The following is a 144179-nucleotide window of genomic DNA, read 5'->3' as shown; positions in this document are numbered from 1 at the left end:
TTAAAGGTATCATTCCTGAATCTTTTGGCTTCCATAATTGTTTCTGAGAATTCAGCACTCCTTCTAACTCTTGCTTCTTTGAAGGTAAACTGTATTTTTGCCTCAGGCTGCTCTTAATGATTTCTCTTTGCCTTTGATTTTCTTTGTTTCCCTATGATGTGTCTATGTGTGGCTTTCTTTTTATGGTTTTTCTTATGATTCTTGGGGCTCTTGAATTTTGGGGTTGATGTCTAGAGTTGAAATATTCCCAGCTATTATCTCATTAAATGTTGCTTCTGTCCCATTCTCTTTTACTTCTTTTAAGACTCCAGTTGAATATGGTAAATATTTCATTCCATTCTTTTTCTTGTTTTTCTTTTCTCTCTTTTTGTAAGCTTTCTGAGGTTTTTTTTTTTTCCAGACTTATCTTCATGTATACTAATTCTTTCAGAACTATAACTTGTTCATAAATTTATTGATTAATTTTAGGTTTAAATTCTACTTTTTAGTATTAGAATTTCTATTTGATTCTTTTTTGACACTGCTATTTTGTTGTTGTTGTTCTCTAGAGTTCTTTCTCTGCTAAATTGTTCAAGCTTCACTTTTTTCTACTTGAACTTGATAAGCCCAGTAGCTCTACGACCTGTGCCTGAAATGCTGGTGGGTCTGTTTCTGTAGTCTGTTGTATTTTACTTTTCTTGTTCATGGTGTTTTATCATCTTGTATACCTGGTTATTTTTTACTGTATCTTGAAAATTGTATTTTGAGTTATTTTTAAAACTAATTTGAAGACTATGGTGATGTTCTCTCTCTGTCTCTAAAGGGACTTTTTTTTTAATGAATTTTATTTTTATATTCCCCATACAATTGCAACCCCCTTATTTTGACCCCAATCCCTCCCCTCCCCGACCCCCACCCCCCCATAGAGTGTCTCTGGTTCATAGTTGTTTGTTGATTTTGATTTTCACTTTCTTATAGCTATTCATTTTCCTGGTCCTTTATTTAAGTTTTCTAGATTCCTGCTATGAGTGAGACCATCCGGTATTTTTCTTTTTCTTTCTGGCTTATTTCGCTGAGCATGATCCCTTCCAGTGCCATCCATGTTGCTGCAAATTGCATGTGTTTATCTCTTTTGAATGCTGAGTAATATTCCATGGTGTATATGTACCACATCTTCTTGATCCAGTCATCTATTTTTGGGCATTTGGGTTGTTTCCAAAACTTAGCTATTGTAAACAGTGCTGCTATAAACATAGGGGTGCAGGTGCTCTTTGGAATTGATGTTTCTGTGTCCTTTGGGTAAATACCTAGGAGTGGAATTGCTGGATCATATGGAAGCTCTATGTTTAGTAGGTCCAGAAATCTCCACACAGCTCTCCATAGTGGTTGGACCAGTTTGCACTCCCACCAACAGTGCAGAAGAGTTCCTTTTTCTCCACACCCTCGCCAACATTTGTTGTTTCTAGTTTTTTTAACATGTGCCATTCTCACTGATGTGAGATGGTATCTCATGGTAGTTTTGATTTGCATTTCCCTGATGACAAGTGATGTTGAACATTTTTTCATATGCCTGTTGGCCATTTGCATTTCCTCTTCAGAGAAGTTTCTTTTTAGCTCTTCTGCCCATTTTTTGACTGGATTATTTTCTTTGTTGTTGTTGAGTCTCATCAGCTCTTTGTAGATTTTTGTGATCAGTCCTTTATCATTAGTGTTGTGTGCAAAAATGTTCTCCCAGTTGGTGGGGTTTCTCTTTGTTTTTGTTATTGTCTCTTTTGCTGTGCAGAAGCTCTTTAATTTGATGTAGCCCCAGCTGTTTATCTTTGCCTTCACTATCACTGCTTTGGGTGATGTGTCTGTAAAGATGTCTTTGATGTGCAAATCCCGTAGTGTTTTGCCTATATTTCCTTCTATGTATTTTATGGTTTCAGGTCTTATGTCTAGGTCTTTAATCCATTTTGAGTTGATTTTTGTGTATGGTGTGAGGTAGTGGTCAAGCTTCATTCTTTTGCATGTAGCAATGCAGTTTTCCCAGCACCATTTATTGAACAAACTTTCTTTGCTCCTTTGTCAAAGATTAGTTGACCATAAATCTGTGGGTTTATTTCTGGATTTTCTATTTGATTCCATTGGTCTGTGTGTCTGTTCATGTTCCAATACCATGCAGTTTTGATGATTATGGCTTTGTAGTATAGTTTGAAGTCTGGGAGTGTGATGCCTCCATTCCCTTCTTTTTTTTCAGGAGAGCTTTGGCTATTTGGGGTTTTTGGTGATTCCATGTGAATTTCATCAATAATTGTTCTATTTCTTTGAAGAATGACATTGAAATTTTCATTGAAATAGCATTGAATCTGTATATTGCTTTTGGTAGGATGGCCATTTTAATAATGTTTATTCTTCCAATACATGAGCAGGGGATGTCTTTCCATTTCTTTGTGTCTTCTTCTATTTCTTTTAACAGTGTTTTGTAGTTTTCTTTGTATAGGTCCTTTACCTCTTTTGTTAGATTTATTCCCAAGTATTTGATTTTTTTTGTTTTGATAATAAAAGGGATTTTTTTAAAATTTCTTCTTCTTCTTCAGATTTATTGTTTGTGTATAGGAAGGCTACTGACTTTTGCATGTTGATTTTGTATCCTGCCACTTTACTGAACTGATTGATGAGTTGAATTAGTTTTTCTGTGGAGTTTTTGGGGTTCTCTATGTATATTATCATATCATCTGCAAATAGTGATAGTTTGACTTCTTCTTTTCCTATTTGGATTCCTTGTATGTCTTTCTTTTGTCTTATTGCTCTGGCTAGGACTTCCAGTATTATATTGAAAAGCAGTGATGAGAGTGGACATCCTTGTCTTGTTCCAGATCTTAATGGAATTGCTTTCAGCTTTTCACCATTGAGAATGATACTGGCTGTTGGCTTGTCATATATGGCCTTTATGATGTTGAGGTATGTTCCTTGTATCCCAAGAATTTCAAAGCTTTTATCATGAATGAGTGTTGCATTTTGTCGAAAGCTTTCTCAGCATCTATTGATATTATCATATGGTTTTTATATTTCTTTTTGTTGATGTGTTGGGTAACGTTGATTGATTTTCGGATGTTAAACCATCCTTGTGTCCCTGGAATGAATCCTACTTGGTCGTGGCGAATTATCTTATGGATACATTGTAGGATTCTGATAGCTAAAATTTTATTGAGGATTTTTGCATCAGTGTTCATTAGGGAGATTGGCCTATAGTTTTCCTTTTTTGTGTTGTCCTTGTTCGGTTTTGGTATTAGTGTAATGTTGGCTTCATAGAATGTGTTTGGTATTGTCTAAAGGGACTTTTTTAAAAAAAAGATTTATTTATTTATGCATATAAGATCTGGGGTACAGGCCAGAGGTCTTGCGAGGGGGGTGAGAGGATTCACCAGAGACAGGGGGGAACAGAACAGGCAGACTAACCGAAATACACTACTGAGGGGAGTAGGTGGGGCAAAACAGGAGAGGTCTGCTTCACCATGTGGGTTGCTCCCTGGTGGGCCGGGGATCATACTCATGTGGCAGAGGCTTTGGATTGCTTCATAGTGCGGTGCTTAACCCCTTGCACCACCAGGGAGGCCCTATAAAGAGAATTTTTATTGCTTCTGCTAGGTACATAGAGGCAACAAGGGTTATACTAACACAGGGTTATACTAACACAGTTTCACAACCTGAGATTTTCTGGGCTACAGGACTGTTGTATATGCAAGGACTGGTTCATTTTCAATTCACCCTTGTTTCTAGTGTCTGACTTTTAGTTCCACCTCAAGGTATAGGACATGTACTCCTGCTGGGGCACAGACTCCAAATCTGTCTTCCTAGCCCAGAGGTACTACATAGCCTCTGTCCTACATGTCCTACATGTTCCTGATAAGCAAATAGCCTTTGGAGAAAAAAGTGAGGGTATCATGCTCATCTTAGCAGCTTTTCATCTTCTCCAGGGTCTCAGCCTAGTACTTCCTTACTATTTCCCCTCCTTCTATTTACCACTTTATTACTTTTCAAGGAAGCAGAAACATAGTAGAAACAATTAGAGTTGGAGGTTTGGTGTTGGTCCTCCAATGATTTGTCATATGGTTAAGATTAAGTTCTGGGTATCCTATGCACGGCATGGTGACTCTTCTGTAACTTTTGACTCTCAATTTTATGGAAGCAAATTAAAATTGGCCCCTTTGTCTCTTTAAGGAAAATTTAAAGGAAAAGTAAATCACTTAGTCCTGAAAGAACTTTTGTGTTATTCTCCAAAATGAGTTAGTTTATTCTGATCAAGACAGCAAACCTGCAACCTTATAAACTAAACAAAAAAATTTGTTACCTACTCAGATGTAGTCAAGAGATTAAACAAGATTAAATTGGACCATGTTTTGTGTCAATCATAGGTGATATATTTTCTTTTGGACTCTCCTCCTACGCAATATCTACTTTAAACAATTCTCTTGCTGTCTCTTTTTATGAGATGATTATGCAAAGAAATACAAATCTTTCAAATCTGTATGAAAGTTAAAGATTGTAAGCCATGTTTTAGATAACTATGGAACGTTTAAAACATGACTGATGGGGCCTCCCCGGTGGCGCAGCTATTGAGTGCTGGGTTGAGAAGCTGCCCGCAGCCTCTGCAATGCCGGTCTGATCCCCGGCCACTGGGCGAGGGTCCCACAAGGTGCGCAAACCTCTCCTGCCGCCCACTGCTCCCCTCAGCAGTGTATTTCGTCAGTCTGCCTGTTCTGTTCCCCGCTCTGGCTCTGGTGAATTCTCTCACCCTCCTGCACTTCTGAGTGTACCCAGTGCTTGTATAAATAAATAAATAAATATTTAAAAAAATAAAATAAAACATGACTGATGTAAAATAGTATTGTTAATGTGTAACCAGGACAGACTAAGTTATGCTGCAAAAATAAATAATCTCAATTTTTTAATTGGCTTACCAATTAAAGTTTATTTCTCACTCACACGAAGGTGCCGTGCCTCTGCTGGGCATTTCCCTCCCAAGCATGCCTGGCATCCAGGCCAGTTCCACTTTTTGGTTATACCATCTTGACACCTGACCTCTGCTGTTGTGGCAGAAGGAGAGAGAGGCATCAAGGACTAAAAGGTGTTCTTTTCTCTCCTCTATCCCAGAAGAGACACACGTCATTTCCATTCACAGTGCATTTGTCACAACTAGTCACACAAACTCACCTAACTGCAAAGAAGCTGGGAAATGTAGGGCAGTGCATGGATATTTGGTAACTATTAAATTATAATAAATTACGTCACTTCAGATGTGACTGAACTTAAAATGAACTCCTTGAAATATTTCCAAGACTTAGTCCCTAAGAGATAGGGAAACCATGATGTGATTGCCAACATGTGAAGAAGCAGATCCTCTGCTGTCTCCCCTCTGCAGTGGCTGACTTTTTAAAAGGTCCTGTCAGCTTCAAAACATAAAACACAGAATGGAACTTCGTTTATTCTTGGATAGTTGCCTTACATTTAAAATGAAGGAATTGGGGACCTCCCTGGTGGCGCAGCGGTTGAGCCCTGGGTTGCGAAGCTGCCCGCAGCCTCTGCAGCACCTGTTCGATCCCAGGACGCCAGGCGAGGGTCCCACATGGTGCGCAGACCTCTCCTGCCATGCCCGCTGCTCCACTCAGCAGTGTACTTCGGTCCTTCTGCCTGTTCTGCTCTCCGCTCTGGCTCTGGTGAATTCTCTCACCCTCCCGCGCTTCTGACTGTACCCAATGCTTGTATAAATAAATAAATAAATAAATAAATAAATCTTTAAAAAAATAATAATAAAAAAATAAAATGAAGGAATTGTGTTAAATGTCTGTTATTTAAGAGCCCTTGAAATTACTGTTAACAACCAAAAATTGTTATATTTTTATTTCAACTTGAAATAATTTTTTCAGAATTCTGTTTTGTTTTGTTTGTTTTTTAAACTAAATAATAAAGATTTATTAAAGATTTATTTAGTTATGCTTACAAGAGCTGGGGTAGAGGCCAGAGATGTGGGGGGTGAGAGGACTCACCAGAGACAGAGTGGGGAACAGAACAGGCAGACTAACTGAAACACACTGCTGAGGGGAGCAGTGGGCGAGCCAGGAGAGGTCTGCTACACCATGTGGGTTGCTCCCTGGGGATCAAACTCGTGCTGCAGTGGTTGTGTATTGCTTCATAGTGTGGTACTTAACCCCTTGAGCCACCAGGGAGGCCCAGAATTCTGTTTTTTTAACCAAAATTTCAACTAGAAATCCTGCTCCTTCAGGAAAAGAGAGGTCTGGCTTTTGTCCTGTCTCTGAGAGGTAACCTCTTTATTCTTAGATTTTTTTCCAAGTGACAAAAGGCTTTTATTATTCATGGCAGGCCCCTTGGGCCACAACTGAGAGTTCCACTAACAACTAATGAAAGGAAAATAAATGTGATGCATCAATACAAGAGAATATTATTCAGTCATAAAAAGGAATAAAGGATAGATTTGTGGGCCTCCCCTGGAGGTGCAGTGGTTGAGCGCTGGGCTGCGAAGCTGCCTGCAGCCTCTGCAGCGCCCATTAGATCCCCGGCCGCCAGCGAGGGTCCCACATGGAGTGGCAGACCTCTCCTGTCTTGCCTGCTGCTCTCCTCAGCAATGTATTTCGTCAGTCTGACTGTTCTATTCTCCGCTCTGGCTCTGGTGAATTCTATCACTCTCCTGCGCTTCTGACTGTACCCAATACTAGTATAAATAAATAAATAAATCTTTAAAAAAAAAAAAAGATAGATTTGTGCTAGAAAATGGAGGAAACTTTGAAACATTATGCTAAGTAGGAGAGCCAGATAGAAAAGGCACATATTGTATGATTTCAAAATCCAGATTAGTCATGATTCTCCAGAGAAGAACTGGCTCACATGATTGTAGGGGCTGGCAAGTTCAAAGTCAGCCAGCAAGCTAGAGATCCAGGGAAGAGTTGTTGCTGGATTCAGGCTGCAGGCAGTCTGCAGGCAGATTACCCTTTCCCTCTAGTGACCCCAGGCTATTTTTATGAAGCCTTTCAATTGATTGGATGAATGACTTCTAAAAGGTACAGGGTTTCTTTGATGGGGGGGGTGATGAAAATATTCTGGAATTAAATAGTAGTGATGACTACACAGTTCTGTGCATGTATGAAAGGCACTGAAATGTACACTTGAAGAGAGTGATTTTATAGTATTTTATATCTCAATAAATGCTCACTCTAAAAATTCTAGTAGGGGGTTTTATGACTATGGATAAACTGTTTCTAAAATTTATTAGAAAAGGAAAGGAAATTAAAGAGCTTCTGCACAGCAAAAGAGACAATAACCAAAATAAAGAGAAACCCCACCGAACGGGAGAAAAAAAATTTTTTTTAAGATTTATTTATTTATTTATACAAGCACTGGGTACAGTCAGAAATGTGGGAGGATGAGAGAATTCACCAGAGCCAGAGCAGGGAACAGAACAGGTAGAGTGATGAAATACACTGCCGAGGGGAGCAGCGGGCAGGCAGGAGAGGTCTGTCGCGCCATGTGGGACCCTCGCCGGTGGCCAGGGATTGAACCAGTGCTGCAGAGGTTGCGGGCAGCTTTGCAGCCCAGCGCTCAACCACTGCACCACCAGGGGAGGCCCTGGGAGAAAATTTTTGCACACAACATTAATGATAAAGGACTGATCACAAAAATTTACAAAGAGCTGATGAGACTCAACAACAACAAAGAAAATAATCCAGTCAAAAAATGGGTAGAAGAGCTATAAAGAAACTTCTCCAAAGAGGAAATACAAATGGCCAACAGGCATATGAAAAAATGTTCAACATCACTTGCAATCAGGGAAATGCAAATCAAAACTACAATGAGATACCATCTTACACCAGTGAGAATGGCACATATTAAAAAAACTAACAACCACAAATGTTGGCGAGGATGTGGAGAAAAAGGAACTCTTCTGCACTGTTGGTGGGAGTGCAAACTGGTCCAACCACTATGGAAAGCTGTGTGGAGATTCCTCAACCTGCTAAAGATAGAGCTTCCATATGATCTAAGAATTCCACTCCTAGGTATTTACCCAAAGGACACAGAAACATCAATTCCAAAGAGCACCTGCACCCCTATGTTTATAGCAGCACTGTTTACAATAGCTAAGCTATGGAAACAACCCAAATGCCCCAAAATAGATGACTGGATCAAGAAGATGTGGTCCATATACACCATGGAATATTACTCAGCATTCAAAAAAGATAAACACATGCAATTTGCAGCACAATGGATGGAGTTGGAAGGGATCGTGCTCAACGAAATAAGCCAGAATGAAAAAGAAAAATATCGGATGGTCTCACTCATAGCAGTAATCTAGAAAACCTAAATAAGGGACCAGGAAAAAGTATAACTATAAGAAAGAAAAAAATCAAAATCAATAAACAACTATGGGGGGGTGTGGGGAAAGGAGGGATTGGGGTCAAAATATGGGGGTTGCAATTGTAAGGGGAATATAAAAATAAAATTAAAAAAAAAAAGCAAAGGAACCAAAATGGCTAGAACAATTTTGAAATGAAAGAACAAAAAGGAAGAAATCACAATATCTGACCCTAAAACTTACTATAAAGCTACAATATCAGGATAGTTACCATGAATTTAGTCCTGAGTCCTAAGATAAAGAGATTTAATAAAAGGAAAGTTTTCCTAAAGCAAAAAATTATTTATTTTTAATTATTTATATACTGCCCTGTTCCAACAACAAAGGATTTGAGTCCCCTTATAAAAGTAAATACCTATTGAATGAATAAAAGACAAAAGAAAACATAAGCATAAAACAAAGTACAAATGTCAATTAAAAGTAACATGCAAACTGTAAGATCCTCCACACATTCTAGAATTACAAGCAAATATAGCAGTCTTCTAGTAGCCAGCCCCCAGAAAGAAGAAAGTCAGTTTCATGTCCACAGTGTTCATAAGAGATAAAAACTGATGCTCCAAAGAGTATCATTTCCTGCATCTGTGAATTGAGACAAATTTCCTCCATTTAGGAAAACACAACTGTGTGGGGTGTGAAATGTCGACAGCCTTGGAGCCAGTAGCTTCAGCAGTGATGAGACGTAGCATCACTGGCACAAACATCAATAATTTGACACCAGATACTGGCAGCTCTGAAACAGAGATCAGTGTGAGCCGGCAGCCAGCAGGGGTGTGGCCTTCAGTTGGCCTCTGAAGAAAGAGCAAGAACAGAAACTCAAGGCAGCCAAGAGAACAAATTCACAGAACACTTGTGAGATGCCACACAGACATTCCAAGAACTCCAGGAGGAAACCTAGAAGCTTCCAGAATAGGTGGGGGGAGAGAGAAAAATCACTGCTAAATTACTATTCTTCAGTACCTCAGGTCACATAGAGAATATATTTTTTGTTTTCATTAAACCAATGTATATATCTTTTTTTTAAAAATTAAACAGGGCCTCCCCGGTGGTTAAGTCTCAGCGCTATAAAGCTATGGCCAGCCACTGCGGCATGAGTTCCATCCTTGCCAGGGAACTAACCCACATGGCACGGTAGACCTTGCTTGTCTTGCCTGCTGCTCCCCTCAGCAGTGGATTTTAATAAATCCACCTGTTCTGCTCCCCACTCTGTCTCTGGTGAGTCCTCTCACCTCCGACCCCGCCCCCCCCCCGCACCTTTGGCCTACACCCCAGTTCTTGTATGCCTAAATAAATAAAATAAATCTTTACAAAATATTAAACAGAATTATTAGCTTACGATGGATAATTGCTGAATTCTGTACCTTGGATCTATATTCCTAAATGCCTACTACCATTAAGTAACAAGCTTTTTGGCTGTTTCATCTGGTTCTATTTCCATAAATTTGCTATTTCTTTCCCTTCCTTTCTACTTTAGCTATCACCTATTGACATGTTGTTAGGGTAAACAGAGCTTTAGATGTTTTAAATCATCTTCCTTAAATGTACTCACTCATATATACTTACTTCCTCATTCCCATTTTCCCAAATTATCCTAGCATTTTTGTTGAAATAAATATCTATGTTATTATGATTAATTTCTATTATTCCCAGGTGTGATAATATATATTATAACATTTCTTCCTTGAACTTCATGCTTATGTAGTATTAATAATTGCCTTGCTTTTTCTGTTACTCACTTGCTTTATTTTCCATATCAAACTCACTAATTCAACTTCAAACTATACAATATAACCAAAAATTATTTCTTAATACATTCAAATACATCAGGCACTCTGTAAGTTTAGCTTTTGCCTGGCAACAGCTCACTCAGGGCCTCTGTCCTCATTCTCGATTCTGTACTGACCTCGTACCAGACCTGATGTCTGGCTATCACCTTGAAATTCTCCATCACTAAAATCCCAGACAATCTTTTCTTCCTCCATATGTGTTGGATCTTCCGTTTTCTGGACCCCAGTGTCTTGATCTTCCCAGGCTTCTTCCTTTTCCGCATAATTTTTTATTCTTGAATAAAAGTGTCATCATTTTACCCTCTTATTTGAGTGACAATTTGCTGAGGTGCAGAATTTTATTTTATTTTTAAGATTCATTTATTTATGTATACAAGAACTGGGGTACAGGCCAAAGGTATGGAGGGTGAGAGGATTCACCAGAGTGGGGAACAGAACAGGCAGATTGACTGAAGTACACTGTTGAGGGGAGCAGCAGGCAAGTCAGGAGAGTTCTGCTGCGCCATGTGGGTGGCTCCCGGGCTGGGGATCAAACTCGTGCTGCAATGGAGAGCTTCACAGGTTACATCTTAACCCCTTGTGCCACCAGTGAGGCCACTGAGGCACAGAATTTTAGATTGGAAATCACAGTTCTGCAGAATTTTAAAGCACTGGTTTTTGTTGTTATTATTTTTCTTTTTTTTTCTGAGTTCTGAATTGCTTCTTCCTTTGAATTCTTGTTATGGCTTGTTTGCTGATTATGCATTTAGTATTGGTTGTTTTTGTCTCTCTTCATAATGCTTTCTCAAATATCTAGTAATCTTTTGTTGTCCATTCATTTTTTAAAATACAGCACTGAAATACTGATCAGATGATGTAGAGGGCAGGAATGGCCACTGTGCAGGTTTTCTATGATCCAGCAGACCGGGTAAAGGAGGAGTCAGAGTCCTCAGTGGATTTGCAGGTTTTTATTGGGATTACCAGGTACACGGCAGGCAGGGCGCTGGGGGGCCGGGAGGCTGGCAGGCCTCCCAGCCCCCAGCAGGTCTTCACTCTGGGCTCTCCAGCCTTCTCTCAGCTTCTGCTTCTCTTGCTTCTCTCTCGGCTTCTCTTTCGGCTTCTGCTGGCATCCCCGCGACGCCGCCCTTAAAAAGCACAGTCTTAGCCCAGGTGAATCCCATCTACCTATGCCCACACGCTATTCCAGTGCCCGCCATCAGGCATGCATTCAGGACCGCAAGGATCCATCATCTATCCTGATGGGGGGAGGGCAGAAAAGCCTGACATTTTTCCTTACCCTACAGATGATTTGAATATGTGTGCTGAAATTTCAACTGGTGAGATTCACTGTGAAAGAACTGAGTATATATGTTCAAATGTTAGGGCCTCCCTGGTGGTGCACAGCACTGTGAAGCAAACCGCAGCGTCTGCAGCACAAGTGCGATCCCAGGCCAGCCAGGGAGCAACCCACATGGCGCAGCAGACCTCTCCTGTCTCCTCTGCTGCTCTTCTCTCGTCTGCTGCTCCTCTCAGCAGTGAATTTCAGTCCGTCTGCCTGTTCTGTTTGTTCCCTACTCTGTCTCTGGTGAATCCTCTCACCCCCTGCACTCTGGCCTGTACCCCAGTTCTTACATGCATAAATAAATAAAATCTTAAAAAAAATTATTTAAGGCTGTTCACTTTCTCTAATCAAGAAACTGAAGCTTCTGACTGGTCGGTGCATGGGATAGAGCTAGCAGCGTTCTGGCTTTCAGCATTCTTGGTACTGAGAAACTCAAAAGAGAGTGGGTGGAAGGCCCTCGTTCACTATATGGACTTGGTCTTTTTTTTTTTTTTAAGATTTATTTATTTATTTATACAAGCACTGGGTACAGTCAGAAGCGCGGGAGGGTGAGAGAATTCACCAGAGCCAGAGCATAGAGCAGAGCAGGCAGACTGACGAAACACACTGCTGATGGTAGCAGCGGGCGTGGCAGGAGAGGTCTGTTGCACCATGTGGGACCCTCGCTGGTGGCCTGGGATCAAACAGGCACTGCAGAGGCTGCAGGCAGCTTCGCAGCCCAGCACTCAACCCCTGCGCCACCAGGGGAGGCCCTGGACTTGGTCTTAATCTCACTCTTTATATTGTGGTTCTTCTGCTTTGCCTAACACGTTTTGTCCCCACATTGAGACCCATCTTTTTAATTTATCTGTAAATTAAACTTCCAGTCTTCTTTGGACATGGGTGAGAAATTACTATAGTATCTCAGAGAAAATGGAGTCAGATACTTCATAGAAAAAGATATTGGAAAAGGGATTTTTAACAGTTAAACATGGCAGATGGAACAGATGGCACTTATTTCTGTTGCCTCTAGAAACTCTGCTAAAATGAGAATAAAATTTTTGAAATGAATAAACACAGTAAAGGGAGAACATGAACAGCGACACAGCAGTCAGAGTTCTGGCAGGAAACAGATTGGCACACTCAAAGGAGAACTGAATAGACCTTAATGAGAAAACTATTTACAGAGGTGTGGGCAGGATTAAGAGAACCAGTGAGAGCTGGTGCAGGACACAGGGGCTAGCAATATTCGGAAACTATCATCATTCCTTGACCTAAAGGGATAAGCAGAAAGAATGAATACCAGAACCTGGGAAAAGTTCTAAGCATAGGAGAGAATCACCCTATAGGAGTCATGGATATGGTAGAAGTATACTGTCACCATCAAAACTGCGACTTCTTCAGGGAGATAATATGTGGGGGAGGAAAGCAATGGGAATAAAATATTCTTACATCTGTAATTCTATCTCTTCCCACTCTTCAGTCTTTCAGTACCTTCCAGTACCTCCAATTAACTGAATCTAACTAGAAGCCAAAAGTCAAGGGAGCCAAAGTTCATAGAAGTTATTTTCTCATGACACAAAGCAAAGCAGAAAAAGATAGAGACTGGATTGGGAGGAGCAAACACAAATAACGCAAGTGTAGACAAGAGATGTCAACAAATTTTTGAAAGATGAAAATTGGATAAAGGAGTTATTAGAACTATGAAAACTTAACAGCAAAGTGATATGCTAATACTAAAAAAAAAGTTGAAATCACCAGAACAACTTGGAAATATCCAGAATTTGGAGGCTCCAGATATTTCTAAAGACAGAAACTCATTGCATAGCTAAAAAAAAAGAAGGACTGGTTGCAAAATTAAATGGCCTATTCAGATTTCTAGAACTCCATCCTGGAGAAGTGAGTGGTCCCTCTTCCCCATGCCAACGGAAGACTAGGAGTCTAGAAACTTAAAAAATCTAGACATAAAGATACCAAACACTGTTGAAGGCAAAGATAATTAGTGATATAGTATTCAGAGGGGTATCACAATTCTATTGGACATTTTAAAGTTAAACTAGTATTTATTACAGAGAAAATTACTAAAACAACCCACAAGCAAATATGGATAAAAAGTAATTACTATTATACTACCTGACTCAACAGTGAGCAAGATTTATATAACAAGACAATGTAAACATACTATGTGTTGATTTAAGCAACAAAAAAAAGTGATATAAGTATATGGGGAAGATGAAGGAAACTAGGGCATGTTAAATGTGCAAAGTCCTGCCATTCAATAACAGGATCTCAACAGATAACATATAGAGGCATGTTTTATTTATTTATTTGTTTGTTTGTCTGTTTGTTTGTTTATACATGCACTGGGTACAGTCAGAAGCACGGGAGGGTGAGAGAATCCACCAGAGCCAGAGCGGGGAGCAGAGCAGGCAGAAGGACCGAAGTACACTGCTGAGGGGAGCAGCGGGCGGCAGGAGAGGTCTGCGTGCCTTGTGGGACCCTTCTCTGGTGGCCGGGGAGCAGCCGGGGATCGAACTGGCACCGCAGAAGCCAGGGGCAGCTTCGCAACCCAGGGGTCAACCGCTGCGCCACCGGGGAGGCCCTCAACAGATAACATATAAATAACAATGTAAGAACAGTTTTTTGAAATATAGAATTAAAATATACAAGAAATAGCTAAAACAATGAAAAGTTTAGCACAGTGTCAGGGTTTTGCTACTGTCATTAGCCTTCACAGAGTATTAGGTTTTTTCAAGTTACATTTATGTTTCACTTTGATAAAACTTTATTGCAATGGCATTAAAGTACTAATGTTCATCCAAGTTTTGGGACATAAAAATAAAGGGGAGAAAATGCCCAAGAGAAGAAGCATATCATGGAGGACATAATGATTTTCATCAAACTCCTAAGAATTCAAATTATTAGATGCTGACATTAACTTGTAGAGAAAACAGGAATATATTTTATGGTATGCAATAGTATATCCTATGAGCTCTGTACACTTCCAGAAAACACTCCTCAGAAAAGAATTCCAACTGACTGAGAGATTAATCAATTATAAACATAGTAAATGGTGGAGTAGCTTCTATCAAATCAAGATTCCAGTGGATAAAAGGTATAGATTCTGAGAAAAGATGTAAAAATAATAACTTAGGAGTGTGGAGCATTTATAATAGCCAGGATATAATCCAAAATTACTAGGAAAAAAAGAAAATGTAGGAGAGAATTCTGAGGAGATGACAGAAAAGGAACCACCAGGAATTTGTCTCTGGATCTCTACAGTTGCACTGGCAGAAGCTGAACTAGGCAACTATTTTGAAACTCTAGAATCCATTGACTGTTTGCAACTTCCAGTTAAGTCATGACTAATTTCAGTCACTGACAGCTTTTAGTCCAGTAGCAGCTACCTATTACTCATTCTCAACCCCATAATCGGCAACTAGACATGGTTCCTAAAGCAGCTTGCACACAGCTCAGTAGAGCCAGGGTGAGAGAAAAGGACACCGTCTTCCAAATGTAGGATCTACGTCCTGAGAGCAAACTGTTAACTTCTGACCACGGAGATGCAGACAATAAAGGTGGGTGGCCATTGTTTCTACACTACTCCCAGTGTTGGAAGTCCCTCTTTCTCCAGCTTAGGTTACTGCCAGGAAATTTAAAGGTTGTCCCTCCTTTTTCCCTCTCCCTTCATTCTCCCCCTCCCTCTCCCCTTAAGACCAGGACATTAGAGACTAGGACATTAAAAGACCACTGCATATATAGGGAAATTAGAAAATGATTGTATGTGCATCAGGAAAGGCACAGGCTTTGAAAACACCATAGATATTAAATTTATACCCTAAGTTATACCCATGGTATGGAGAGAGTCTACAATATTCCAAAGAAACAAAAGCAAGAACAACAACAAAAAAAAACATGGGAAAGAGAGAGAATCTGATTTCCAAAGTTACAAATTATTAGATTTTTTCCCCAAAGATTTAATTTATTTTCCATGGAAGAACAGGGATATAGGCCAGAGGTATGGGGGGCGGGGGGTGGAGGGGTGGGGAGTGAGAGGATTCACCAGAGACAGGGTGGGGAGCAGAACAGGTGGATCTATTGAAATCCACTACTGAGGGGAGCAGCAGGTAAAACAGGAGAGGTCTGCTGCACCATGTGGGTTAGCTCCCTAGCCAGAATCGAACTCATGCCACAGTGGCTGGTGATAGCCTGATAGCGCTGAGACTTAACCCCTGCACCACTAGGGAGGTCCCAACATTACTAGATTTAAATATCCAGTTAAAAAAAAATCATAAATTATTAAAAAAAAACACACACAGAAAAAGACCAGATGGCAGATATACTAGATAAAAAGTTTAAAACAACTGTCTTAAAGATGGTACAGAAAGTTGAGAAAGTAATGCATAAACAAATGCAATTATTAATAAGGAGAAAAAAATAAGAGGAAAACAAAAAGAAATTCTGGAACTGGGGCCCCCCTGGTGGCCTAGGAGTTAAGTCTCAGAGCCACCACCCCTATGGCCTGGGTTCGATCCCCAGCCAGGGAGCTGCCCCACATATGGTGCAACAGACACCTCCCATCTCGCCCGCTGCTCCTCTTAGCAGTATATTTCAGTAAAACCCATCTGTTCTGTCCTCTACTCTGTTTTCCTCTCACACTCTGCACCTCTGGCCTACACCCCAGTTCTTCGATGCATGAACACATAATTAAATACAATTTTTTTTTAAAAAAAGAGATTCTGGAACTGAAAAGTACAATAACAAAAATTAAAATCTCACTGAAGGGATTCAAAGGCAGATTTGAGCAGGTAAATGAAAGACTCTGTGAACCTTTTCTAAGTTTTTGAAGATTTAGCTTGAAGAGATTGGATTAGGGAAGGATGTTTGCTGTGTTCTGCTGTCAGGGTATGAGAACGGCATGCTTTGTCATCTCATCCTACTCAGTGTATGTGTGACCCTTGTGATAAGTGTGATTTCAGCACTGGACAGCCAACTCTAAATGAGCCCCAGAATGGAAGAAAACTTCTCAAGGAGTGGGCAGCCGGGCTTTCTCACAGTGCACAAAAATTGCCTCATCTCCATAGCCATCCCAACCTCAAAAATGTGCCAGATGGTTTGGGATGGAATCCAGAAATCCTCACTTAAACAAACGCTAAATATTCTTATGCAGGTGTGCCACAGGACACACTTGCGAAAATAACTGGATTGAACTTGATGGAATATCCTAACCTGGCTTTCTGGCTGCCTGAGCGGAACCATCAACCATTGCAAACATTGAAAGGAACCATTGTAAAAGGACTGAAGTGAAGTGCATATTCTCATGAGTCCTCAGTGAACTGAGAACTAGCAAGGATTAAAGAATCAGCAGCAATATTGTACAGAAAGGACATTTCTGATACCCTGTTAAGCTTCTCAGAGAGAGAAACACCCAAGTTTTTCTGAGTTTTGGTAGTAATTCTTCAGCAACACATAGAGTTTGCCTGTCAGTATTAGATGCACAATGTAGCCGCCAGGGGGAGCCCAAGGATATGCACAAACAACCTCCATTCCTGTGGAGGAGGAAATGTGATGCAGATCAAGGACACTTTGGGGCTCTAATTTCAAGGATGGAACAAAGACTACAAGGAGTTAAAAGGTAAACGGCATTTGCTAACATCTGGAATGTCCTTTCCCTCTGGCTCCTATTTAAACTTTGCATTTTAAAAAGCGGTTTTCTGAGGTAGCCTGAGCTGGATTTGCCAAAGTTGTTAAAGGAAAAATCATTCCAACAACACTGTGCTGTCTACCTCAAAGCTTTTAAGAGTCGACCTTACAATTTCTCAACACACACACACACACACAGAGAGAGAGAGAGAGAGAATAAGTATGTGAGGAAAGGGAGGTGTTATTGTGGTAATTATTTCACTATATGTGTATATGTATATTGAATGATCATGTTGCACACCTTAAACTTGCACAATATTATATGTCAATTACATCTCAATAAGTGGAGGCGGGAGGGAGGAAAAATTATGTTTACACTTGTTTTAAAAATGGTAAAGATTACTTTATTCAACTCTTGCAATTGGGGGACAGCTTAGGCTCAACTCTACATACAATAAGGACAAGTCAGGTTTGGTGGCCAAGGAGCAGAGTGAAAGCTCCAATAACTAAGTAGAGAAATTAAGGGTAGGGGAATTCTTGCTAAACCGATTTCACAGGACTCTTGCTGATGGCAGGCCAAGGATTTAGATATTAATGGGTAAGGAATGAAGAACTTGATCAGATCGCAAGGGTTATCAGCTATCAAGGTGAGGGAATCGCGCTAAACTGACTTAGCAGGATTCTTGCTAAAACCATATACACAGACCTGGTAATGGGGCATGCGGTTGGGGGGGGTGGGTTAGGCCTAGAAAAGAAGATTCTAAGCAACCTGAAGGAAAGAGTCTGGTGAAGGAAAGAGTCTGCTAGGATTTATGGAGAAAGAGCTCTACTTTTCCTAATTTCTTTTTCTATTCTTTTTTTCACTCTCTCAAAGGATATGATCAAAGTGTAAGCCTGAGGGTAAAGGATCTGAGAGGCCTACATTTGACCTAGTCTTGATTTTGAAGTACTTCAGTGCTTAGAAGATTAGACTGGAAATTGGGCCAAATTCCCAGCCTGCAAAACAGTAATTAATGTCCTTGTTTTCCCCGGATATGCTATTGCCAGAGTTTCTAGTAGGGTGTCCATGTAGGTAGCTGATAGTGTATTTGGAGTATACAGGATCCAAAATCTTTTTTTTTTATACAAACAACTAACCTTGATATATCACTGAATGTATAGTAAACACATAGATCTGATTTAGAAAATATGTATCTAAATACTAAATCCCTTTAATTTATATTCCTAGGCCTAGAACATCAATTGAATAATTCCCCACATTTAATCTAAGACTTCCTAGAACATGTTCATAAAAAGAACACAAAATTGGGGCCTCCCTGGTGGCACAGGGGTTAAAGTCTCAGTGATATCAAACCAGTAACTGTGGGATGAGTTCAATCCCCCACCAGGGAGCTGATCCACATGGCACAGCAGACTGCTCCTGTCTTACCTGCTATTCCCCTCAGCAGTGTATTTCAGTAGATTTGCCTGTTCTGCTCCCCACTCTGACTCTGGTGAATCCTCTCACACACAGTCCCATCCCGCACCCTGGCCTACACCCCAGTTCTTGTATGCATAAATAAACAAATCTTTAAAAAACACATACACAAAATTTAAGTGACCTCCAGAGCAGTCTGGCCACTAAGACTGTGTGTGCTCTCCCAATCAGGGAGCAAGTACAGAAGACCTAGTCAAGACGAGAGAAACTTACAAAGGAGGCTGCTGCCCTCTTTAAAGATAAAGATTCAGAAATGCTAAGTTGTCCAAGGTAAAACCACTGGGAAGGCAGAACCGGGAGTTTGAGGACTGAATCTAGAATCTTACTATGTTTATCATTTTAAATTACAATGGGCTCATAACACACACTTTGTAACTCACCTATTTTTTTCCAAATGATATGTTTTCCTTCTTCACAACCTTTGAATTCAAGGTTGTTGTTCTTCTATAAAGCTTTTATGCTTCTGGGAAAAGATGGCAGTTTGGAAAAACATGGTTGAATCCATTCCCTCCCAATTCCAACAGAAAAAATGACCAAAGAAATGTAAAGTAAGGAAAGATCCATATCAGCATTGAAGACAGAGAAGCATCCAACTATCAGACTTTGAGGAATTTACTGGATTTAGGGCAGATGGTATTAGATTAAAGACTAAGGTAGGATAGTCAGGTTTAGCAAGTAAAAAATAAGGTGCATGGCCTATATTTTCCTTTGAAATTAGTATACAGCCACAAAACCTTAAATCAGTAGTATACAGATTATTCTGTTAGGGGACATATTTTCATTCTCCAGGTTTGTTTCTACTGATGTATGAGTTGTGTTTGTATCACTGAGAACTATTGTGATGTCCTAGTTCGTTCATAATATCTTTTGTAAGAAAAGCTAGGTTGCCATGAAATTAATGCCTTTCTTCAACTTAGGGTCCTAATGCTTCTGATTTCACTTTCTTGTTGCTGAGATGCAGAAAAAGCTGCAACAGGAGCAAAAACTGAAAGACTCCTTACACTTACTGTCTTCGGTTCAGAGAACTGTTCAGCTAACAAAACAGTCAAACTGACCCTAGATCTGAGGCATAAAGCGGCAGAGGGGACAGGTCAAAACTGGGGAGGGGGGCCTCCCCGGTGGCGCAGCAGTTGAGCGCTGGGTTGCGAAGCTGCCCGCAGCCTCTGCGGCGCCGGTTCTATCCCCGGCTGCTCCCCGGCCACCAGAGGAGGGTCCCACATGGCGGTTCTATCCCCGGCTGCTCCCCGGCCACCAGAGGAGGGTCCCACATGGCGCGCAGACCTCTCCTGCCGCCCGCTGCTCCCCTCAGCAGTGTACTTTGGTCCTTCTGACTGCCCTGCTCCCCGCTCTGGCTCTGGTGAATTCTCTCACCCTCCCGCGCTTCTGACTGTACCCAGTGCTTGTATAAATAAATAAATATTTATTTATTTATTTATTTTTGTTACTTTAAAAGTTTAAGAAATCATTTTTTTATAATAAATTTTATTTTTATATTCCCCATACAATTGCAACCCCCCCATTCTGACCCCAATCCCTCCCCTCCCGCCCCCACCCCCCAAAAAGTGTCTCTGGTTCATAGTTTTTTGTTGATTTTGATTTTCACTTTCTTATAGTTATTCATTTTCCTGGTCCCTTATTTAGGTTTTCTAGATTCCTGCTATGAGTGAGACCATCCAGTATTTTTCTTTTTCTTTTTGGCTTATTTCACTGAGCATGATCCCTTCCAGTGCCATCCATGTTGCTGCAAATTGCATGTGTTTATCTTTTTTGAATGCTGAGTAATATTCCATGGTATATATGTACCACATCTTCTTGATCCAGTCATCTATTTTTGGGCATTTGGGCTGTTTCCAAAGCTTAGCTATTGTAAACAGTGCTGCTATAAACATAGGGGTGCAGGTGCTCTTTGGAATTGATGTTTCTGTGTCCTTTGGGTAAATACCTAGGAGTGGAATTGCTGGATCATATGGAAGCTCTATGTTTAGTAGATCAAGAAATCTCCACACAGCTCTCCATAGTGGTTGGACCAGTTTGCACTCCCACCAACAGTGCAGAAGAGTTCCTTTTTCTCCACAACCTCGCCAACATTTGTTGTTGCTAGTTTTTTTAATATGTGCCATTCTCACTGGTGTAAGATGGTATCTCATTGTAGTTTTGATTTGCATTTCCCTGATTACAAGTGATGTTGAACATTTTTTCATATGCCTGTTGGCCATTTGCATTTCCTCTTCAGAGAAGTTTCTTTTTAGCTCTTCTGCCCATTTTTTGACTGGGTTATTTTCTTTGTTGTTGTTGAGTCTCATCAGCTCTTTGCAGATTTTTGTGATCAGTCCTTTATCATTAGCGTTGGGTGCAAAAATGTTCTCCCAGTCAGTGGGGTTTCTCTTTGTTTTTGTTATTGTCTCTTTTGCTGTGCAGAAGCTCTTTAATTTGATGTAGTCCCAGCTGTTTATCTTTGCCTTCACTATCACTGCTTTGGGTGATGTATCTGTAAAGATGTCTCTGATATGCAAATCACGTAGTGTTTCGCCTATATTTCCTTCTATATATTTTATGGTTTCAGGTCTTATGTCTAGTTCTTTAATCCATTTTGAGTTGATTTTTGTGTATGGTGTGAGGTAGTGGTCAAGCTTCATTCTTTTGCATGTAGCAACCCAGTTTTCCCAGCACCATTTATTGAACAAACTTTCTTTGCTCCAATGCATAGTCTTTGCTCCTTTGTCAAAGATTAGTTGACCATAAATCTGTGGGTTTATTTCTGGATTTTCTATTTGATTCCATTGGTCTGTATGTCTGTTCTTGTTCCAATACCATGCAGTTTTGATGATTATGGCTTTGTAATATAGTTTGAAGTCTGGGAGTGTGATGCCTCCATTCCCTTCTTTCTTTTTCAGGAGAGCTTTGGCAATTCGTGTTTTTTTGTGATTCCATATGAATTTCATCAATAATTGTTCTATTTCTTTGAAGAATGACATTGAAATTTTGATTGGAATAGCATTGAATCTGTATATTGCTTTTGGTAGGATGGCCATTTTAATAATGTTTATTCTTCCAATCCATGAGCAGGGGATGTCTTTCCATTTCTTTGTGTCTTCTTCTATTTCTTTTAACAGTGTTTTATAGTTTTCTTTGTATAGGTCCTTTACCTCTTTTGTTAGATTTATTCCCAAATATTTGATTTTTTTTGTTTCAATAATAAAAGGGGTGTTTTTTTTTATTTCTTCTTCAGATTTATTGTTTGTGTATAGGAAGGCTACTGACTTTTGCGTGTTGATTTTGTATCCTGCCACTTTACTGAACTGATTGATGAGTTGAATTAGTTTTTCTGTGGAGTTTTTGGGGTTCTCTATGTATAATATCATATCATCTGCAAATAGCGATAGTTTGACTTCTTCTTTTCCTATTTGGATTCCTTGGATGTCTTTCTCTTGTCTTATTGCTCTGGTTAGGACTTCCAGTATTATATTGAAAAGCAGTGGTGAGAGTGGGCATCCTTGTCTTGTTCCAGATCTTAATGGAATTGCTTTCAGCTTTTCACCATTGAGAATGATACTGGCTGTTGGCTTCTCATAGATGGCCTTTATGATGTTGAGGTATGTTCCTTGTATCCCAAGAATTTCAAGGGCTTTTATCATGAATGTGTGATGCACTTTGTCGAAAGCTTTCTCAGCATCTATTGATATTATCATATGGTTTTTATATTTCTTTTTGTTGATGTGTTGGATAACGTTGATTGATTTTTGGTTGTTAAACCATCCTTGTGTCCCTGGAATGAATCCTACTTAGTCGTGGTGAATTATCTTATGGATACATTGTTGGATTCTGATAGCTAAAATTTTGTTGAGTATTTTTGCATCAGTGTTCATTAGGGAGATTGGCCTGTAGTTTTCCTTTTTTGTGTTGTCCTTATTCGGTTTTGGTATTAGTGTAATGTTGGCTTCATAGAACGTGTTTGGTATTGTCTCTTCCTTCTCAATTTTTTGGAAGAGTTTGTGAAGGATAGGCACCAATTCATCTCTGAATGTTTGGTAGAATTCGTTTGTAAATCCATCAGGTCCTGGGCTTTTGTTTTTGGGGAGGTTTTTGATTACCATTTCAATTTCGCTGCTTGTAATTGGTCTGTTTAGGTGTTCTATTTCTTCTTTATCTAGCTTTGGGTGATTGTAGAGTTGTAGGAATTTGTCCATCTCCTCTAGATTGTTGAACTTGTTTCCATACAACTCTTCATAGTAGTTACTGATTATTCTTTTTATTTCTGCTGTGTCCGTTGTGATTTCTCCTCTTTCATTTCTGATCCTGTTTATTGGTGCTTTCTCCCTTTTTTCCTTTGTGAGCCTGGCTAGGGGTTTGTCTATTTTATTGATTTTTTCGAAGAACCAGCTCTTGGTTTCATTAATCTTTTGGATTGTTTTTTTAGTTTCAATTTCATTTATTTCTGCTTTGGTTTTTATTATTTCTTTTCTTCTACTGGTTTAAAACAACTGGGGAGGGAAGAGCACCAGGTGATGGGTCAGACATGCTGTGGAGGTGGGAGAACTATGGGGACTACACCTGAGGAGAGAAATCAAATACTGTCCAAAAATGAATGACGATGTAAGAAAATAAAATTAATAAAATAAAAAGTCATCATTCAGCTATTGAATTTGAAAACCTCAATACGTTCAATGACAATTTTTTTTTTAAATTAACCAAATAATACATGGATTTCCTAAGTAATTGAAATGTGCGAATGATTATTTTTTAAAGTGTTTTCTTTTTTACCTTTATAATTTTTCATAAAAATGTCTATTACCTGGGTAAACCTTTTAGTTAAAAAAAAATCTGATTGGTGTTCATGTTTTCCAATAATTATAAAATGAAATTTCCAATAATTATAAAATGGGAGCTCACAAGTCAGATAAGTGAACACTGAGTCTCCACTGTGTGCCAATCCCTGACTAGACACAGTCTGCCCTCTGACAGCCTAGAGGCCATAACCCTTGGTGAGGTTTTTTTGGCTCTCAATTGTGCTGGCTCCCGAACCCTACTTGTCAGCCCATTGGAGATCATCTCTTACGTTAACCAAATTCACAGAAGTCGATGATCAAACTAGGACAATGTATTAGTGCATGCTGATAATTATCATAGTCACAGAGGCCAGAATAGTACACCAAGCTTAACCCCAACATTTTTTCCCTATGGGGTGACCTATATAAGGAACCAAATAGTGATTAGAATGTCATTCACTGAGCCTGGAGTCATACCTGGGGCAGGTATGAGACCTGGATAAATAGGCAGGTAGTACCCTTCTCCTCAATAAATAGGCCTTGCCACTGGAACCACAAATACCAAGTGTGAGACTTTTCTCTCCTCAGGACAATAGTAGTGGAATAGGCATTGTGAAAATTTATCTCAGAGATTTTCCTTTGATAAAAATCTCTCCAGGTTAACAAACCTCCATTTCCTTCAGATAGCACCTTTAACATCCACAGTCATAATTTGCTCAGATCTGGAGCCATTTAATTTCCTTAAAGTAACTTTTGCCTATTTTTTCCTGCCTATTTTGTAGTTAGGCAGTTTAACTCTTAAGTTTATTTCCTTAATTTCCTTTTCTTAAAGGTCATCTTATTTATGTACTCATGTACAACAAAGCTTTATATGTTGAATGCTTTTTTTTTTAATGAAGGGGAAAAAAATCCAACTTTGGGAGGAAAACAATGGAAAGGGTTTTTGCTGATGAAGTTAGGCCCTCTGTAAACTGCTCATGTGCAGTTAATCAAGATCACACTGGAGCAAAACTCCTATGCTCAAATATGAAACCACGTCCCAACCACATGAAGTAGAAGACACCATGCACAACACTCTTTTTTGAGCCAGTTCCTTGGTTGCCAAGTTACCCAGCCAAATTTCCATCGCTGGAACCAAAGTCTACACAATCTAGTCAACATCCTGTTTTCTGAAAAACATGGTGTACCCCTTGTGGATATCCAAAGGACAACTTAAGCACCTTCTTAGGGTGCTGGCAGCAATATTTGAGAGTTCAAAAAAGGGAGGGGCATTGGAATAGTTATCACCCAAAATTAAAAAACAAACAAATCATAGAACTTACAGGACTTCATAACACTTATTTTGAAGTTTTGTATCTTTTGTTTATTGTAATTTCACACCTGGGTGCTTTAGTGTTTAGGGCCTCTAAACTCTTTTTTTTTTTTTTTAACACTTATTTATACAAGAACCAGGGTACAGGCCAGATGCGTGGGAGGGTGAGAGCATTCACCAGAGACAGAGTGGGGAACAGAACAGGCAGACTGACAAAATACATTGCTGAGGGGAGCAGCAGGCGAGACAGGAGAGGTCTGTTCGCCATGTGGGTTGCTCTGAGGCTACCGGGGATCGAACTGGCACTGCAGAGGCTGCAGACAGTTCCACTGGGCTGCGCTCAACTGCCTGCGCCACCAGGGAGGCCCCCTCTAAACTCTTAATCCAACCTTGGTGCTATTAATTCTAATATAAAGTTTGTTTTGCAGCTGGGACTACATCAAATTAAAGAGCTTCTGCACAGCAAAAGAGACAATAACCAAAACAAAGAGAAACCCCACTGACTGGGAAAAAATTTTTGCACACAACATTAATGATAAAGGACTGATCACAAAAATCTACAAAGAGCTGATAAGACTCAACAACAACAAAGAAAATAATCCAGTCAAAAAATGGGCAGAAGAGCTAAAAAGAAACCTCTCCAAAGAGGAAATGCAAATGGCCAATAGGCATATGAAAAATGTTCAACATCACCTGCAATCAGGTCAATGCAAATCAAAACTACAATGAGATACCATCTTACACCAGTGAGAATGGCACATATTAAAAAACTAGCAACAACAAATGTTGGTGAGGTTGTGGAGAAAAGGAACTCTCCTGCACTGCTGGTGGGAGTGCAAACTGGTCCAACCACTATGGAGAGCTGTGTGGAGATTCCTCAACCTACTATAGATAAAGCTTCCATATGATCCAGAAATTCCACTCCTAGGTATTTACCCAAAGGACACAGAAACATCAATTCCAAAGAGCACCTGCACCCCTATGTTTATAGCAGCACTATTCACAATAGCTAAGCTATGGAAACAACACAAATGCCCAAAAATAGATGACTGGATCAAGAAGATGTGGTACATACACCATGGAATATTGCTCAGCAATCAAAAAAGATAAACACATGCAGTTTGCAGCAACATGGATGGAGCTAGAAGGGATCATGCTCAGCGAAATAAGTCAGAAAGAAAAAGAAAAATACCGGATGGTCTCACTCATAGCAGGAATTTAGAAAACCTAAATAAGGGACCAGGAGAGAGACTAATTAATGCAAAGTAAAAATCAAAATCAACAAGCAACTATAAACTAGAGACACACTAGGGCGGGGGGTAGGGGACACGGGGAGAGGAAGGATTAGGGTCAAAATAGGGGGGGTGCAATTGTATGGGGAATATAACCAAAATGAAAATGTATACATTGTGTAAAAATAAAAAATGATGTAAAAATTATATAAAATAAAATATTAAAAAAATAAAGAAAACAAAAAATAGTTTGTTTTGTTTTTTTACAATTTTTAACATTAAAATTGTCCAGTCATCACATTCATTAAGCAATTACATTCAAGTATCCTAAATTTCAACACTGCATATATTCCTGACTCCTTCTAAGAAGCCATGACATTTTTCATATCTCATTTTCATCATAAACCAAAATAGCTCTTAAAGTTAATTATACTTAGAGTCAGAATATTGTGCCAAACACCCAATACCTAGCCATTAATTATTATTTTCTAAATATTGAGAATACAGTATAAATTGTTAAGTACATGTCAAAACCTGGTCCCCGCCCTAAGGCTTACCATATAAATTTCAAAAACAAATCAATTCAGACTACATACTATATCAACTCAAAAGCAAGGTTAAGCTTGAAAGACATGAAGTTCAGGGACCTTTTTGTAAAATCACTAAGAAGTTACTATTATTCTAACCAGAACTTGTTGGCTTGAGAGTAGAATTTTGTTTTGTTTTGGCTTGATTTAATCTTCTAACAATGCTACTACTACCATTCCGGGAAAGAACATTCTCTTGAGACTGCTAGAGTTGTAGTACAATTTCAGTTACTCTTTGTTATCCCAAATGATACAATGAAATAACATATAAAACACTTAGATATCACCTATATTATCCTTAAGCATTTGAACAAACTAAAATATATCAAGCTACAATAATAAGAATCTCAAAGAGTGCAATACAGCAAAGCAACTTTAATCTTTTCCATTAAAAAACAGCATCAGGCCTCCCTGGTGGCGCAAGGGGTTGAGATGCGGCCTATGAGGCTGTCCGCAGCCACCGTGGCACGAGTTCAATCCCCACCTGTGGCGCTGCCCACATGGTGCAGCAGACCTCTCCTGCCTCGTCCACAGCACCCCTCAGCAGTGTATTTCAGTAGATCTGCCTGTTCTGTTCCCCGCTCTGTCTCTGGTGAATCCTCTTACCTCCCTGTACCTCTGGCTTATACCCCAGTTCTTGTATGCATAAATAAATAAACAAAATCTTAAAAATATGTGTGTAGATATATACATATACATATATATATATATATATATATCCATACAGACAAGCACTAAAAGAAAAATGAAAGAAGTTTCATTTGTTGAAATGGTACAACTGCATTATTTTGTTTCACAGTATAATTATAAATTTATTTCAAATTATTGATAATAATGTTATTTGGGTAATAAAAAGAGAAAAAAAAACAATCACCTTTTTCTTCAGAAAAAAGGAGCATTGCAGAGAGTTAGGGCTTGTTGGATATGGGGACTACTGTCAACAACTTTCTTAAGTACCAAAACATTCCTGGCATTTTCCAGAATATAGAAGTAAAAATTCTTAGTACAGTTGTAGCAGAATTTGAAATTATTTTTTGGAATAAAGCGAGGAATGGATAAATAGATGGACATAAAACATTTAAGTACTTCTTGATTAAAATGAGATAATAGACACTCTCTTAAATATGACTTAGGCTGAAATTGTTAATTTTTATGTACACAAGTGAGTAAATTCTAGGAAGACTATTTCAAACTGCTGTAAAAGCCTTCTTGCTTCCAAATGGTATGTCTATAACATGAGGGAAAAAAAGAAGCTAGATACAGAGGTGTACATACTGTATGATTTTACCTGTGTAAAATCTAGGAATTGGCAAGTTTATGATGTCTATCCCTAACAACCTATAAATTATTCCTCATTAAAGAAGAAAGAATGATCTGGATTAAGATAAGATCATCTCAGAAAATCATACACAGACATTAGGAAGATGTTATTTTTTTAATTAGCATATTTGAAATGTAATGAAGCTTTTCTAAGTATTTTGGGTAATCTGACCTTACTAAATTGGGAAAGGTGGGTGGTCATGAATGGCAAGATGTTCATTTAATTAGTTATTACTGTTTTCAGTGGCTGCCTGGGTGATCGTTAAGGTCACTACTGCCACTCCTTTTCAAATGAGTAGATGGATTCTCTTTTCTAAAGAGATATGTTATTATATAATAGACTAATAAAGGAATCATGTAAATCACACGCTGGAAATCTGTGACTGACACAGAGAACAGGAGTGCCCTGTCATCTGAGGTCTTGGCTGAGGGGAAGTAGTCACAAGCTTGAGGGCATCACATTAATATGTCTGACTGGAACTTGACCTACTATTTGCATCTTCATGTTTTGGGTAGCTGTTCTTAGAAGATGTGTTATTTTGGAGGTTTTTACTCAGGCATGTTTAATACAAAAACAGAGAAATTCTTTTTGCTATCGGAAAGAAGAATAGAGGGGTCTCCCTGGTGGCACAAGGGGTTAAGTCAACACTATGAGGCTATCAGCAGCCACTGCAGCAGGAGTTCGATACCCCACCAGGGAGCTACCCACATGGCACGGCAGACCTTTCCTGTCTCGCTTGCTGCTTCCCTCTGTGGTGTATTTCAGTCAATCCGCTTGTTCTTCTTCCCACTCTGTCTCTGGTGAATCCGCTCACCCTCCACACCTCTGGCCTATACCCCAGCTCTTGTATGCATAAATAAATAAATGTTAAAAAAAGAAAGTGGAATAGAGAGAGGAAGCAGAGTAGAAAGAGCATGAACTTGATAGTCATAAATACTAGGAGTCAAGTTCTAGCTCTTCCATTTCCTAAATATGTGATCGTGGGAAAATGATCCAATTTTTCTAAGCTTCAATTACTTCGCCTATGAAATGAAGTCAATAATACCTGCCGAACACTGTTATTGTAAGTTTTAGAAACAATACTCAGCAAAGAATGATGGTGGTGCTTGTTCAGTGTTAGGAGAACTGGATATGAGCCATCCTCAGCGCTCCTGACTGAAGGGCTTTGTTCAAGTTCTGTAGTCTCTCTGACACTCAGGTTTTTCACTTATAAAAAAAAAAATAGCCACCTGTTGATGAATAGCTTCTGTGGTTCAATCAATTTGCAAACAGTCTATTTTTGTTCTTTCTTGTCCTGCTAGGTGGTTTTACTGAATCAAGCACTTTCAAACTATAGGTACTAGAAAAGGAGAGCACAACCTATTTATGGGATCCATGGAACACAAAAGGAAAAATAAATGGCAAAGTAGCACCAAGCACTGGACTCATACCTTTACTTGAGACCCACGACATAAAATTCCTGGTCTGGTCATTCCTCAGAGTAGATGAGATTGGTGATAGGCTTGAGCTTGCTGATTCCACTTAAGTCAGTGATTTCACTGCTCTAACTTTTAGATGTTCATCTTGTTCTTTTTTTTTTTTTAAAGATTTTAAAGATTTATTTATTTATACATACAAGAACTGGGGTACAGGCCAGAGGGGTGGGGGTGGGGTAAGAGGATTCACCAGAGACAGAGTGGGGAGCAGAACAGGTGGACTGACTGAAATATACTGCTGAGGGGAGCAGGGGGCGAGTCAGGAGAGGTCTGCTGCGCTATGTGGGTCACCTCCCTGGCTAGGGATCGAACTCGTGCTGCAGTGGCTACAGATAGCTTCATAGTATTCGTTGAGAGAAGCCAAGACAGAGCAAGTTTCAAGTATATCATCTAAAAATAGCAAAAAGTGACCTCTCTTTTGCCTGAGGGTTACCCTCCTCTAGTGCTCTGGCACCAAAGCAAGGGCAGTTACTCCATCTCTCACCCAGGGGCTGGGGGTGGAGGTCAGGGGAGGAGTAGTTACCTTTATAATGTTTCATTGGCTCAAGATACTAGCTTACCTAGGAAGAAGACAATGACAATACCAGAAACAAAAATGTTTGTGAGCCAGACTGGGTCAAGCAGTACAAAATAATATGATCTATTGTATATTTTAAACTAAAATATTGTTGCTGTCTAAACCAAGAGGAGCACAGCTAGTATTTCTCTATATAAAGGGGGAAAAGAAAATCACAACCTGACACAGATTTTACCTCTGTTTCTCCATACCAACCAAGATAGAGGACCACAAACTGAGCTTGACCTGGCTTCCCAGGACTGTTGTTAGGACTTTATGAAATAACAAAAGTACTCTGTTAAATGCAAAACGCTACATAAATATTAGCTAGGTTATTACAAGAAGGGAGCTGGTATCACTCCAGGTTTGTGTGGCAGACAGCAACAGTAAACTAAGCAGACAGCTGGGCAAATCTTTCAGACACAGGAAGCACATATGACTCTTGAATGCAGGCTGGATTCCCTTTCGCTGAGCTACACCTGCCAGACTGGAAGCCCCTGGTGCCTCAGTCATGAATGGGCATGTCCTGTCCAGAGCCTCAAGGGCCTGGCCCAGTCTGGTCTTTGGCTCCACCCTGCAGTGTTGGCCAAGGGCCAAGTCTGGGCTAACTTCCCCCTCTAGCTTGCCAGTACAGCCTTTCCGGTACCATGAGGCCTTAAGCCAAAGTCTCAAGTTTTGCAAAACACAAGTAGACCAATAATAAGAAGGTGACTTCCTCTATGCTAGGGAATTTCCCTCCCCTCCTCTTACCCCTAAGTCTCTTCTATTTCCACCTCTTCTGTTTCTCACCTGTCCCCTGGCTCCCTTGGAACATTATCCCATTGACCATTCGTCTGAATTGACTCTCGGCTGCTCCCTTCTAAGTGCCAATTCCTAACTAACTCCTTGTGTCAGTGACTGGAACATAATGCATGTTAATAACCACTCACTGAATGAAAACAAATATCAAATTAATGAAAGGGCAAATACATGTCAAATGAAGCCATAGGCCTTTTCCTGGGTCCTGACCTCTCTATCTCTGGCCTGCTTTTCATTTGCTCTTAGGACCAAATGGTAGGGCAGCTTCAGCTTGGTTTCTCAGACTTTACTTCTTTATGCACAAGGAACCAATGTCAGCACATCTATTCTTTCTGTGAGTTTTGAGAGGAAAAAGAAACTGAGAGGTGGACAAACCTCACTCTACTCAACCTCATTCTACTTTTCAGAGGGACAGAACCAAATGTGACAGTAGATTAGCATGTGGAGGGTATGTGTGTTCAGGAGTGGTGGAGAACAATAGTAGATTAATCCTATCAGAAACAGAAGTAAAAGGCTTTAGATTCCAACTCACTGTTCTATCTCCAGATGTCTGATGGATCAGGGAGGGTAGAGCCACGTTTTTCTGTTCAACGGCGGGCACCACTACACTGGTGAAGCATATCAATACCAACTCCTGATGAGCTCAAACAATTAAATATACATGTAGTTGAAATGCTAGGAGATGAGAAAGAAAGCAGAAAAAAGTATTTGAAGAAGTATTGGCTACGATTTTTCTTAATCTAATGGACAGAAATTTGCAGACACAAGACCGTAAATAAAACCCCTAGAAGGCTAAACACCAAAAAGTTCACTCAATGTACATCACAAATTATTGAAAACTGAAGATAAAGAGCAGATCTTGAAAGCAGCAAGTTAAAATAACATATAGGGAAGAAAATTATCTGATCAACACCAGATCTTTCAGTATTTATCATTCACATAGATGATACATCCACCATTCCAATCCTTTGTCTTCTTCCTCTCCTCATGGGACACGCCTTGGAACTATATTTATAAATTTCCTCTTAAGTATTTACCAAATATCACCAACTTTTGTTCACCTCTTATACCTACTGAAATCAGATACCTGAAGGAGCTTAATTTCCACAGAAACCATATAGGCTAGATGAGAATGGAAAAAAACCTTTAAAATGTTGAAAGAAAAAAAACCCACACCATCAATCTAGAATTTTATATCCATGGGTCATATTATTAAAGTGTGAAAGCAAAATAACATTTTCAGATAAAATAGATCTTTAGAGAATTTGTGGCCAACAGACATGAACTATAAGAAACACTAAAGGAAGTTCTTCAGGTTGAAGGGATATATCAGATGGAAACTGAGATCATCAGGAAAGAATAAAGAACACCAGCAATGATAAATATTGAGTAAATCAAGACTATTTTGGTCACACTATTTATCTTAATTTCATTATAGATTACTTATTTAATTTCTTTACAAATTATTTATAGCATTGTCTTGGGAGACTAGTAGTAGAGGAATTAAAATATAAGTTCCAAGTTCTCACAGTCTTCCTACTCAATAAGATAATGTATTTGTTTTATCAGTTGCTTAGAGTCTGGATTTGCGTCTGTTCTCTATGCTAGCCTCTTCCCACCACTGTGGGTGTTTGTTTTGAGAGTAGAATAGGGTAAAGGAAGGAACCCTTAAAAACTAACATAAGGGGGAAATAGAACCTAGGATATATACAGCTGAGAAGGAAGGTCAGTTCAGGGAAGGGGAGAAAGAATAAGATTAAATACTTCACTGGTAAAAGCTAGATTACCAGGAACAGACCTAAGAATCCATTCTAAATTATGGCAGAACTAGGGCAGAAGAAATGTAATATACCTAGTTCCTTTCCTTATTTCTCAACCTTTGCACTCTATACTACTTCATAATTCTGTCTAGAATTATGTAGGACTATCTACATATTTTGAGTAGAATTAAGCTCTTCCAGGTATCTTATCTCCAGTTGGTGCAAGAGGTGAACAAGAGATGGTAAGATATGGGAAATACTTAAAAATGAATTTATAAACATAGTTCCAAGGTGTGTCCCATGAGGAGTGGAGGAAGTCAAAGAATGGGAATGGTGGCTCTATCACCTATGTGAATCATAGATACTGAAAGAGTAGGATAGACAAACTGATCTCAAAGTTCTGAATGGAATCCTGGAATACAGATAGCTATTTTAGAGTTTGGGATACCATAGACACCCAGTTATATACAGGACTCCAATTTCCATCAGAGGTTGGCATTTCGGTTTATTTTAGGGACATTTAAAAAAATGGTTTTCCCTTTACTTCTGTATAAACATCCCTTTCTATGAACTTCATTTTTGTCCTGCCAACAATTTGGTACCTCCTTCAGGGAGGAAAGAGAGCTCAGGGTGACTTATACTGGGTCCAGAATCCGGAAACACAAGTGACACCCATCAAACGATGGGAAGGGAAGGGAGACTGGTTATAAAAATAGGTTTTTCCTTACAGGCCAACTCTCTGAGCATTATGTTGAGGCTTAGACTCTTGAGTGGGCTCTCAAAGGAAGTACTATAATTCATTGATGTCTGCCTTGGGGATGAGATCATTGTTCAAGAGTGCTAGCCCTACGTTGGGTGGTTTGTTGGCAGATGGGAAGCCTGGTCCCTAGTAGATAAGGAACCTCTTGGACTAAAATAGAAAGGAGTCAGGTCTCTCTGTGTCATTGAAACTCAGGACCTGTCTGTCAGGTCTTGGTCAAGTCTTAATCAAAGAATGAGTGTGAGTGTGAGAGCAGAAAAGCCTGTTTATCTTCATTGACGTTTGCTGAGTTCCTCACATAAGTTGGTTGGCCAGTTCAGATAGGTCTGGACATTAGGGTCATTCTTTGACGCCATTCTTGTTACCATCATCTGTCCCAACAGGTAAGGAATGAAAGGAAGGCATGGTATCAGTTGATCTGCACAGATTTTCCCTTCACCAACAGATGTCATGGGGATATGAGTTTTGTCCATGGTACCAGCCCTCATTCTGCCTCTAAAAAAACTAACAGTTATCTTGGGTTTTGGACCCTCATTTTGTTATGCCCAAAGGAATCAGTGAATTCTCTCACCTTCCAACAAAGAGGAAGCCTTCCAAGTTTCTTTCTCTTGAAGGACGGTGGAGTCAAAGGTTAGCCCTCGGCATATGGGAGTGCCTTGAGTTGAAATCTGGTCTTTTGGTCAGGAGACCAGTGGCTTGAGAGGGAGAAAAAAAGAAATTCTGAGTTTGAGTTTCACCTGAGCTTGCATTTGAGCTACCTGCCAGGTAGCCCTGGTGTGGAGAACAGTGTTCAGCTTCAGTAGGTCTGCAGCTAGTGGAGTTTGGGGAGAGATGACCTTCTTACTGCTCGGTGAGACATTTGGAGGGAGTTACTCTCGCATGTGGATGTGGTAGGGAGGCCCTACCATGTGCACCTTTTTTGTGTTACGGAGGGGGAGCAATGCTGAGGTGATGGGCATTGGGTATGGTTTGTCCTTGTGGGTACCTGGGCGGGTCTGAGAGGCCTGTAAGAGACTCCTGTGCAAGGTGGGAAGGACCTCCTTCTCCAGCCCCACTCCCCCATTCCCGGGAAATCGTGTTCCCAGATCAGAAAGAAGCCCGAGTGAATGAGGAGGCTCCAGAGAGAGCCCCACGTGGGGCGCCACAAGGAGGTGCCGGACAGGGCCCTTTCCAAAGCCATGGGGTCGGCTGTGGCAGGAAACGCACCACCCAACCTCGGTGTATCATCTCGGGGAGGAGGAGCCAGGTAGGTCGCCGTCGCTCCGGGAGGGACTGCGGGTCCGGGGCTTCGGGGCCTCCCCGAGGGGAGAGCGGCGACCAGGACCAGGCCCGCGGGGTCCGGGGCCCGGGGCTGTGGGGGTGAGCAGCGGCGCCGGAGCCAACCCCGGGCTCCCGGGGGCGGGGGAGTCGGTGCCCGGCGACGGGCGGGCGGCAGGCGGGCGGCGGGCGGCGGGCGGGCCGTCAGCTGCCCGGCCCGTCGCCTCCCTCCCCGCCCCTCGGCTTCCTGCGGAGGCCGCGGCCGCCATGTTGTTGTGGGGCTGAGGCGGCGCCGCGGAGCCCGAGCGGCCGTGACAGGCTGCGCAACAGGTTCGCAGTCGGCGGCCTGGCGACCCACCCGGCGGCGGCGGCGGCGGCCGAGCCAGGCCTCCCGGCGCCCCCCGCCCGCGCGGCCGGTGCCGAGCCGGGGTCGCGCCGTGACGCGCTGGAGGCGGCGAGGCGCCAGGTGGGTGAAGCCGCCGCCGGGCTGCGGCGGGGCGCGGGCAGGTGCGGGCGCCGCGGCGGGGGCTCCGCGGGCGGCGCGGGGAGGCGGCTGCGCGCCCCGGACGACGCGGCGCGGAGCCCGGCGGCCCCGAGCTAGGCCCCCGGCGGGCTGGGCGGCGCCGGGCGGAAACCTCCGGCCCCGGTTCCTGCCCCCGCGGCGCGGCCGGGGCCGGGCGGACGCCGCGGGCACCGAGTCCCGGCCGCGGCCTCTCCGGGCAGGTGCGGACGCCCCCGGGGCGCGGGGGGCCCCTGGCTTTCGCGGGGCCGGCGGCAGAGAGCCCTTCGGGGGTTAGCACGCTTCCTGGGGGGCCCATTTACTTCGGGCGGACTTGGCGCCCCGCTGGGTGAGGGTCGGCGAGCCGCGTCCCCGAGCCGCGAGGCGGCTGGAGTCGCCCAGGACGGCGGCGGATGCCCGGTGGCCGCTGCTCGCGTTCAGCCAAAGTTGGGAGAGGCTCGATTTTGACTTTAGCGTCTTTGATTTCCAGAATATACGGGAAGACGGAGAGACGTAATCTCTTAGGCCAGAGAAAAGTTTACTGCTGCTGCTTATTTTTTAAAAAGACGCCTGCAGGTGCGTAGTGCATGGGTGACCCGAGGCTGAAAGCGCAGATGGCTTTGCAGGATGTAGAAAGATGCGCTCTTTGCATCTGTTTATTCATCCTGTACTTTGACCATGAATGATTGCCCGTGGCAAGTAGTCTTCATTCGATGCTTGCATTCATTACCGATTTGGAATTTTTGTTGGAGAGAGGCAACCACTTCATGATAGGAATTAAGGTTATCAAGACAAGGGCTGCTTTGCTAAGTGCTCTGCTGTGGTCTTACTAGTATTTACTTGCCTACCCAGAAATAGATGAGGTGTGACTTGAAATTCTGTGTTGTTTTAGTCAGCTTATTTTACGCAGCATGGACTCTGCAGGTTAAGCTTCTTAAACCTCTGAAGAAAATTAATTGCCTCCCTTCTGGCGCTGGTTTGCTGTATGGTTAGTCAGTGATAAAACCTAAACGCAGTCTAGAAACAGCAGGTGAAACCTTTGCTTAAATTACTAATGATGCCCCTCAAATGTTAAAGATAGTAACAACCCTTTGTGCACGCATTTAGGTATTTTTGTGCTTCCGATTCCCTTGTAATTCCTTCTTCCCCCAAACCCCCAGCTTTTATTTTGAGATATAATTGACATATACCCTTTGTAATTCCAAAAATATGTAATGTGGAAGCGATTTTAACAGCTTAATTTAAGGATACAGAATTTCTTGTTTTGAAGAACACGGGAAAATGTGCATTGCTGCTGCTTTACTGTAATATTAATGAGCAGTTGAAAAGCTTGAATTTTTGCCTTTAATGCATATAATTACTCCCTTTGCTCACTTTTATAATGAAAGGTAGAATTGTCTGAGAAAACTTGACCTGTACTAAATTACTGAGCACGGAAGAACTATTGTTAATTCAATATAGCTCAAGGCTAAAATCTTGATCGCTTCTGAATATGAGAAAATGTGTTAGACATGTTCTGGGGATTGAAATTATGGCTTAAAAAATCTGTATAGTCACAAAAATAGAATAGTATATGGAATCAGTATATCCATCAGCCAAACGCATAGCTTTCAAGATTTTCTTTTACCTATCTCTCTCTTTCCTACCTTTATTTTTTAGATGTTTCACTTCATATACCTAGTACATTTCTTTTTTTTTAATATGGAAAATTTCTTACATAACCTTAGAACTTTTATTTTTAATGTATCTTTACCATAGTTTCACAAATTTCCATCTTTCTAGTAAGACAAAAAACTTATATTAACCATCTCTCTCAACTACTTTGTGAAGTATTAACATATATTTACCTTGGTTGTCATTTCTTGCACCCTTACTACATGCTAGGCCCTATGCTGACTTTTTTTTATTTTAAAGATTTATTTATTTATGCATACAAGAGCTGGGGCACAGACCAGAGGTGTGGTGAGGGGGGGAGGGTGAAAGGATTCACCAGAGACAGAGTGGGGAACAGAACAGGCAGATCAACCAAAGTACACTGCTCAGGGGAGCAGTGGGGTGGGCCAGTCAGGAGAGGTCTGCTGTACCATGTGGGATGCTCCCTGGCCGGCCAGGGATCAAACTCATGCTGCAGAAGATGCAGACAGCTTCATAGGTTGTGTCTTAACCCCTTGTGCCACCAGGGAGGCCCCCCCATGCTGACTTTTATATAATCATCTAAAGCTCACAAAGACCCTTTAAGTAGTTGTTTTCCTCACCTCAAAATAGATAAGTGAAATGTTATCTTGACCTGGAGACTAAGGACTCCTCCAGGTCTTTGAGTTAGTCAGAACAAGAGCCAGCTTGCAAACCAACATCCTCATTTCAGCACCTGTGTTCTTCTTCTCTGGTGCCTTCATCTGGGTTCAGAAATTTAAAAACCAAGTTATTTGGGATTTCAATAAATGTTTGTTGAGGAAATGGATGAAGGTACATGTTAGTTCATTAATAAGTAACTAGCATTTCGATATACTATATTTGCTTATAAAGCATTTTATTAACAAATTCATGAAATGATTTAGACTAAACTACTGAAAATGTGATATTTATTACCATTTAACAGTGCATTTGCTTGTTTTTCTTTTTTTTTCCTGATCTTTTCAGTAATTTATGGAAAATTTCATGGAATAACTTTTTTTGAAGAAAGGCCATAAAATAAACGGAGGACTTTCTGGTAAGCTGATGTTAAAGGCAGGATTCCAAGTGTGAAATAGAAAAATAAGAATGTTTAGAATTAATTCTGTAACTGAATCACTCTAAAGACGCAGATGCATCAGAAATGCTCTATTTTTTCTTGAGTTCGTTTGGACTTTGTACCACCCTTTAACTGTAGAGCACAGCGACTGATGTTAGGGTCCTGTTGGGTCAAGTGTGCACATAGGTATTCTTGAGAAGGAGAAACTGAATGGTCTTGAAGGATCTGCTGGCAGAGAGGAAGTGGGGGTGGGGAGCAGGGAGGAGACTAAGCAGAAATAGGGTAATGACTACATCAAGAAATAATGTATTTTTACCATTCTAAGAGGGCAGCATATTTCATTTGCAAATATAAAGTGTTATTTTGAGAGATTCACAGCTATATCAGGACACATATGACTTATTGTGGAGCTATTGACAGTGGTTATGGTAGACATTTAGAGATCTCATTACCAGACCATGGACGTTGTTTTAGTTGAGCAACTGTTTTGTTTTCTAGGTCATTTTCTTCACCAGTGCATGTTCATCTTAGAAAAATTATATGTGATTTAATAAAACTTTCAAGTATAGTAAGAAACTATACAAAGAGAAAAGTGCAGGCTTTCAAGTTAAAAATCTGAACCAACCTGAACACCAAATAGCTGTGTGACCTTGAACAAATTACTTTAATCCTCTGAGCTTCTGTTTCTTCTGTAAAATGGGGCATAATAGCACCCATCTTACAGTGTTGTCATATGTAAAAAGTACATACGACAGTGACTGTTGCTTGGTTAAATCCCTAATAAATTTACCTGTTATTATTTCTCTTTGCTTCAATGAAAGATTTCAACCTAAATTAGCTTAGTCCCTTTTTTTGGTTCTTAATTCTAAACCTTAACCAACAGAACAATCCATATAAGCAACTGTTTTATGTTTTCTAGAGTAGACACTATTCTGCCAACAAGAATCAGCCCCTTTAGTACCATTAATTTGGGGGGGGGGGGCGGAAAGAACAACCTAAAACAGCCCACAGGAAGACAATGTTCTATATGTGCAAAGGAAACTACTGCTTTGGATTATCATTTTAAAGTCTTTGAATCCAGGTGTTTAAATAACTTCTGCTTTTCAGGGAGTGCTTGACTAGTGTGAAATTGATAGTGGAGAGAATGGGGCCTCTGTCAATCTGCAGAGTCCACTTGAGAAGGAACCAGCAGGCTTTGCTCAGACAGGAGTCTGATAACCATTGCCCTTGTTGTTCATTCCAGCTTATATACATTGGCATGGACACTTTGTACTTCCTTTGTGCTTAAGAATGACTGCTTAAATAGAAAAATTAAGTAGGTCAAATTAATAAATTTTGCAACTTATGTAGTAATATAATATGACTATTTTTCTAGTGAGCGTGAAATAATTTTTGGTGACTCCAAGTGAGAAATTCAAGATCAGTGAAATTTGCCAAGAATGGTGAGGACTGGGAATACGTGTGTAGCATTTCTAATCTAGTTTTGTATAAAATATAAAATCATGAATTGTAGAAGAGAAGCCATGCTTATGATGTGAGATTTAATGTCCATTTACTTTCTCACTGGGAACTTTTTAGGCTTGCTTTCTGCTCAAGTTCCAATGAATGCTCATAAGTTGAATTTGTCTTGCTGTAGAGGCAGCATGTATTGGGAGGCTCCCTTGCCCCATCTCCTTTTTTTTTTTTAATTTATTTATTTATGCATACAAGAGCTGGGGGTACAGGCCAGAGGTACAGGGGGGTGAGAGGATTCTCCAGAGACAGAGTGGGGAGCAGAGCAGGCAGACTGACTGAATACACTGCTGAGGGGAGCAGCAGACGAGTCAGGAGAGGTCTGCTGCACCATGTGGGTTGCTCCCCGGCCGGCCAGGGATGGAACTCATGCTGCAGAGGTTGTAGATAGCTTCATAGGTTGCATCTTAACCCCTTACACCACCAGGAAGGCCCTATACCATTTTTTTGGTGATGAATAATAATGTTTCTTGTGGCATACTGGAAAGCTACAGGGAAATTTAAAGAGGAGAATAGTAGTCAACTAATAATCATGTCACCCGAAGAAATAATTCAGTGTTATTATTTAGGTAGAGCTCCTTCTATGAAGGAGCTTTGGAAAAGCTTTGGGGGAAAAAAATATTTCTTTCTGAAAATAGAATTACATACTCTGCTATGTCACCTGATTTTCAGCTTACTAGCATTTATCAAAAATACACTTAAACTTTATTATGTGTTTTTATACAATATAATTTTTTTAAATAATAAATTTTATTTTTATATTCCCCATACAGTTGCAACCCCCCCTACAATATAATTTTTATTCACTGAATAATACTACCTTGCTACTACTGAATGTTAATGTCTGGTATTTATTGAGCATTTACTATATCATCTTTACTTTTGAGGCACTTTACATATTTTTACTCATTTAGTCTTCATCCTTTCTCTTCTTCTCTCTTAGTAGTATTCTATTTATTTTGCAACTGGGAAAATTGAGCAAGAACAGATTTAGAATCTTCCTAGATCCCACAGCTAAAAGTAGTAGATGCAACTTTGTCTACCTCTCTCTATATTCTGTGCTCGTGTCATTATCTACATATAGGTTCTCTAACATTAAGATTTATAATTTCTTTAAAGATTTATTTTTTTATGCATACAAGAGCTCGGGTGTAGACCAGAGTTATGGGATGGGGGTGGGTGGGATGTGTGAGAGGGTTCACCAGAGACCGAGTGGGGAGCAGAACAGGCAGATCTACTGAAATACACTGCTGAGGGGAGCAGCAGGCAAGACAGAAGTCATGTGGGCAGCTCCCTGGCTGGGGATCAAACTTGTGCTGCAGTGGCTGCCCATAGCTTCATAGCGCTGAGACTTAGGCCACCAGGGAGGCCCAAGATTATAATTTTTTTGTTGTCATTTTAAATTGTGCTGCAGTTAACATCCTTGTGATGTCTGTGTTCACAGCTATCATTATTTCCTTAGAATAAATTTCCAGTGGTTGCAGTAGTGGGTCAAAAGGTGTAGTAGATGCTTCCCAAAGCGCATGTAATTGCCAAGTTGTCTTATGAAAAACTTGTTAGTACCAAGTGAAACCAGTTCTACTCCCCACATCCTCAAAACACTGGCTTTAAAAAAATGTCTGGCAATGTGATAAAAGCCTCCTTGCTTTACTTCTTTTTCTGAGTACTAATAAGGTTATACTTTAAAATTTTTTCTTCTTTGAGAAATATTTCTCTTAGCCCTTTTCTCACTTCATTGGCATATTCATCTCTTGCTTATTTCTAAGACATCTTCGTATATTACTATGGGCCTCTCTGGTGGCCTAGGGGTTAAGTCTCAGCCACCTGAGTTTCATCCCTGGCTAGGGACCAGGGATGAAACTCCCTGTGGGTTACCACAGGGAGCAGCAGACCTCTCCTGTCCTGCTGGCTGCTCCCCTTAGCAGTGTATTTCAGTAAATCTGCCATTTTCTGGTGAATCCTCTCACCTCCCCCCGCCCCACCGCCCCACACCTCTTGCCTACATCCCTGTTCTACGCAAAAAGAAATAAAATTTTTTTATAAGTCTGTACATATTAATAACAACTTTTTGCCATAGAGGTGAACAGTTTTTCCAAGTTTGTTTCTTAGCTTTGTGGATTTTTATAAATGGTAATAGACAATATTGATATAGTACCTCCTATGTATAGCAGCGTTCTCTCATTTATTTTTAGCACAAACTTTTTTTTTTTTCTTTTTTGCATAGACGAACTGAGACTTAACCCCTAGGCCACCAGGGAAGTCCCTAACTTATATTTATTAACGCATTCAATTTTTACAATATTCCTATGAAGTAGTGCTATTACTAGCCCCTTTTTGCCTCCCATGAAATCCTCTGACATTGTTCTTTTAATTCCGTTTTTTTTTAAAGATTTATTAATGCATACAAGATCTGGGATGTAGGCCAAAGGTTTGGGGGTGTGTGTGTGTGTATTCACCAGAGACAGAGTGGGGAGCAGAACAGGCAGATGCACTGAAATACACTGCTGAGGGGAGCAGCGGGGAGACAGGAGAGGTCTGCTGTGCTCTGTGGGTCAGCTCCCTGACTGGGATCAAATCCATGCCACAGTAGCTACAGGCTGCCTCATAGTGCTAATGCTTAACCCCCCTGCACCACCAGGGAAGCCCTGTTCTTTTAATTCTTAAGTGGCTTTTCCCCCTGTGTCTTTGCCCATTTCTGTTCCTAATTCCTAGCAAATTCTTTTTTCCTCCTAGCCTGATAGGTGATACCTATTTGTTTAGTAATCATTACTCAATTTAGGAGTCATTTCCTCTGGGATTGCTCATCTAACAATTTTCCAGTCCCTTGAGGCAAAGCTAGGTGCCCATTCTTTTGTCTTGCTTTGTGTCTGTAGCACTTCTGTGGCATTCAAGGTCTTAGTCTTACTCTTCTCTGTATTCCCTGTGCTTGCACATCTTAGACAGCTCCTGCACATCCGATGACTTGGTAAATGTCTGTTGGAATTAAAGGTGCTAGTGGAGATGTTGGCGATACCAAGGAGGAGTCAATCTTCCAAGTATCTAAAATGGAGAACTTACACAGAAGAAGTAATACTGGGGCTGGGCTTTGAAGGCCAGGGGGGAAAGGTGCAGAGGGAAGGGCCCAGAGGATAAAAGTGAGTGAAAACAGATGTGGAAATTTCCGATTCTGGGGACAGAAAGTTATTTAGAGGGATTTCAAGGATATTAACCTTGCCTCTGGAAAGCCTGATGAAATAAATCTTCCTTTCACGCCTTCTCTTGGGTTCAGAATATTTGACTCTTCCTTCTAGTGCTCCTCTATAAAACAGGATTATGTTTTTCTTCTCACTTTCCCCTTTTCCAATTTAATGGGGTTGGTTGGAGGCTCCTGATGTAATCTTGGTAAGATTTTGAAATGCCCAGGAAAGTTTGGTGAATTCGTGGAGTTGACCCCCTGGCAGCCTTTGTTTGGCAGAAGTCAGAGTCTTAGAAAAGAGACCCGACCCTGAAGCTTTTTCTCTTTGGAGACTTCATGTTCCAGCCATAACTTCCCTCAACTCCTTTTCTTTCCAGCTTTTGTTACACTTATCTTCCTCTAGCTTTGAGGAGAGACATTTACCTGTCAATTTCCTGGTTCAATTTTGAGGTGTCTGACTGCTGGTCTCCCAGAATGAGTATACACCTTACATATTAAAATATACTTTGTCAGTGAATATAAATGTTTTTCCAAGCCTTTTCCTCTTTAAATTTAACTTTATTTCTCAATATGACACTAAGTTTTTTTTCCTTATGAAAGTAATACATGCTGATTCAAGAAACTTTGTGAAACAAAAAGCAAGTAGGAGAAAAAAGTCATTTCAAGTCCAGTAAGCAATAACAACCACATATGGTGCTTCCTCCCACCCCATCCTTTCCTTTTATTTGTTTTTACATATTTATTGTTGAACATCTTTTACAACATTGTAGTTTAGGAATGAATTTTTTGTCAGATTGGGATTTTAGGTGTGAGTGTAAGAATCTCACTGAAGCTTCAATTTTTGTGTTTTTTTAGGCTTTTTTTTGGTGGAGATTTTTAAATATTTGTAAGATTGTTATAAGCATAAAAAAATAATATATTAGTATGACCCTCTCATAATTAAGTCTTCATGGTATCAATCAAGTCTGTCTTTTGGTTAGCTGGAGTTGCCACTCTGGGCTGTGCTTGGAGGATAGAGACAGGTCTAGGGCTCTATACCTTTCTTTTTTGAAATAACTAATTTCAAAAAAAATTTTGATGCATTCTGAAGGGGCCTATGAAAATGTTTACATTGAGGCTTCCTTTAAAGTTTAATATATTTTGGGGAGTGGCCCCCAGTGTGAGTCTCAGCACTGTGTAAATTGTTCAGTGATTGTTGACTGCCATTTTTTTTATATACACATTCATATCATAAAATTTAAATCATAAGAGTACAAGGAGTTTCCATGTTATTACATGGTCTAGCTGGACTTGTTAGGTTTATTGAGGTGTCATCCCCATATTATAGTTAGATTTAAGTAGCATTATACTTTTTGGCCGAGTATATTCTCCCATTGTTGTACACACAAGTCATTTCCAGTTGTTTTCTGTAATAACTGTAATTACTATCTTTGGAAATAAAGCATTTCTAACATTTATTGTTTGACAGATTCTCAGAAGTAAAAGCATTGGCTTATAGGATACAAACTTGGTAGAAATCTTGCTGTGCGTTTTCAGATTGCCTTCTGAATAGCTGTACCAGTTTGTGCTCCCATGAGCTGCGTTTGCAAGCACTCATTTCCTCTCACTTTTGGTAGCTCTGAATATTAGCCAAGTTTTGTTTTTGTAAAAAGCAAATTTATAAGCAGAAACAAGACACAACTTCATTTGCATTTTCTTGACTATCAGTGAGGCTAATATTTATTGGTCAGTTTTATCTCCTTTTTGGAAAATTGTCCATTATTTGAGATCTTAGTGTTTTCATTATCTATTTTAATAGCTCTCTATACATTAAACAAAATAGATATTATAATAAATATATTAAATTTAAACATTTATATTAAATATATTTTATATTAAATATGTTTTAATATAACATAAAAGTTAAATATGTTAAATAAAAAATTTAATATTTGTCATATATGTTGTGATTTTTCTCCATTTATTTACCTGTTAATTTTGTTTTCAACAGAAGCGTAAATCAATATGAAGAATCTCTTTATTTTTTCTTTTGTGTTTTCTTGAGTGGCTTCAAACTTAGATATCTTTGTTTCGAAGAGGTGATATTTTACTTGAAGATGAAACATCTATCTGAAATTTTCCCTCTATACTTTTTATTCAAGCCAAATAAATATTTTGCTTTAATATTTAATCCTGATGTGAGACAGAAGAGAGAATAGGCCAAATAACTGGCTCCCCGCAACCTCCCCTTACAGCAGTGCAGGCTGAGTCACAAGCTATTCTTAGGTGTTTTTTCCCCCTTTGTGTGGGTGAATTGTCTTGTTCAGAATTGTTGACTGATTCTTCTAAAACTGGTTTGATTTAAATCTTCAATATATAGTGGAGGACCAGCTACTTCGGCATTAGTTGACCACTGCTCTTCTTTTATGCCCTCTTGGTTTATTGGTTGATTCTTTGTAAGCTGAACTTACCATTTATAAAAGTCCAAAGTTAAAGTTTATATTTAAACACCATAAATGAATATTCAAGTTGCAAATCTAGAACTAAGAATTAAAGTTGTATAGAAAAGCTTTCTTTGAAGCTTTAAAGTCTCAACATGCTGTGAATATTTGGAGCCCTGTGTCCCCCGTTAGAAATAATACTAACCTTTTTCTTAAATATTAAAGTGAGAAAAACTTGTCATTTTTGTTAGCAATTGGTATAACTGTAGTTTGTTGTACCATTCTAGTAAAATCAAGTTAACTAAAGTATTTGAAGGTGATGGTGAAATTATAGTAGTAATAGCTATGATGTAAAGCTCCTTTTCTGTGCCAGGAACGCTACAGATGTAATATCTAAGTCTTAAGACAACCTGGCATTAGGCTCAGTCATCCACATCTATAGTTAGGAAATTGACGCTATGTCATATGTAAGTCTATGTAATTCCCTGGGATTCAAACTCAAGTTGTTCTGTTTTCAGAGTTCAAGTTCTAGTCTATCAGCCCACTGGTCCTCAGTGCAATTGAAAGAACTTGGACATTAGAGTTAAAGGGTTTGTGTTTACTAAAGGATATTTTAGTGCTCACAACATGACTAATTAATTGGTGGGTACTAGATATATGAAGAATGGACATTCACAGGAGCTCAGGCTTAATAGTGGTGAGCAGATATGAAAACAGAAGTTTCAGTACTAGCTAGTATGTGGTTTAGTGGAGATTTGTACATGATGAAATGGGAATGTAACAAAGGTTTTCATAAGTGGACGTAAGTCCGAGTAGGTAGGTAATTCCAAGGTTCGGAGAAAGGGGGAATGGGAGGAAAATGGCATAAAAGTGGAGCCAGAAGAGAAGTAGGTAGAGAATAGACTCTGTGACACCATGTGAAGATTAGATTTTTAAAAAATAACAGCTTTACTAAGATATAATTCATATACTGTCAAATTCATCCTTAAAATGTACAACTCTGTGTTTTTTAGTATATTCACAGAATCGTGCAATCCTCACCACTATCTAATCTCAAAACATTTATCATCCCCAAAAGATCGATGCATATTAGCAACCAGTCTCCATTTCTACCTAACACCCCAGTCTAGACAATAGTGAATCTACTTTGTGTGTCTATGAATTTGCCTGTTCTGGACATTGTATGTAAATGGAACATGTAGTTTGGGGTATGTTTGACTGTCTTCTTTCATTGACCTTAGTGTTTTTTTTTTTTTTTTTAGAAAGATTTTATTTATACAAGAACTGGGGCACAGGTCAGAGGCGCGGGAAGGTGAGAGAATTCACTAGAAAGAGCGGGGAGCAAAACAGGCAGATGGACTGAACACACTGTGAGGGGAGTAGCGGGCGAGGCAGGAGAGGTCTGCCACGCGATGTGGGTTTCTCCCGGGCTGGCCAGGAATTGAACCCGCGCTGCAGAGGCTGCGGACAGCTTCACAGCAAGGCGCTCAACCCGCTGTGCCACCAGGGAGGCCCTCACCATAGTGTTTTTAAGGCGCATTCATGTTGTAACATGTATCAGTAATACGTTCATTTTTATTGCCAAATATTATATTGTATGGCTATGTCACATTTATCCATCAATTTATGGACACTTGGATTGCTTCCACTTTTTGGCTTTTATGAATAATGCTGCAGTGAGCATTTGTGTGCTAGTTTTTGTGTGGGTATATGCTTATATGTTCAGTTTCCCTTGAGTTCATCATACCTAGGGGAGGAATTACTGAGTTATGAGGAGCTGTCAATTTGTTTTCCAAAGCGACTGACCCAGTTTACACTCCCACTAGCAATGTTCATGAGGAGTCCAATTTTAGAGATGAGGTTTTATACTGTTAATGACTGTTACTCAGAATCATAGTGGGAATATGGCTGAAATCATTGGATTGAATACTGTTGCCCCACTGGATTCAAGATACCAGGGAGGCTCTTTTTTTTTTTTTAATAGATTTTTTTTTTAAGATTGATTTATTTATTTATACAAGCACTGGGTACAGTCAGAAGCGCGGGAGGGTGAGAGAATTCACCAGAGCCAGAGCGGGGAGCAGAGCAGGCAGAAGGACCGAAGTACACTGCTGAGGGGAGCAGCGGGCGGCTGGAGAGATCTGCACGCCATGTGGGACCCTCACCCAGTGGCTGGGGATCGAACCTGCGCTGCAGAGGCTGCGGGCAGCTTCGCAACCCAGTGCTTAACTGCTGCGCCACCGGGGAGGCCCAGGGAGGCTCTTTTTTGATGAAAGAAACCAAAATGCAAGTCATTACTTCAATTCTTAGAGGTTATTGTTACTTCATTCCCATAGTCTTTGATTTTTATGTATTAGAATAGGGTTATTTACCGATAATCTAAATTCTTAAGGAATACTAAAATTTAGTGTTTGTAAACTGAAATTAGCCCATTTCTGGAGCTTCCTGAAGTCTCTAGAAATTTGATGGTATTCCTGGCTTTTGAAAAACAAATAGTAAATTTACCATTGACTTCTCTTTATTGAATTACCAAAATCTTAATATTTGACCACTTTTAATTGGCATTTGGTATATGTGGTTCATATGAGATTAAAAAAAAAACAGCAACAAAACTTGGAAATAGAGACGTCAATTAAGTCACCTAAGTCAACTGCTGTTAGCATATTAATATTCTTTAAGCAGGATATATATAGCATATATATACATATACATATTTTTACATGGTTGTTATTGCAGTGTAGATTTTTGTTTATTCGTTGCATGGAAACTTTTTTCTCTTCATAATTTTTGTAAGTTTTAATGGCTATGCTGTTTTTTCCTAGGTTATAAATTGTGATTAACCACATGCCTATTTTCAGATGTTTAGGTTGCTTCAAGTTTGTTGCTGGTATAATAAAACTGTAATGAATATTGTTACTCAGTGAATGAAGGTTGAGCAAATACTCTTAGGCACTGGATTCATTAAGTTTCTTCCCTTCAAGAGCTTTTCTTCTAATCCTTTCATGTGTGTACATCAATTTAAATATTTGCATTCATATTCTAGAATTTTGTATTAAAATACATAATATTATAAACATTATATATCTACTGTATCCTTGAAATTATTACTTGTAAAAAGTGCATTGTATTCTGAGTAAAGATAACTTTGTTTTCTTGTTCCTTTCCTATCTGATAAATTGTCTTATTTGTATTTTTTCTAAAGATTTATTTTTATTTATTTATGGATACAAGAACTGGGGTGTAGGCCAGAGGTGCGGGGGTGGGGTGGGGTGAGAGGATTCACCACAGACAGAGAGGGGAGCACAACAGGGGGATCTTACGAAATACACTGCTGAGGGGAGCAGCAGGTGAGACAGGAGAGGTCTGCTGTGCCATGTGGTTCAACTCCCTGGCCGGGGATCAAACGCATGTCCTAGTGTCAAACGCATGTCCTAGTGGCTGGCGATAGCTTGATAGCACTGAGACTTTAATCCCTGCGCCACCAGGGTGGCCCTATATTTATTCTAATATTGATGACACTGTGATATGCTCCCTTGAATCCTTTACCTGTCTTGGATGAGTAAGCCACAATCCTGTAAGTGGGCCAAGTAGATATTTGTTGTGGATTAATATTGCCAAATTTAGAGGCACATGTTTTGTCTTTATTTTGCCTTAAACCTTCTATCAATACTTCTATGGTCTTTGCCTTTAAAGAAATTGATCCACTTAATTTTTTCCAACAGCTTAAAATTCACAAAAAAATAGAGCAAATAGTAGTTTCCCATATTCTTTTCCACCCAATTCCTCCTGTTATTAACATCTTGACGTTTGTCTGATATATGTAACTATTAATGAGGCAGTATTGCTATGCTATTGTGAACTACAGTATGTACTTTTTCAGTTTTCCTTAGTTTTTAACCCAAAGGCCTTTTCTGTTCCAGGGTCCCTTCTAGGACTCCATAGTGCATTTAGTTGTCATGCCTCCTTAGTTTCCTCTTGGTTGTAAATGGCAGCCTTTCATGATTTTGGTGACTTTGATGGTTTCAAGGGGTGCTTGTAAGATGCTCCCCTATTGGAATTTGTCTGGTATGTATGTGACAAATTGTCATGAATTGGTTAGGCAAAATGACCAAGCATGCCCATGACAATATATAAATTTACCAAAATGAATAGGTTTCTTATATGTCAAAATAAATAAATAATGTCATTTTAACTTTAACTATAAAGTGCCTAGAAATAAATGAGACAAGCATAGGACTCTACTGGAAGACACAAGAATAATTGACTAAATGTTCTTGAAAAAGAAAAGCCAAGAGTGTACAAATGTTCATTCCAAAACTCCGCAAATGATTCTTAATTTTTAGTGGAAAAATTAGCATCTGAGAATAATCAAGAAAATTATGAAAAAACTGACGGTGACTTGATTGGGACTGTATAGTCTAACATTATGGTAATTAGAACTCTAACTCAGGAGCACATAGGAAGACCCACAGAACAGAAATCTACGCTTGTATGTAAACTTTAGTATGTAAGAAAGTAGATGTGTTTTAGATCAATTGGGAAGAGCTGAATTATTTTATAGATGGTCTCAAAAAACTGCTTAAGGTGGTAAGTGGTGATGTCAGTAGAAGAGTGGAGAAAACAGTTTAGGTTCATATTTGTCTATTCACTCCAAAATAAAAATCTAGCTAGATCAAATATATAAATTTTTAAGAAACTGCTATGAGACCTGGTATGGGATAGGCCTTTCTTAGCATAAGAAGTTGGTAGAATGAAAATGCTAATATTAAAAGTCAACAACCTGGGTAGAAAGTGTTGGCAACATGTTACAATTCTGGGGAATTCAAAGAGAGAAGTGTAAAATGGTCATCTAGGAGGGAGGGAGAGTGAATGGACTGGGGAGTGTGGACTTGTCAGGCAACATATTGGACCCACTTGAGTTAGTGGTCAGCGTTTTAAAGTGAGACCAACCAGCAACTTCATTTATCCAGCCGTGGAATAGAGTTGGGTTTAGTCAGGGTTAGAATTTGCCAGATGTGTAGCTTCTAGAGGGAGTGGGAAGTGAAGTTGACATATGATGAATTGCTTCTAATGGTGGACTGTCATAATATAATTTAGATAAGGAGGGATGTAGAACAAAAGGAAAGGGATGTGTGCATATAAGGAAAAATAAGGAACAGAGAAAGGTTGATATGGCCAATAGTTTGCAGGTTCGGTAGAGTTGAATGAATGGAGTTAGGAGCTAGAGAGAGTGGACTTTTGAGATACAGATGCTGGTAAAGGGAGAGTAAGGAGGCTTGAAATGAATCCCAGAGGGCCAGCTATCATAGGTAATACCAGGGCCTAGGATGTGACCTTGAGATGGATATCTAAGATACAATGGTGGAAAGATTTTTGAAATTCAGGAGGTCAAAGATTTAGAGCCAGGATATGGATAGGATCTTTTGTCTATTTGGCATCACCAAGAGTTACTATGGGAATAATGTAGGAGAGGATACAGTGAACCAGATGTTAAAGCTTTCAAGGGATTACTCAGGGACAACAGTGCAGGAGGATGCCAGTGGTCATGTCAGAAGCATGAATGTCAAAACTCCTTTTCTATTTCAACTTTTATTATGAAAAAATGTCATCCATGTGCAAAAGTTGGAATACAGTCATCACTTATTTTATTTTTTGCCTTCATTTACCCATTTACTTTTTGATGTTTTTATATTTTGTGGGTGCTTTAATTCTTTTTGGTATAAAGTGGGCTATAAGTAAATATGCTTCAAATTCCTTTCCCAAAGGTAATTGTGCTGTTTTACATTTGTATCAGTCGGGTATTAATATAATACTTACTTTACAACTATTGTTATAGTTCCTTGCATTGTTTATAGCTCTTCACTGTTTCATGTGAATATGTCACTGCTTATTTTCCCAGACCATGCTTTACTCTGCTTTGGCACATACTGTTGACCTGTGCTGGAAATGTTTTTTCCCTCATTCATTTATTCATTTAACGAATGTTTTGATATGTGAGATATCAGCTGATATGAACACATGGAAACTGGTTTGTATGTGACCTCTTTTTTGGCTCAAAGAGGAAATTTGTGCTTAGGTACTTGGGGCCCCAGGAGATCAGATCATGCTTCCAGGTGTATGTATATCTTTATCTGTCTTTACTGCCTTTCATGTCCTTTGTATCCAGAGCCAGAAATGTCTACTAGCTTCTAATTTTATACTCTAGAGCTATCTACTAATCACTACCTTCTCTGGACCCTACCTACCTTTCATTAGAAAGTCTCCTTTTCTTCTCCCTTTTGGAAATTCAATCTTTCCCTCCTTTTTTGTTCTCCTATCTACAAAGTAAAGCCTTTGACTTGCCTCTTTCCTGCATCCTGTTCTCTTTCCTCCCACTCTTCTTCCCCTTGCCCTTAACCTCCAGCTTCTTGAGTCACCTACACTTCACTTCTCATTAGCTGCTAATCCTCTTCAATTTGACTTTTATAGTCAACTAACTATGGAACAGCACTCAACAAATTACTGAAACTAATGTCGTCTGTGACATTTGGCACCATGACATTGGGCAATTATTACCATCATCTCTTTGAAACTCTTAACTCTGTCTCTGTATCTACCTATGTACTGATTTCACTTTTTCTCAACCACTGTTGTACTATTCTCATTTCCTATAGAGAGATGTTTTCCATGGATAAGGTCATTCATTGACATGAATATAACTATTCCCAACCCCTGATGGCTACCAAATCTGGGTCTCTGAAGAGAGTTGTTATTGTCTCTTGGATATTCTACCTGGAGGTCTTCGTAGGTATGTTATATTAGGAATGCTCACAGTGGAACATTTCATTGTTAAACTCCCAAATCTAATACCAAATCCCAATCCCTGCTTTTTAGAACTTCTGTCTGGGTTAATGTCACCACTCCATAGTCACACAAGATAGAATCTCATTTGTGATGCTTGTCTTTCATCTTACTCGTTTTACTGATCAGAAAATCCTGTCTATTTTCCCTCTGAAATGCCTCTTCTCCATTGCCTAAGTTCAAATTCTCACCACCTGGATTAGCCAGCCAGTCTTTTTATCACTGGTGTTACTTTCTCAAGACACTCAAATCCAGTTCATATCCTAAGCTGTCAGATTTCTCTTCTTCTTCCCATAAAAGGATGTGCTTCTCTTGTTTCTTATATATGCTCTCCTTGGATAATGTCATTCATGGATGTCACTGCAACTATTCTCAGCCCCTGTTAATTTCAACTCTGGATCTGGATCTCTAGCTTGAACGTATACTGCGTTTCAAACATATTCTGGCTCTCCATGACTTGCATGGTGAAGTTCAAAATCAGTAGCATGACCTACTTTGTTCCTTAAGTTGTGTGATTTTGGTCAGTTACTTCCTTTTGACTTATCTCCTGAGTAGCATTAGTTCTATCTTCTGGGGCCTCATAGCGTTGTTCAAATCTTTTTTATTATAGTGACTATTCATGTTTGATAAATGAATGAAAGAATGAATAAATGGCAATAGGCGGAAAACTTGTTAATTCTACATTACTGCAGAGTCTATAAAATGGGTACTGTTACTCTAATCTCTCATAGAGCTGACCTTGCTTTCCAAATGATTTCTCCCAACTAATCAACAAGTTTTGAGAGTTGGCTGTGCTTGTCCAGCACAGGCTGGGAGTGCTGGAGGCACTGGAGAAGGTTTTATAAGCTATACCCTTCAGGAACCTGAGTGTTTTCCTTTGGAATGCTAGACTCCTAGTCAAATTTATTTAAACTAATCAACATTTACCAGCATGATTGGAAGTATAATTGAAATACCCAAGCCTTACTCATCACCCCAATATAAAGCCTTCAGAATTCAATATGGAAAATAAACCTTTAGTTCTAGAAATATGTATAAAAGAATAAAAACCAAGTTACAGAAGGGTTTTGTTGCAAAGGACAATTTGCTCTAAAATCCACTCTCTAATGCCTGAAGGGTTTCAAGGAAATAGTTTGGAGCCTATTCTGCTGTCTTACTAGTTTCTTTCCTGTGGATTCCATTCAGCATTGCTTCTCTTCATGCTTCCCTTGCTTTGTTTTCTCCCCCTTCCGTCCCCCACCACTCATTTGCCCAATTAATTTGTTCAAGTATTTTATTGAGCAATTCTCTGGGAGATGTGGCTTAAACACTCAGCATACAAAGAGGTAAATAAAAATGGTTTTGGCCCAGAACAAATGCAACGGACAACATGTGATACATGTGAAATTGAAATACAGCATAAGTTACTGTGAAGTTATGGGTTTTTTTTTTTTTTTATTTCCTTTTTTTAAGATTTATTTATTTATTTATTTATACAAGCACTGGGTACAGTCAGAAGCATGGAAGGGTGAGAGAATTCACTAGAGCCAGAGAGGGGAATAGAACAGGCAGACTGAAGAGGAGCTGAGGGGAGCAGCGGGCGTGGCAGGAGAGGTCTGTCGCACCATGGGATCAAACTGGCACTGCAGAGGCTACGGGCAGCTTCGCAGCCTAGCGCTCAACTGCTGCCACCAGTGGAGGCCCTATGAGGGATGTTTTGAACATACCTAGGAGGCAGTGACTTACTAGCTGGAAGGATGGAAGTCTTTCAAAGAAAGGTGACATTTGAGTTTGGGGTTGAATGAGAGGAAACTGGCAAATGTGATGAAAGGAGCAACTCTTTACAAAGGGATGGGGAATGTTTCAAGAAAAGGTAGGTGTACTTAAGACATCTGATCAAGGGGAGGTATCTAGAGATGAATGTGTTCAAGCAGTGAGATTGTGAAAATTATATTTCAAACTAAGAAGCATGGGCTTTAATTTATAATCAGTGGAGCAATTTAAACAGGAGTAGAGTGTTAATGGGTAATTTGGGAAAAAAATTGGCGCTCCATGGAAGGGTCTCGAGGTATGAAGGCCACTAGGAGGTTCATGCCCCAAAGTACATGACTATCTGATCACAGTCTCCTGTGATGGGCTTGGGAATCTGTGGAATTAGTAAAAGCCCCAGGTAGTATAATCAGGAAGGGTGGGAAGCTTTTAAAAACAGCAGTGGACATAAGAGATGTTTCTAGGACCAGGTTTGCTGCTGACTCACTATGTGCGCTCGTACAAGTCTCATAGTTTTTCTATCTTGAAAATTGAGGGTTTAGGACTAAATAATTACTGTAATTCTTTCTTTCTATAATCCCTGCTTCTAAACAAACATAAACTTCAGCCCTAATTGAGCTACTTTTTTCTTTAATGGTTGCAGCCTCCCACCCCACCCAACCCCCCCCCCCCCCCCCCCCCCGCACACCCTCTCACTCTTTTTAGGTTTTATTGACCCTTTGTAGAAAAAGGATTTTCCTACTCCTATGCAAGCATTTCTTCTTCTCTGTCTTAGTGTGAATATGCTTTCCACACTCTCCAAATGCATTTGAATTATTTCTTTGTCTGAGGCCTACTAGCTACCACACTTATTTTCTTGGCTTCTAAAAAGGTAACAATGGCAGTTTTTCATTAACTTATAATGAGCAGGAAAATCTTCACATGAATATTCTAAACCATATGTAATTAACACAATGTTCAAATTACATGATAATTGCAAACTGCCAAGATTGCCCATCATTGCATGCTAGCTAGTTACATATTTTGGAGATGCTGACTTCCAGCACATGTCTGAAACAAACATCAGAGATGCTGATCGCCCTCTTCTTCCTCTCAAAGAGCTTATATCGAGAGGTAAGAAATAATTAGCACTCCCTTATTTATGTGTGTGACTGATGTGGGCCTGTGTATTGGAAGACATCTCTGGCTTATTTTTCTTCTCCTTTACAAATGTATGAACATTGCTGGAACTTGTACTCCACTTACATTTTTTTTAAGATTTATTTATTTATACAAGCACTGGGTACAGTCAGAAACACGGGAGGATGAGAGAATTCACCAGAGACAGAGCAGGGAGCAGAACAGGCAGAAGGACCGAAGTGCACTGCTGAGGGGAGCAGTGGGCACGGCAGGAGAGGTCTGCACGCCATGTGGGACCCTCGGCCGGCCGGGGATCGAACCGGCATTGCAGAGGCTGCGGGCAGCTTCGCAACCCAGCGTTCAACTGCTGCGCAACCAGGGAGGCCCTCCACTTATCATTAATTATGGTACACATTCAAGAGTAGAAGAGACAGATAAAGCCCATGGGAAATACATGGGCTTAAGACAGGTTTAGACTCATCCTGGGCATCACTTAGTGAATTTGGACAGGTAATTTAACCGTTCAGTTTTCTCACCTATGAAATGAGTACATTATCGTCTGCCTTGGGAAATTATGAGGGTTTATTAGTATTATCAAAGTGTCTAGCAGTATCTGGCATCTGGTAGACTAGTGTACAAGTTCCTTGTATGTATTAGATTCTCAGTGTTATCAAGCATGACACATAGGAGATGACTGATAAAGGTATGTCGTGAATAATAATAAATTGTGATTACATAAAGTAAAAGTTGATTTTTTTAAATGTAAAATAAAGTCATGTATCTGCATTTTTAAAAAAGATTATTTTTATGCATACAAGAGCTGAGGTACAGGCCAGAGGTGCGGGGTGGGGGTGGGGGAGGAAAGAGGGATGGTGAGCAAGAGGATTCACCAGAGACAGAGTGGGGAACAGAACAGGCAGACTGACTGAAATACACTGCTGAGGGGAGCAGCGGGTGAGTCAGGAGAGGTCTGCTGCGTCATGTGGTTCACCTCCTTGGCTGGGGATCCAACTCATGCTGCAGTGGGTGCGGAGAGCTTCATAGGTTGCGTCTTAACCCCTTGTGCCACCAGGGAAGCCCAGTATCTGCATTTTTTTACATTTTCAATTGCTAATTTTTTGTATGTACTACTTTGATTGTATAATTGGTAAGCATGAGGTAGTTATTCTACAACAGCACAGAGAGAATTTATATAAATGTTAACAGACATGAAATGGTATGTTTTAAAAACTTAATGGTTCCAACAAATTATACTACCATATTCAGATCATACCACAGCCAATCAGATGTTTTTTATATATATAGAAAAATGTTGCATATGCTACCTGCACTGATGGATGGCTAAATCCTGTGTGCCAGGTGAAGAAGATTCTATAATGCCTTCAGTGTCAATGAAAGAATATATACTTTCCCTTCCCATTAAATCATTTGATGCACTCCTTGGTTTTATTGCAGGTCTAGAACTGTGATTATTAGCATTTATTATGTGGCATTCTGTTGCATTCACAGAATATAGGATGACTAGCCAGATTATGGCTTAGTGACTTTGAAATCCTATTCCTTATTTGCTTTTATTAAGTCTCTGCTGTCTCTGCTAGTCAGCTAGCTTTGGTAATTCTGCTGGTATGCAGTTGTTAAATACATTATGTATAATGGTTTTGGGGTATTTTCTCCCACATTTTAAAATTGTTTGCCTCACCAACAGAAATCTAGTAAAATCAGATGCCTCTGCTACTGCATATCTGTAGGTAGTTTCTTTGAAGATTCAGAACTTATTTTGGTTTTACATTAATTATGATCATTTGAAATTGGGGAAGTAAAAATGTACATGTTTGTAGAATTTATATTTGAGGAAGTGGTAGTCATAGTGTAATTTTGTGATACTTCCTTCTGTGTTCACTATTTTTTTTAGTTGGTAACACCAAAATTCCCCCAAGTTTCACAAACTATAATTCTGAGTCATCACTTTGAATCCTTTTACTCCATAATCCTTCATATTGGATTCTATTTATTTTGAACCCGCCATTGTTTCTCTTCTTCATCCCATTGCCTTTATTCCTGCAGCCATTGGCTAGGTCAGTTGCTTGATATCTTTCTCAGCTTTTCTCTTCCTCCCTCCATTAGATTTGTTTTTGCCACATCTTAGTGAGTTAAGTCTGTATTCCCTTCCTTACAGTCATAAAAATCTTTGTCAGCACACATTGAAGTCCAAGCTTCTTAACATTATAATTACTTTTTTATTCATCCTTTAAGATTAACCACAAAAGGAGTTCTTGATCACTCCACCATAGTTGAGATATTGTTTTTCTATATAGTAAACAACTTCAATATCTGGAGTTTACCTTCTGAGAAAGGATTGAAGGAAATCAACTTGTACATGAGGGGAAGACTATGAGTAATAGCAGATTTAAAACTCCACTGTAGGGCCTTCCCTGGTGGCACAGCGGTTGAGCGCTGGGCTGCAAAGCTTCCCGCAGCCTCTGCAGCACCAGTTTGATCCCCGGCCACCGGCGAGGGTCCCACATGGCATGCAGACCTCTCCTACCCCGCCCACTGCTCCCCTCAGCAGTGTATTTCCTCAGTCTCTGTTCTGTTCCCTGCTCTGGCTCTGGTGAATTCTCTCACCCTCCTGCGCTTCTGACTGTACCCAGTGCTTGTATAAATAATAAATAAATAAATCTTTTAAAAATAAATAAAATAAAACTGCACTGTAGTAAAGCTTAATATCTAAAGAATGTACACTCTGGGAGGGAAAATGGCATATAGTGGTAACACAGAAAAGCTGGGAGTGAGAAGAGTACCACTGGCAGTGCCATTCAAAGCATTACCAAGGGTCCCCCGTCCCCATTGCCAGCCCTTACCCTGCCATGTAGCTGGATGCATCTGACTGTCCATGCCTGGTGCAACACCATGCATTTGCATCACGGCTACCTCCCTTTGCTCACCACACAATGATTGGGTCAAAATTCAGGTAAGATTCACTTTATAAGAGAAAAGCAGCTGTTTGTTTTCCTGGCTGTTAATTTTCCGTGGTAAATTGGGTGTCTCCAGCAGGTTTTTGTAGGTGGTGACTCCTTTGGGAGCCTGTCACTGGTGCAGTTGTGTTCTCCCTTGAGCACACTGAGCTCACTCCAGGTACCTGGTCGCACTCCTGGCAGCAGCCAGCTGCTCTGGTGGCAGCTACCAGTGTGCAGCTCTTATGTCTTCTTTGCTCAGATGACTTGTGCAAACATTTTCCCTTGGGCTTCTAAAAGTACTAATATTTAAATGATTTAGATAAATAGATGAATTACTTTTTGAGTGGTCTTTTAGAATGTAGTATTTTCCTGTAGTGTTATAATCCATGGTTTTAATTAGTAAGTGCTTTGCTCTAAAGTTGCTGTGTCTTCTGTCTCTAACTGATCCTCCTTTCAAGATTAATGGCACAAATTTTGAACTGTGAATTTTCGCATAGTAAAATAAAGAATTCACGGCTCAAAATTATGTTGTACCCTCCTTGGATGTTTGCAAATTAGCCATTTATTGAATACCCTCTGTGAGTCAGTCAGTGTACTAGATTATGTTTAAGATTTTAAAACCACTAATGCAGAGTGCATGTCCAGCACATTTAGTTATGTTTAAGTAAACCTACATTTTAACATTTACTTTTAGACCCAGGTTTAAAAACCTGTACAATTTGCTTAAATAGCCATGTTGCATTTACTTTGGATATTTTCTTGTTTGGGGATTCTTTTTTGAAAAAGAGTATCATGGGTTTTCATGTGACTGTTGTATACTTAATTTATGCAGTTGGTTTTCTCTGAAATAAATTCTTACCTATACTCTCTCCCAGACTAATTTCTACATGAATATTAGCCCATGCCAAGTTTTTTTTTTCTCCTTTAATCCAGTGTTTGCTATTTAAATATGGGGATGTTTTTCTTTTAAATGGGTCTCTTTTAAAGAGAGCATGATTACCCAACAAAATCTCCTACCCTTCCCCAAATGCAAATTCTGCCTGTTCAGCAGCAGCAGAAGCTCTGCATTGTTTTCTATTGGAAGTGTGAGCCAAAGGGGACAGACATTCCCGCTGCTTGGCGGGTGCGCTAAGCTGTGATCTGCCCTTGTTGTATTATTAATGGCACGATGTTTTCATGTTGCAGATGGCTGAAAGCTAGCAAGGAAAATTCAGGACCATGATGGCTCAGTTTCCCACCACAATGAATGGTAAGCAGCTTTGTGCATGTGGCAAAATAAAGAGGTTATGGGTGTGGTTTTTTTTTGGGGGGGGTAGAGATATTTGTTTATTTTTCCCTTAAGCTTATAAATGCAAAACTTAAAGTATCATTGTTGTATATGTTTGATAGTTTATTTCAGAACACTGCCTGTATCTTCTGTTAGCATATTATGCAGTAAATCCCAGAACTCAGTATAAGCCTGTTCTGCAGTATCATCTGGAATGTGTGCTTGCCTTGGAGCAGTTAAAAATAACCTAAAAGTATATGGTGTTTGATGTATAAAACTAGAGTACAAAGCCAGAGTGCTGTTCTGTGAAGAATTTTAAAGGTGTTTTTGATAGCATGAGGTGATTGCAAACTGATTAAGACAATATTCACTTAGTAATATATATAAAACTAGTTTAAGTATCCATTTATAAAAGATTATGTATGCCTGCACACTGGGCATTGTTCAGTGTGAAATGTTTTCAACATTTTCAACATTTTAAAAGAAAATAGGTAATTTCAATAATAAAAATTTTAGAGCTTTTTATCTGATTCTGGTTTTAATTTTTTTTCCCAGATAAGAATTAACCACCTTTCATAATACTAGCTTACTGTGTATGTTATTTAGAATTGAGAGAATGCATTATATTTTTAAATCTGTAAAGAAATCTAAGATGTGGAATTTAAATTTCCTGTATTGTAAAAAAATGGTAGGTTCTTAATTTTGAGATAAATTGTATTAGTTAACTATAAGGAAACAGTATCTAATTAAAAATTCTTTAACATTTAAATTGGAAGCAGTTAGTATTAAAGAATATGGGGTGAGGGGGAAGAGGGAAGAATCCACAGTGATTTCACCACCTCTACAAAGCAATTCTGTTCTAATGTTCCCACCTAGTATTATCTTTTGTTTTTTTTTCAAGGTTTTAGTTTAAAGGCCAAATCAGTATATATATGTTATGTATCTAAAGTCTTAAGACTTGGATTGACTTTCTGAAATTTAGAAAAGTTTTAGGAAAAAAAAATATTTGAATAAAAAGTAAAAAATCTAAGGTGTGGGATTCTGTTGTTTAAAGAGGGACTGGAGATAGTTTTTTTATTTGCTTTTTCAGAACTCTGATTTAAGAGTTAATGTGAAAAAAATTTTTTTTGCTTTTATTGTGGAAGCAGTATGGGATTATGAAGATTATTGGAAGATTATTGGATGCCGTTATTTAAATTAAATAATATTTTTCCATAATGTATTAAACATAAGTGTAAAATCAGGGTAGTGTAGTAGTAACATACTCTACCAAAATATGAGCATTCCTATGCCCCATGCAGTGGAGTTTGCATTAAACACATAGTTTATGATATAGACTTCAGCCACCAAATTAAGACATTTTATAAACAAAGTGAACATAAAAGAAAGCAGAAGTAGTCCCAATCTTTCTTTTCTGTCTCTTTCCTTAAGCACTTATGTATCTGTTTTGTAGCTCTTTGCATTAGAGCTAAAGAAATAATGCTAGGTGGAAGCAAACAAAATGTTTGATAACAAAAAATTATTACTTGAATAATTCTCAAAAATATAGGCAAATAACAGGAGTATCTTGGGAAGAGAGGTAGCAATTTTTTAAGGCTTCTGAAGAATTGATTGCAGTGTAGACTGTTACCCTCCTACTTAGGTTATAAGATAGTTGAAGATAACTTAGGTTACAAGATAGTTGAAGATTAGAGATAATCTTGTTTGCAGCTAATATAAGTCCAAGTCAGCGTTTAAGGTCTTTTTGAACTAGGCATCCATGTGAAAACTTTCAAAAGCAGCACTTGCTCTTCTAGTAAATTCTCAGTTACAGATCGTGTTAAATTTCTTCTTGATGTCCAACATTGTTGGGCTTTGACTTTTAGACCAAGCTATTTATCTAAATTCTTCTGACATATTCCTCAGATTTGCTATCTCTGTTTCATTATCCCCAGACTAACTAGGCATTCTAGATTTCTTTGAATTTCTAGTATACTTTGAATACTCAATTCATCAGTTACACTGTCAAGTTCCTATAGCCAAATGTGGTGAATGGCTACTGTACTGGACATGCAGATTCAAGAACATATACATCATTTCAGACAGTTCTGTTGGACAGTAGTCTTTTCTTAGTGTCTGTGACATTTCACTTCCCATGTCCTTACCAGAGCTGGGAAAGATCAGCACATCATATTTACTACTTGTAACTCTACTTCTGCTGTCTTCTGCACCAGCAGAAGCATCCTTGCCACAGCCATCTTTAATAATGGTAGGCTTGTTGTTTGCTTTCAAAAATTTGACGAAATTATTAATACAGAGAGCCCAGTAATAATGAGCCATCAGGTAAGCTACTTCAGAACGGTAAGCTACTTCAAATACTGTTTCTTCATTTTTAACTCTAGTCCTAAAACTTTTCTTTAAAGGGGGATGTTTAGAGATTTTAAAAAATATAGTTATTTGTGGCTAAGAATTATTTGTAAAATCCATTTTTGTGTTTAAAATTATATGGTGGACCTATTTTCAGTGATACACATTCCTGGAAACAACTTTGTAAGGCAGATTTTTAATGCAAATTTGCATGTGTATATATACCTAAGCATATATGATCCCTTATTTGTAGAAATTGAGTAAGCTGAAAAGATTGTCTCGAGTCAAGTGTAGTTGCTTGTTAGCCATGTCGAATATGTAGAGCTTTAAAAGGCCTCCTTCAAGCACTAACCAGTTATGAAGGATGGACAACAAATGCATTTGTAAGCAACTTTTGTGTTTCCCAAGTCCTGATCTCACCACTCCTCTTTTTCTCAACTCCCTCTTTTATTCATCCAGACATTTACTCACCAGTCATTAAATGTTGGCTCTCTGCTGGTCTCCTGCTGGTTCTGGGCATAGAAAGATACACACACAAAGCTCCTGTCTGCCAGGGGCTCATTTTCTGGTAGAAGAGATGGGTAGAGAACAATCACACACCTTTCTGAGTGCTCTGTAGAAGCATGGGGAAGTCTCTTGTAAATCCAGAGGAGGAAGTAATTAATTTGACTTGCAGGTATCAGGGTCCTCCTGGAGGAAGTAACAGCTGCTCTGGATCTTGAAAGAGAAAGTTTGAAATGGAAAAAGAAGATACGGATAGTGGGCCAAGTAAATAGGAACACTGGTCATCTTGTGAGAAAGAGTGTGTTATTTATATGGGATTTATGAGGATTGACATTTTGGAGATAGGGCATCATCCCTTCTTTTTATCTTTGCTTTTTATTTTATATTATTTATTCTCATTAAAATTTAAATACATTTATAGTGGAGTCACTTTCTCCCCAACTTATATGCTATTATCATCATTGTTCAAAAAAACTGTTAAGGTACATTATTCCAGGGGAAGATTTGGTTCCTTTAACATGAAAAGAGACCCATGTTTTTATATTCAAATAATCAGTTTAGAGTCAGCTCTCTTTTATTTTGCTTCGTAGCATTTTTAAATAATCAAAATAACACCGCTAAACTACAATATCGGAGTTGATTTGGGGGGCTTTCTGGTATGGTAGCTAACAGCACAAACATAGGCAAGTCACTTCACCTCCTGTGGTTTGGTTTTTCTCATCTGTAATACTTCTGAAACAGAGCCCACAGAGTTATAAAAATTAAATGTGATGTTAATATACTTAACTTGATTCCTGGCATATAGTAATACTCAGTAAATAGTAGTTGCTGCTTCTACTACATAATGCTACCTATTACTCTGCTAATGTTGTTAGACTTTGGAAATAAATGATAGAGAAGGTTGCTTACAAATATTAATAAATGATAGAAAGGTATAGTTGGTCAAGAGTTGAGAGAGTAGTCAGATAGAAAGGGTTGGGAAAGATCTCTATCTCTGTGGGAAAATGTGAGGAAGGTGAGAATATATATGTATCATCCTTAGGAGAAAAGAATTTGTGAGATGGCTGGATCATTCACTGTGACAGCCATCAGGTGCTGTCTTTGGGCCCCTCTGTATGCTTCCAGAGTTGCTGCAAAGATAGAGGTGGAGCAGAACATTTAGCAGAGGGATAGAATGAAGAGACCGTGTGCAACTTTTGTTTGTAAGGACAGTGGTTCTCCACTCTGGCTGCACATTAAAATTACCTAGAGAGCTTTCTAGAAATTATGAAGCCTATACCATATCCCTCAGAGACTCTGATTTAATTGGTCTGCTGGAATAGCTCCCCTTGGCCCTTCTCCCCCACACTCCAAACTCCCCTGGTGATTTAGCCAGGGTGGAAAGACTCTGGTCTAGGACTCAGCTGCTCAGGTATTGCCTGCAACATGCTTGGGACTTTGAAAGCACCTTTCCATACACCATTATTAGAATGACTTATAGGTAAGGAAATAAAGGTGAGAAGGGTTAAAAACCTACCTAAATCACAAAACTAATTAACACAGTGACAGGAGCAGAACCTCCTCTCAGTTCTTTATATTCCACTGCTGTTTAACTGTGAGAGAAAGTGGGTAAAGCTGTATCTGGGGGTGGCAGGAAGTTGAGAGACCAGGTCTCCTTTTCAGAGCAAATGGCAAAGATGATAAAATTACTTTTTTTTGTAGTTTGAGAAAACTTCAAACATTTCAGGTTTAGTAAACCATTTTCTGCTTTAAGATCACATCCGCTGTATAGATGGACTGATGTTTCTAGTAGAACTCTATCGTAAAGAAGGCTGGAATCCAGGCAGGGACATAGGGCTGACAGCAAATCAAAGGATTTCTGTGGTTTTACCAGTGCATTTTGAGTAGTTTTCCACAGAATTCAGTCTCAGACTCTTTAGATGCAAACACTGCTCTAAGTAAACTGGGGAATTTGTTGCAGAAATCAGAAGTTTAATGAAGTGCCAAAAGACAAGTGAGGGCTAGCATGTCAGTTTTGAGTAGCTGGGCATCGCAGACACAAGGGGAGCTTGTACTTACTCATAAGCTGTTTCCTGTGGGCATCAGCCTGGTGCCCACCAGAAAGACTGGGGACGTGCAAGAAGAGACCATGTCAGTGTCACGGGCGGCTGTAAGGGGATCGGCAGAGAGTACCATGCATTTTCTTGCAGTCTTTTTTTTTCTAGTAAGCAAGAGCTGTATGCCACTGGGAGAGAGTCCACAAAGACCCACCCCAGGGACTGAGGCAGAGATATTTTGCTGCTAGGGTAAGGGCAGAAGAAAAACCTGTACCACTGAGGGAGGGTGAGGAAGTCTTGGTCCTAAGAACTTATACCAATAACAAGTAGAGGTATTGCTCCTCCACTGCTGGGCAAGCAGCTGGATAGTCTTTGCCAAGACCAGCCAGACTCAGGGAGGGGTTGAATGTCACAAGGTGGAGGGGTAGGAACACAGAGACATCCACACCCCCAGGACCCAGGCACCTGGGGCCTGCCTAAGACTTGAATGTGGATTGGACATCTGGTAGGGGATGCAGGCTCAGCAGTCAGTTGCGTTTAAGGTGCTCCCAAGAGTTTGGGAGAGCCACAACAGGCATTTTCCTTGGGGATGAAGGCTCTGGGACAGTTCTGAGAGAGAAGGCTGGCAATGCCTCTCTCCTGTACATCTTCTGGTTTAAGGTGTTTCCCCCTCACATTCTGGGTTGTGGGTCTCCTCCTCCACAAAATCTGGGTGTTCCATATAATCACAACTTCACTGTTTTCTAGTGATCCAGAAGGGTTAGGTACAAGCGGGAAAGGGACATTTTTGTAAACCCTTACCAGAAGGTGCTTTGAATCATCTACGTTCCTTTTTAGCTAAATTGCCATCTGGAGGGTATCTAACCACGCCTGCCCGCAGTTGCTATTAGGAGAAAGAAAGATGCATCTGTCCAAGAATGGTCAGGACAGATCCTGAATTTTCATAGTAGGTCAATATGTCCCCTATGACCTACAGTCCTGATCATTAGCCAGGAAGCAGCCAAGAATTAATGCTGATCCCTTTCTGGGACAGCCTCATTCAGTGGCCAAACTATCTTATTTTAATGAGTGTGGATTAGGAGGAGGTGGTAGAAATAGAGCCAGACATCAGTGCATTGTTGAGTAACTGTTATGATAAGTGATATGTCAAGGTCAGAGTACAAATGGTCCAGAAAGCTGAAGACATGATATGCTAGTTTCAGAGGCCACAGAAGATAGGAACTTCATGGACTGTTTGGTAAGCTGAAAGTGTCAGCAGTTTGAGGCACCACCAGTAGTGTCTGTGTGTGTGTGGGGGGGGGGGGGCGCGGCGGTCAAAGATTTGATGTAATTAGTTTGCCAAGAGCCAAAGGGGACACTGCTTCATGCAGTGAGACCTGCACACGCATACACACGCACACACATTACAAGTAGTATGCAGTCAGAAACATAGCATTAGACTTAATCAGTACCTTGAATTCACTCTAAATCAAAGAATGGGCTTTTACCATGGTTATCTACAAAAATGACCCAGACCATTCAATTAGCAATTAAAATTTGTTTTCAGTTAGCAGCCCCCAAAGGGTGTCTTTAATCTGTCGTTTGTAATTTTCCAAATGGTAAAGCAAACAGCTGGGCCACTGGCAACAGCCCAAGAATCTGAGTCCTGCCCACTGAACAGAATGCCCGTGTTTGCTTTTAGTTCTGCGTATCTCTGAGGCCAAACGGCTCTGAGACGGAACAGGTCACAGCTGCGCGTGGACAACCACTGGCTTCAGCTTCTCTGAACCAGTAGTGGACAGGCCTAAGCACCCGGAGGGAGCTGGGTGAGCGGTTGCTCTGGGTGCTGTGCTTCAGATAGCGGAGTAGGAGCTGTGTGTTCCCTCAGCGGGACAGCTGGCACTTTTTCATGTAAAGTGTAGATGCTCTTGGGGCCTGGCTGTCAGTTTTCTTGAAGAAAACATTTTCACTTGACAGGTAAGCCTTGTGGGGTACTGCTTACCTAATTAGTTCTAAAACTCAAGGTGACCCATCCAAAAATAGGACTGTAAGACTGGAGAGTCAACGGAGGCCTCCCAAGTCAAGCATTTGGGCCTTAAAGCTAGAAGCAGGTTTCTTCCCTGTGCCAGAGGCTCCAGTTGGTGACATACTCAGTCACAAAGGCTTATTCTGTCTCGAAAACCAGAGTCCATGTTAGTTGGGGTTTACCAGCCAGTCGTGCTGGTTGGGATATTTAGTTTAACTAGCAGCAGTATACCAGTGCTCATTTATTTGTACCATGGTCATGTAAATTGTTAGTATAATGGAAATTGGGTGACATGTATATGGGAGCTCAGTACTCTCTTTGCAGCTTCTCCATAAATCTAAAATTACTCTGAATAAAGAAGGCTATTTTAAAAGTTACCAGAGTCTCCTATAATTCCAGGGCAAAGGTGAGGTCGTTGAGGATGGTATTTAAAACCCTTCAGAATGAAATCCATCTACCTATTTCTTGCCACTTTCTCACCCCCACATGGTGCTTTAGTTCCTGGTCTATCCAGGGCACCTTTCACGTCCTGCACATGCCCTGGCTTCTCTGCTGGGCCTTTCTCTGAAATGCCCTTCAGCTGGCAGAATTCAAGCCAGGCTTCAGGGCTCTGCCTCAGTCCGCCACATCTCTCCTGCTTTCTCATTCTCAGTGCGTCTCACTCGGCTTTTTGTGTGTGTTTCTGCATAGGGTTGATTCTAAACAGGTTACCCTAAACACTTATGTTTGTTTTCAAGGATTCCCACCCTTGAGGATGAGGAGATTTTATTGTTGTTTTATTTCTGGAATGTAGCTTGTGCCCATTTCCGGTGGGTGCTGTGCAGTGGTGGTTCCATGGATGTTGTTTGGGCTTCTGAGGGCAGAGTCTCAGGGCTGTGTGGTGCTGTGTGTGGTGACAGTGGAGCTTTGCCCTCCGTCCCTCAGGTGTCGGGTACTGCCATTAAATGAATACTCGTGATCAAATTTGTATTTTAGGATTGTATTTGGAGCATTCTCATATAAACACTAATTTCTTTGTCTTATATTTTAGGAGGGCCAAATATGTGGGCTATTACCTCTGAAGAACGGACTAAGCATGACAAGCAATTTGATAACCTCAAACCCTCTGGAGGTTACATAACTGGTTTGTGTTTATATTTTAATTGTGGGTTAGACTCCCTTTCATGTTACATTTTAGAATTCATTTAAATTTGACGTGCCATCGAATTTGATTAAGAAGATTCACTAGAATTTTAGAATTAAGAATCAATCCGAATTCTAGAATTCAAAGAAGGGGCTTTCTTATTTTACTAATTTTAAATTGTGGTTTTGAATTTCGCACATGGAAGATATTTTCTTGACCCTAGTTAATAATTTTAGATTTAAATGTCCAGTTTCACATTTTAGCATTATTTTTAGAAAATTCATAATTTATTTCTTAAGGTAATTAAGACTTTTCCCCCCCAAAATTTGTCAATATGCTCTTAATATGTCCCACCAGTTGCTAACATAATGATCAGTATTAATATCAGTTCCATTTTCTTGAAGATAATATAGAATTTTTTCCTGGAAACTGTTTTTGTAATGCTAATTCTCTGCCTTTGAGAGGCTGTATACCAAGTTATTTTTTTTTGCCCCCCCAAAACCCTTCAGAGTCAAAGAGGATTAATTTTTAATTATGTCTTTCCAATGTTTTTATAATTGAAACTTTTCTCCCTGTACCAAAGCACCTGAGTGCCGTATTTATAGCAATCTTGAGTAGCTAATACTGACCTGTCACATGCTGTGTTGAATGCATTCTCTCATTTAACTTTCACAACATCCCTATGAGGTAGTTACTGTTCTGTATTTATTGATGGTGAAACTGGAACTTAGAGATGTTGTGACATTTATGTAAGGTCACAGAGATGATGGTTAGTGTTGATCTGGGCTTTGAAATCTGACTTTGGTATCCATCCTCGTAACTTTTATAGTTTAATGTTGTGTGTGTGTGTGTGTGTCCATGTCCATCCTCGTAACTTTTATAGTTTAATGTTGTGTGTGTGTGTGTGTGTGTGTGTGTGTGTAACAGTAGCTCCTGGGACTGGGTATGGGACTGGAATTTGATTACCATACTTAGAAGTTAATCAGAGTCCTGAGATTCCTGGTTGGAGACAGAGGACCTCATCAGTAATGGCACAGCTGGCCACATGAGTGTGGGCATGCTTTTGTCTCCTGAGCACCCTTCCTCCTTGCAGGGAGCCCAGAGGACTACTGCTTGGGGGTAGGGAAGGGAGGGTGGTGGGAGGAAAGCTTGGGGAAATCTACCATTTGTTAGCAAGCAGTAAGCAAGCTTGTTCTTTGTCCCAGAGGGAACTGTTATCTGGTCTTTAACTGCTAACCCAGTTCTGAAAAATGATCCCAGCAGAGATCAGCGAGAGTCTCCAGTCCTGGCATTTCCAGTAGGACGTGGGGATTGTGGGAGACCCCTGAAGGACTCACTCTCCCCACTAGCTTATATATTATTTAGAACTGTTTTGGGAATAGCGTTTTTAGCTCTTAAGTTTTATTAAATAAAAATATTATCAATTAAGCCTCCAATTATTGTGGATTAACAAGGTGAAAGAAGTAATCTTTCATCACTGATAGCTAAGTATAGCTTCAGTTGTGACGTTTTTGTTTAAAAAATAAATCTCATTAAAGTATTATCAGTACCCCTAAATCATAAACAGTATTGTTAACTTACCCCAGTAAAAAAGGTTACCAAAAACTTTAAATTAAAGAATGACTCATATCTGTTTAATATATTTTTTAATGATTGGAATTAAAATTATAAATCAATAACATTATGTACAATTAATGTTGTTATTGCCTATTATTGGAGTAATTCCATCGACTAATCTGTTGCTTGGCTTTTGTTTTTGTTACCTTCAGGTGATCAAGCACGTACCTTTTTCTTACAGTCAGGACTGCCAGCTCCTATCTTAGCTGAAATATGGTAAAGTATTTTCTTTCGTAGGCAAATGGAAATTGTGGCAGAGTGATTTTTCAATTGTTCTTCATAGAGTATTAACATAAAGTTGTTTTTACTTGCAGTCTGTTGTTACTGAGTATTTCTTCAACTTTTCATAAAATAAATTTTATTGAGTAAATGAAAATAGTTGGGGTTTTGTGCTGTAGGACAGATTTCTAATTTCCTTAGTATTTCTAAGGAAGAAAGATATATATGTTGCTATCAAAATAATTCTTTATAATTGGCAGTCTCAAAATCTTATTTCTGTTAATTTGTAGTTGTTCTATTAATTTTGTCATCTTATAAACTCTTCCTCCTACCTTAAGGAAATTATTCTCTATAAGAGTGCGGGTTTTGTTTTTAAATATATTTACAATAAATACCAGTCCCTGCCCCATCTTTGTTTTTGGTTGGAATATTCCCCTGCCTGGCATAGTGCCAGGAACACAGCAAGCGTTCAATAAATATTTGACACATGAATAAATAAAATTTAGATTGATTTTACTCTTGAATAATTTTTTCCTTCCACACTTGGTGGAATTCATCCCAAAGATCTCTATAGATACTATATAGACCTGGTAGGATTGTATTAGATGCTACTACCTCTTGTCAGAATTTCTTAATGTACAAGATTAGCTTTTTGTTTTATATATATGAATATTTATATACATATTATAAGTAAACTAAGTGATGATACACATGTTTTTATTTTATCATCCTTGAAAATAATGTTGACCCCATGTACCAATCTGTTTACCTTATGGTCCATTTAGGGCTTTATCAGACCTGAACAAGGATGGGAAGATGGATCAGCAGGAGTTCTCCATAGCTATGAAACTCATCAAACTAAAGCTTCAAGGCCAACAGCTGCCCATGGTTCTTCCTCCCATTATGAAGCAGCCTCCTATGTTCTCTCCGTTAATTTCTGCTCGTTTTGGTATGCATTTATTAATTTAATTATCCCATTTGGTACTTAACTTGATTCCTAGGCATAATATTTGAGGATTAGAAAAGGATTTGTTTGCATAAAATCACAGTCCCTAGACTACAAGTTCATTGTTATGTCTAAGATAAGAAATTATATTTGTTTAAAAATTAAGTTGACTGAGGTGACGTTAGTTTACAGCAATGCATATGTTTTAGGAGTAAGGTCACACCTCTACAAATGTGTGTTATGATACCACAACCACCACCAGAGTCCTAGTAATCCTTCACCACAGTCCGTTGCACCCCCCCCCCCCACTTTGCTCCCGTGCCCTCTTCTGGTAGCCTCAGTTCTAGCGGCAGATCTCAAGAGTTTTCTTTTGTCCCTTTGCTTTGCTTGCAATAAGAAGTCTTAGACTGCTGTCATAGCTGGCATGCTCCTGGGTACAATTTTCCAGGGATGGTTTTGTATCTTTTGCCCTGACATCTATCTTTGACTTGGGTATAAATTATATGATCTTGTTATAGCTAATCCTAAATACTATTCTTAATTAGTTTTCCTCTATACTCTATATAAAGTAACAAAAAAATGTGAACAATTTTAAACTCAATTGAAATGGTTTGATGGGGGGGGGAGAATTTAAAATTATGCAAAAGTAGAAATTTCTTTATTTTAAAGGTTAATTAGCCAGCTAAATTTAGTGCTATAAGTTGCAGACTTCGTACTAATTAATTTACTTATTCTTCAGAGAATGATGTTTTCCATTAATTTCAATTACCCAATTTCTTATTAATTATATGGGAAAAGCACTCACTGAATGGAACACTCAATGAGTACCTCTATACATCCAAACATGTTTCTTCATTCCAGAGGTTACATCTTAAAATACTACGTTCTTTTACTATTTGATGATCTCTAGAAACAAATACCAAAACCTTGTGTGACCATATTTGTATAGTTTACTTAATATTCTATAGTTAGTAAATGAACAAACAGTCAGCACTTTGTTCCTTTTAAAGAATTATCCTTTAATCTGCAGGTGTGTTGTTTATAAGAAAAGTGAGGTATTTGGTATAGTTTCTTCTTGCAAATAGTGGATATGCATAAGTGGGTCTCCTAAAACTTTGCTTTTTAAAGTAATTACTCTAGTTAGCACACTTTTTTGGAGGGGTAGTTCTGGGGAGTGAGTGTGTGTGTTACTGTTCGGTAACTCAATAACACTGTTTATTATTCTTACACACAAAAAAACACATTTGATGAGGTAATACATTTTCTCTTTGAGGATTCTAATATTTAATTGGAAAAAGTTTTATTTATGATGCTAGAAGAGAATGTTTAACTCCGTAGTAGGCATTCCCTTAATTCTCACAGACCAGATTATTGCTATTAAAAGCCATAGTTGACCTTCTTCGCTACTGGGTCAAAGCTGCTGTAGTGAATTTTTTGGCTTGATAGTTTTCCCATAGTGTTCCCATAAATATTGGATCTGCTCACTCTATTGTAATCTTGTTTTTTGGCTTGTGTTTTGTTGTCACTTTACTAGCACTGGAGACCGTGTTCTGTTTTGTCTGTAGGAATGGGAAGCATGCCCAACCTGTCCATTCCTCAGTCGCTGCCTCCCGTTGCACCTATAACAACGCCCTTGTCGTCTGCGACTTCAGGGACCACCCTCCCTCCCCTGATGATGCCTGCTCCCCTAGTGCCTTCTGTAAGCACATCTTCCTTACCAAATGGAACAGCAAGTCTCATTCAGCCTTTATCCATTCCTTATTCTTCTTCAAGTAAGTGCTGTAGGTCTGATGAGTTAGTATTTCATATAAAGAAAGAAGCTTTATTTTTGTTCCAATGGACACAAATTTTCTTCAGGCTTTGTAATGTTTCATGCAAACCTTCTTTCTTTGTTTTAGCATTGCCTCATGCGTCATCTTACAGTCTGATGATGGGAGGATTTGGTGGTGCTAGTATACAGAAAGCCCAGTCTCTGATTGATCTAGGATCTAGTAGGTATGAATACATCAAACTGCTGACTTTTTAGGTTTTTAATAGAGCATTTACCAAGTGACTTTTTTTTTTAATCCCTGAGCTTATCCATGTTGTATTTTATAATGGCCAAATGTAAATACTTACGGTGAATTTACTAGTTATAACTCATATTAAATACATTGTCATTTTACTTTTGAAAAAATTATTTCATATAAACTAAAACTACCCTACTATATATTTAGTCAGTCAGTATTTTTCCTAAAGGTACATAGTTTTCCTTAAAAAAAATATGTGCTGGGCCTCCCCGGTGGCGCAGTGGTTGAGCGCTGGGTTGCGAAGCTGCCCGCAGCCTCTGCGGCGCCGGTTCGATCCCCGGCTGCTCCCCGGCCACTGGAGGAGGGTCCCACATGGTGCAGAGACCTCTCCTGCCGCCCGCTGCTCCCCTCAGCAGTGTACTTCGGTCCTTCTGCCTGCTCTGCTCCCCGCTCTGGCTCTGGTGAATTCTCTCACCCTCCCGCGCTTCTGACTGTACCCAGTGCATGTATAAACAAAACAAACAAACAAATAAATAAATAAATAAAGCATGCCTCTATAAAAAAAAAAAAATAAAAAAACTAAAAAAATATGTGCTTCTGGTGGTGCTGGTTTGAAAATAAAATAAAAATAAAAATATGTGCTTCTGAAAATATCTCATAATCACTGTACTTATTAATCTCTTTATTGAACACTGTTAATTATCTTTTAAATTTCAGAAATCACAAAAGCATCAGTGTTCACTACCCCTCATATGAATCACTATAAAACTGTTTAAGGCAGTGTACAAAGAGTATTAGCTCTGATCCAATTATATCCTAACTTAAACACTCACTGGTCGTGTACCTGTGTTTTCCCTTAACTTCATTGAGCCGTAGTGTTCCTATTTAAAGAGATGGGAACAGTGATGCCTTTTAAGTTTGCTGTGAGATTGTAAATAATCTCTGTAAAGGCCCTCACACAATATAGGGGCTGGTTTCTTGATATATGCAAGTTCTATACTGCATATAGTTTTTGCTTTACTAAGAATAAGGTAGTTGCTTAATCTTTTTTGATATCAAATGCAAAACCAATTACTAACATGGATGATATAATATCTCTGCCTTATAAAATTTAAGTAAATGTATTTTCTTTAGTAACATGAAAACTTTAAATAAATTTTGTTATAGCTCAACTTCCTCAACTGCTTCACTCTCAGGGAACTCGCCCAAGACTGGGACCTCAGAGTGGGCAGTTCCTCAGCCTTCAAGATTAAAATATCGGCAAAAATTTAATAGTCTTGACAAAAGCATGAGTGGATACCTCTCAGGTAAGTGGCATATGGTGCTTAAGAATATGAGAAAATTAAGTTTTTGATAGGAACTTCTGTTGAAGCACTTTTATTTGAATGTGTATTTTGTAGCTCATCTAAAGGTTTAACAGCAAAAAAAATATATAGTAGGCATGTAATAAATAGAAATACTGTAAGTTGTATAAACGAGTCCAGAGGTAGATATGACTTGATTGCTTCCTCCAAAGTTCTTCCAAACAAGTTGAGCACAGATGTACCCCCAACTTTTTGGGGAAAAAAGACCTTAAGATCAAATCTTATCCTCCAAGGCAGGGAATGGAGAACCTCAAATGATGAGTATGTGGGACTTTGTCTTAGTTCTCTTTCCTGAGATTCTCTTCCCTGAAAATCTTCTTGCCATGTGAACATTGCTCATTTTTTAGTGCCCCAACCCAAATGTGGCCATAAAACTTGACTTCAGCTCCCATTGGACATTTGATTTCAAACAAGAAATTATCCAGACTTTGTTTATTGAGCATAGTGAAAGAAATATAAACAAACAATAAGGTTCCCGTCTCTTAACTTTACCCCATCCCTTCAGTCAGCAACAAATTACAGTTTAGGGCAGAGTAAAATAAGTATTTGAAAGTGATAGAGCTTTAAAGTTCTAGAGAACTTAGCTTGGGAGATAGTTGTACTGAAGCATCAGATCAAACATCTTGTGGGCCACAAACATTTAAACTGCATGACAAAATGAAGTTAGGATTTGGACTGATGGAGAATGAAGTAGAATGGGTGACACACAAGAAATCTTAAGAGCAAAATGTACACAACATGTTTGGTGAATGAAAAGGAGTCTAAATTAGGAGGCTGGGATCTCCGGTGGCGCAGAGGTTGAGCGCTGGGTTGCGAAGCTGCCTGCAGCCTCTGCGGCACGGGTTCGATCCCCGGCTGCTCCTCGGCCACCAGAAGAGGGTGCCACATGGCGCGCGGACCTCTCCTGCCGCCTGCTGCTCCCCACAGCAGTGTACTTCGGTCCTTCTGCCTGCTCTGCTCCCCACTCTGGCTCTGGTGAATTCTCTCACCCTCCCGCGCTTCTGACTGTACCCAGTGCATGTATAAACAAAAACAAACAAATAAATAAATAACATGCCTCTATTAAAAATAAATAAATAAATAAATTAGGAGGCTGGGTCTCTAGATCTGCAGTGGGGCAAGGGAGGAATGTGACTATTGGAATTGACTAGACAAGCAAACAGTTTGATTGGCAGTGTTTTTTCTTCCTTAGTCTGATATATCATAATGATGTGTCTTAAAATTAATGGCATCTTCAAGTCTGTAAAATACAGTTTTCAAACATACTTGAGATTAATGTGATGTCATGATTTCCATCTTTGAAAAAATGAACTTCTTTGGACCCCACATTTTGCATGAAAAAATTTTTTTCTCAACTTAACAAAAGTGCATTAAAAAGATGAAAACAAATTGTTCATGGACGCTTCATTCAAAGCATCCAAAAAAGGCAACCTAAATGTCCACCAACAGGAAACTGGATAAGTAGAGTAACAAAAATAAATGAATTGAATATGCTACAACCTGAATGCATTTCATTGATAGTATCTTGAGTAAAAGAAGCCTGACACCAAAGGTCTCTATTATGAAAAAGAGGAAGCCTAATTAATGGTAATATAAGTCAGAGTAGCGTGGTTACTCTTCTGGGATGGGGTCATGCATGAACCCTCTGGTGTACGTTCCTTAACTTCTGGAAACATTCCTTAACTTAATATGGGTGTGCATACCTATGTAAAAATTCATCAGGCACTACACTTAAGATTAGTACACTCTGGGTGTACTGCTGACATGCAGTATAAACAAAGGCGGGTTTGTTTTGGAATGTGAATAGCAGCAGTAGCCAATTGTGAGGAAATGATCCCTCGATGTTGCGTTTTTTGTATATGTCCTTTTGTATGACAGTTGTGTTGTTTCCAGACAGTGTTAGGACTGTGAGACTCACATGGGTAAAGCAATATGTCCATAGTTAAGGGAAGCATTTTCTTTGAAAAGAGTAGTTGTTTCTGGTGTTTTGACAATGAGTATGTACCCCAGCTTCGTTCAGTGACTCTAGCAACTCGTGGATTTTCTTCCTTTTGTTCTTCCCTTACTTATTCCATGAACTCTCAATTATTACTTATTTAGAGTAATTCATTGTATCACATATCTGCTGATATCTTTGGATATCAACTTTATTACTTTAGCAAATATTTATTAAGCATCTATGTACCAGGCTTGGGATATCCATTAGTTAATAATGTAATCAGTGTTTTTGTCTACAAAGAACTTAATAATTAGGGGGGGGAGACAAATAAGCAGATAGATGTTACATTACAAATTGTGATAGGAGACATGAAGCAATCAGGACATATATTGGATGATATGGTGAAGAGACAGAAAATCTTTCTGAGAAGGTGACATTAAATTGTGATTTACATGGTAAGAAAGATTCAGATATGCAGTGATATAGAATTGTAGGGCTTAATGTTGGCTTGGCTGTGGACACACAGGAGAGGAAAGGGTTAAAGGTGACTTTCTGACTACTGACTTGCACCACTGGACAGTGATGCCATTCATAGCAAAGGAAAACTCAGGGACAGTGGTTTGGGTGAAGATTATTGGGAAGGAGGTGTGAATGGTGATTGAGAGCATGATTTTATTCGCAATGGGTTTGATATGCCTGTGAAATATGTAGGTAGATATTTTCAGTTGGATTTAGAAGTCTAAACATAGAGTTTTGGGCTGGGGGTGTACATTTGGGAGTCATCAGCCTCTGAGTGCTATCAGTCCATGGAATGGATATGACCATACAGAGAAAGAAACCTCAGGACTGACCCATCCCAAATGCCAACATTTACAGGTCAAAGAGTAGAGACAAAGGAATGATTGGAGAGATAAGAGAAAAACTGGGAATGTGTGAAGGACCCTGTTCTTGAGGTTGCCCTGGGTTCTGAGCATCTCTACTACTCCGAGTCCAGGGCTCATCTGCGGTCAGGGCAATTACCCTCTGTGCTGTTACCTTTAGTTACTGTGAAAGGACACCTGGAATACTTGATCCCACTGATTCTAGATTTTCAACTCCTTGGGGCAGGACAATGTTTGTCATCATTTCCTGGCATCAAAACTTTCTGATGTTAAAAGTTCCCAGAATAACAGCAGTATTATTTTTATAGGTATGGCTATTTAGGTTGCATGACTTTGAAAGAGGCTAAAAATTCCTTTTTAATGTTTTTTCCCACCCAATCAGGTTTTCAAGCTAGAAATGCCCTTCTTCAGTCAAATCTGTCTCAAACCCAACTAGCTACTATTTGGTGAGTATGTTCGTTACTTAGGGTTTTTGACTATACATTCTCTATTGTAAGAATGATACTGTTTCTATAAAAAATTACAACTCAAAGATGTTTCATAAAGCAACCATTTGAAAGTTAATGTAACCTTGAAACCAGATAAAATTGTGCAAAATCATATTCTTGAGAATTTGGCATTTAATTATTTTATAAGTAGAGCAAATTTGCTTTTCATACAATGCCTTCTGTGGAGAATTAGAGAATATCTCATTTTTAATGTATAGCTAAATATGACTTGATTGATGAATTAACCATGAAACAACACAAGCCACCTTTTCAGAAAGAATATTTTCCTTCTCTTTCAAAGTTCCTTCCCTCTCTTGTGATAAGAAAATTAGTGGTAAAAAATTGGCTCGCTTTTTCTGTATGTATTTACATTTTGCTGAAATATGTTTATCTAAAAATATGTTTATCCAAATATGTTTATCTGTCATTATTCCTCTTTCAAAAATGAAAAATTGGGGCCTCCCCTGTGGCGCAGCAGGTTGAGCACCACTCTGTGAAGCTGTCCACAGCCTCATTAGCGCGGGTTCGATTCCCGGCCGGCCAGGGAGAAACCCACATGGAGCAGCAGATCTCTCCTGCCTCGCCCACTGCTGCTTCTGTCCTTCTGCCTGTTCTGCTCCCCACTCTGTCTCTGGTGAATTCTCTCACCCTCCTGCGCCTCTGACATGTACCCCAGTTCTTGTATACATAAATAAATAAATCTTAAAAAAAAATGAAAAATTGAACTCTTCTGAATATATTTTAATCAAGTAGACTTTCTAAGTTGGGACTTTTCCAATTTCTTCAGGACCCTGGCAGACATAGATGGGGATGGACAACTAAGAGCTGAAGAGTTTATCCTTGCGATGCACCTCACTGATATGGCCAAGGCTGGACAGCCACTGCCGCTGACCTTACCTCCCGAGCTGGTCCCTCCATCCTTCAGGTGAGTGAGTCTGGAGGTGAGGAAGTGTGACTTTATCCCTTGACAGACTGAATTTTTACTTTGAGGCCTCTATTAACTACTGACACTGCCATTTGATTTTGATATTTAATGATTTACAACGGGAACGAGTCCATATTAGGAGTAGGTGTGTTTTTAGATAAGGAACGTGATGACCAAAGGAATTTAAAAAATAAATTTAGCCAAGAATAGCAATTAGCTGAAAAATGATTTGAATTCAAATCTCTCTGGCTTGACAACGCTATGCACTATAAATGCAGACCATATTGTGTTTTAAATATCTTTAATACTAAATTCCAAATATTAAATTGTTCTAATCAGTGGTAGTCTGTATAATCTAGTCTAAATATTCCCAGATTGCAGGTTGTTAAATTTGTCATTTGCTTTTCTTAGAGGAGGAAAGCAAATTGATTCTATTAATGGAACTCTGTCTTCATATCAGAAAATACAAGAAGAGGAACCTCAGAAAAAATTACCAGGTAACACTGAATTTCTAAGAGATACTTTTATAGTGATTTTTCTTAAATTTTACATGAAATGTAAGTAAATATTTAGGGTTTGTGTGTTTTTAATATTTTATATAAAATGAGAAAACCATTTAATGGTTGCGAGGGTTCTAATCATCATTAAGAACGTAAAATTAAGAGAAGTCAAAATTGAGAAGAGTATATAGGAAAAAGGGACAGTGTGAGTATTTGGCAAGAGTGTAGATATTAGACATCCTAGTAAAAGTGTTTCTCCCACTTTAGGAGAAATATATTAGAACATGCCCTGTAATAAAATCTCTAGCTTTAAAAAAATGTTTATGTATTGGTTGAAAACATATGTATGTAGATGTTTAAAAATATTAAAGTTAAAGGCTTATCAAAAATATCCAATATGTAGTCACACAGCTTTGATGATCCTTAAAGAAAATTTCTGAGAATTATTTTTTTATTGGCAGGAATAGTAAAATCATTTCTCACTTGGGTGGATTCAAGCTTCGAAATTTATTTTCTAAAAAGGAACAATTTAGAAAACTGTAAATATTTTAGTATTGACATTTGTTTTACTTTTCCTTGAAAATGTCCAGAGTAGTAGCCCTCAGATGAAGGCCAGGTGCGAGGGTGTTGACTAGATTCCAGGTTCTGTTGGCTCTTAGCGTGTGAGGATGCTTATGGTGCGTGTACCCCATTTAGTCACCTTCGAGGACAAGCGCAAAGCCAACTATGAGCGAGGGAACATGGAACTGGAGAAGCGCCGCCAAGCCCTGATGGAGCAGCAGCAGAGGGAGGCGGAGCGGAAGGCCCAGAAAGAAAAGGAAGAGTGGGAACGGAAGCAGCGAGAATTACAAGAGCAAGAATGGAAGAAACAACTCGAATTAGAAAAACGCTTGGAGAAGCAGAGGGAATTGGAAAGACAACGGGAAGAAGAAAGGAGAAAAGAGATAGAAAGACGAGAGGTTATTTCTAAATTATTTCCTAAGAAAAATCGTTACCTTTAACCGTGACTATATCTCATTTGATTTAAGAAATGGTTATTGTGTCTTTTCCTCTGTGTCATTCATTCACTCTTACACAAATCTTCCTTCCCTTGTGGCGGGAAGAAGGCCCTTGTTTAGAAGGGATAGGTTTTGGGGCCAGTACTGTAGAGAAGACATTTCTGCAGCTGACATCAGTCGAAGAAGGATTGGTTGCAAAGCTGAGTTGAGTGAGGAGCTAAAGTTGGTGAGCTAGAGGAGGGAATGAATCCCTCTGAGCAGGTCACTGAACAGAAGTTCAGGGTCCAGATTGAGAGATGGAATTGGAGATGGAAAGATGAGAGTCAGGCGTTGGAGGTGGAGAGGCAAATCAAGAGAGTAGGCTTGGGGGTCTCCCCGGTGGCGCAGCGGTTGAGCGCTGGGTTGCAAAGCTGCCCGTGGCCTCTGCGGTGCCGGTTCAATCCCCAGCTGCTCCCCGGCCACCGGAGGAGGGTCCCACATGGCGCGCAGACCTCTCCTGCCGCCCGCTGCTCCCCTCAGCAGTGTACTTCGGTCCTTCTGCCTGCTCTGCTCCCCGCTCTGGCTCTGGTGAATTCTCTCACCCTCCCACGCTTCTGACTGTACCCAGTGCTTGTATAAATAAATAAATAAATCTTTAAAAAAAAAAGAGAGAGAGAGTAGGCTTGGGCAGTGGTATGTGGGGTCTCCAGGAGGACCAGCTGTGCTTCAAAGGGCTCTGGATGGAGCACAGTAAATTGCAGCACACTGAAATAGTGCACAAATATCAGAATGAAGGTGTAATCATTCCTGTTAGCATTTATATTGATGAAATCAGCCCTTTGCTTATTAAGAGAAAAGTAACAGCAACAAGAGAATGGTTCTGAGAAACAATCAAAAAGGCTGGTGGATAAAGTTGCTTTGTGGAAGTCTTTAGTCTAGGCCCACTGATCAAACTAGAACTGCCAGTTACCCGTAGGCACTCAGGTTCAACTCTGCCTCACCTTTATCTTTGTCATCCCTGCCTGAAAATAATGAATTATGCAAAATTGTTCATTTAAAAATTAATTCATTATTTTCAGGCAGCAAAACAGGAACTTGAACGGCAGCGCCGGTTAGAATGGGAGAGGATTCGTCGGCAGGAGCTTCTCAATCAAAGGAATAGAGAACAGGAAGAAATTGTGAGGTTAAAATCTAAAAAGAAGAGTCTTCATCTCGAGTTGGAAGTATTGGTATGGCTAAAATTTAAGTGAAATTTATCCAAATGATGTTACCTATTGAAAAATGTCACTGTTTTTAAAACCTGCCTTGTAAATATGTTTTACTGTATTATGTATTTATATTTTTATATTTGCTTTTTAACTATTAGGTTCGGAAAAGTCATGACTTATCTTTTTCTATGTTTTTCAAACATAAATGCATCATGACTTTTCAGACAACCCAGTAACAGTCTTGACAGTACAGTTCATTGAAAAAAGATAGTGACTGAAGATGCTGAAAATTCTGTTGTGGTCTCAGCTGAGATGCCAATAAGCTACGCACCCTTGGACAAGACACTTCCTTCTTCTGTGCCTCCCTTTGCCCAACAGTAAAATAAAGGGTTGCACTAGTTTATAGTTTTCAGTTTTCTCTGGAAGATGATCTACAGAAAGATAACCAGAAGGTAGAGAGGAAGTCATGGTGGCAAGACAGTGCTCTCCTCTCCCCTGTTCTTCCCATGCCTCAGAGCATACAAGCTGTAGTTCTTTTTATGTTTATCTGCTCTATGTATGAGGGTTTTATACTTACATTTATTTGCAAAAAAGCATTCTGTTGCTAAAAAGAAAAAAATGATTTGAAACTGCTGACCCAAATGATCTCATATCACAGCAGGACTGTGGTTCTTTCTTTTTTTTAATACTTCAGAGGCATTTTATTATTTTTTTCCACACTTTTGTGCCATGATGCATAGGGAGTGGCTCCCAGCAGCTCAGCCTCCTTTCCAGCAGTCTCACACCATGTGCTGCTCTGGGTGGGGCAGGCTGGCGCTCCAGTGGAACCCAAGCACCTTTCTCTCTGGCTTCCTTTTTTTCTGACCATTTTGTTTTACACATTTCAGGAAGCTATTAAGTTCTTAGATGCTTAATATGCTCAATGGGAATGTTAGTTCTCTTGGCAAGAATCTTGCCCTTTACTTGTTTGTTTCCACCAATGCCAGCTGCATGCTGGGTAACATAATTGCATCTTCAGTTTTGCCATGGTAACACATGTGGGGCATTCCCTCTTGAACAATGCCCATCCCCTTGATGTCTGCAGTGTCACCTTTCTTGTAGATTCACACATTCAGCTCTATGTTTCTTGAAAGGCCTAGAGAACATATAGCCGGGATCTCCCCTCTCTCCACTTGTGTTGGTCATTTTGGCAATTTACTGGACGATGCACCAAGCCATAGCATAGATTAATGTGCAGAGTATGGAAAAGCTCCAGAGCCTTCAGCATATTTATAGATGCTAGAGATAACAGCAAACTATAGGGTGAAACAGTATTTTCCTATTAGCATGGATTTCTCAAATATGAAACATTCTTTTCGGTAATAACTTCCATTATCAGGGATTTTTAGCCAGGAATCTCCTTTATCTTCACCCCACTGTATTAGCTTGCCAAGGCTACAGTAGCAAAATACCAAAGACTTGGTAGCTGAACCAGCAGAAACTCATTTTCTCACAGTTCTTGAGGCTGGAATTCCAAGATCAAGGTGTCAGCAGCTTTGGTTTCTTCTGAGTCTGCTCCCCTAAGTTTGCACATAGCCACCTTCTTGCTGTGGCCATTCCTGTGTGTGCTCCTTGAGCGCTTCCTCTCTTCTAGTAAGAATACCAGTCAGACTGGATTAGGAGCCACCCCTAGGACCTCATGTAAAGACCCTATCTCCAAATGCATCACCTTTGAGCTCCTGGGGTTAGGACAGCAACATGTAATTGGGGTGGTGGGGTACATTTAGCCTTTAACACTTCACCCCATCCTTCTTATCCCCCTTGAGCCTCTCTACTGTCTGTCTGGGTTCCCCCGCCCCCCCCCCCATATCTCACAAGAAGAGGTAAGAAATATTTGTATAGAAGAGAACTGTGCCAGAAAGTCCCTCCTGTACACTAGCAGAAATTAGGCAGCAGCAGTGAGGGTAGAAATAGAACTCAGGGAAGGTAATGCGAACTATTCCGTGCAAACATTTACTCGTCCTATTACTCTTTGAAACCTCAAAGTCTTTGAAGTCTCTATTTTAATATTAGAAGTGAAGGCCTAAGTGCTGACTTCAGAAACAAATTTCAGTGTGTTATTGCTTTCTCATCTTAATCCATAAGCTCTTTGAGCTCTAAGAATAGTATCTCCTGCTAATAACTCTTAAGTTAGCAGATACAACTCTAAAGCATATAAGCATATGCATATATAAAGCATGTAAATTTTAAACATTTATCTCAGATTAAGCATAAGTGATAAAGGACATTTAAATAGAAATATTATTGTCCTGATAGGAACATTTCCTAGCAGCTGTTTATGTTATCTTGTGTTCTGTGCCCTTCCTATAGAATGGAAAACACCAACAAGTCTCAGGCCGACTACAAGACGTGCGGCTCAGAAAGCAAACTCAAAAGACTGAGCTGGAAGTTTTGGATAAGCAGTGTGACCTGGAAATTATGGAAATCAAGCAACTCCAACAAGAACTTCAGGTAGGTTCTTTGCAGCTGGATTGTCCTTAAGCACTAGCAGTTATTAATAATGATAATTAATAATTCTTCCTGGGGCCTCCCCTGGTGGTGCAACGGTTGAGCGCTGCACTGGGCTGCGAAGCTGTGCACAGCCTCAGCAGCGCCGATTTGATCCCCGGCCGCCAGGTGAGGGTCCCACATGGTGTGCAGACCTCTCCTGCCTCCTGCTGCTCCCCTCAGCAGTGTACTTTGTCACTCTGCCTATTCTGCTCTCCACTCTGGCTCTGGTGAATTCTCTCACCCTCCTGCGCTTCTGACTGTACCCAGTGCTTGTATGAATAAATAAATAAATCTTAAAAAAAAATACTGGGAAAAAAATAATTCTTCCTAATTGAGTGGATTTTGCTATTGGGGTCATGAACCCCTTTGAGTTTCTGATTTGACCTCCTTCCTAGAAGAATGTAAATGTATACAACCTTGGGTACCTATTAGGAATCCCACAGACGCCCCGACATTCTGCTCCACAGCTGGGGTTAAGTTCTACCTAGTATTTTCCAAATGGATGTTTATCACTTTGAGTTTTAAGTTTTCTATAAATATTTGTCTGTATGTCTGCCTGTACATTAAACTAAGGTTATTGCTACTACTTTTGGGAAATTTTGACTTCTCTGGAGTCTTCTCAGCAAATTTCTCTTTCTGTATGAACCAAAGCTTTGTCACTTTGTCACAATAGATACAGACAAAGGTCAAATAACATTTCCTATATGCGGTTGAAACATGCTCCCTAGTTGTCCCTGAGTCTTCAGTCCCTCTCTGATACACACGTTGACCCTGGAGGGTGGCAGCCTGCTCACCTTTGTACTCAGTGCTGGTACCGGGGGCTCCTCTGAGCCTGTGCCTGTGTGTTCCTGTGTTTTCAGTGCTCAGAAAATTGTAAAGCTTTTAGACACACTCCCATTAACAAAGGCTTTCTTCACCACCTTTTAATTTCTACCTGTCATTCATAAATGGATTTATGTGTTTAAAATTGTGCATAACTCCATTCTAGTTTATTCATAAGTTGTAAGCTTATGAATGTTATCCCTATACTGCTTCAAGAGTGATTAAATTATATTTTTAAGTTTTCAGAAAGTTCGTACATATTGCAGAGTTTTAATCAGGCACTACTTTTTCTTTTTTGTAAGGAATATCAAAATAAGCTTATCTATTTGGTACCTGAGAAGCAATTATTAAATGAAAGAATTAAAAACATGCAGCTTGGTAATACACCAGGTAAGTCTCCAAGGTTTGTTTCACCTCTTCTGTTATTTTCTGAGGGAATGTATCAGTCGTGTCCGGTTACTTTTTAAAATACCACTATTGTGTTAGACCTTTTTTTGGTCTGTAGTTAAAAATTTCAAAAATGAGGGCCTCCCTGGTGGCGCAGGCGGTTGAGCGCAGTGCTGTGAAGCTGTCCGCAGCTTCTGCAGTGCTGGTTCGTTCCCCGCCTGCCACAGAGATGCCCACATGGTGAGGCAGACCTCTCCTGTCTCACCTGCTATTCCCCTCAGCAGTGTATTTCAGTCATCTGCCTATTCTGTTCCCCACTCTGTCTCTGGTGAATCCTCTCATCCTCCTGCACCTCTGGCCTGTACCCTGGTTCTTGTATAAATTAAAAAAAATAAATTTTTTAAAAAAAAAATTCAAAAATGGAAGATATCACATGCAATGGAGCACTTTTAGTAATTAAAAATTAAATAAACATAACAGTAATAATTGTGGCATCCCTTCATTTCTTGATAACATTTTTATTTATGTATTTCAAATATCAGTCAACTGATTTGTTTGACTATAGGCAAACAAGATGTAGGTCTGGGGCCTCCCCTGGTGGTGCAGCGGTTGAGCACTGGGCTGTGAAGCTGCCCGCAGCCTCTGCCGCACGGGTTCCATCCCTGGCTGCTCCCTGGCCGCCAGAGGAGGGTCCCACATAGCACACAGACCTCTCCTGCTGCCTGCTGCTCCCCTCAGCAGTGTACTTCGGTCCTTCTACCTGTTCTGCTCCCCGCTCTGGCTCTGGTGATTCTCTCACCCTCCCGTGCTTCTGACCATACCCAGTGCTTGTGTAAATAAATAAATAAATCTTAAAAAAAAAAAAGAATAGTACACAGGCTTAACCCTTAAAAAAAAAAAAAAAAAGATGTAAGTCTGACTCTTGCATAAGACCATATGCACATTTGGCAAAATCCTGCACTAACCATAAAGCACAGTTACTGTAGGGCCAAACCAGTAGGGTTCTGGGGTGCTAATGTACACCTTGATCAGTATGTCCTTCCCAGACCTTTTTATTCTCTAATTCCATGATTTGTAGAAAACATTTTACCATCTTGGCCCTCTGATACCTGTGGAACAAAACATTCCAAGATAATCAGTGGGAATGTAACACCTTATTGGTTCAAGTCCCAACCAGAAAGCTTTAAGAAAAAAAAAAAAAAAGGAAAGAAAAAGAAACAAACCTCTTTATGTTGGATAGCAACATAGAGGAAACGTTTATTTAAAGAATCTGCAAAGGGGCCTCCCTGGTGGCGCAAGAAGTAAGATGCAACCTATGAAGCTGTCCGCATCCACTGCACCACGAGTTCAATCCCTGAGCAGGAAGCAACCCACATGGCGCAGCAGACCTCTCCTGTCTTGCCCGCTGCTCCCCTCAGCAGTGTATTTTAGTCGATCTGCCTATTTTGCTCCCCACTCTCTCTGATGAATCCTCTCGCCTCCCCCATACACACCTCTGGCCTGTACCCCAGTTCTTCTATGTATAAATAAATAAATCTTTTAAAAATAAATAGATAAAGTATCTGCAAAGGTTGTGTTAGAACTACCTAAAATTTCTAAATGTCTCCCAATGAGTATCATCCTAGGAGTCTTTATTACACTTTCGGCTGTTTAGGAGTTCTAAGAAATAACATCTCCTTCTTTTGTCCAAATTTGAAACAAATTGAGAAGTCAGACGAAGGAGCAACACTTAATGAGAGATCAAGTATCATCATTTTATTTATGAACAACCTGGACTCCATGGCTTATCTATGAACAGAGCAGCTGCACCCATGGGTCACTGGCCACATGAGCATAGCAAGACACAGATTCTCTTTGGGGCACTTCAAGGTTGAGTCTGTGTATGAGCAGGTCTTTATCTTGAGCACAGCAGGAAGTGAATGGTTGGAAAGAACTGGGAATGTTGTGGTAGTAAAGGGCCCTTTCCATGGGAGAAACATCGCAGAATAGAAAAATGAGCCTGTTCACTACTCTTGCTGTAATGTCCGCCACCTCCCACTGGTGATGTGATCTGTCCGTATTTCTTCTCAGTCTTCCTTGCACTTAGTTCTTTTCTTGACTGTTCAGAATATATCAGTCCCCCGCCCCTCCACAGACATTCCAGGGCAGCATGTCCAGCCCTCCTGGTCTGTGCAGTGGAGAGAGGACATCACCGTGCCCGTCATTACTCATAGCATTTGGTCTCCTTGGGGACCCAATAGAACTACTTTCTCTGTGAAACATGATCTCATTTAACACTTATCTATTGATAATTCACCTGGCTGGTTGGTTGCTATATAGTTCAGAATAGGAAGCTTTTGTTTGAAATGCGCACTCCCTTAGATGACGCTTTGTCACAGCTACCACTTAAATTGCCAACCATGTGCCAAGCACTATGCTCAGCAGTTTTTGTATACTATTTCCTTTAATCTTTATAACAGACCTGTGGAGTTGTTGTTACTGCCATTGCATAACTCGGGAAAACTGAGATGGTAGTTCCCAAATTGTCTTGTCTCATGCTGACACTGCACTGCCTTGCCTTTCAGTTGCTTTACACAGGGCACAACTTTATGCTATCATCTTATTTGATATTAAAATGTCCATTAATAAATGATGATCAATTTGAAGAACACTATGATTGAATATTCTTTGGCTATTATTTTTTCACATTGCTTATCTTCCAGTTTAGCGAGACTCTAAACTACTTGAGGACAGAACCTCTGCCTTAACCTTCTTTGTATAACATGCCACAGACAACAGTGCAGTGCCTTGCATATAGGAGATGTGTAATGATTAAATATTTGTTGAAATGTTGGAAAACTGTTAGATTATAAGAGAATTTAGCAAAGTGCCTAAATACAAAGTCAGCATATAAAAATTAGTCACTTTACTATATATCAAAGATATTTAATCAGAAAGTATCATGGATACTCTTCTTTATTCTGAATAAAGAAGAAATGTACAGCTCCAAAATTCTACTGGTAGACATAATTGATTCCTGGTTAAGCAGATATATATTATGTCTATTATGTCTCTGAATGAACTAGCTCAAATACTGTGAAGATGTCAGTTCTTTATTAATTCATCTGTATATTAAGTTCTTCTATTCAGTTTTCTTTAAATGAAGCTTGGCAAGATAATTCACAAGTTCACCTACAAGAGAAAATGTGTAAAATTAAGTAAGATTTGAAAAAAAAAAACATTGGTTGGGGAAGAGACTAGCTCTCTCAGATATCAAAACATGAGTTATGTAAGCTCTAGTCCTTAAAATAATGTGTTATTGATCAGAAATAGAAACAAAGAACAATAGGATTGAATAGAGTCTACAAGCAGGCCAGTGTATTTATAGCAATTTATGTACAGAAATAAATTCTAGATAAAATAAGACAATAAACATAAAAAAACTGAAAATAAAATACATAGAAAAAAATTTTATAGTCTTGGTATGAGGAAAGTCTCTTCAAACAAGTCATAGATTTATGGAGGAAAATATTTACATATTTGTTGACATAAAAATGAAAAGCCTTTCCGTGATGAAAGAATCATAAGCAGGGCCTCCCCGGTGGCGCAGCGGTTGAGTGCTGGGCTATGAAGCTGCCCGCAGCCTCTGCAGCGCCGGTTCGATCCCAGGCCGCTGGGCGAGGGATCCACATGGTGCGCAGACCTCTCCTGCCGCCCACTGCTCCCCTCAGCAGTGTACCTCGGTTCTTCTGCCTGTGCTGCTCCCCGCTCTGGCTCTGGTGAATTCTCTCACCCTCCCGAGCTTCTGACTGTACCCAGTGCTTGTATAAATAAATCTTTAAAAAAAAAAAAAAGATCATAAGCAGTTAAAATTTAAAGTACATTGGCCCTGAATCAAGACGAACAGTTTGCTGAAGCTGTTGATTTCAAGCAGGAGCCTAAAGAAATGTCTTTTTATGGTCTGTTGGCCATTCTAGAACTTAGGAAATGTAATGGTCAATTCATTAGAAAGAAACATTTGAGTGATTGGTGGGAGATAAGGACTGATATTTATTTGCTATTGACTAAAACTGGGATTCCAAAATACAGAGATCCTTGTTAAATTGTTCACTAGAATTATAATACTGTTAGATCCAGTTATTAATTTTTTTTTATGCAGACAATTGAATGACCCTGAGCTGTCAATTTCCTTTAAGTATAATCCTTCTGTACGATCAGGGCCCTAACTTGAACATTTGAGTTGGAAATTATGGGACGATTACCATCGCTCAGTTAATTTTGCACCATGACATCTCGTAAATCTGCTATGGGACTATATTTTACTCCTGGGCTACAAAACTTTTTTGAGTTGTTTGTTGAATTGTGAAAGTGCGTCTTTATTATGGACATTGATTAAGAAAGTTATTTTCACAGTAAAAGCACTTGTTAAATATGATGATCTTCATAATATGAAAGGCATAAATATTTCCAAATTCTACTTTCCTGGCAAGAGATACCAAATACTGGGGAGTAAAACATTTTCTTTAATAGGAAGAGGAGGACAACCTTCTCTATATTTTGAAAGGGAAACTGGTTCTATAATTGTTTATAAACTATTAAATATTTATAGCTATTGCCAATTTAAATGTCTGGTAAAGGATTACTATCCTTAATATGTCAAATGTTTGATTAGCAGACTAATTAAAAACTAAAGATAAATGCTCAAAACATAGTTTGGCAGAGGTTTTGGACAGATTTAAAAGAAGTTGCTAATAGTTGAAAAGTATTTGAATACATTATACATAGATGAGATAGGAAATAAAACAAGGAGCTTATTTAACCTGTAAATTTGATTCTTACATAGCAAATGAGTGAGAGTGAATTTTACGAGTCAGTGAGAGTGTGGGGAAATTTCATACTGCTAGTGGGAATATAAAGGACAAGCGTCTTAAAAGGCAATTTGGCAATATTCATATTTAATATAGTGTTGCTTTGGAATTTATTTTAAGGAGATAATCAGTTGCTTATCTTGTTTTTATGTAAAATTCATCCAATTGGAGACATTAAAATTTTCAAAGATAGGGCCTTCCTGGTGGTACAGTGGGTTGAGCACAGCGCTGTGGGGCTGTCTGTAGCCTCTACAGCACGGGTTCGATTCCCAGTCGGCTAGGGAGATACTCACATGGCGTGGCAGACCTCTCCTGTCTCCCCCCCCCCCCCCGCCCCGTCTCCTCAGCAGTGTTTTCAGTCATCTGCCTTTTCTGCTCCCCGCTCTGTCTCTGGTGAATTCTGTCACCCTCCTGTGACTCTAGCCTGTACCCCAGTTCTTGTATAAATAAATAAATCTTTTAAAAAAATTTTTCAAAGATAGGGAATGGAGAAGAGAATTATGAGAGTAATATGGAAGTTGTTTAGGCATTAAACAATTAACAGAACTTAAGTGACAGAAGAAGGTGGTAGTGACAAAAATAGCATGTGAAATTCTGTACAGTATATTTTAATTTCATGGCTCTAAATACTGGGAAGAAATGTAACAGAAATGTGACTATTTTTGGATGGTGGTGTTAAGGGTAAGCTGGAAAAGAGAAACAACCACTGGTTTGTTTCTTTTCATCAGGTCTCAACACCTGTGTAAGTCCTTCCTCTTTTTCTATTTTTACCAATTTGATCAGACAGTAATGACATAGGAATTTATACCAAATGTAAATTTTCTGTTTATATTTCAGATTTGGGGATCGGTTTACTTCATAAAAAATCTGTAGAAAAAGAAGAATTATGCCAAAGACTTAAAGAACAGTTAGATGCTCTTGAAAAAGAAACTGCAGCTAAGCTCTCTGAAATGGATTCATTTAACAATCAACTGAAGGTATTTGTCTCCTATTAAATTCATTTTTAGTTTGCTGTCTTCTTACCTTCCTTATTTTGGTAGAATGAATAACTAAAGCTGTTATTGTTACATGTAGTATATTTTCATAGTTTATAACTTCAGTTATATTACAATTGTAAGATTGTTCTTAATGTTCTATGTAGATATTATAAAGATTGTGTCATATAACTAAACATGTCATTTGCCATAGTTTCCAGCTTTTGATGACTTTTTTATTGGCATTTATACATTTTAAGTATAATTGCCTTTCTCATTATTGTAGAACTGATCTCAGCCAGCATGTTCTTAAGCAAAATTCTAAGATAGGAATATGGAAAATTTAAAATAGTCCTGGTGATACTCTCTTAACACACGCCATTCTTTTTTGTTACCCTGTCATAATTTAATTAAATTAACCTTTGTGGGAATGATGTGTTTATCAGTGAAATCAGGAACGTAATCTGGCACAACAAATTGCATGAAAAGTTAGAAGTTCATGACTAATTGTTTGCTGCAGTGGCAAAGCAGTTGTCTAAAACATATTCCATATGATTAACATTCTGTGCAGAATTAGTTGTATACAGAAGCCATAGCTGTGAAAGAAGATATTAAAAGCTAAAATCCAGACTACTGACACATTATTAAAATTTGGGAATAGTCTCAGTTATTCCTTTGCTAACTGTCATAAGGTTTATGTAATTTTTAGAGTAACTATCTCTTCAAGTGACTTTTATCTTGCTGTTATTTGAAGTAAAATTACATCAATTAGAGAGCAAACAGTGTGATTAAAAAAAAGGAGACCTTAATGGTTTCAGTTAAGGAGAAATTTTAGTTGTCCAATGTTAATAATAAATTTTACACAAGTATAGATTCTTTAGGAAAAACATTTAACCACCTAATAATTTGTCATTGATGGACAGACAAGCCAACCAAGTTATCTTCCCTACATTGTTTTTTTAAACATCTGTACATAGTTTAATTGGCTTTTTATCTGCCTTATCTTACAGTGTGGGAATATGGATGACTCTGTTCTTCAGTGCCTTTTGTCTCTGCTAAGCTGTCTCAACAACCTCTTCCTCTTACTTAAGGTTATTTTCTAATATCTAGCTCCTTTTCTTTGAGTTACTTTATTGTTTCCTTTTTTAAAAAACTAGACTATTCTTTGCATTTATCTGAATATCTTTGTTTGAAATAACATACAATGTAGACCTCTTTTCTTTCTGCTTGCTTGAGTATCCTTCTGCTGTCTAACTGCCTGTTTGAGTCTAATGCCAGAAATCTGTAGGTTTGCCCAAAATAGCCTTTGTCATGAGACACCCAAGGCAATTAAATATCTGGTTCCCTTACAACATCCCTGTGAATTGGGTTAGCTGCTGGGATGATTACTAATTCAATTCATAGGAAAGCTGAGGGAATGTGAGATTGAATCATCTGCCCGTATCACTGAAAATGATTGTTTAAAGCTTATACTGTCTGAAATCTAGGGCAAGGTTGTGTCACGTAATACCAGACTACTTCTTAACACCGCTCTAAGGAAAATATTAAAGAACCAATAACGCAGGGACAGCTTTAGTTATATCTAGTTACTTACTAGGTCTTTTATTTAGACTTGCTTGTCATTCAGATAAGAATGTTTAAATCACATTTATAAATAAGTAATTTACTTTGTCCCATATAGTACACAGAGTATTTAAAATACTCAGTGAATTCTGCTTTAATAAAGTTTGAAGAAAGGTACTTTGTATTTGCCACTCGCTGACCTAGTAGCTTTTATGTGAATGACAGTAGAGCAGTTGTGTGTGTGTGCGTGTGTGTATGTGTGTGTGTGCAGCACAGTGAAAGGCAGAAACACATTAAGTAGAGTTCATTTGTTACCTAAACAAAGGTAGGGCAAATTGGAAAGATGGTATTGGCCTTTCCTTTCTGGTTGTAGCATGAATGACCAGATTATCTAGTTTTAGAACTTTTGCTGCTCATTGCACAGAAATTTAAGCCTAAATTTGTTCATACATGAAATGAGGTTTGATGATGATTTATGACGGTATTCACACCCATATAAGTCTGATTCTTTCAGTTAGCATTTGATTCTCCACAGGCCAGCAGTATTCTTGTCTCCTTGTCTCCAATATTCTTGTTTTACTTTCTTCCTTCTGCTTCCTGCCTTCTAGCTTTTTACTGCTTATTGATACTTTCATCAAAGACAATTTAAGAAGCTAAATGGGGATGAAATCTTGTCACAGTGGTCAGGAGACAATGTTGTCACAGAAAGCAAGAGAAGAAGTCTTCTTTAAGAGAAGAGGCCATCATTGTGAATATCCATTGAATTGTCAACAAGGAGACCCTTGGGGACCTTACTGATAGTGCCATTCAGTTGACTGATCAGTGAGGCGGGATTGCTGCAAATTAGGAGTGAATGGGAGCTGAGGCAGGTTATAATATAAAAATAAAATTTATTATTATAAATAAATAAATACATAAATACATAAATAAATAAAATGAATTCCAACAACACTTTAGGACGAGGGTGAAAAGACAGTATGAAGTCAGGAATATTTATTTTCTGATTTGACTTGAAAAACAAAGGATACAGTTTAATTTATGCAAGATGAGTAAGTTCCGGGATCTAATAGTTATTGTAAAGCATGGTGACTGCAGATAATACTCTGTGCTTGAAATTTGCTAAGGATGGATCATAACCATTCTCATCCCTCCCTCAAAAGAGAGAGAGAAGAAAGGAAGGAAGGAAGGTAGAGAAAGGGCAACTGTGTGAGAAGATGGATATGCTAACTAGCTTGATTGTGGTGATCATTTAATGTTGTATGCATAAATTGAAACAAGTTTTACGGCCTAGATGTACACAATTTTTGTCAATTATGCTTCAATAAAGCTGGGGGAAAAATAATTGAGCCCATCCACAGAGGTGGTATCAACCTTCTTTCTGTGGATGTAGAGGCAAGAAGATTTATTGATTTTGAGATAGAAAAATGAGGACATTCCAATCTAGTGGCTTAATGAAGGAAGCGAGGTTAATAGCTGGTAGTGTGCAGAATTAGGTTGAAGATTAGGAAGTTTCAGGAGAGAGAAGTATGCAGCAGTAGACATCTTGATGGGGTTGGGGGTGCAGGCTTAACAGAGGAAACAGTAGGTGTGGGAGCAATGTTGAAGGCCTGTTTGAAGTTGGAGATCGTGAATTTAAATTGAAAATGTCATCCTTGATTGAATGCTTTTTCTCCACCAAAGTTCGGTTGTCTAGTTATAAGCACACTTTAGGCTAAAGTGACAACAGAAGTATAATAATTAAAATTCTTTATCTTAAGAAATCATGCTCTATTGGACCCTGTAATAGACATGTACAGGATCAACACTTATTTTTATTCTTTTGCTTAAAATGCTAAGACAAATAACAAATCCAGTGAGATCAAAGATGAGACATTTGATGACTGTTATTCCACTAAGGAAACACACACAATAGCCTGTCATGTGCAGTGAGGTACAAAAACAGTGCTTGTCTGGGAATCTGAGGAAATGAGTTCTTGTCCTGTCCACGCCACTTGCTAGATGTGTTACTTTGTCATTTAACCTCCAAATTTTGCTTTCTTCATTTATAAAATGAAGCTCACAATATCTGCTCTGTCTTCGCTGCTGAGTCTCATGATTAAATGAGATTTTATATATATATATATATATATATATATATATATATATATATATATATGAAAGTGCTTTGTGAACTGTTAGGTACTATACAGATTTTTTTGTTGTTCTCATTGAGGAAGAGATTACCTTGAATATCCAAAATACCTTTTATGCATTGGAAAGTCACTGCTGTTGACTTTGGAAAATGAATGATTCAGAAAGTACTTTTTCTTAGAGGGAAAATAGAACCTGTGAATCCAGTATTATAGCTTACTTCAAGGAGTTAGGTTCTTTTAGCTTCCAAGGATCTGGGGTAACCTACATTAGGTCATTGAAGTCTCCCTTAATAACCTCTTTCCTCCAAGCTAGGATATAATATTAGGAGGTGTGGGCCAGAAGAACTTCTGGGAAGCATGGGTTAGAAATATTTTCTAAATGAGAGACTCTTAACCATTCTTTTGCCACATACTTTTCAGTTTGGTAACACCTTTGGACCCCTTTTCAGAATAATGTTTTAAATGCAATATATGTGCTTCTGTATTAGTGAATTAAATAATGAGCTCTGATAACAGGTATAATACCATAATTTTCAAGTCAAGTTGTGTAAAACAAAGTTTTGTAATCTGTAAATGTAATCCGTAATATAATAGGAAAATACCTGCTTTCTGTTGGTAAAAACATTACGAGCACAGCCAACATTACTGTGGTTTGTTGCTTATATTTTGAGTTGAAGGAAATGCTGTATTGCAGATAGAGGTTACTGAAAGGAAAGATTAATTTTATCCCTGTTCCAGTTCATGCACCCCTGAATGCTAATAAAAAAAACAACACCCTTATAAAGTCTGTGGTTCTTCTGTTAGGGACTGCTGCTTGAGAATGAAGACAGGTGATTGTGTAACAGGGTGGTCCCCAGGAAAGGGGGAGGTTCCCTGCCCCACCCAAGGGAGGGTGGAGCTGAGCAGGAAGAGGAGAAGCTGCAGAAGAGACTGAGGAAGGAAGGAAGCTTCCTTCCTTCCTTCCTTCCTTCCTCAGGATGGAGTCAGGAGACCTGGAGGAGGCGCATGGAGCCTAGAGACACGTGAAGAAACTGCGCTTGTCTTTTGGTCGTGGACTGGGTGACACAGATGTGGGTGAGACCCATGGGGAGGTGACAATGGCAGCTTTTATCTTGATATTGATTTTGCTCTTTTCCTTCCGGGCTTGTCTGGTTGTTTCTGACCCTTTTCTGTGGGTCCCCACTCTGCCAGGTCTTCAGTAAGACCTGATCTCCAGGTTTGAAGGGATGCAATGGTTGATCAGGAGGCATAGAGATCCTTGAGTTTGCAAAGTTATGAATTACTGCCAGAACCTCCTGGATGTGTTTCACATATTGTGTGATCCGGCAATCTTGAGCTATTTCCGGAGTGGCTTTTATTTATTTATTTTTTTTAGATAATAAATTTTATTTTTATATTCCCCATACAATTGCAGCCCCCCCATTCTGACCCCAATCCCTCCCCTCCCGCCCCCGCCCCCCTAAAAGTGTCTCTGGTTCATAGTTTTTTGTTGATTCTGATTTTCACTTTCTTATAGTTATTCATTTTCCTGGTCCCTTATTTAAGTTTTCTGGATTCCTGCTATGAGTGAGACCATCCGGTATTTTTCTTTTTCTTTCTGGCTTATTTCGCTGAGCATGATCCCTTCCAGTGCCATCCATGTTGCTGTAAATTGCATGTGTTTATCTTTTTTGAATGCTGAGTAATATTCCATGGTATATATGTCCCACATCTTCTTGATCCAGTCATCTATTTTTCGGAGTGGCTTTTAGAACTGAGGCCTGGAAGGGTCTTCCGAACACAATTTCAAAGGGGCTTAATTGTAGCCCACTTCTAGGTGCCACTCTTACACGGAGGAGGGCAAGGGATAGTACCTGGTCCCAACGAAGCTGTGTTTCTTGGCACAGTTTTGCCAAGGTTTTCTTTAAGGTGTGGTTCATTTTCTCCGTTTGTCCAGAAGACTGCGGTCTCCATGCAGCATGCAATTTCCAGTTGATCTGTAACGCACTGCTTACTGCATGAGTAACATCAGAGACAAATGCTGGCCCATTATCACTCTGGATAGAATCCGGCAACCCAAAGCGAGGAATTTTCTCCTTCAGCAGCTGTTTTGCAACCTTGGAAGCTTTTTCCGTCTTTGTGGGAAATGCTTCCACCCATCCCGAGAACGTATCCACAAAAACCAACAGGTATTTGAAGTTGCCTGTTGTTCTAGGCATTTGTGTAAAGTCCACCTGCCAGTCCTCAATAGGGCACTGGCCTCGATATTGAACCCCAATGGCTTTAGGGTGGGAGTCAGTCTTGGGGTTATTCCTGGCACATAGTTGACAATCTCAGGTGATCCGTTGTGCTATTCTATGCAAATATGGTCCCTTCGTGGTCGCCAAGTCTGTTATAGGACAGGGAGAGGGGCAGCCCAAACCCCGCAAACCTGCCTATTCTATGTAGGGTTCTGCCATCTGCCACATCAACACAAAACATATGAGACTTTAATGGGAAGGAACTTTAATAAAACTAGGAAACAATACAGGAAAGGCAAAGAATCTAGTTTCTAAATCAAGCACCCAAAGTTACCCGTCCCCTCGTGGGTAAAAGTCCATCCAAATGGGATTGGCCCAGAGCAAGGCCCCAAAGCCTGCCACAAGTCTAAGGCATCTTCCAGTGGGGACCCACAGAAAAGGGTCAGAAACAACCAGACAAGCCCGGAAGGAAAAGAGCATAATCAATATCAAGATAAAAGCTGCCATGGTCACCTCCCCACGGGTCTCACCCACATCTGTGTCACCCAGTCCACGACCAAAAGACAAGCGCAGTTTCTTCACGTGTCTCGAGGCTCCATGCGCCTCCTCCAGGTCTCCTGGCTCCATCCTGCTTCCTTCCTTCCTCAGTCTCTTCTGCAGCTTCTCCTCTTCCTGCTCAGCTCCACCCTCCCTTGGGTGGGGCAGGGAACCTCCCCCTTTCCTGGGGACCACCCTGTTACAATTGGACTTGTTGATTTTCTTATTTGCTTATTCTATCAATTTGTATCAGACAGATTGGTGTGATAAAATCTTATGCTTTGATTATGGATTTGTCTTTTCCTCTTTAAATTTTGTTTTTTATAGATTTTTGAGACTATGTTGCTATGTGCATACAACTTTAGAATTGTTACAGCTGCCAGCTGCCTGGTGAATGGATCACTTTATCATTATGAGGTGTTCCTGTAGATCTGTTTCTTGCCTTAAAGTCTGTTTTTTTTGATACTAGTTTAATTGTACCAGTTTCCTTTGGTTAGCATGGTATGTCTTTTTCCAGTCTCTTACTTTTAACCTGTTTGTGTGTATACTTAAATTGTTGTCTTATTAAAATCATATAGTTGGAGTCTTTAAAATCTAGTCTCTTTGATTTTAATTGGAGTATTCAGTTTGTTTACTTTTTTTTTTAAGTTTTTTTTTTTTTTAGAGGCATGTTTTATTTATTTATTTATTTGTTTGTTTGTTTGTTTTGTTTATACATGCACTGGGTACAGTCAGAAGCGCGGGAGGGTGAGAGAATTCACCAGAGCCAGAGCAGGGAGCAGAGCAGGCAGAAGGACCGAAGTACACTGCTGAGGGGAGCAGCGGGCGGCAGGAGAGGTCTGCGCGCCATGTGGGACCCTCCTTCGGTGGCCGGGGAGCAGCCGGGGATCGAACCGGCGCCGCAGAGGCTGTGGGCAGCTTCGCAACCCGGCGCTCAACCGCTGCGCCACCGGGGAGGCCCTCAGTTTGTTTACTTTTAATGTAAAAGGACAAGTTTGGACTTAAAGCTACCATTTTTCTCTGTTGTTTATTCATCTCACTTGCCTTGTTCTGTTTCCTCTCCCTTCTTGCCCTCAATTTTCTGACCAAAATTGTTAATCTATTATTTCCTCCTCTATTAGTTTGTTAATTTACTTTTCTGTTGGTGAGTGTCCAAGAAGTGATAGTACGTATTCTTGCTTTATTTAGGTCTAGTATAAATTAATAATTTTACTGCAACCCAGATAATACAGCAGAATCATCCTTGCCCAAGCCGTCTTTAAATATTGAAGTCTGTGATTTAAAAATTTTTAAATGTTTCAGTCTGATATATTTTATTTATTTGTTTATTTATTTTTTTTTAAAGATTTATTTATTTATTTATACAAGCACTGGGTACAGTCAGAAGTGCAGGAGGGTGAGAGAATTCACCAGAGCCAGAGCAGGGAGCAGAGCAGGCAGAAGGACTGAAGTACACTGCTGAGGGGAGCAGCGGGCGGCAGGAGAGGTCTGCGCGCCATGTGGGACCCTCCTTCGGTGGCCGGGGAGCAGCCGGGGAACGAACCCGCGCTGTAGAGGCTGCGGGCAGCTTCGCAACCCAGCGCTCAACCGCTGTGCCACCAGGGAGGCCCCTGATATATTTTAAACTGAAGTTCAAATCTTCCCCTAAAAGGGACTCCAAATTCATAGTTTTTACTGAAGGAGTAAATAGTTTCAGCCTTACACAGCTCTTTCAAAGCACAGGAAAGAGGGAGAATAGTCCCAGTTTATCATATGAGACTGTTATGAATATGATCGCAAACCTGATAGAAGAGTCTGATGAAGAATAATTATAGGCCAGTTTAACACAGAGGGGGAGTCTCTGAACAAAGACAGAACAAATTAAAAGGCCAAAAACAGAAATTTTAAATCTCTTATGACCAAGATAGATTTATCATAACCGTGCAAAGATGTTTTGACATATAAAAATGTTTACTATAATTTGCTGTATAAACAGATTAAAGGAGACAAATGGTATGCTCATATAATTAGATGCAGAAATTTAGCACCCATTCATGATTTGAAAATGAAAAACTTAATAGTAAATTAGGAATTGAAGAGAACTGCCTTAACCTGAAAAAGATAATCTGTCATTCCACTAAGACTGAGAACAGTTTGTTCATTAAGTGTGATTGGTTTACTTTTTCTTGTTAACTTACATTTCACCAATTAGATGCCTGAAAGCAATGACCTAATCCAGAGGAGTGAATCTCAAATAGGAATTCCCAGGATCCCTGTAATCAGGCAGAGATGTTTTTGGCAAACATTGTGGTACTCTGCAAATCTTACTAATGTGCATAGATTATTATTATGCTTTTTCAGTTAGCATATTTGCACTGTATTAGGCCCTCTCTTGGGCCTTGATGAAACATAGTCCTGTTGTCAAGAAACTCCCTCCAGTGCAGGAGGCAAGCATGTCAACAGACACAGACTGTGACAGGGATGCAGAGTGCCTTGGGGAATACAGGGAGCTCATCAACTCAGACCCCAGAGGAAAGGGACTGGTAGAGGACTGGAGCAGTACTTTAAAGCACTAACCTTATAGCCATGTTAAGATCAGACATTACTGTCCTTTTAAATTTAGAGCTCTCATTTAAGACTTCAGCCAGCAATAATGGCTAATATTTATTGAGAGCTTACTGTGTGCCTCCTATTATTAGTAAGCACTGTAAGTGTGTTGATCCATTTGGTCCTTACAACGTTGATACAAGGCATGTACTTTAAGGCTATTGTACAGATGAGGAAGCTGTAAAGTAGCTTCCCTAAGATTACTCAGTCACTGTCAGAGCCTGACTCAGACTTTGATGGTCTCCTTCCAGGCCCTTACCACTAGCTCTTACCACTAAGCCATGCTGCTTCTGCACAGGTTATAACCACAATATTCTGCTGCTCAACAGGATTTAGAGAAAGCTACAACAAACAGAACCATAGAAGCTGAGCTCTGTGGAAACTTTGCTGTGAATGTAGTAATTGTATTACTATTGACTTAAGATGTAAGTCTTGACCTCAGACATTTTGGACATAGTATTTGAGACCACACTGTACTCAATCAGATCTACCATTTCAATCAAGTGAAAAGTGTTCACCTATAAAATATTTTATTTCTGAAAAGAAATAGTTTTGTTTTTTTCAGTTTGGAGTCTTGTTATTGTATGTGGGTAGATGTCCCAAAATATTTTTACCAAAAAATTCTGTCCAGATGCTTCCTGAGCTCCCACTTTCACCATGAAGGCTTTTTTGATTACTTTAGGTTTTTGTGGGGTTTTGGGTTGTTTTCTCTTTTTTACTGCAGCCTTTTTTGTACTCTCTTGTTCTGGATTCTGTTGATTGCAAGTAAAAGAAACTCAGTTCAAAACAGTTAAGCTGAAGAGGGTGTTGCTAGAAGAGCCCTAGACCCACTAAGAATCAGTAGAAGACCCCTGGACACTGAGAAACTGACTGAAGTCCCCTTCCCACAACTCTTGATCTCACTGCCTCTGTGCGCACATGCACACACACACACCTCTCTCTCTCTCTCTCTTCTTCTCTCTCTCTCTCCTTCTCTCTTTCTTCTGTTGCTTTACTCCTACCTCTGATGGCCTCACTCAGCAGTGGGGACTCCAGGTTTGCCTTATCCCAGTTTCATGAGCTCAGAGAAGGGAAGACTTCCTTCTTTCTTCTTCAATATATCTGAATCCCAGCTTGGGTCATGTACATGTCCTTTGGACCAGTCATGTGGCCAGGGAGATGATGTGCTGTCATCAGTTAAAACCGGATTAAATGACCACACCTGGGTGGGATTGGGAGGAATCCTTCATGTGACAGACTCCTTAAAACAACATGGGGGAGAGGTGGGAGGACCTAGAGGGTAGGGTGCAGAGATCATGTCCCCAGAAGGATGCTGTTAGAAGAAGAGAGAAAGAAAATGATATCCTACACTGCGGCACTTTTCTGTGCTTTGAGAATATAGAAGGCAAAGACTATATATAGACTTGGCAGTCAAATGACCTTGGGTCAAACTCCTGTGAACCTTTGTAGCATTTTGCATAGAAATATGCTTAATAAGCAATTGTTTTCTTCATTTCTTGTTTGGAATAATTTTCATTATTTTAGCTCATTAGAATCATGGCTCTAGGCAGACATTAGTTTTTCCATTTTTAGTTTTGAATTAGGTTATTAAATAATTGCTTCTGTGTTTAGTTCAGACTCTTATTGGATAAAAGTAATGGGTAACTTGGTTAAATACGTATGTCAAATATATGAATGAGCAAAATTCCTCTTCAAGTGTTCTAACAAGCAGATTGTTTCCTTGTGTTTTTGATAGATTACTTTCTTATTGAAAACAAAGTACCAAATTAAAGAATTGGCCATGTGTTCTTTAAAAGTAAATTAATATGAAAATAGATGATTTTAACATGTATTTGTCTTCAGTGGCTACATAACTTAAATAATTGTATTCAAGATTTTTCTTTTATCATCAAGATATTTTTTAAAACTTAATTGTTTTGCTTTAAGATTTTTGTCTTTTGATGCAAATGCCACATCATTACTTAAGACAAAATATATTGACTTATTTTCATTTTCTCCTTAGGAACTGAGAGAAAGCTACCATACACAGCAGTTAGCCCTTGAACAACTTCATAAGATCAAGCGTGACAAGTTGAAGGAAGTTGAAAGAAAAAGATCAGAACTTATACAAAAAAAGAAACTAGAAGATGAGGCTGCCAGGTAATAGAGCTGATAACCTATTATACTCTGTTGCTATTAGAATTCTACTTCTATTTCCTGTATCTTTTGACTAGAAATTTTAAGGAAAATAAAAGGATTATTCTGGGATAATAATTAGATTTTAAATTTTCAAAATTCAATCTTCTTTGAGTTTGCAGTAATCAGTTTTATGTTCAGTTAGTAAAAGAATGGACTTTGGAGTCAGACCTGGATTAGAATTCTTGATCTACCGCATACTATCTGGATAACCTTGGTTAAGTCACTTTACCTTTCTGAACCCCAGTTTCTCCATCTGGAAAATAAACTACTAATGAACATACTTCATGGTAACTGAGAGTTAAATAATGTTGCCGAAAGCCAAGTACAATATCTTGCCCTCAGGATTTCCATAGTAAACCTACTACTATTTTGTGAAAGAGTATAAAAACTGAACACTTAGTTTCACAGTGTCAAGACTGAGTGCAGAAGCCATGTTGATGAAGCAGTCTTCATACCACTGAGAATCTCAGTTGCCTCCACTTACAGCAAGGAGAAATAAGCATTGAACTGTTCATTTGGAGATTTTGCTTGACCTTTTTTCTGTCAGTCAGACCCTCTTTAACTCCTAAGTTCCCTAGTGTCAGAAATTAGTATGACTAGTTAGCAAATATCAATGAACCATGATTCTTTTGCCTTCAATGAGAGTAAATAAGTAATGCCCATAAAAGAGCTAATAGTTTCTGGGAGGCAAGAAGAACACATTACCATTTAGCAGCATTCTGTTCTTAATGCTTCATAGTAACAACTTTCAACACATTTTTATTGGGTGGCCACTGTTGGTCATGATGCAGGTAGACTCTGGGTTACTCCTAACTCCTTACTCATCATCCTAGTAGGAACTCAGACAGCTAAACAAAGAGTTGTGACACTCTAAGAGCCTCACTTTTGTGGCCCTTCACAAGAGATATTAAAATAATATAGAAGTAGAGACAGTGAAGTTCAAACTAAGAAGACTTCTTTTCCACTTGAGTTGTGCCACTGAGCATCGCATAAAGGAACTGTGCAGTAGTTACTAGCCAGTCACTGTGTCAGAGTTTTCTGTGGACACAGATATCTTAATACCTCTTCATCACTGCTCACAATTCCTTTTGGGCCTACAGGCCATATTAGTAATATACTTGTAGGATTAATCCAGAACTGGACTACAGTTCTATCTTGAGTTCTGGGTCATGTGCCCAGGTATGTTCCCATCCTGTCCCAAGCTCTCGGTAGTCGTTATCATGTTGTAGATGTGACCTCTTTGCCATTTGTCCAGCTTTTGAGGTGTCTTCTGGCTCTGGATCAATTTCTCATCACTAACTCATAAATAAGAATTTTACAGACTTTGATTTGACATTATCTTAACTCTCTTTATATTTTATTTATCCCAGTAAAACTGTAGGAAATACTCTCATGTAGGTGGTGCCTATAGGATACGGGGATTCAAGTAAAGGCTAGGCTGGGATCAGGAAAGGGAATAAGTGGTTGGCGTTAAGTAAGGATTATAAGAGAAGCTTGGCTCTCAAGAGAGAACTGATGTCAGTTACAGAAAATGTGGGAGGAAGCTCTCTGAAGTGATAGAGGGCGTAGGAGGTTTTGCATGGGATTGAGAGGAAGCTAGTCAAGGACTAATGTACCAGGCGTGTGAAAGAGGAGACAGTTTGGGGATGAAAAAGGTTCATGATTACTTGGGGCTGCAGTTTTTGGAATTATCCAGAATTACCAAATTCCTCCAGGAATTATAGGAATGAAGACATGGAACGAAGCTAAGGTTTCTACCTTGGATATAAATGGGATGTCTCCAACCCCAGTCTGCACTGTCCCTATTGTGTATGCTGCGGTTTGGAGAGCTTTAGTTTAGCTGAGGTTGCTAAATTTAGGATGAAAGCTCTACCTCTGAGTAAGAGGTGTAATATATGCAAGGAAGAGCTATGATGATCCTGAGTGCTAACAATAAAATAACTGACTCTGATCACAGATTATCTTGACCAGCCAGAAATCAAGCTGCAGTTTTTTGGATATCATAGAAACATGCACAGACGCGTAGACATATAAGGAAAAATGCTCTAACAAGTGAAAAAGACTTGAAGATGATGATTTGCAAAGTAAATAATCTGTCCAGAATCATATTCTATTTCTGTAGCAATGACAGAATCCTGAAAATTGGAATTAGCAGAATGGTGGAACTAAGAGCTGGAAGACAGTTGTTGTGAAGAATCTGGAATCAAAGGAAGAGAATTTAGATGTAGTTTTTACATTTGTTTTCTGGATAGTTCCATTTAATTCCCCCATCCACCCACTCATCACTGAGTTTTGTTTTGTTTTTTATAATGGGTTTGGCAGGTTGGCTGGTTAGAAGGAATTTGACAGTATGATAAACAGCTCATCTGTTTGTCCAGAGCTCTCCTCTTGATTAATCAATTAATTGGTTTTTCCCCTTCATCCATGATCCCACTGTTTCTCCACAGCCCCCCTTCTAAACTCTTTTCTTTATAACAGATATACAGTTATACTAGATCTTATATAGATACATACAAAATAAATAATATTTCTTTCACCTGTTTGGGACAAGATCTTCTATTGTATTTTTTGTGTAAAAAATTTTTTAAGACAACCTGCAACCCTCTTCTTTTATATAAAGGAAAGCAAAGCAAGAAAAAGAAAACTTATGGAGAGAGAGTCTTAGAAAAGAGGAAGAAGAAAAACAAAAGCGACTCCAAGATGAAAAAACACAAGAAAAAGTTCAAGCAGAGGAGCGGAAAGCTGAGGAGAAACAATGTAAGGATAAGAATAAAAATCACAGATTTCCTTTTTCTGATACAGAGCAGCAAAAACAACAAGAAAAATAAAGGTTCTGATGAGGCAAAAGATAGAACAAAAAAGTGAAAATAGATGCTAATGTTGAGTCAGAAAAAAACCTTTTTCTAAATTAAACCTGTATAAGAAGTGTGTAGACTTGACAAAAAGGAAAACAGACTGAGGATAGACCTTGTAGAAAGGAAGAATGTAGTCACTGACTGACTGTAAACAGACCCTGACATGGTCTTTATAGTTGAAGTAAATAGCTTTAAATATTCAATCAGTATAACTAAACTGTTTTAATGAAACACAGTAAAATTTTAAATCTTTGCACACTGACATTTTTTCAGGAGATAAACTTTGTTTTTGATACACATCAGAGTCCATGCCTAAATAATTCTCTCTTTCGGAGGCACAAATCTTTTTGAATCATTATGTTCAAAAATCACTAAGTTAAAGCATTTGTTTGCCTTTGTTCCGTAAATGAACTAAGTAAAGTATATCAAGTCCAGAGGAGTTGTGCACTCTCTGTTTCTCTTGGAACCATCCAGATAAGCGATTGATTTTGATTCAGTTGATTCTGTTTACTTGTTGATCTTTGCATGAGTGACCTTCCCTTTTGTGCTTTTCTTCCCTGTTACGTTTTGACTCCCACGGGTCACACCAGCCTCTTGCTGCTCAGTCTCCTTCCCCCCTGCACTGCTCAGCCCGCGCCCACTCCACCTCAGCCCGTGCCCGCCATGCACCCTTGTTTTACCGCCTGCTGCTTAACATGAATGTCCTTGTTTGGTCTTGCCAGGAGTCTGATTGCTCAAGATATTTAAATTCTGGCAGGCCTTTATCACATGGAATTTCAGTATGCTGTTTGATGCGCCATTTTTTCTAATTTTAAAGAGCACTTTATTGAGTCATAGCAAAGATGTGTATCCAGGAAAGTGGCAAATGATGACCATTATCTTCTCTCTAGGCGAGCTTCCCAGAGCTTTGGTGAATTACAAAGCATTATATCGCTTCGAAGCAAGGAACCATGATGAGATGAGTTTTAATGCTGGGGATATAATACAGGTAGGAAGAATAGTTTTTTATCCAATCAATAGACTGAATACAGTTGTAATAAATTGCTTTCTATAATAATGATCTTGACTCTAGCTTTATGCAGTGGTTTACATTTTTGGACTATACCTTAGATACTACTTCATTTGGTTGAGGAGATAGTAAATACATAAAACTCTTTGAAGGATCTTGGCTTTTGGAAGGGTGATGAAAGAGAAGATGGGAAATCGTGAGGAATATGAGTTGAGGGAAATTGTTCTATTTTTTGTCATTTTTTTTTTTTAACTTGCTGAAGCTTGAACAAACTTAATGAAAGGATCTGCAGAGAAGGAAAGGGTTAATAAGACTGGAGAGAGTAGATCTCTAGTAGAGGGAGATTTTTTTTTTCTAATCAAAGTATAGTTTAGTAAGTACAGAACCATGAGTGTATAGCTCAAATAATTTGTTCACCTGTAATTGTCTATAAAACTATCACTTAGAAACACAAGATGTTACCAGTGTTTGAGGGCCAGGGGCCAGGAAAGAATTCTGTGAGGTCAAAGGACATCAGGCTGTAGAAGGAAAACCTCTGGGAGAAGAACCGAAGCCATAAATCACCTGTGTGTTTTATCTGTTGGGAAATAGTATTCAAAGACTCTGTTGTTCTGCTGGGGAGTGCAAGAAGACTGACAAAAACAGAGAAATCGAAGCAAAAACAAAGCAACATAACAAAATAATAATTAACTATAGGTGAAGTTTACAAGCAAGGAAATGTAATTAGAACCCTACATGACTCAGATGTGAAATGTTTACATTGTCATAATATTATTTAACCAAAAATTATGACATAGCAGTGTTGGTAGAATAAGGGGAAACAGCAAAAGAGAATTGAGTCTTTATTTTCCATAACCAAAAGCTTACATAGTGTCTAAAATTGAAAAATTCAAGAAATAGCATAATTATATTATTTAGAAATATAGAAGATACTACAAAAGAAACAACTAGGAATGACAGATTATCATTAAGAGTAGAAATCAGGGCCATGAGGAGGTGTGGCATCTTCTACCACAAGCCATGTAGAATGCTGTTTATCTTTGAGAAATTGTCTTTTCAACAATGTATTAATGTGAATAAAATTAAAAATTGATTTTTAAAAGGCGCATTGTCAGTCATTAGAGATAGTAATCTATCTAACTTTGCAGAAAATGCCATCATTACTTCATTAGAGGGGCTTAATTCTGATGATAACCTACTCGACAGTACATAGTCGTAGCTCTTTCCACTGTTAACCTTTTTTGTTTCCATAGGTTGATGAAAAAACCGTAGGAGAACCTGGTTGGCTTTATGGTAGTTTTCAAGGAAATTTTGGCTGGTTTCCATGTAACTATGTAGAAAAAATATCAAGTGAAAAAGCTGTGTCTCCTAAGAAAGCCTTACTTCCTCCTACAGTATCTTTACCTGCTACCTCAACTCCTTCTGAGTAAGTTGTTTTTTGTTTATTTTTTTAATTTATTTTTTTTAGTTTCTTTCTTCTGAGTAAGTTTTTAGTTAATAATGGAGTTTATACAGCTCTGCAAATATACAAATACCCAGTAAGTTTTTGTGTCAACCTACTACTTAATCATGAGACAAAAGAGTATATCTTTTTGTCTCAAATTTAATATTGAAATTTAGTAAAAGAAAATAAATAGGTCAATAGTTTGTTCATGAACTATTTTTTCCATAAGTTATGTTTAAATATGTTTAAATGCAATGTATATTGTGTATAAGTTGGTAAATTGGTAGTGCTGGGTCCTCCATGCCTAGAGGTTAAGTCTCAGCTCTATCATTGCCAGGGCCTGAGTTTGATCCCTGGCCAGGGAGCTGACCCACATATGGCACAGCATACTTCTCCTGTCTCGCCCACTGCTCCCCTTAGCAGTGTATTTCAGTAGATCCACCTGTCCTGTTCACCACTGTGTCTCTGGTGAATTCTCTCACCCACCTCATGTCTGGCCTACACCCCAATTCTACGTAAAAATAAATAAATAAAATAATAAATTGATAGTGCTTCAATAGAGTCTAAACAATTAAGTATACTTATATCAAAGTGTTACATTTGCAGATCACTTTCCTCAGATCAACCAGCATCAGTGACTGATTATCAAAATGTATCTTTTTCAAACCTAACTGTTAATACATCATGGCAGAAAAAATCAGCTTTTACTCGCACTGTGTCGCCTGGATCAGTATCACCTATTCACGGACAGGTACGTGTCTTTTGTTTGTGCTTTATTCTTTGACTCTGCTCCTGATTCATATAAAATGAGGAGTTTTGTACACAGCCATCATTCACTCATTTGACCAGAGTCTTGTAGCATCCTGTTTCTGTTCTTATTCATGTGTGAAATAAAATAGAAGAAATTATTATAACAATTCATTCTCATAGTATCAAGTTATGAGCAGCTAAAGTTTATAAGCTCAAACTATCATTTTTATAAATCTGATTATATTCTTAATTTGTAGTCATGAGAAGAGATTTTGGCGTGAGGGTTTTTTTGTTTGTTTGCTTGCTTTTAATAAGTCATTTGCCTAGGAACTGTGTTACATGAATTTAGCCTCTGATTTAGGTGTAACCATTGCAAACATTGTTACATTAACATTATTATTAAGTAATCTCAGACTTACTCAGAATAGGGTGCTGTGGGTTTCACTTTCACTCTATGTTCATTGCATGACCACAGGTTCCAGACATTATATACCAGAAAATTAAGGGGGAAAAAAAAAACTCTGCACGTAACAATTCGTCTTCTAATGGAGACAGACATATGAATAAATAGCAGCAAGGTAGGAGAAATATTAAAGATTTCTGCAGTCTTGAGAGGTATACAGAGGAAAGAGCATTTCATTCGATCTGGGAATTGGACCAGACCTCAAAAGGGCAAGGCATTTGAATAAGACCATTGATGATAAACAGGATTTCACCAGAGACAGAAAATTATTTCTGTGAAAGAACAATTTGGGGACAGTCACTGAGATTTGTGTATAGTATAGCTGGAGTGCAGGATTCATGGAAGAGTTGATAGATTTAAAAGGGTATTAGGAATTGACATGAAATCGGCAATCCATTGAGTGTGGGGAATGAAGAAGAAATAGAAGTTAAAGGAACTTCTTCAGGGTCATTAGTTTAAATAACTGAAGGAACGGTGATACTGTCTGGAGAGGCAATGTGAGAAGAGTAGATTTGTTGAATTCTAAAAATGATTATGTTTTAGACATGCAGCTTAGCTATCTGTATTGGGATAACTTGGATTCACAAGTCTGGAGCTAAAGAGATAAAGTTACACTGAAGAACAGATGAGAACACATAGGCATAAATAACATTCTTTGGGAAATCATGTGGGAAAGGAAAGGAAAGGGGTTAGACCAAATAGGAGCTGTCAGTCCCCAGCCAGTGGATCTAAGGAACTATAGGGGTGTCAGAGTTGTCAGCACTGTTCAGAGATCAGGGAAATTAAGAATTTGGAAGAGGCTTTTGGCTTTGATGTTACCAGTGATCTTGTCAAGAAGAGGTTCAGTTGTATGATGGATGCAGACCTGAATTAGAATGATTGAGGGGTGAAATTGGAAAGCCAGTTTTAGATTGTTCCTTTTTTTGAACCTTAGAAGTAAGCACTGAAGTGGAGAGATTGAAGATTGAAGAGAAGGATTTCATGTTACAGAATACGTTTAGAAAATGGGAGGGCATAGTAGACTTAGCGTACAAGCAAAGATGTTAGCCTTATCAACAGAACAGAACCACTCCTTCCTGTGAGAGAGGAGAGATAGAAAGAATGGATAAGAGTTGGAAGAAGTCATGAGACAGAAAGCAAAAAAGCAGAGGGAAACTGAGCATGGCCACATCTCCATACTAGTGGAGTCAGCCATCAACATTGGGAGTTGAGGAGACGTTGGAAACTGGAGGGAGAAAGGGTTGCAGTAACTCTTTCCCTTTTCATCTGCTCTATACTATGTACTGGATGGATTTATGAATGCATTTCTTGAGTACCTTCCATACCAGTGATACTTAATGCCAAAATGTTTCTTTGAATGGTAGGTATTCAGTCTTTAATTTAGCAGAATGCTATTCAGATGCTTGTCATACGTAATTTTAAGTTGTTTAGTAGATTAAGGTTAAGTCACCATTGATAATAACTTACACCACACCAAACAGGTCTGCTGTTTGAACATAAGCATATAGTATACTAGTAAACAGAAGTCATGGTTACGATTGTCTTTTTTAAAATATTGTGGTTTTGTATTCATAGGGGCAGGTTGTTGAAAACCTAAAAGCTCAGGCCCTTTGTTCCTGGACTGCAAAGAAAGATAACCACTTGAACTTCTCAAAGCATGATATTATTACTGTCTTGGAGCAGCAAGAAAATTGGTGGTTTGGCGAGGTGCATGGAGGAAGAGGATGGTTTCCAAAATCTTACGTCAAAATCATACCTGGGAGTGAAGTGAAGCGGGAAGAGTAAGCGTTTTGTGTGTTTACAGGAAGTGTGAATGTTGGTGTTTTCAACAATGACTTTGCTATGACATTAAATTAAAAGTCTGTGCTTGACTTTGAATATCAAAGAGTAATTCCTAGAGTGAAAAGAACGATCAGATACTTCCACCAGCTTTAGAGTATCTTTTAGTCTAGTTATTTCAGATTCCTAAAGCTTTCAAAGTGCTTAGATCTGTTTGCTTTCTTTGTATCATCAGGTCAGAGAAGTTACCCTTCATTTTCTTTGGAGCACTTCTCCCTGGTTTACTATAAATTATCAATATTTAAAAGCATTTTTACTTAGGACCTCCCCTTTGCTGGTGTAGGACATTCTCGGGTGGCCTCCAGGGTCCTTAAACATCACCTGTCTTATTACTTATAACACACTGTGTTGTAGTTATTTGCTTTCTGACCCATGCCTCCTATTAGATAATAAATTTATAAGGGCAGGATCCATGTCTTCTTTTAAATTTTTGATTTGCACCTCTTCCATGCCTACTGTAATCCTCCTGCATACTATCTATGCTGTCACTTAACTCAGAGAATGAGGACAGGAGCTAGTAAAGAATGGACTGTCAAATGGTTAACTTTCAAATGAATAGAAAGCAAAGACTAGATAAATTCCCCAGCTTTTATTTCCCAGTATGCAGGGGAGTCTGATCACCGAATATCTTTAATACAAAGAATAAGTATTCTAATGTAGTTATGAATAACTATCTCCTGTGTTTTATATGGAATAAAAAAGGCAGTCTGATTTAATGAAAAGGGACTGGTCTTTGGAAACCAAGAGGCTTAAGTTTTTTCTTTCCCAGGCCATGTGGAATAACCTGCTTGGTCTTCAGTTTTCTAATTGATTGAATGAAAAGAATAAACTAAATAATCTTTAAAAATCCCTTCAGTGCTGAAATACTGCGTATCAATTTTAGTTCAAATACAGAAATTTACTTTTCAGATTGACACTGAATTTTAGATTTCAAAGTGTGAAATAACAGCAGTATCAACAAGACCATATAGCTGACAGATATAAGGCCCTTTATAGACATTATCTAATTTCTTGTTAAGGGGTATTTTTGGTAACTTTTCTTTCAGTTGCTCATCTCTTCTAATAAATAAGGCATGTAACTTGACTACCTATAGTAATAGAGAGTTCAGCGCTAAACAAGAGAACCCGTTCAGTTGTAGCCATGAGTTGTATTAAAATTCTACTGTCTCCCTAAAAACTCACTCACAGACCCTGGGGAGCCCCGCTGCATCCTACAGATGTCTACTTCTTAAAAGCAGCAGTCTTCCTGCATTAAATTGGAAGTGTGAAGCTCTGCCTGTTCTGAAATATAAAAACAAAAGTTTATTGTATGTGCGTGTGTGTGTGTGTATATATATATATTATATATATATAAAAATGTAGTGTGCTCTAAATAAGTAATAAAATTTGTACATTGCCCTTATTCTTCGCTATACTAAGCGAAGCCCAATATTTGCTTCTTCTAGTTCCTGCTCATTTATCAGTGGAGTCTTGTTTTTTAAGTTCTTTTAGAAAGGCATTTGAAAACTATAAATGTTAGATTACTTTAATATATTAAAGTAATATATAATAATATAATAAATGTTATAATATAATAAATGTTATATTACTTCAATATATTAAACAATTTAGAAGTTTGTAATTAGGCGGTTCTTAATCCACTAGGATTTCGGTTATGAGGATATTTCTAGACTGTGTGCCAAGGCAGTAGTTAGATTAAGAACCCCTAATAATGGCTGAGCATGGCTGCATGCATCATTGTCTTTCTTGTTTTTTGCTTGATGTCTTTTTAGTTTGTTTCATTACCTTTTTTTTTTTAATCTGTTTGTATGTTTATTTGGCAGACCAGAAAGTTTGTATGCAGCTATAAATAAGAAGCCTACCTCCACAGCCTATGCAGTTGGAGAAGGTAAGCTTTGGGCAATTTGTAAATTAGATGGGAGTTAATTTATCTAACTCCCTACAGTTGTGATCCACCCCTCCCCCTTTCCTATCTTTGTCTTCTGTTGTTCAAATGAAGTTAGGAAAAGCTGCCTTCCTTGAATATTGAGGATATATGAAAAATATGGCTGAAACACGGGGTTCTTTATTAAAAGGTTAGCACTATAAAAATTCAGCATAGATTGCCTCAGTAAATAAGATCATAAATGAAAAGTGGTACAGTGGGGTAGCATGAAGGCTTTTGTTTTCCTGCTATGTATCTAGATTACATATGGTGAGAAGGTAGGTGATTTCAGTACATTTAGTTTACAAATGGTATTGTAATTACATTATACCATATAAATCATCAAATAGGAATTTGAAATCAAGATACATTTATCATAAATATTACAGACTTTTTTTTCTAGAATCTTTGGGTTGTTTGATTCATTAGTAATTTTGAATTTGTCAGCATGCTAAAGAATGAAAGATTATCTACTCTCATTTGTTTATGTTGCTCGAAAATGTCAATGGTAAAAAATGGAGCAGTTTATTTTTTATCTACTATGTTAGGGATTCTATCTGAAAGATACAAGAATGAATAAAATACAGTCTCCAGGTACTCACAGTAGAATGGGGAGGTCAGGCATGAATGATCATAAATTCTATAATGAGTAAACAAAAACTTTGACTTGCTCAAAATCCTTGAGATTAACAATTTTTTTTTTACTACTGTGATCTGACAGCCAAAATTAGGGTTTTTTTGCTTTGTTATCTACAGAGTATATTGCACTTTATCCATATTCAAGTGTAGAACCTGGAGATTTAACATTCACTGAGGGTGAAGAGATACTGGTGACCCAGAAAGATGGAGAATGGTGGACAGGAAGCATTGGAGATAGAACAGGGATTTTTCCATCAAATTATGTGAAACCAAAAGATCAAGAGGTAAGAGTTATTTTGGTATATCAACAGAATCATTCCATTCTCATTGATCAAGATGCATATTTAAAACACTCTCGTGTGGGCTTACAGTCAGACTACTTTGGTTACAAGGAAAAACCATTTAAGGTGGCACCAAGTAAATAGAGTTTATTGTTGAGGTTCAGTTAGAGATAAGGGAAACAGGATGTCATGAAATTTCAGAACAAGAATCGTGATAACTAATGATCGGGAACAGTTCCCAGTGAGGGTAGCTTGCAAGGGACCACCTAGCAGGAGTTTGTAAATCTTTGAGACTGTGGCATTATGTGATTAACCTACAGTCTGAGTTCCTGCTGCTTTTCATTCCACCACTAAATGGGATAGTGCAGCAGTTCTAGAACTTTTTTGGTTTTAGGAACTTCTTACATTTTTTAAAAAAGTTACTGGGAATTCCAAAGAGTTCTTTTTAAATATATGGATAATATCCAGTGATATCTGCCATATTGGAAATTTGTATTTAGGGAATATTAATTCATGGTAAAATAACAAAATTAAACCCACTATGTGGTAAGAGAAATAACTTGCTGCGCCACCAGGGGAGGCCCAGAAATAACTTGCTTTTTATGAAAAAACAATATATTTTCAAACATAAGTTTAATATAAATATCTAAGGCAGCTAGATTCTCAGATATGTTTCTATATTCAGTCTGTTGTGATATGGTCTTTTGGCTGAAGTATGTGAAGAAAATTAAATGCACACAGGTATGGGAGAAGATAGGGAAGTATTTCAATAACATTTTTGAAAATCTGTGGATATTCTCTTCAGTGTTATACCAAAACTTGACAAGTGTTAATTGTTCTAGGTTAGTTGCAGCATGGAATTTGAAGCTGTATCAATGAACGCATCTTAGTTTTGCATGAAAATTAAACAGTCTGTTTTGCACATTAAATAGATCTCTCACCCATGCATGATGTGACATCATTTATTGCTTATTTGGACAATACTGAATCAACTGAATTATGCAAATATTTTCTTTACTAATACATTTCATTATACAATATCAAAAAACCACATTTGGTAACATCATTACTGATCTCATAGAAAAGTCTTTAAGTACTTTGAAACTGTCAAACTCAAACATGTATTCCAAAATTAAAATTTTCCTTTGAAAGCGTCAATTTTATCATTGTCAAAAATCCTGTTAGCTGTTTTCCTTGATGCATAGCTTATTTCAGTCATCTTTGAGAAAATGTCTGTTAAACCCCAAAGTTGAATAGCTTGTCATGTAGCTGTTCTTTTTTTTTTTTTTTTTTTTTTTATAGAGGCATGCTTTATTTATTTGTTTGCTGGTTTTGTTTTGTTTTGTTTTTGTTTATACATGCACTGGGTACAGTCAGAAGCGCGGGAGGGTGAGAGAATTCACCAGAGCCAGAGCGGGAAGCAGAGCAGGCAGAAGGACCGAAGTACACTGCTGAGGGGAGCAGCGGGCGGCAGGAGAGGTCTGCACGCCATGTGGGACCCTCCTCTGGTGGCCGGGGAGCAGCCGGGGATCGAACCGGCGCCGCAGAGGCCGTGCGCAGCTTCGCAACCCAGCGCTCAACCGCTGCGCCACCGGGGAGGCCCTCATGTAGCTGTTCTTTATAAAAATGTTCCACGGAAGTGTAACTTAGCCACATTTAATCACACAAGTGCTTTTCCTTGAGAACCATCATAATGCAGTATGCAACAGAAATGCTGCAGACACAGTTCATTTAGTCACACAGAATTTTAAGATGTGTACTTGAATATTAAGATCCAATACGTGTTGTACTGCTTACTGAAGCACATTTATGTGAAACTGGCTTAGCTTGTTTCACCGGAAGCACGTGGCCGTGGAGAGCATGTAACCTGCTAGTGTAACCCATTGCCACTGCCGGGATTCATGCCAAGGCACCAGCAGTTTCACCCACTGATGGAAGTGTCAGCACCATGGAAGAGGTTAATAGTGTCTTGGTAATGTGAAAACAGTGTCTCCCGGACCCCTGAAAGGGGTCAAAGATGGGCCCCACGGGTCCACAAGCCACTTGTGAAGCCCCTGAGCCTCTGGGTTGATGTCTAGCTTCTGCCGCTTAGAGGCTCGTTGACCTTGTACAGATCACTTCACTTTTCTGTGCCTCAGTCTACTTCTCTAAAATGGATGTAATCATAATTATCATGAAAATTAAATGTAAGTGAACGTATGTAAAATTCTCAGAGCAGTCCATTACCTCTTTATTGCCCTCAATTCTGCATCAGTATTTTAAATACAGCTGTGTCCACTAAAAGGAAAAATGTTTACACCCTTCCCTTTTCTTATTCAAATTCTAAAAAAGAGGAAACTTGGCTTTATCCTGTAAAGTTAAACAAGTATTAGTCGCCACCCAGGATATGTATTTTTTGTTCTTTGGTCAGCTTTAGGGGGAACATAGCAAAAATGATGTTAGTGATATTGCTCCCTCTGAAGAGATTCACATATGCCATAACATCCAGAACACATGTGTTGTGTGTGCACATTGATTCTAACCCTATTGATGAGATATATTTTGCCTAGATAGATAGTCATATTTAATATTCAGGGAAGATCCAGAAAATAAGTAAGTCCTAGTGGGTCATGGATGCTAACATCAGCCACTTAAACATAATGTATTGCCAGACCAGATCTTCCCAAATGTTATGGTCATTTAAAGGAACAAGAATCCTGCAAATTAGAAATCTCTAATTCCTAATAATCTTTATAATTTTTACATATGTGTTGTTAGAAAATGATAAAACACTATCTTTTCCTTATAGAGTTTTGGGAGTGCAAACAAATCGGGAACATCAAACAAAAAACCTGGTATGTATAGTAATGAAGTTTGAAGATTTCTAAATTGTTTATTATAGTCTTGAATTCATAGTTTCTCATTTCTCTTCTTTCCAGAGATTGCTCAAGTAACTTCAGCATATGTGGCTTCTGGTTCTGAACAACTTAGCCTTGCACCAGGGCAGTTAATACTAATTCTAAAGAAAAATACAAGTGGGTGGTGGCAAGGGGAGTTACAGGTAATAATCTTTAAATACATTTATTATCTTATATAAGTAATGCATGTTTATTAAAAAAATTTAGATACTCTATAGTCATGCTACTTAGAGATAATTGATATATTTTAGTGGATTATGTTTCTCTCTAATCTTTTCCCTGTTTATTTTTAGTACAGTTGAATTGTTGTCATAAGTAACAAATATAAAGACATAATTGTTTTCCAATAACTCCTGCTTTAATAAACCATAGGTCACCTTCTTAAAGAAAAGCATAGCATTGTCTTGCATGGGGTCACCTTAGACTTGCAATATAAAAGACCTGTGGGAGAAAAATATGATTCCCACTGTATACTAAGAGACACTGCCCATTAAACTCTTCTTCCCATTGAAATGAGCCTGCTTTTTTTTCTGAAATGTTAGCAGAGACAGTTATTGCACATGTTTTTGATACAGAAAAAGTTCTCTCCTATAATTTCCTTGGTAGTTAAAATGAAAAGAGCACTTTAGGATTAAAGGATGGTGGAGAGGGACATAATGTATTTTAGTATAAGGTTGATATATGATTATAATATAGAAGGTAGATGTAGCGTCATTCTTGCAAGTCAGCAAGAATGCTTAATTGCTCAAAAACAGTGAGGGTTCAAAATTTATAATCTTTTTGAATAACCTGAAATTCCACCTTTTGATTTCCTTTAAAGATTGACCCAATTAAGTGGAAAACTTGACTCTCCACAAATTTTATTTATGATTTCCTGATTACTTAATTACAAAGCCCAAAGAAGGATTTAAGCATTGATTTGGATATATTAGGAGAACTCTAGAAAAGTCATTGTAGCTTATAGATTATTATTATATGAAATAAGTGGAGAACTTTGAGGCCAAAAGACGAGCAAAAAACACTTCTACAAATTGCGTCTTCAGTAGCACTTTGAGATGCGTGTGGAGTTTTCCATGTGTTTAATATTGACCAGTGTTGAGTTCAGGGACCTCCGCGATCACACACAGGTTCAGTTATTCACTAGGACTCACAAACATTATGAAGCACCAGTATACTCAGGATAGTGGTTTATTATAGCCAAGTAATATAAATTCATATTGCCAAGGGAAGATGTGTATGGGACAGAGTCCAGGAGGGTTCCAGATACAGAGCTTTCAATTGTCCTCTCCCAGTGGACAGCATTAACTCCTCTTGACAACAGATTGTGAAAATAGAGTATTGCCAACCAAAGAAGCTCACCGGAGCCTTCGTGTTCAGAGTTTGTATTTAGGTTCCATCACTTAGACATGCAGTCTCCAGTTCCTCCAGAGATTGACCCAAGCTCCCATCATAAATCACATCGTTAGACCATGGGTGTGGGCAAGACCCACAGGTTAGCTAAGTCATTTTCTGGTCAGGATATGCCAAAGGTATGGACATCATCTCTTAGGAGCCAGAGGCTCTTTGGGCAAGGTTAAATTCTTTTTTTTAATTGAAATATAATTGACATACAATATTACATTAGTTTCAGGATACAGCATCATACTTCAGTGTATTTGTATATTGAATATATGTATTTTTCACCTATTTAAATTATTTACTGAAAATAGCCAGGGTTTTACTAATGTTTAAATTCTTCACACTTGTTTTTAATCTGTCTTTTATATTCCTTTTGCTAATTTTACAGGCCAGAGGGAAAAAACGACAGAAAGGATGGTTTCCTGCCAGCCATGTTAAACTTTTGGGTCCAAGTAGTGAAAGAACTACACCTGCCTTTCATCCTGGTATGGAAGTGGGTTAACTTGTATTTCATCTTAGAGAAGTTCTTTTAAAATTCAGCAGTTTCTTAAATTAGCTAACTGAAAAATACGTTTAAAAATGTGTCCTTTCTTTACCTCTCCCTTAAAAAGTACTGTGCCACCGAGAACTTCCTTTCTAAACTGTTCAGTGTTGAAACAGCTATACTTGAACCACTTCAACTCCTCCAAATTTTTCAAAGTGGAATTGTAGTCCATCACCCTTAAAGTGAAGCAGTTCACTGGATTTTTAATTATAGTTGGGAAAATCTTGTTTCTGGAAAACAGGGAATGGGGGAAGGCGGAGGATGAGAGAGAGCAGCCAAAGGGAAAGTGTAGGCTAATTTTAATACTTAATTTTAGAGTAATTTACATCCTCAGGGAATTTTAACTTGGTTCATGTCGGGGTAATTAATTTGTTATTTTGTCTCTTTCTGGTAGTGTGTCAGGTGATCGCTATGTATGACTATGCAGCAAATAATGAGGATGAGCTAAATTTCTCCAAGGGACAACTTATTAATGTTTTGAACAAAGATGACCCTGACTGGTGGCAAGGAGAAATCAACGGGGTGACTGGTCTCTTTCCTTCAAACTACGTCAAGATGACGACAGACTCAGATCCAAGTCAGCAATGTGAGTAAAGCCAAATCTGCCTCTCTGCTAGCGCGCAGGCTTGCAGATAAGCGCAGCATTCGTGGCGGGTGCACACGTCTTACACCCACGCGCTTAGCAAATGCATGTCAGTGTTTGAAGCAAGAATGCACAAAAGAAAGCTTTTCACAAGGTCAAGAGTTATACTGCTCTATTTTAAATATTTTTCTCCTTGCTGTTAGACTTTATCTGGGAAAAAAAAAAAATTATGGTTCTCTTACCAGCTCTTTAGTTACGACAGCAGTCGGCTGCAGCCTCCCTCCACCACGGTCCTTTTTTTAGCATCCAGTGTTCTTTTTCAGTTTAATAAAGAATAGCTAGTAATATCATCCAGGTTAGAAGAAAATTAAAAACCCACTTAAACTGTTTGCAGAACTTTCATACAGTGATTTTTTTTTTTTAGATAAATAGACCTCATGTCACAAGAGATTATGACTCAAGGTATATATCACTATTTTTAAAGTATGGGTCCAGATCTCAAAGTGTGAAATTTGGTATTACGTACAATTATCTCTTGATAATTACCTAGTCTTTCTTATATTTGACAATTAAACATAGCATTAATAATAAATGAGGGACTCAACAGTCCATGGAAATAAATACCTTTTACCTTTATAAAATGAATGTCACTTTTCTCAACCCTTTGGATTTTTTTTCCTACAAAATACATCATGATTTGCATTTTTATCATACATGTGAAATTATCTAAAATAGACATTCATTTTAATTTAATTGCTAAGGACACAGAAATGATAGCCAAGCTGAGATACATCTAGGTTTTTGATACTATTTTGTGAAATATATTCTGCATTATTGTCACTTTAGAGTCTACAAAGATACTTCTCATCTTGGGAGATAAATTTTAGTTACTTTAGGTAAAAGTAACTTAATTTCCCAACTTAGAGGTGAGAGGATTCCAGATTTTATCGTTTGAACAATCCCAAAATCACCTCAGGGTCTCAAGAGAAGTAGTGAAGAAGAGCTCTCCGACCTGGGTGAGCTTGTTAAGTCTAATGGTTTGGCAGTCCATAGTGCTAGCCGGCTCATCTGAGCAATGAGAAACCCCAGAGGAGGCTTTCCTGGGCCTGAGAGAGGGTGGTGCTGGGTCTGGCAGATCTTTGGCTGTTGCTCCCTGGAGTGTGTGGGTGCTTGGATTGTCACAGCATCTGTGATCCAAGTGTGAGCCAAAGGTTTTGCTGTTGTCTACCTTGTTTTCCAGTGGGGGGACCCTTTTTTTCCAGTTAAGTCTTAAATGATAGATTCAAAGGATAAATAAAGCAGTAATAAAAGAACAGCCAGGACTCTGGCCCCAAGCCTCACCTTCCTTTCCACTACCTGTTCTATGGCAGCCCCATCAGGTTCCCCTCTGAGGATCATTTTTACATCTCTGTTCTAAAGAAATCTACTTCATTCAAGACAGTCGTGACCCCCAGAAAATTACCTTCCCAGACATTGATTGACAGCTTTTTTTCTTAAACATAATAGTTTGTCAATAAATGTTTGATACATAAATGATATGGAAAATAGATTAGCATGAGTTAGTTCTCCCAATACACACTTGCCATGGAAATTATTTTGGCCAGAGAATGCCATTGACTAAGCGATAGGAGGTATAAGTCTTAAAAGGGCCCTGTCCGATAGAACATTCTGTATTGAGGGAAATAGTCTGCCTTTGCACTGTCCAATACCACTGGTCACTTGGAGCTTTTGAGCATTTAACGTATAGCTAATATGACTGAGAAACTCAATTTTAAATTTTACTTAGGGTCTCCCTGCTGGCACAGTGGGTTGAACGCTGAGCTGTGAAGCCGTCCGCAGCCTCTGCAGCGCAGGTTCAATTCCTGGCCGGCCAGGCAGAAACCCACATGGCATGGCAGACCTCTCCTGTCTCGCCTGCTGCTCCTCTCAGCAGTGTCTTCGGTCTATCTGCCTGCTCTGCTCCTCTCTCTGGTGAATTCTGTCACCCTCCCGTGCCTCTGACCTGTACCCCAGTTCTTGTATAAATAAATAAAATCTTTAAAAAAAATTTTACTTAATTTTAATAAATTTAAGCCTAAATAGACATTTGTAGCTGGTGACTACTATATTCGTCAGTGCAACTAGAATGACAACTTACTTCAGGCCCTCCTGAAATGAAACCAGAGATAGCAATATTGAAACAGACACATGAAGAAAAAGAAGTTGTCCTTTAGTCAGTACTGACCAGCATCATAATTTTAAAGGAACAAAAAATTCCCCTTGCGATTCAGATTTCCTTTCTATGGTATTTATATAAATACCGTATGTTAACATTCTTCACACTGTTCAGTTAACAAATTCCCTCACTTGGTAAGTATTCTTTGTCTGTATGTACATACTGGGCAATGGAAGTAGTCATAAAAGTGATCATTAAATCAGAAATACCACTGCGAAGTAGCTGTAGAGTTTAACAGGGAACAGACTTTCAGGTAAATGCAGCAGGTGCTAGAATGAATATTTGCATAGTATGTGTTGGGAAAAGATTCCCTAAATCTATATGGGGAAAGAAAGCTAGTTGTGGAAGACTTTACAGAGTATTTGAAGTGGGACATTCAGGATAAGCAGAGATGCAGGTATTGAGGATAGAGGAAGAGAGGGGTGGGCAGAAGGTTCCAGTTATTTTCATGATCATTTTACATATTTAGGAGCTGGGTAAATTGAATGTTCAAGAGGTTATTTGAAAATAGGAGCAGTTTCAAAGTTCTTTTTGTTATAAAAGATTTGCCAGTATCTTACCTATTACTTTGCCTTTTATTATTGAGTGTGTTTTGTTTTTGTTTTTGTTTTTGTTTCCGTTTACCATATCTAAAAACTGAGAACCTTATTGTTTTACCTAAAAGGATGAACTGATGTTCATCATCCTTCCTGGAATATAAAGGTGGTCAATTCTGCCGTTGAGAACAATTCCCAAGTAGATTTCTCTGAGAATGCTTATTGTTTCTATAAGATAACTGTTCAAATCTCCTGAGAGCAGGGAGGGGAATATGGGTTTTGTGGGGTTTTTTTTCCACTTAAAATAATTATCAAACATTGAAGAATCATAATTAGCATTTTCACAGAAAATGAGGAAGATAAAGAATAAAGTTAATTGCATTGGTTGCTGTGAGATTCACTCACATTATGTTTCTCTAAGCCAATAACTTTAATGGGATGTGGTTCAGAAAACTTAAAATCCTTAAAGTCAGGAAATGAGTTTATTTCTTTGTTGTTCCTACCTAGCTTTTTAGAAATGAAAAATTTGTTTGTAGTCTTTGTAGAATCAGTGACAACTAGTTAAATTTTAGACTAGCATTTGTTTTTCTTTGACCTTGTGTTATTTTCATTTTATCATGTAATTAGGATATGTTTTAAAGGTTACAAATTTTAATAGTTCAAATTTGTTTAATTGACGTTGTATGTTATTAGTCAAATTTTTTTCTCAGCCACTTAATTTGCATTATGTTCATTTTATTCCTCATTTTTCTTTTTATAGGACCCAATGTTGTCTTCAGTGTGAAAGCACCTCAGAGACCCACTATCCAAGTTTGACTCTAGCGTGGAGGCAGGGCAGGCAGCCCTGATCAAATATCTCCTACACAAATCATTAACTTCGTTTGAATGTTAGAGCCACTTGTGATTATTTCTTTGTGTTTCTAATTTACAGTTAAAATTTATCTGTAACAAGTTAAAGGATAGTGGGTCTTTGTGTGGCTTTCCCTGCTATTCACTCTGACATCCTTTAGCATTTTTCTCCTTTTTTAATTTGTTAATTGTAGGTCATTAGCATGCATTTTGAGTTTGCCCTTACGTGGTGGGAGTTCAAACACACAAAGACCCACTATTTGCACAAGCTGTTGTCGCTGATTTGAAATGGGCTGCCATGCTTAACTAATGTTACTGCAACATGTGTCTTCATACAGAATTCAGATAAAACTCGCTTATGTTTTGCTATTATGTTTGATCTAATCCTAGTCACAGTGTGCTCTTAAATGGTTCAATATATGATTTGCTCCCAAATATGCATTGTTTATTACTTTCTAACATGCCACTATGAGTAAAAAATTTGTTTCAAGACCAAGAACTGGAAATAACCTTTTCTCTGTTTTCTGTGTATTTCTGGGTGGAAGCCATGACATTGAGGGGAGCTTTTCTTATCTCAGACAAGAGGCACGTGTCCTGCCTCAGCAGCACGTGCAGAGTAGATGTGTCTGCCATGCTTCGGCTGCCCAAGCATGCACATTGCTGTGGCTGCTCCTTTAGGGTCTTTATGTGCTCTGGGCTATGAAGATATTGCATCCTGTCCAGCAGAGTCAATTGTCACTTTTTATTGATGACCTAAAAATGGATTATTTTTGAGGAATGAAAGACTCCCATCACTGACCGAGATAGAAAACCTTCCCCAGCTTAGATGTCACTTACATCTATAATACACTTTAAAGTCAAAATTTGTGTTACCTATTTTAATCAAGTGACTATATCTCCCATGTCACAAAAGGACTCTGGTTGGCGTTCTTCTTAATTGATGTATTTAATAAGGAATCCTGGAAGAGGTTAAATGCCCCTGAAGCAGGCATACAGGCACTGTCTTGTCAAAAATTCAAGTGAAGGAAACATGTTCCTTTATGTCCATTGAAGCCGCTTTGAGACTGGGAGGTTGACTTTACCCTCCCAGAGTTTTCTGGCTCCTGTCTGTTCTTCAACCACGTTGGCTACTTTGGCGTGGGAGTTTACTACTTTTCCTTGAATGGAAAACACTTTGAAGATAATAAACATTATCATAAACTAATAAATGCAAGAGTATTTAGCTGAAACAAAAAGGAGTTCTAGTAGACAGTATTAAACTATATTTGAAAATCAGTAACAAGATTATGCAATTTAAAATGTTTACAAACTGCAGTGCAACCTACTGTTTATGAATGTCACAGTACATCAGGAAAAGTGTACATACAATCACCGAGTCTTATTTCCTCAGAGTTCTTTAGGATGAGAAAATGTGCTTTTTTATATTTGAGTTTAGGAGCATATTTTGTGCAATATTTATGTTCATGTGCCTATACATTGTGAATGAATGATTTCAGTCCTGCATTGCCTAAGTCATGACTTTATGATACTTGAGAGAGATCAGCAGCTTAGTTGGAACTTCACAAAGTGCAAATGTCAGTGTTCCAGCACGCTGCCCATTGTTTAGCTGTGTGGTGATCAGCACATGTGCTCCCTGGGGCAGGGATTTCTAGTTATCAGTCACCTCAGTTTTTAGCATTCGGCATCATCATGATACTTTTATAAAATACGACATTAATAGGAAAGCAATAATATCACTTCACAGGTAGAATAACAGACTTGCCTGTAGCCACCATAGGAGATACTGGATTGCATCCTGGTGAATTCAATTGATCTTCCAAATTGTGTAGATTACTCAGTCTTGCCTTTATTTTCTGAGCATTCTGCTTTTGTACCCTTTGGTTGAGTTCAGATTAAGAACAATTACTTTCCATCTATTTTAAACCCAAAGGTTAGAAATCTGACTACTGCAAATTAGCCATGTGACTTAGTATAACATTTTGTCTTCACAATTTTGAATTTGGGCTTCTCTGATACACTGATACATTCTTTCAGAAGTATTTTTATAGCTCAAATCACTTCACCAATACAGATTATTCAGAATGACATTCAGGTAGAGCTTAGCATTTGTAATCAGTTTGAAAATAGTATTCCTTAGGTATGTGAACTAAATCACATAAATCAATATTTAAGCTGAATGTCAGCCTGGAAAATAAATTTACTATATTTACTGAAATACCTCTCTTTGTATAGGTATTTTGATATATATTGAGAGAAAGCTACAAGTAAAGGAAATTGTATGGCATATAATAATAACCCAAGTCCTTCTTAAAAGCGCATGTGTTCCTTTGCAATACCTCATTTTCCACCATGTGTTTATTCTCTTCAGTATAAGGGGCAGCTTTCAGTTTGCTTAGAAAGGAACATTAGATGGAGTTTTTCAGAAATACAGGATATTAAAATAGGGGCACAAATAAATAAATCTGAACCCCTGAATAAATATGAACCCTGTAGGAAGTAAAGAATCAAAATACCTGTTTATTTAAAAATTGCAATATATAATCATTTTAAAAATATGTGATTAAACCAATGGGTTTTCCAACAATGAAAAAAAAACAGTTCTAAAACCAAAACTGATTTAAAAAAAATTTAATCAACCCTAACCTTGCATAGTTTCATCTGAAACATAAAGAATCATTTAAATATATAAAACAGCTATTAAAATGATGCAATTGCTATTTTATTAGCAATCCATAGAAATGATCCCTGAAAGTGTAGTCTTGTAACTGGTATTTTAATGTCTTAAAATAGAGTAGGAATACTGATAGCTTAAGATTTAAAAAAAGTGGAGTAAGGAAAGGTAGAGAAAGAAATGCCAATTTCACTCCAAAGCTTTATTTGCCAAGTTTTCTTAGAATGAATTTTACCACGTTATAAATTCTTGTAAATAGAATCTCTAATGGAAAACACTTAGAGACTTTTGCCTAAAGTGGCATTATTGGATGCTGCTGTGATGCTACTGTAATGTAATAAATTATTAAATTGTTGCAAAGTGCTGGTTTTTGCCTTAAATTTTTATTTTGTGTGTCTTGAAAATTATAGTATTAAAGGTGTTGGATTGTGCAAATGCTGGGCACGCTTGGCATGAGGTGATCTGTTTTTATTTTTACAAAACTGTAATATAACTATGCAAGTGTGTTTATTAAAAGGACACAAACTACATTACTTGTATTGTGTATTTCTTTTGAAGCATCCTTTAAAATTTATTTTTTAATTATTAACATGTAGTCATGGTAGAATTTCTCTTTTTCCTGAAAATAGTCTCTGGGCATAGATCAGCAAAGTATTTTATGTAATGGGGTAAGAGAAATTTTATGTGGTCAAGATTGAAGTAGTTTAATCCAAGATAATCATATGTATCTTAAAAGCAACGGAAATTTTGATTTCAAAGTATCGTCTAGCATAATAATAATAATGATAATAATAGGCTACTATGTTGTTTACAGTTTTTATTACAACTTTTTTCTAAAATGATTGGAAGGAACTTACAAGTTGATACTCATTGCAAATGTAGAATGAGATATTTTTACTATAAGAGCCTCCATAAAAGAGACTGCAGTGAATGCTTGGGGGCACCAGAGTTAACCACCATCAAGTTAGTGGTTTCACATTGAGTGCAAAATGTGAATCAAAATCCAATCAATGTCCAGTGTAAACACCTCACAAAAACCTTTCCTCATCTCTAGAAAGACTCTCAGCTAACAGGCAGTGAGCATTTGCGTTAGGCCAAATGGAATCGCAGCTACTGGGAATATGAAAATGAGCGTCAGAAGACCCTAGACTTAGGTACTACTTAGCTCTGTGGGGAGATCAGACACATTTGCAACTAATTATAAAACAGCATGATGCACACAGTGACAACTATTTGCTAGGCACCAAAAGAATACAGAGAAGGAATATCTAATTCAACCGTGCATATAGATCAGCGAATCTGAGAAGACTTCCCAGAGGAGGCAGCTACCAGATCCATAAAATAAGTAGGAGGAAACCAGATTGAAGGATGGGATGGTGGAGTGTACCAGAAAGACACAAAACAGCAGGGTTTGGGGCTGTGATTATAAGCAGTTTATGACTGCTGGAGTAGATGCAAAGGCAGGAAATGAAAGTTTTAACTTGAAAAGCCGAAGAGGGGCTAAATCAATTATTCTTTTGTTTTGCTGTCATGGAAGCACCTCGGGAACTTTAAAAGTATATTGATGCCCAAGTCCTGATTTAAATGGCCTGAAGTATATCCCGGACATGGTGATTTTTCAGAGCTCCCCAGGGGATTCTGATAAGGAAGGCATGGTACAGAAAAAGTGGCGAGTGAGTTCACTTTCTGAGGAAACATTGGAAGGAGTTAGGGATTGATGGAATGTGTGGGCAGGTGGAGAGTCAGCTGGGCCCCCACATTGTATCTTGGTGACAGGATAGAATAATGATTCCACTGACAGCATTAAAAATAATCAGAGTTGGAGGGAGATAAGTTTGGTTTTGATTACGAAGTACCGTGGGACATGAAGATAGAATTGTCCATGGGCCTCCCTGGTGGCACAGCGCTTGAGCGCTGGGTTGCGAAGCTGCCCGCAGCCTCTGCAGCGCCGGTTCGATCCCCGGCTGCTCCCCGGCCACCGGAGGAGGGTCCCACATGGCGCGCAGACCTCTCCTGCCGCCCGCTGCTCAGCAGTGTACTTCAGTCCTTCTGCCTGCTCTGCTCCCCACTCTGGCTCTGGTGAATTCTCTCACCCTCCCGTGCTTCTGACTATACCCAGTGCTTGTATAAATAAATCTTAAAAAAAAAAAAAAAAAAAAAAGAATTTTCCAGTCAGATGTAGTTAAGATACACAGACTCCGATGTGTATCAGCTGATATAATGATAGTTGTTGAATCACTGAAAATAAACATGACTAGGGAGAAAAGTCCTTGGAGGGTCTCAGCAGTGAAGGGTTGGATGGTGACAGGACCCTTGAATGAGGAGATTTTGGTGCTAACATTGCCACCATTTTAAATAAATTAATAAAGTTCTGACTGTATAACTCTCATACTAGTGAGATAAATCTGTACCTTACTGAGCACTTACTTGTCTGGGTACTTTTCTAAGATCCTTGAATGCTTTTTCCTTATTATTGTTTTCAAAGTTAGGAAATTAAAAAAGTTAAATAACTTGTCCAAGGTTACAAGCTGATAAATGGTAGCAAGTGCTCTGGCTCTTGAACCATGCTTAGCCTCTACATTCCTGGGCTGACATTGTCAACATTTTTATATTAATGAAGTTACTCCAGAATGACCATCGTTTGAAAAGAGGAAAGTCAGAGATGGCATCATGTGTTCTCTATGTCATAGGTACATGCAGAGAAGAGACAAGGAGGCAAGGACTGAATATAAGAAACAAGGACAGGTGTCTTTAAGAGTAAAGGAGGAAGCTGAACTAAACTTGTTTTTGGTCATGTACCATGGAGTCCACCCACTTAACGTGCACAGCTGAATGGCTTTTAGTATGTTGGAAGTTGTACAATTATTGGCGCAATTGTAGAACATTTTCATCACCTCAGTAAGAAACCCTATAACTTTTAGCTGTGACCCACCTATCTTCCTGTTCCCCCCTCCCAGCCCATGGCAATTACCAATAACTTATTTTAGCCTCTTTTAGACATAGCAATAAATGAAATCATAAAACGCATGGGGTTTTGTGATTGGCTTATTTCACTTAGCATAATGTTTTCAGGGTGCATCTAGGGTGTAATGTATATAAGTACTTCATTCCTATTTATGGCCAAATAATATTTGATTATATGGATATACCAAATAATTTGTCAATTATATGAATTTGGGTTACTTCTACTTTGAAGCTTCTGTGAATGATACTGCTCTGAACATTTAGGTACAAGTTTTTGTGTGGACATATGTCTTCATGTCTCTTGGATATTTACCTGAGAGAAAAATGACTGGATCACATGGTAATTCCATGTTTTTAAAGAACTGCCAGACCATTTTCCAAAGTGGCTGGAACATAAGCAGTGTACAAGGATTTCTGTTTCTCCACATCTTCACTACCACTCATTATTAGCCGGCTTTTTATTTTAGCCATCCTTGGGTAGCAAGTGATACATTATTGTGGTTTTGATGACTAATGATGTTGAGCATCTTTTTTTTTATTAAAGATTTGTGTATTTATGCATACAAGAGCTGGGGTACAGGCCAGAGATGTGGGAGGGAGGAGGTGGTGAGAGGATTCACCAGAGACAGAGTGGGGAGCAGAACAGGCAGACTGACAAAATACACTGCTGAGGGGAGCAGCGGGCAAGTCAGGAAAGGTCTGCTGCACCATTTGGGTTGTTTCCTGGCTGGCGGGGGGATCGAACTTGTGCTGCAGAGGCTGCAGATTACTTCATAGTGCAGTGCTTAATCCCTTGCGCCACCAGGGAGGCCCAGTGTTGAACATCTTTTCATGTGCCTGTTGGCCATTTGTACGTCTGCTTTGGAGAAATGTGTTTTCAGATCTTTAGTATAATTTTTAATTGAGTGATTTATCTTCATAATCACTTTTTCTACTTTGTTTTAACAAGAACAATAAATTATGAAAGATGTGCTTAAAAGAGATGTCTTGATGCTGTTGTCAAAAGGTAAAATCACTTCAAGAACGTGCTAAAGTGCATGTAAGGCAGGCTGCTGTGAATCCTGCCTCTCCCTGCTCACCGCTCTGAGCCTGAGCCTCATCTGTGTAATGAGACTAGAAATACCTGCATTATAGATGAGACTGTGAGATTTATGAAGCACTAGTTCAATGTCTGTTGCATAGACACTGCTATTTCTAGTATCTAACAGCTAACACTGTCTGCTGATGGACACTCTGATGTCTGACCTGGTTATTAAGTGCTGGGGTTGGAACCTGAGTCCAGATCTGACTCCAAAGCTCTGGCACTTAGCCATCCCCATGCTGCTTTCTGTTAAATGGAAGCTACTGTAATTCCCAATCATAAGAGCAGGCATCAGTTAATTCCAGGAGACATGTGAGAAGATGGTAAAGAGAATTAACTGCTTAAATGAAACCAAACTGGTCAAGTTACATTTCTAGGTGCTGGGAGAACCCGCTGCTGAGAGCTCTGTGTCATTAGTGATGGTCTGTAACCCCCATGACATCAGAGTGATGCTACAGACTCAGTGTGTCCTAAGTCAGCAGTTTGGGACAAAGTATCCAATTATGTAGTCATAAACAAGTTGAAAATACAGGTTGTGTAATCATACCATTGAGGAAAATTAGGGGTGTAGCCAGCTGTTTAGTAATACCGAGAAAAGTATATAGGTGCTTTCGGAACCCCTAGTACCCCAGGATAGTGCTGTAGTAATAGTTGTGCTGAGATGTGTGGAGTGGTGGGTTTAAAATTGGATATTAGATACAAACTACTAATTGTGCATGTGACAGAGTCCAAGGGTATGTCAGGAACTAATCATGTCACTTAGACAAAGACAAGTTAAGGAAGAAAGAGTAAGAGCCCTATTGGCTTTTTTAGTACTTTTGTGCTATTTGGTATTCAGAATATTTTACCTAAATCTTTTTTTTTTTTTTTTTCCTTCTAGGATTAAGTTCAGTAAGCATAAGCCCCAGGTCAAGTTTAAACAACACTATCTTGAGTGTTTTGCCTCTACTAGGATTGCTGTGTGAACACCACATAAAATGCCCTGGCATTTCAAAGCATGGGGCTTGAATCAGGAGACCCAGGTTAAGTGATAATTATGAGTAGGTCTAAATTCTATGGTAAATCACTTAGCTAGCACGCTTCAGATTTTCCATCTGTTTATACAGTAGGGGTCAAAGTTGTATCAGTTTTTCAGAGGAGTGAGCGGAAGTCATAAATTGTGATACACATTGCTAACACTTATTATTATTAACACTTATTATTATTCTATGTTGGGCAAACAGGAAGATCATACATCTCTTCTTAATCCTCTATGTTCTGAATAGCACATTAATTCCTTCAGCTGAATCACAGGCATAACTGGCAGTCTAGAAGCTGATAAAAATGTTAACCTGAACTACATGATTGATCAGGCTAAGATCTAAACTTCTGTGCCATTGAGGGGTCTTTACTGTTTTTTAAGCTTTTGACCTTTTCCTGTTTAGATTCAAAAATAAAAATAAAACCAATAAAAATTTTCTTTACCCACTTGCTTTTATAGACACTTGCTTTTGGAAGATCTAGAATACTTCTGTTTTCTGATAACCAAATATTTTGCTTCTGATGGTCTGAAGCATTAGATACAATATGAACTTCTTAAATCAATACCCCATGCAACAGGTTGGACAGGCATCCAAAAAGAAGTTTTAAAAAACCTGTTAAAGAATTATTTAAATTTTCAAAATTAAAATCGCAGATATCTACAGCTTTGTAATGGAAGCTTGCTATCTCCTCTCATTTGCACTCAATATTTGCCACGTAGCTAAAAGGCTATTCTTTTAATCAGTAAGATACCCAGTAATTTTCTAGCGCCCTGATAAAACTTCAGTATTAAAAGCAGCCCTTTAGAAAGTACGCTGAGGTTAGTCAGTTGGCTTTACTGTTAAAATCTCTTCTTATCACTGAGCTTCAACACAGACAGAAAACCATGGCGTGATACTCTGCTGACATTGGCACACAGAGAACAGCATTGTTCAGTGGCATCGCTCTCCTCGGGATGGGCCAAGAGTTGTTTCTGGGACTTTATGACATAACCTGAGTAAGCCGTCTTTGTATTAGTCACACATTATCTTTTGTCCTTCACCTTTTGAAAGCTTCCCAGATCTCACGCTTCTCGTCAGCATCTGTAATGCCTGAGGAGTGGTAGGGAGGCCAGCGTGTTGCAACAGAGGGAGGAGCAAACAACAGAGGAAATGAGGAAAAGTGGTAACCCCGGAGTCAGGGGAGATTGCTCTGGTTCTTGTGGGCTGTTTGAAAGAACTTTGGCTTTTGCTCAGGAGAATCCGTTGGAGAGTTTAATAGAATGAAGTGATCTGTTCTAACAGGAAACTCTGGTTTGCTGGATTAACGCGGGGACAGTAGGGGTAGGGGTCAGAAGCAAGGAGGCCTCTTAGACTAGTTCCGGTGATGGTGGCTTGGAACATCCTGGAGTATTTGCTGGGTTGGGTTGAGCAGAGAGCCTGAAGGCAGGCATGGCAGACATACAGAAAAAGACACCAGGCAGAGGGCAGAGGCAAGGGCTGGACCAGAGAGACTCGGTGCCCAAAGAAGCACTCAGAGGGGTCGTTGGGCACGTGGAGGAGGGCGTGAGTCCAGAAATGGGTCACTGGACTTGGCAACGCCAACAGTGTCATCACCCTCACAAGAGCAGTGTGCTGAGTGGCAGGACAGAAACCAGAGCACCCTAAGTTGGAGAGGGGACATGGAGAGCCTGGATTGGCCGGGAATGTAGTCCCCTCGTGGGGCCGGAAAGAGCGTGCTTGAATGGAGTGTGGTCGAGATGGGATGGGAGGGACCCCTAAGCACGTGGACTGAGCAGGAGCCAGTGAAAGCTCAGGTGGAAGGATTCTCAGGAAAGGGCAGCTAAGGACGCTGGCCTTAGGGGAAATAAGACCCCTGACACAGGAAGGAACTACAGGGATGAGCGAGCAGGGAGATAAAGAGCAGAAAGTCAGAGGGGCATCATGTCTTAATGTTCACCCCTGACCTCAGAGGTAAGAACATCTGAAAGAGAGGGTAGTGGTCAAGTTGAAAACTTGAACAGAGATTAAAACTTGAAGAACCAGTGTCGTGAAATGCAAAGGGCCCAGCTGGGGCTAGAGCACAGATCTGCCCACGTCCATCCTGAAAAACCAGTGGCATGTACTCCCTGCCTGAGAAGCTCCGCAAAGACCCAAGTTCTTTGTTTTCCAAGATGCGTAACCCACAGAAAGCCCCGTGCTTGTGGGCTTTAATGTATTGATGTAAGTTGTATCCCAAAGTGTGACATGCATGTCCACATGGTGCACAGCGCAATGGCAAGCCAAACGGTGCCCAGGAGGACTTGCTTTCTTTTAATGGTTAGATATTTACTTTAGTGACTATTAGAAGAAACAGCACCAGCACGTCAAACCCAGGATTTCCTACTTACCTCAAGCATGAGGAAATGTAGAGGGAGAAAATAGTACATGAACAGCACATGGAGTATGAGTGAAATTTGTGGAACACTCGTGGGACTGTTCTGATGGCCACATTCAGGGTCAGCGCTGACCCTGACCCTAGGCCGCTTCGTGGGCCGTGCCAGTCCTCCAGGTGCCAGCCACGGTGTCTCGCAGAAGACAGGGATCTGTGTCAGCCTTGCCGGTCCCAAACACTTGGTCATCCCCACAGCTCTTCCTGGCAGAACTACAAAATACAACCCCCAGAGCACATCACTGATTTTGAACATGCTGGTGGCCCAGTGGTTGCTTCTTGGTGCCAAACCTAACCTCGACTCCATTCAATTTTCATTTTACCGTGGGTGTAATTTTCTTAATGCTATCAGCAACATGAGCAGAAAATAGAAAAGCCATCTTCACTAGACCTATCGGTAAACCCAAACCTACACAAAACCTACAAACTCAAGGACAATCGGAAAGAGAAATCCCCTTTTGCAAGGCCAGCCTCGTCTGCATTTCTGGCTCTGGGGCCTTGTTCACTCATTACAGGCCCAGATGAGCTTCCCTGGCTCATCCCTTTCCTGAAACACCCCCCACCGCCCCCTGCCAGGAGTTCCCTCCTCTCTGCTGTCCTCAGGAACATCCCTGCTCCACTGTCTTCCTCTTCCCTTTCCACAGCACCCAGCTGGCTTGCCACCTCCTGCGGTAGTTCTGGGTACCCGCCTGCTGTTCCTTTCTGTCTGAGGAAGGCGTCCGGGATATCACTGTGCCAGAGGCAAGCCCTCGGCCTCCTACTGAATGATTCTGGAATCACATCACTCCGCCACTGGACATTTAGCTCAGCCCTAGTGTGTTGTAAATTGATCCAAAGTGAGCACACAGGACTCTCGGAGTCGCCGCGGCTGGGTCTGTCCCAAACCAGCAGCTCTGTCCTTGTGGGGCCGAGGCAGCTTGTTGGAAATTGCTGGGTCCTGAGAACATAGGTTTTCTAACTTAGCATCTTGCTTTGAGCGATCTAAAGAGAGGTCTCCAGCGTTTTTTAACACTAGTTTACGATAGTTCCTTCCTTCCTTTCCTTTCTTTTTTAATACTGGACCTAAGCAGCATTTAAGAGACTAAATAACATCAACCCAGTGATAACTCGTGACCTGCCTTGGGGAAACACTGGTTTCAAGCATTTGATTTCTTTAATTGTCTCAATATCTTTGAAAATGTCTTGAGATGGAGGGAACAGCTTAGGTTCTCCACAAGCTCAGCACCGTTCTAATGTCTTTGAGGCCATTTCTGAAAAGTCGCTGCTACTTAGAAACTAGGACCACATCAAAATGTTGCAGGTGTTGCTGATTTGCAGCTTTGGGGCCTCAAGTGGCAGGTGGCTAAGGCTGCTCCCCGCAGGTGTGCACCGCTGCCCCAGCTCCAGCAACCTCTGGAATGCCGTGTGTGTGGTTCTTCCAAGGCAATGCTTGTAAACCCAGCACACCCCCGAGAAATGTCCGTTTTCTACATAGTGGACTTAAAAGAACCTGTTAACACTTGCCCCTCTTTTCCTGTAGGGTGTGCTGATCTTCAGACCCTGGACACCATGCAGCCAATTGAGAGGAAAAGGCAGGGCTACATGCACGAGCTGATTCAGACCGAGGAGCGCTACGTGGACGACCTACAGCTGGTGGTGGAGGTGAGGGCCTGGCTCTGGTGTCTCTTCCAGGGAGGCCAACCAGGCGCTCCAAGCTGGCAGCACCCCACTGTGTGAACTCACTAGGAGTCACACGCCCTCCAAACATCTTCTGGGCCCACTGGAGAGCTCCTTCCACACATGAGGTCATTCAGGGTGGAGAGAGGGAACAAGGGCCTCCGATGTCTCAATGGAGAAGGCCCTCAGAGAAGGACCAGGGTCTAGAGTAGGTGAGTCACCAAAGCCAACCTCATCTACCTCAAATTTCGGCCTAACTCTGTTTGACACCCAACCTTCCGAGGAGGGCCTTGGAGGAGGACTTGTGTAACTTCAGAATTTCCAGAGGAGCGGAAACATTCACCTGACCTTGGTAGTCTGGAAAAGCAAACAGGAGCATATTGTAAAATATTTCCCAATTATCACATGTGCACTGTTTGTATTTGTGCCTATTTAGCAAGCGCTGAGTTGGCGGCAGCTGTTAGAGCAGCACTTGTTGCCATCTGAGGAAGCAAAGTGTGGCTGTGGCTCCACTCGACTTTTTTTCCACGGATTTTAGTTCCCACCAAGTGTGCTCAGATGAGAACACCAGTCAGATAAGCAAACCACCTGAAGTGAACAGGGGCCCACTCAGGCCCCACAGGTGTGGCACCTCTCTGGCCACATGGAGCAGAGGCTGGGGCAGAGACTGTGTCCTTTTGCCTCTGACCCGGCAAGATGGCCCCAAAGTCACGGTCTACCTAATCGCAGACTGGGACCCCAGACACGGGCCGATTGTTCCTCTCACACACCCACTGTCCCAGACTTCCCAGTTGGCCATTTCTGTCTCCCCCATAAGACTTTGCGCATCCTTCACCCCCAAGCCCCAGTATGGTCAGTGCTGAATGGACTAGGTCGGACAGGAGGTCTAGAAGGAAAGGAGAAAAACTGCCCCCACCTCTTTGTTAACTCCTGCGAGATCAGCCCTATGGCCAGGTCACTGTGCTTCGGGGCTCGGGGAAGGTGTGGCAGTAACTCTGACCCCGGCTCAGCAGGTGAGTAGCCAGGGTGTTTGCACCACCTTAGGCCAGTCACTTTACCATTTCTCAAGAGGTTATTCCCACTGTACCCACTTTCCCTGATGCTCTGGGGAGTAGGTGGGGTCAGGGATTTGGGGTGAGCAGCACTTTTCGCAGACAAGGCCTCCTCTCTACCACTCCCACAGAGGTTCCCACAGAGCCCCCGTGTTTCACCTCTGCTTGCCTTGCTGAGGTTAGCACGAAGCAGGTAAAGAGAATGAACAGATTGCACGTCAGTCAGCGAGTGCAAGGACAGTCAGAGCCTCGCTGACCTTGGGGAGCAGGCTCCACACAGACCCACCATCTCTCCAGGCCATCTCTCTCACAGGTGTCCTGGCGTCTGCAGGCTGACACGGGGCTATGGATAGGCAGAGAAACCCAACTCATACAACTTTTATCCGAGGTTTGACTCATGTTGAACTCAACATGCGAGGCACCGCGCTAGGGAACAGAACGTTCCTGCTGTGAAGCAGGACAGACAGTTAACAGTACAGTGGGGTAAAGTGAGGTGAGGCTGGGGCAAGGCGACGTGGGGGCGAGACTTGAAGGACACACTGTCTATTCCCACTTAAGCTAATGCCTTTCTTTTGTGTTTTGAATTTAGATTTTTCAGAAACGGATGGCTGAGTCAGGCTTTCTCACTGAAGGAGAAATGGCCTTGATCTTTGTTAACTGGAAAGAGCTCATCATGTCCAACACAAAGCTGCTGAAGTGAGTCCGTGGCCCCACGTCACCCAGTGGACGCCCAGCCCCAGCCCCACACAGCTCTGCAGGGCCACTGAACCAAGGCACTTCCAGCTATGCCCCTCTCCCTCCCTTTTTACTTGTCGTTTCTTATTGTTAAATCCATAATTTTTTTTTAAGATTTATTTATTTATGCACACAAGAACTGGGGGTACAGGTCAGAGATGTGGGGGCGGGGGGACGGTGAGAGGATCCACCAGAGACAGAACAGAGAATAGAACAGGAAGAGTGACTGAAACACACTGCTGAAGGGAGCAGCGGGCGAGACAGGAGAGGTCTGCCTCTCCATGTGGGTTTCTCTTTGGCCAGCCAGGGATCGAACTCGTGCTGCAGAGGCCACAGATTGCTTCATAGTGTGGTGCTTAACCCCTTGCATCTCCAGGGAGGCCCTTAAATCCATAATTATTGAAGAAAGTAAAGAAACACAACAAAGAAAACACTTGGATCAAACAAAGAAGTTAGATCACTAAGCACACTACATCTTCACGTATGATTCCAGAATATGCTGGACTGCGTGGGGTGATCAGGAGCAAGCCCAGCTCCTAACCCTGACATAACCAGTGGTCATCTCCTCAGTCTCCCTGTGAAGCTCCATCCCTTGGGGTGATTTTCCGTCCCTTATTCCTGCAAGGACAGGCTCCTGGGAGAGACATCGGTGCTCCCAGCTGTGGCTGTGTCTCTGTGGGGCTCAGCAGCTTTCTGGGGACATGCTGCTGGCCTCCATGGGCTCCTGCTCCCTTTGTTTTTTTCCCTACAGAGTATGGGAAATTTCCTTCCCCTTGGTTAGGCCAAGAACAGCTTAGAAAGAAAATAAGGTGATACCAGAGTAACTCCAAAGCCTAGAAACACCCCTTCTTCCTTGCTAACACTTCACACAGATGGGCTTGGCCTGGAGCTTTAAGCCCAAGCTGCCTCCACTTCCTGCTGACTTTTTCCTGCACGGTGCAGTGGTTTTTAGGTACCTCACTGGCCATTGTTACCACCAGTCCCCTGCACAAGGGTCATCCTTCACTGACCAAGAACCTTCACTTAGAAACTGGAAGTGAGAGAGCGTGTCGGTTGCAGGGCCCTGCGCGTGCGGAAGAAGACTGGGGGTGAGAAGATGCCTGTGCAGATGATCGGGGACATCCTGGCGACCGAGCTGGCCCACATGCAGGCTTATATCCGCTTCTGCAGCTGCCAGCTTAATGGGGCGACTCTGTTACAACAGAAGACCGATGAAGACGCGGACTTCAAAGAGTTTTTAAAGGTACCTCCGTTTGGGGCCTTGCCTGCATCTTAACGGGGATGGGCGTCCTTGTGCCCCTGCAGGCCAGGCACAGTCAGGCAGCTCAGTGAGGGAGAAGGGGAGCCTGCTATCAGTTTCCAAAGGAAACACAAATCTGGCAAGGAATTTTCTGCTTGCTCTGCGTGACCTTTTTTGTTGAATTGATTTTTGTTGGCACTGGGGCCATGGTTTTGCCCACCTAAGCAGAGTGTTTTTTTTAAAAACCTGCTTACTTGAGTCAGCTACTTAAACTCCAGAAACAAACATCCAGGATGTCACTTTCTTAATTTTATAAATAGTGTTTTATGTTCATTCCAGAAAGAATATAACAGGTTACTTAAATGTATAAAATGCAAGAAGATAAACTAAAATTTTAAAGTAAATGGATGAGTGAAAGGAGACAAGAGGAAATGAGGCGTGGACAATGAGGTGGGGGAGCTGGAGAGCCACTGACCAGACAAGCAGAAGGTGTCAGTGGTGACTCCGGGCAGGTGTGTGCAGGACGTGCTGCCAATTCAGCCAGAGAGAGTTAGAGGAGGAGGCTTTTATGAGGGAAGAAGAGGACTTCATTTGGAGCTGTGTAGAGATTGGGGTGCGTCGAGGACACTGAGTGAGGAGAATACTGCAGCAAGTGGGAGACTCCAAAGGATGTCTGGGTGCTGCTCTGGGAGTCCACAGCAGGGGGGCATGGGCAGCACCTGCCGGAAGTGTGGGTAGAGGAGAGGGAGGAGGAAGTGAAGAGGCCTGGGGAGATCAGCAGAAGGGAAGACAGCCCCGAGAGGTGGTTCTGGACGCGAAAGAGGGTGTGATGGCACAGGCTGCCAGACGCATGTAAGAAGCGGTGGAAAAGCACCTGCTGGGTCTGGCCCACGTTGGGAGAGATTTGCTGCTGTCACATGATAGCAGATCATTTTGGATCCTGAGTTTGTGAAAGAAATTAGAAAGGTGTGGAAGTCAGGAGTATGACCAGTGTCGCCTTTGTTTTCACTGTGATTTCCTCACCCACCTCTGGCTTCTTTTGCAGAAGCTGGCATCTGACCCTCGGTGTAAGGGGATGCCCCTTTCCAGCTTCCTGCTGAAGCCCATGCAGAGGATCACCCGCTACCCTCTCCTCATCAGAAGTGTGAGTGCCGGGCTGGGGCAGAGAAGCCAGGCCCTTTGAGGTCACAGGGGCGGGTACGCTGCCATGTGGTCTGATTCCAGCCCTGCTGGACAATCAAATAAGAGGCATCCCATGTCACCTGTTAACCTGTCACCCCTTCCCAGGAGAACTCCCAGCCTCTCCTAGTCACGAGGAGTGTCTGGCCAGCAGGGAGAAGGCCCTCTAGGGCCCACACAGAGTCCACCCTTAGCCCAGTTTTAGCGCCAGTCTTTCTTGAAGATCTAAATTCATCTATCGACGCAACACTTTATGCACAGTCCCGGAGTCGACAGCCCAGCACATCCTAAACAGAGCTCGTCCCCTCGCCGTGTCCCATGCCAGCTAGCTGACTCAACAGTCCTTCTGAAAGTCCATCCATCTTTTTGACATAAGCAATGTGGGCCTCTTGAACCAATATGCTTTCTAAGGAGAAGGCAGATTTTCCACAAGTAATCACTGATGTAATTTTAAGCACCTTACAATGAAAAAACAGTAGAAATAAGGCTTGCTTTTAAAATCATCCCTTGACCTTTGTCTGTAAGTCATTTTAACTCAAAATAGGTCTCGTGCTCCAGGTGCTCATACCACACTCTTGCACTCATACACAGAAGTGGCCCCTTATCTGAAATATTTTGGGTCAAGTGTGTTTTAGAATTCAGATTGTAATTCCACTACTATAGGTGATAAGACACCCCAATAAAGCCTGGGCAGCATCTAGAAACAAATACAAAATATGAACCGTCACTGAAAATAGAGTAAATAAATACATCTCTTCAGTTTAGGTTTTGCCACCAAATGAATATTGGAAAAAAATAGCTTTTCAGGGCTTTTTCACATTTGAAACTGTATGCAAGAGCCGTGCACCTGCACTGGATGAAAGACAACTGCCACCCAGAGGCACACAGAGTGGAGCCCTTGCACCCCACCCTGCATCTGAGTCACTGTCTCCCCAAGAACTGCAGTGCCCACAAGCCTGTCCAGGGCCGAAACCAGGGGCTGGTGGAACCCAGGGGCTGGCCACCCCATTTCCAGCACCCGGCACAGCCCGCAGCACATAATGGCGGCCACCGGGAAGCTGGGGCCAGGCGGAAGACGGTGCACCCCACATGACCAGGTCCTCCCTTTCAGATTCTGGAGAACACCCCAGAGACCCACGTAGACCACTCCTCCCTGAAGCTGGCCCTTGAGCGGGCGGAGGAGCTTTGCTCGCAGGTCAACGAGGGGGTCCGGGAGAAGGAGAACTCAGACCGGCTGGAGTGGATCCAGGCGCACGTGCAGTGCGAAGGCCTCGCAGAGGTGAGTCTGTGCCATAGGCTGCTCTGCATGCAGAGCCAGGTCCAGGCCTGCCGTGCGGACAGTCTGCACCTCAGCCCCTGCTCCCCCGCCCTCCCTGCGTTGTCATCTTCCTTTTGTGTAAAGAGAGAAGACTTGACATTTATGTTTGAGCTCTCAGCTGGTAGAGTGAGTGCTCTCTTGGCAGAACAGTCTCTGTCACTGTCCCGGCTGACGCTCCGGAGAGAGCTGTGTGAGGATCCTTTGTGTAGAGGTGAATGATTTCAGCCATGCTCCCGACAAGAGAGCTCGACCCCAGTACCCTCCGGGCCCAGGGCACTCGCCCCCCGGGGGTGCGGGAATGGTTTCTGCCGGGACTCACGGTTGCACAATGTCTTTCTCTTTAAGCAACTGATTTTCAACTCCCTCACCAACTGCCTGGGGCCCCGGAAGCTTCTGCACAGCGGGAAGTTGTACAAGACCAAGAGCAACAAGGAGCTGCACGGGTTCCTCTTCAACGACTTCCTGCTTCTCACCTGCATGGTCAAGCAGTTTGCCGTCTCCTCCGGCTCCGAGAAACTCTTCAGCTCCAAGTCCAACGCTCAATTCAAAATGTATAAGACAGTGAGTGTCGGCCCCAGCAGTGGCCCCAGAAGCACAGCCAGGCGTTTCCTATACCCGAGCCTTTCCTGTCCTCTGGGGACGCCCACCTCTTCCGGAAGGCTCATGCATCCTTCCAGGGATGAGGCCCCATGTGGCCAGGCCTTCATGAGTCTGTCAGTCCCAGCCGATGCCAGCTCTGGGCCCAGCTCCTCCCTGGCACACACGACACATGTCCACATTCAGCATCCGGTCCTCTGTAAAACCCAGCCCACCGCACGGTGCCAGCGTCTGTGCACCGGGGAGGGACCCTGTCTCATGAGGAGAGCTGGACACTCGGCCAGCCAGTCAGCCCCAGCTGGTGACTTGCACAAAATGGAGTCAGTCTTGTTTTTCCTGAGTAAAAGACTCTAGGCTTCTCCCCTAGACCTTTGAGAGCAGACAGGACTCTGGGTGTCGGCGGGTAGAGTGACTCACGGCCTGTTTTTCGGCCCTGATTCTTTCAGCCCATTTTCCTGAATGAAGTCTTGGTGAAACTGCCCACCGACCCTTCCAGCGATGAGCCGGTCTTCCACATTTCTCACATTGACCGAGTCTACACCCTCCGAACAGACAACATCAACGAGAGGTCAGTCCTGACCACGAGTCACCTGCCCTGAAGTCCAGGAGATAGCCGCTGCCATGATCCCCCCTCACACTGTGCTCCAGTCCCCCTGATTCCCTATCCCCAGCCTCTCACGCCAAGTCCCCTGCCTCCACACCTAGCACCTCCTGGCTTCTAGTCTCTGGCCAAAATCTTCCCAAATAGCAGGTCCCACCCCCACTTCCTGCTGAATTCCTCTGGTTTTTGAGGCCCTCAAGCCTCTGGGCCTCAGGCCCCTCCTGGACCCCTACAGGAACTATTCTGCAGCCAGATTCTGCTTCCCAGCCCCTGGGTGTGGGCCACCTTCCTCTCTCGCTGTCCTCAGGTGTGGCCAGCAGCACCTCTGCAGGCCCAGCAGGGCTTCTCCTGCCATGGGTCTCTGCACCGCAGACCCTATCCCTGCCCGCTGCACCTTGGAGGTGTCCCAGGTTTTGTAAGTCATCAGGATCTGTCTAGAAATTCTCAGCTCTGTCTTCAATTAGCAGAGCCTTTCAGCTGAGCTAGTATTAAGTCTGTGATTGGAAACTCATCGCAGCGAGGTTAGCAGCAGGCGTGAGGGCTCCCCGGTGCACTGAGAGGGTGTGGGGTGCCTCCACGCATGCTCTGTTTCCCTCCAGGACTGCCTGGGTCCAGAAGATCAAGGCTGCGTCCGAGCAGTACATCGACACTGAGAAGAAGAAGCGGGAGAAGGCTTATCAAGGTAGCTGGTGGGGCCCTGGAGGGGCCGGGGCGGTGGGGTCTGGCCCTCAGGACGCAGCTACTGCTCCTGCCATGTCACAGTGGGGTGAGTGGGTCTGTGACAGGCCAGACTCAGCCATGAAGGAGGCTGGCTTGACTCCTGCTGCCCCCTCAGCTGAGTGAAACCTTCTGGACTTCCCTGACCACCTCCCCCCACTACACAGATGTCACGTGGTCCCGCACACACTCCAGGGCCTCCCTTCTCACGGCGGCTCCCTGTACGTCCTCCCTCCACACTCATTCTTCACCTGTTTCCGGGAAAGGGGTCTTTCTGTGGGCACCCAGCCCCATCTCTGCTCAATCCATATTGCTCCAGCAAACGTCCCCTCTGTGGCCTGTTTCCCTTCAGCTTACAACCACTCTGCCCATTTCTCCCGCACCAGCCTCTGCCCGTCCCCCTCCAGATCCATCTGTACCCGCCTTGACACCAGGCTCTGGCTCTTAAAGGTCTCTGCCTCCTCCTGGCTCACCAGCCTCCGTCCCCTTGCTTTCCCGTCGCTCAGTGGGAATGGCTCATTCTCAGACACGGTGACCTGGCCAGCAGCCTCCTCCCTCCCCCTCCTGGGGCTCTCTGTGCCTTCTGGCAGGGAGTCAGCACCCCTTCTCCTTCTTCCTAACACCCCAGAGTCTTCCTGCACCTGATCTTTTGCCCTCTCCCCTCCAAGCTCCTCTTCTTCCCTGTCCTGGGAGTTCTGGCCACTCCCTCCCAGGGCTTCATCTGGTCACTGTCCAGAGGGACCCTGCTCCCCTTCTCCTGGGTGCCCGAGATAAATTGCTGTCTCCGGTGGGATTCAGTAACTCCTTCCAGAACTCACTGCTCCTCCGAGAATCTCTGTGGGCGGCCGTCTTGTCCTCGTCCACCAGACTGGACACAGGCTCTCTGACCCCCCTCACCTCCCCTCCAGTCCCTGTCCCAGGCCGTGTCTTCTCCCATTGTTCTTCCCCATTTGCTCAGTCCCTTCCTTCCCCAGTGACACAGCCCCAGGAAGACCCTCAGCCCCCCACCCGACCACAGACAGCTCAGTGATGGATTCTCTTCACAGGGCCTTGCGTAAGCATCTTCCCTGTTGCCTCCTGGATTTAGGGCACATTTCTTACCAGTGAATTCCCTGTCTTACCTATTGCCCAGCCCCATTTCTGCCATCTGCCGGCTCTGGCTGCCACGCCGCGGCCTAGAGAGGGCCACCCGGAGCCCAGCGCCCTGCCCGGCAGCCCGTCCCCTGTGTCCGCTGCTGTTGTTGCAGCTCTTTATGTTTTTTTATTCAGGTTTCTCTTATTTTGTTATATACTCCTGAAAGGTATGTGTATATCAGCTTTTGCTAACTGAATCTTGTTTTAATGGTCCTTTAAAGGCTTGCTACTGAAAAATCAATGATTGAATCGTTCATAAAGCATATAATGATCTCTTAATTGGCCTACGATGTCAATCAAAGTTTTTCTATGTTTGGCCTAACATCAATATCTGTACATATTGTTTTGTATTTCCTACATGTTCAATTTCTTCGGGCATTTATTGATTACTTACTCTGTGCCAGGCCCCGTGCTAGCCTTCACCAGGCCCTCCGAGATGGACGTGCTCCAGCCTGCCTTGCAGGGGACCTGAGTGCAGCGGTGGGAGGTGGGCTTGAGGGAGGGGTGGGCCCCTTCTCTTAGAAAAGCTCCCATTTGCCCCAAATTTTGAAAAATCAGTAGCACACCAAGCAGCCTCTTTGTTAGTTTTTAAACCCCAGAGGGCAAACCTACTTCAGTGACTTCACACTTACTGAGATAATGTGAGTTCACTGCTTCATTTCTCTCCACATTAAGAAAGCAGTTTTGAGTACCTCCTTCAATGGAAAAAGGCCTTCAGTGAAACTACTTTATAAGCTGGTGATTACATATAATTGGGGTTATGGTGAGTGGTTCAGAAATTACTTTGATATCTGCTGTTTACATTTTGACCCTGCCACTTAGAAGCATGTGGTTGGAGCGCGTGACAGACCACATTAGGTCTCCACTTTTTCACGTATGGGAGGCAGCTTAAAAGGGCTACCCTACGAGGAAATTGACTTACGAAAAGGGCCTAGCACATGCCTAACACAAAGGAAGTATGCAATAAATGTTACCTGCTTTTAAATGCTAAATGAATATAATGCAGTATTTTATTAATGCTACTATTTGTTAGGCAATTGAGGGCTAATACAGGGATGAATAAACAGTCCATGCTATACAGTGGCTTGGAGACAGGGGCAGCACAGCATTTCAGGCCCAGCATGCTGTGGGATGCTCGTAAGCTGAGGACTTGGATGCACAGAGGAGGGCAGGGGTATCGCAGGGAGGGTTGAGATTGGACCCACATCTTGAAGGATGAGTAGGATGTTAATGAGTAGAGATAGTGGCCAAGGCATGCCTCGCAGGCCACACAGCCAGATGCCAGCTGGCCGGCCAGGCCCAGTGCAGTGACAGGTGAGGCTGGGGAGTGTGAGGCTTGGTTAGAAAGACAGATTGTGAGGAGCTGTAGCTCCTCCATCGCTGCGCGCTCTGCATTCCCAGAGAAGTGAATGTCTCTGTCTTCTTTCCTAGCTCGCTCTCAGAAGAATTCTGGCATTGGGCGTCTGATGGTGCATATCATTGAAGCGACAGAATTAAAAGCCTGTAAGCCGAACGGTAAATGCTTCTTTAATTCAACAGAGGGGTTAGCTGCCCTGCTTTTGCTAATGACTCTCTGGGCACTAGGTAATGGGATACTTTTTTAAAAGTGTTTCTAGTGCCACTTATAGGATTATTGGACTGATGTTATCATCACTCCGTTTCCCCAGTAAGTACCAAGGCCTCCTTCCCCTGTGCTTCTGAATGGAGAAAGCATGAAGCAAGTGGACAGATGCTTGCCCAAGATTGTGGGGGACAGTCCTGGTGTTTGAATGTGCTCAGTGCCCCCCCCCCCCCCCGGATTTCTGAGGCTGTCAGCACAGGGAGCAGAGACCAGAGAAGTGAATGTCTCTGTCTTCTTTCCTAGCTCCCTTCCTAGCACAGGGCTGGGCAAGCTGGGAGTCCCCAGGCAGTGGCCCCTGCTGCTGTGGTCTCTAGAGGGAGCATCCATTTGGATCCTGCTTCTGCTCAAGGAAGGCCTTTCTGTCAGTCTCTCATCTACACTCGCCTCATGTGTCTTTTGTTTTTGTTCAGGAAAGAGCAACCCATACTGTGAAATCAGCATGGGCTCCCAGAGCTACACCACCAGGACCCTCCAGGACACACTAAACCCCAAGTGGAATTTTAACTGCCAGTTCTTTATTAAGGATCTTTACCAAGATGTGCTGTGTCTCACCATGTTTGACAGAGACCAGTTTTCACCAGATGGTAAAGTATAACTCGGCTGGGGAGCTGAAGGGTCCCCAATGCTCTAGAATCTAGGTATGGATTCAGTGCTTGACCTTATTTTCATCCCACCTTCTGGAAGCCATGTGGGCTGTGGTCAGTAGCAGCTCACACTGGGCAGCAGCGGATGGGGTGGTTTTAGGTCTGTTAAGGTGTATGTTAGGTCTTCAACCCCATACATACACACACGATGGGATTTTGGGGCTCCTGGCACCTGCTGAGGGGGAGACCGTCCCTGGCCCGAAACAGGGCTCTGAGCAGGCAGTCTCCCTCACACGATCGGTAGCCCTCTACACACAGCCTCTCACAGAACAAACAGCCTTTAATAAAAGATGTTGCTTGTCCTGGATTTGAAAGTTTTGTGAATCCTGTTTCAGACACTCCCGTGTAGTAGTTCTTCATACAGCTTTATAAAGACGACGACTTCTGACTCAAAAATATCTGTTCTCCAGATTTCCTGGGTCGTACTGAAGTTCCACTGGCAAAAATCCGAACAGAACAGGAAAGCAAAGGCCCTACAACCCGCCGGCTCCTGCTGCACGAGGTCCCCACCGGGGAGGTCTGGGTCCGCTTTGACCTGCAACTTTTTGAGCAAAAAACTCTTCTGTAGGAGCCCTAGGGATCTGCCCGCCCGGTGGGGGCTGGAGAAGACGCAGCTGCCAGCGCCACCCGGGGCTGGAGAGCGTCCGGGTTTCACGCATCACAGGGCCACGCACGCTGGAGCCCTCTATTTTATTGCACACTAAATCGCTAGCAAACTATGCAAACATGATTTCTTCCTATAAACCAAACCCCATAGCACAGTGCCTTGT

At 40.3% G+C, this 144179-nt stretch overlaps 1 protein-coding gene across 2 annotated transcripts; it reads left to right on the top strand.

Moving 5' to 3' along the window:
• Positions 1 to 58634: 58634 nt before the first annotated feature.
• Positions 58635 to 143977, top strand: ITSN2 (intersectin 2; the record flags this gene model as incomplete). 2 transcript variants are annotated; one of them, XM_084235251.1, is made up of 39 exons in its annotated part: positions 58635 to 58665; positions 66605 to 66697; positions 68467 to 68530; positions 69319 to 69482; positions 71045 to 71251; positions 71378 to 71474; positions 72656 to 72795; positions 76055 to 76118; positions 76948 to 77085; positions 77497 to 77582; positions 78282 to 78544; positions 79642 to 79791; positions 82120 to 82260; positions 83424 to 83511; positions 89193 to 89332; positions 90340 to 90420; positions 100369 to 100505; positions 103165 to 103301; positions 104290 to 104387; positions 105662 to 105834; positions 106459 to 106603; positions 108641 to 108846; positions 110728 to 110792; positions 111585 to 111751; positions 114537 to 114582; positions 114667 to 114788; positions 116432 to 116528; positions 116982 to 117173; positions 132435 to 132556; positions 134213 to 134319; positions 135418 to 135601; positions 136644 to 136742; positions 137889 to 138056; positions 138441 to 138656; positions 139139 to 139260; positions 139893 to 139975; positions 142576 to 142659; positions 143176 to 143349; positions 143820 to 143977. In XM_084235251.1, the coding sequence occupies 39 exons, from the start codon at positions 58635 to 58637 to the stop codon at positions 143975 to 143977; spliced, it is 5049 nt and encodes a 1682-aa protein (XP_084091377.1). The 2 variants fall into 2 exon arrangements, with proteins under 2 accessions (XP_084091377.1, XP_084091378.1); XM_084235252.1 differs by lacking the exon at positions 90340 to 90420.
• Between the last annotated feature and the right edge of the window lie 202 nt (positions 143978 to 144179).

This window comes from Talpa europaea, assembly GCF_964194135.1.
Source record: "Talpa europaea genome assembly, chromosome: 6".
NCBI classification, from domain to species: Eukaryota; Metazoa; Chordata; class Mammalia; order Eulipotyphla; family Talpidae; genus Talpa; species Talpa europaea.
The sequence above is the reverse complement of the archived record's forward strand: the minus strand, read 5'-3'. Positions and strand labels throughout refer to the sequence as shown.